Source organism: Erigeron canadensis, chromosome 1 (assembly GCF_010389155.1).
Source record: "Erigeron canadensis isolate Cc75 chromosome 1, C_canadensis_v1, whole genome shotgun sequence".
Lineage (NCBI taxonomy): Eukaryota > Viridiplantae > Streptophyta > Magnoliopsida > Asterales > Asteraceae > Erigeron > Erigeron canadensis.
In genome coordinates, this window is record NC_057761.1 from 59,537,309 (window position 1) to 59,681,487 (window position 144,179).

General features: G+C 34.1%; 14 protein-coding genes and 2 long non-coding RNA genes across 18 annotated transcripts; 11 read left to right on the forward strand and 5 right to left on the reverse strand.

The window, feature by feature from the left end:
- Positions 1–5,248: 5,248 nt before the first annotated feature.
- LOC122596367 (cysteine proteinase inhibitor B-like) lies at positions 5,249–5,626 on the forward strand. Its single transcript, XM_043768937.1, has one exon. The coding sequence runs from the start codon at positions 5,249–5,251 to the stop codon at positions 5,624–5,626; it is 378 nt and encodes a 125-aa protein (XP_043624872.1).
- Positions 5,627–8,170: 2,544 nt separating this feature from the next.
- LOC122581747 (40S ribosomal protein S8-like) lies at positions 8,171–11,208 on the forward strand. Its single transcript, XM_043754021.1, has 5 exons — positions 8,171–8,274; positions 8,417–8,489; positions 9,235–9,574; positions 10,364–10,533; positions 10,826–11,208. The coding sequence occupies exons 1-5, from the start codon at positions 8,271–8,273 to the stop codon at positions 10,902–10,904; spliced, it is 666 nt and encodes a 221-aa protein (XP_043609956.1). The 5' UTR covers positions 8,171–8,270; the 3' UTR covers positions 10,905–11,208.
- Positions 11,209–11,994: 786 nt separating this feature from the next.
- On the reverse strand, positions 11,995–13,622 carry LOC122585922. Its single transcript, XR_006321821.1, has 2 exons — positions 13,254–13,622; positions 11,995–12,180 (listed from the first exon to the last, which is right to left on the reverse strand). It is a non-coding gene; the product is annotated as an uncharacterized LOC122585922 (long non-coding RNA).
- Positions 13,623–15,039: 1,417 nt separating this feature from the next.
- Positions 15,040–22,922, forward strand: LOC122596377 (mediator of RNA polymerase II transcription subunit 15a-like). Its single transcript, XM_043768946.1, has 10 exons — positions 15,040–15,104; positions 15,909–16,014; positions 16,363–16,453; positions 16,739–17,989; positions 19,463–19,533; positions 19,909–21,072; positions 21,472–21,681; positions 21,937–22,128; positions 22,473–22,561; positions 22,715–22,922. Exons 1-10 carry the CDS (start codon positions 15,040–15,042, stop codon positions 22,920–22,922), a joined length of 3,447 nt encoding a protein of 1,148 aa, XP_043624881.1.
- A 777-nt stretch (positions 22,923–23,699) lies between these two features.
- Positions 23,700–31,270, forward strand: LOC122597124 (protein transport protein SEC23-like). Of its 2 annotated transcripts, none has more exons than XM_043769759.1 (13): positions 23,700–24,153; positions 25,212–25,696; positions 25,783–25,956; positions 26,674–26,835; positions 27,406–27,548; positions 28,249–28,324; positions 28,411–28,583; positions 28,660–28,741; positions 29,475–29,552; positions 29,634–29,801; positions 30,096–30,359; positions 30,475–30,579; positions 30,700–31,270. In XM_043769759.1, the coding sequence occupies exons 1-13, from the start codon at positions 23,865–23,867 to the stop codon at positions 30,841–30,843; spliced, it is 2,343 nt and encodes a 780-aa protein (XP_043625694.1). In that variant the 5' UTR covers positions 23,700–23,864; the 3' UTR covers positions 30,844–31,270. The 2 variants fall into 2 exon arrangements, with proteins under 2 accessions (XP_043625694.1, XP_043625700.1); XM_043769765.1 differs by having other exon boundaries at positions 29,640–29,801.
- Positions 31,271–32,000: 730 nt separating this feature from the next.
- On the reverse strand, positions 32,001–35,437 carry LOC122596405 (enolase-phosphatase E1-like). The gene is made up of 4 exons (XM_043768980.1): positions 35,362–35,437; positions 35,125–35,316; positions 33,040–34,728; positions 32,001–32,769 (listed from the first exon to the last, which is right to left on the reverse strand). The coding sequence occupies exons 1-4, from the start codon at positions 35,435–35,437 to the stop codon at positions 32,219–32,221; spliced, it is 2,508 nt and encodes an 835-aa protein (XP_043624915.1). The 3' UTR covers positions 32,001–32,218.
- Positions 35,438–35,499: 62 nt separating this feature from the next.
- LOC122596413 (protein transport protein SEC23-like) lies at positions 35,500–37,660 on the forward strand. Its single transcript, XM_043768989.1, has 6 exons — positions 35,500–35,581; positions 35,854–36,338; positions 36,425–36,598; positions 37,219–37,276; positions 37,376–37,482; positions 37,601–37,660. The coding sequence occupies exons 1-6, from the start codon at positions 35,500–35,502 to the stop codon at positions 37,658–37,660; spliced, it is 966 nt and encodes a 321-aa protein (XP_043624924.1).
- Positions 37,661–39,324: 1,664 nt separating this feature from the next.
- LOC122600692 (26S proteasome regulatory subunit 7-like) lies at positions 39,325–41,133 on the forward strand. Its single transcript, XM_043773450.1, has 3 exons — positions 39,325–39,474; positions 40,459–40,608; positions 40,698–41,133. Exons 1-3 carry the CDS (start codon positions 39,364–39,366, stop codon positions 40,881–40,883), a joined length of 447 nt encoding a protein of 148 aa, XP_043629385.1. The 5' UTR covers positions 39,325–39,363; the 3' UTR covers positions 40,884–41,133.
- A 688-nt stretch (positions 41,134–41,821) lies between these two features.
- Positions 41,822–46,308, reverse strand: LOC122600682 (IgA FC receptor-like). Its single transcript, XM_043773438.1, is given in 6 exon segments — positions 41,822–42,353; positions 42,356–42,589; positions 42,860–44,506; positions 44,914–45,105; positions 45,480–45,647; positions 46,139–46,308. Coding segments are annotated over 6 exon segments (2,589 nt in total). The 5' UTR covers positions 46,173–46,308; the 3' UTR covers positions 41,822–42,039.
- A 6,799-nt stretch (positions 46,309–53,107) lies between these two features.
- Positions 53,108–58,312, forward strand: LOC122596423. The gene is made up of 7 exons (XM_043769000.1): positions 53,108–53,584; positions 55,579–55,675; positions 55,766–56,082; positions 56,250–56,352; positions 56,432–57,222; positions 57,641–57,739; positions 58,040–58,312. The coding sequence occupies exons 1-7, from the start codon at positions 53,108–53,110 to the stop codon at positions 58,133–58,135; spliced, it is 1,980 nt and encodes a 659-aa protein (XP_043624935.1). The 3' UTR covers positions 58,136–58,312.
- Positions 58,313–71,510: 13,198 nt separating this feature from the next.
- Positions 71,511–75,613, forward strand: LOC122608963 (receptor-like kinase TMK4). Its single transcript, XM_043782031.1, has 2 exons — positions 71,511–73,831; positions 74,579–75,613. The coding sequence occupies exons 1-2, from the start codon at positions 71,563–71,565 to the stop codon at positions 75,085–75,087; spliced, it is 2,778 nt and encodes a 925-aa protein (XP_043637966.1). The 5' UTR covers positions 71,511–71,562; the 3' UTR covers positions 75,088–75,613.
- A 15,003-nt stretch (positions 75,614–90,616) lies between these two features.
- LOC122585385 lies at positions 90,617–93,432 on the forward strand. 2 transcript variants are annotated; one of them, XR_006321698.1, is made up of 7 exons: positions 90,617–90,952; positions 91,079–91,165; positions 91,310–91,488; positions 91,756–91,968; positions 92,056–92,483; positions 92,558–93,026; positions 93,164–93,432. It is a non-coding gene; the product is annotated as an uncharacterized LOC122585385 (long non-coding RNA). The 2 variants fall into 2 exon arrangements; XR_006321699.1 differs by lacking the exon at positions 91,310–91,488.
- A 5,716-nt stretch (positions 93,433–99,148) lies between these two features.
- On the forward strand, positions 99,149–102,653 carry LOC122584976 (receptor-like kinase TMK4). The gene is made up of 3 exons (XM_043757069.1): positions 99,149–99,665; positions 100,374–101,963; positions 102,059–102,653. Exons 1-3 carry the CDS (start codon positions 99,149–99,151, stop codon positions 102,502–102,504), a joined length of 2,553 nt encoding a protein of 850 aa, XP_043613004.1. The 3' UTR covers positions 102,505–102,653.
- A 2,222-nt stretch (positions 102,654–104,875) lies between these two features.
- Positions 104,876–108,587, forward strand: LOC122584670 (receptor-like kinase TMK4). The gene is made up of 2 exons (XM_043756714.1): positions 104,876–107,857; positions 107,975–108,587. The coding sequence occupies exons 1-2, from the start codon at positions 104,959–104,961 to the stop codon at positions 108,418–108,420; spliced, it is 3,345 nt and encodes a 1,114-aa protein (XP_043612649.1). The 5' UTR covers positions 104,876–104,958; the 3' UTR covers positions 108,421–108,587.
- Positions 108,588–110,955: 2,368 nt separating this feature from the next.
- LOC122605260 (selenium-binding protein 1-like) lies at positions 110,956–117,546 on the reverse strand. The gene is made up of 7 exons (XM_043778171.1): positions 117,252–117,546; positions 116,354–116,549; positions 115,697–115,924; positions 113,139–113,370; positions 112,203–112,310; positions 111,830–112,102; positions 110,956–111,440 (listed from the first exon to the last, which is right to left on the reverse strand). Exons 1-7 carry the CDS (start codon positions 117,412–117,414, stop codon positions 111,159–111,161), a joined length of 1,482 nt encoding a protein of 493 aa, XP_043634106.1. The 5' UTR covers positions 117,415–117,546; the 3' UTR covers positions 110,956–111,158.
- Positions 117,547–136,410: 18,864 nt separating this feature from the next.
- On the reverse strand, positions 136,411–138,765 carry LOC122599427 (adenosylhomocysteinase). Its single transcript, XM_043771941.1, has 2 exons — positions 137,953–138,765; positions 136,411–137,432 (listed from the first exon to the last, which is right to left on the reverse strand). The coding sequence occupies exons 1-2, from the start codon at positions 138,661–138,663 to the stop codon at positions 136,686–136,688; spliced, it is 1,458 nt and encodes a 485-aa protein (XP_043627876.1). The 5' UTR covers positions 138,664–138,765; the 3' UTR covers positions 136,411–136,685.
- Positions 138,766–144,179: the final 5,414 nt, after the last annotated feature.

Consider the following 144,179-nt stretch of genomic DNA (forward strand, 5'->3'; position numbering starts at 1 on the left):
TTTATTAAGGTCAATCTAGTAATTTTCCATCTAACTATTTTCTAACTTTTTCTTAAAATAAGAGGTGAATAATCATTATAAAAGAGTTGTAGATACTACTATATAAAAATTATAACTCTTATTATAACTATATAATAAGAATGGAACATGCAAATTGAACAAAATACCATTCATTAATTAAATTACCATCGATTCATGATTGTCATCATTATCTTCTAAAAGCTCACAAAGACAAAAGGATGTCTAAAATTAACAAGCATGGATGAAATAAAATTAACTAGATGAAATTCCAAGTTGTTTAATTGTTGTTTCTATTGTCATCATAATTATCTTGGTTATGGCCGATTAACAGCATTTCACCATAACTAGATGTGTGTTTTCTATTAAGGGGCCATACATTTTCCCACAATTTTCTATAAAATTTATTGTACTATACGACTAATACAACATGATAATACAACATGATGTACAAATATATAATGCATAATTGTGATAAATTTATGAAAAATTATGGTACGATTGACAATTCTTTTCTATTATATCTCCTTCTTTTAAACATAAAATGTAAGACCAATTTTTGTAGCGATATAACTAATATTGTTTGCCTCGAATAATCTTTTGTTTCAAGCTTGATAAAGGATAACCTATTGAGACCAAATCACTCGAATATTCAAGTTCTTTCTTTTAGGCATAAGTTTTGCATAAATATAAATAATAAGTCAAAGTTTGTAGTATTGATATGTTATAGTATTGCGATAGCGTATCCACTTTAGAATTTATATTGCATGTTTTGGATTTTTGGCAATGTATCAATCCAAATGGATGTTACGTTCCAATGTTGCATCTTATATAAATGTCAGACCAAAAAAAAAATACTATCTAATTATTTGAAGTTCAGTACACATAAACCATATAGGTCTTTTGAGTTATATACTACAAAATATAGTAAACTACATGCAAAACTGATATTAAAAAAATTAAATATACATAACATAGTCTTTTGAGCTAGATAAATATAATAGACAATGAAGGAGTAATGTGGTGGCTAATGATGGTCACGATAACTCTATAGTATCTATAAAACTTTATGTGTAATTAAATTTTATAGTTTAGTTTTATACTTGTTAGTATTACGAAAACTATTCAGCGACCCCTGAATAAAAATCTTGGTTCTGCCACTGATAATAGGGTTTGTATTGTAGCTAGACTACTTTACCTTATATTGCTACTAGATCTATTGTTAATTAATTTTTTCTAACTTTATAAGACATGCTAATTAATAAATCATAATGTTGATCAGCTGATGTATAGCAATTAGCAAGTTAGCAACTCCAAAAAAATGAAAGAAAACATAGAGGGGGACGAAGGGAATAAGCGGAGACTCGAAGGATGACAAGAAAAATTCATCTTTTAAAAAAAATAAAAAAAAATTGAGTTGACCATCTAAAGATACAAAACCACAAAAGTGAAAGGAAACAAACTATTATAAATTTAGCTTCTATATTAAAAAGTTTTGGATCTAGCCTTAAAAAATATTATTAGCCCAACTCTACAATCAATTTAAATTATTTTTAACAGCTATATATATATATAAACACATATACCAATGGTCGTTTATAGGCGCCAACTACATTCTAACAATATCACGGACTGCTTGGTTTTCGAAATGTTATACTCGTATGAAATTAATGAAAATGATTTTTTTTTCTTTGCCATATCAATTTTATTCAATCAAATTCTCATACAATATGGAAAAAATAAAACTGACCCCGAGTCTAGTCCAATTATATTTGAAATTATATCCTTGAAACAAACATAGAAGAGAATGATAAAATACAAATTTTTTAGTGAGCTGATAATGTTAATTAAGTTTGATAAATTAGAGTTATCAACTTTATTCTTTTTTAAATGATGATATTATATTGTTGTTAAATAACTTTATTGGGTTTTTTTCAATGTTTTAAATACCGGTATTACCGGTATCACAAAATATTCTGGTTTTTTAATCCCGGTATTTTTCCGGTATTTTCACTATTCATTATCGGTCGGTATTTCCAGTATTTTAACTCTTTTTATGAATTTTCTTAATTATTCTTTTTAATACTTTAATGTTATTTTTTGTTATTTGTAAACTTAAAAACTTATATTTTGTTATGAAATATTTATTTGATATTATTTTTAAGTGAATTATAATTATGTTTTGATTATTTTCGTTAAATTATAACAAGTTTTGTAAGATTTTTATAAAATAAATTATGATGCTTGTGCCAGCCGATATTTCTGGTAATACCATAAAATTTTTCCACAACTATAAACATTGGTTTTTTTGGGTGATGATGATGGTGGTTTCACAAAAAGCTTAATCCAGATTTGCAAAACATTTGTCTTCACTTTCGTATAACTAGCTATTGCTAACTCCATGTCCATCAATCCATGTTCATCAACATGTATTCATGTAGCAATTCTATAAACAGCATGACTTAAGCTAGCCCACAATAAATATAACGAGCCCAAACAAAAAATCCAAAAATACTTGTACTGATCATGGCATGCCTAGATACCCGAAGTAGGTTTAGCAAAAGCCCTCCTAAAATAGTAGGTAGGACATCATCGATGTTTACCCGAGATACTAAGCAAAATCTAATGAGAACTAATATGCACACTGTGATAAACCTAAGTTTGGCAAACCTGATTATAAAACCAAGTAGTTATTAACTTATTATCATCATATTTTACCTTTATTGATAGTATGTTAAACACGAATTTAAGAAGTTAAATTCAAATCATTTAACAATTTTAGCAAGTTTATAACCATTTGTCCATTTTCAAAGGTTTTTGCACAACTTTGTCATTTAGATAAATCCGATTTAATATAGCACACATTCAAAGAAATAAATAAACAATTTTTGGTCTATGATATTCATAAGCTAATAAGTTAAGTCCAAGCATTATCTTTTCTACTGTATTATAATAACGTATCAACGTAGAACCTTAAAATCTAAAATATAACAACTCAATAAGCATATGCATTTCCAAGATAGCTTGGCCAACAAACACGTATCTATTTTTCTTTATAGAAGCTATATATTATCCAAAATTGTTAAATTAATTTGACTTTAGGTTGCTATATATTATGCGATATATTATTTTACCCTTTAGTCTTTCCTACCAATTCAGTATCCCTACCCAGCTTATCTTTTCGGTAACTAATAGATGTATTTCTGTAGTCGATAATATACTTTAAGTAATATGATGTTTTGTAACATTTTTACAATATAATTTATGTCACATAACCATCTAATGATTTTGACTGTTAAAAAAAAAAACGGATCAAAAGGTAAGACGATTCACGACCATCAACGACCATGAAGTGTTTGGTCCGCTGCATTTCACGCATTAATGATAGTTTTAGACATTTATCAAAGTTGTCATGTTTTGAAGATTAATAATTGAAAAACAGTTCGCTATCAACCCGATTGTGAAATAAGGCAAAGGACAAAGGGTGTGGAATTGCACATCTCTTGTTTTTATCACTTTATAGACCACGGATTTTGAGCCCGTGACTGGCCCATGACTCATATAACCCCTGATTATCCTATCCATGTAATTCACACTTTACTAATTATTTAAATTTAGAGTAAACATGGTCCGCGTGTTACGACGGATACTATGAACATGGCAAGTCAATACTATCGAAAATAGTATAAGTGGATAATCCAGTAAGCAATATACTACGATGGATAATGTAGCTGCAACAATTAATTAAGCAATTCAATCACAAAGGCATTTATTGTCGTTTTTGCCGAAAATAGTATATATCAGCAAGCAATCAATCAATCAAGCAAGCAAGATACTACAATGGATAACAGAGTCACTTATTCTTCTAAAACAAGTACTACAATGTCATCCAGAATCAAAGAGAGGGTGTGCGTGTTGTTTTGATAGATTGAAAGAGATAATATTTTGTGTGTGTTGTTTTGGTAGAAAGAAGGGGGATGTTTGTGTTTTGTTTTAAGGGGAAGGGTAAGTTGGAAAATTTTCATGTTCCAAAAATTCTAAACATTCAACACGACCTCTGTAAATTTTATAAGGGAGTATAGATATAGATTTTACGCTCTTGTGTATTCATATCTTGTTAACTACTGTATATGATTTAGTATATGCTTTGAGTTTTTTTAACTTTTCCTTAAAAAGTTGTTATACAATAAATAAAAGTTGTTAAGTAGACAACAACAACAACGGTACTCAATCCGGCAAAGCAGTCGGATTTGAGGGAGGTCAGATGTAAACAGCTTTACCCCTACACAAAGGTAGAGAGGCTGGTTTCGAAGGACCTCCAACCTAGGATTTTACCCCTTGTAAAAATTCTCGACGGCAAGACAGAGCCAAGCCGAAGAGGGAGTAATCTCAATCTTAGATCTACTCTCGATCTCAAAGAGAAGCTGAGAGAGCTCCCAACGGCTCTCTAGAGAGAGAAGAGAGAAAGAGACAGAACTCAAAAGTTGTTAAGTAGAAAAGAAAAAAAATATTTCATTTTACTCTTCAAAAAATATTTCATTTCATTTATTCTTTTTCTATTTGAAATAAATGAAATATTTTTTGAAAAGTAAAATGAAATATACTTAAAGAGTCATGCATAAAAAATTCTAGAGTCAGCAAACTATCTTATGATATGTATTAGGGAAATGATTAATCTCCTAATATGGTAGCATAAAAATTTTTTAAGAGGATAAATCATTTTCTTATGTATTATAGTGCAATGTCACGGTAACAATGATGTAACAGTGATGTTGACAATGAGATATAAAAGGTTAATGACGACTGATGATCGTGATACGACAATAGCGATATGTACAAGGGGAGTGCCAAAGTGACTACTTATTGTGGTAGTAAATGACGAGTGATGGTAATGTTATTAAAAGAATATAGCTTAGATATTTCAAGAGATTATTAGTGTTATAAAATACTGTATTATTTTTTAAAAAACAATGTTTAAAGATTTGGAAAAAAAAATAAAATTATGCGGGCTGATAATCCGGCCCGACAAGCCCGTGTCGTCTTTATCCAAAATCATCTAAAAAATGCAAACAAACAAACTAGGTGCCTGCTGTTTTCCAATTCCCATAAGACTTTTCAGTTTTTCACATACCTCTTCTTCTTGTCGTGCATCTCTCTCTAATTCTCTATATATATAGATAGATAGATATAGACCCACATCATTTCACCGCACCATCTTCATCATCAAATTATGGCCAAAATCACCCTCACAACATTCTTCTTCCTCCTCATCACCTTCTTCGTCCTCACAAGCGCGATCCCGGGGGGCCGTACAAAGATCCAAAACGTGAAAAAAAACAAAGAAATCCAAGACCTGGGTAAGTATTCGGTCGATGAATACAACCGGTTGCAACGTGGTCAGAAGACCGGTGACGGGGATCTCAAGTTTTCTCAAGTTGTGGCGGCGGAATCCCAAGTGGTTGCCGGGACTAAATACTATCTGAAAATCGAAGCGGTTTCGAATTCCGGCGTCAAAAAGGTTTTTGATGCCGAGGTGGTGGTTCAACCCTGGAAACAACAGCCTAAACAGTTGCTTACTTTTAAACCATCGCCTAAGAAGAATCATTAAGCAAGTATTATAGAGTGTCTTATATTATGTGTTTGTTTGTTGTTTTTGTTATGAGTTGTCATCTGACTGTGCCTGCCTAATTGTGGTTTTATAACTCGGTTTTGTAATCTTACTATTATACTATATGAATAATAATGAAATCTATGGATATGTTTGTAGTTGTTAAATTTATCAATCAATTTGAAATTATCAAATTAGGCATCAATTTATTCAAAAAAATAATCACTTTTTTTTTTTTTTTTTTGTGTTACCTATTTGTAAAAGCAAAATTTATCCTAATGAGATTTTAACTTAGATTTATATGATCTGATCGGGTATCGTTGTGAATGTAAACACTTTTTGTCATTTAATTAAAAAAATGTTTATCTAGGATTGTTGGACATGTGGTGGTTCGTTACTTCTTTGTTAGGTTCACCGGTTTGTTACTATGGGTTTGAACGGAATACTCGTATTTATCTTGGTCGTTTTCCACATGGTGTTTGTTATAAGAAGATTATATGTAATGCTTAAAACAACTTTTCATATACTAACAAAAGAAAATTGTATATTAGAAAAAGAGTGAATTTCATATATACCCTCTTTAAACCCATCTAAATATCACATATACTCACCACCAATTTAAAATATCATATTTACCCATTATGAATATCTATATATCATGGATCTCCAAAGCACTATTTTAATTACCATTAAATATTAAAAATCACTAATGTTATCTTTTATATTTGAATATGGCCACAATACCCTCACAGTAGCGCCAAAAGTTCCCGCTAATTCTTATTTCCATAGCTTATAAAGACATATCAGTTATAAGGTGTCTATATATTATTTTACATACAAAGAGTGTTTATGAATTAGTATATGCAGAGTCATTTGAATTTTTAGAAACGAAGTTGACAATGAGAAAGTTTACTTGGGTTTCTTTCTTCCGAATAAGCAACAGTTAGTGTTAGATATTGGCTACCTGTGCACTAATGGTATATATCAGTTTGTTGATTTTGTTCAAAGAGTTTCGAGTCGGCTCCCTGAGTTTGATATGATATCTTATTTGTTTGTTTTTTTCTTAGTAGGCTTGAATTGATTGATAGATGGATTGTTTGTTTTGAGTATAGATTTGATTATTTAAAGGAGAGACATAGCCGGGAATGATGATTTGACTTGAGAAGATGATGCAAAGATACAAAATGTGTGAATAGTTTATATGCCTTTGAAAGTTGTTGTGCACTATCTGATGAACTACGTTGACTTGTTTTAAACTAGCATCCTTTTGCAGGAACCAAAACTAGAACAATATGGTATGATTTGAAAAAGGTTAGATTACCCAAACAGTTAGCCAAAGGGTATATTAGTAATTATAATACTTAAATATAATAGTTAATGATTTTTTTTTATATTTAATAGTTATTAAAATATGATTTAGGGATATATGATATTTTAAATTTAGGATGGGGAAATATGATATTTTAAGTTGATGATGGGTATATGTGATATTTAGATGGGTTAGGAAGGGTATATATGAAATTCAATATTAGAAAAACTCCCTCCGAAACGACCTCTAACCATTTTGTAGGAAATATGGATCGAAACTTTGACTCTTTAATATCAAACTAACAAATTTTTTTATTCTTATCGATTTTTCTAGTTGGTATTACCACAGTGACGACATCCAGCTGGACAGTATACATAATTCAAACCATGCATGTTTGATATGAAACTCAGAAATCTCAAAAACCTTGTCAATAATCTACTCTTACAAATGTAAAAAATGAGATTAGAACCCAATTGTATTTCTCCAATATTTAAAACCTTACAAATGGGCCACTAATATCTAATTTAAAACCAAAAAAATACTCTCAATTATTTGAAATACACATCTACATATACAACTTAAAGCGTATATATGAAAATCTGATTTTTCATTACTTATTAACAACCGCTTGTTAACACTTAAAGACGTGAGAATTGGTCTAGAACTCATAAACTATCGAGTTAGTTCTCATTACTGGAGAGCTCGCCAACAATACGTGATTCTTTGACAATTGGTATTTTGTCTCACTGCCTCATTTTCCACGTTAAGAAATTAGTATAGTAGCAACTTAAAGATATAGATACCTAGATATGTAATTCAAATTAATTTTTTTTTTTTAAAAAAAACATATAATATATGCAAATTTCTCTTCCTATTTTTGAACCATAAGAAGCTAATAGCCTTTCTGTCTTGAAAAACTAATAAAATTTATATGTAATATAAAAAATAATAAAAAATAAAAAAATAATAAAATTTATATGTAATCTACTAAACTTATTAGTACAAATCTAACAATCATCCAAAAAATAAAAGTATACTTTAGCCCATGTAAAAAAACCCACTATAACACATCTTTAGCCCAATTATATTGACCGGTTGAGTAGCAATTTTGTCAGGCACTGTTCCTCGGTTCCTCCTGAGTCATGACCCTTTTTTTTTTTGTAATGTTTGTTCTAGGGACTGAAATATCACTCACCCATAACAACAAGGATCAAAAGTATAAAGTCTTCTAAACTTCCCAACCCAACACACTATACAAATTAGGGTTGCACATTTCTTTCATTTATACATAGCAGCCGCCGGAGTGAAGCAGAGCCTTCAACCACCGCCGACACCATGGGTAAACTTATCTTCTTTCTCTTCCATTAACCTCTTTACACCAATCTATACATACATATATCAGCTTATAGTATGTCATCTTATTATTATTATTGTTCTGTATCTGTATATATGTATTTATTATTATTATTATGAAACAACAGGTATCTCACGTGACTCTATGCACAAGAGACGTGCCACCGGAGGCAAGCAGAAGACCTGGAGGAAGAAGCGAAAGTATGAACACATCTTTTATTTTTATTATTATTATTTTTATTTTTATTATTATTATTGTTATAATCTATAATAAGAACAATCTTTTTTGTTTAATATAGACTCCTTTAGTTTCATGTGTTTTATTTAAAATTAAAATTATTGATTTGATTTATTTAGCACAATAATTTTTGTATAAGTTGATTCGCTTTATTGTTGAATGCTTATGTTATTTGTGATGATGATTATTGACAGTATATATACATATACATATATGTATATATTAGACAATATATATACATGTAATATTTATATATATATATACAGTGGCTGAACCAGGATTCAGAGTTACCCGTAGCACAAAATTTTTAACGCTAGCATCATGTTTATGCAAAGTAACGCTAATTACTAGATTGTTACAATTTTTAAGCATTTTTTAAAACTATTTTTCCCTATTTTCAGCATTTTATAAGAGTTTTAGCAATTTTGTTAGTTTTGATTCCCGTTTAGGTACTAAAATATATCTTTATAAGCTTGTTGCTATAAAAAAATTTCAAAAACCGGTATCCCAAATTTCGTTAGACCTGTAGCACCGATAAAATTATTAACGTATTTCGGAAAAATTTACACTAGGTGAGTTGAGCGGCCCCTTGCCCGGGCTTCCCCTTTACTATACGTAGTTCCGCCCCTGTATATATATATGTATGGTATGCTGAATATGATGATACTGTAGAGTTGTGATATTTAAATGTGAATAATATTGGTGAAGGTACGAGCTCGGAAGACAGCCAGCTAACACGAAGATCTCGAGCAACAAGACTGTGAGGAGAGTTAGAGTTAGGGGAGGTAATGTGAAGTGGAGAGCACTTAGGTTAGACACTGGGAATTACTCATGGGGAAGTGAAGCTGTTACCCGCAAGACTCGTATTCTTGATGTGGTGTATAACGCGTCAAACAACGAGCTTGTGAGAACACAGACTCTTGTGAAAAGTGCTATTGTGCAAGTGGATGCTGCTCCATTTAAGCAATGGTACTTGCAACATTATGGGGTTGATATTGGTAGGAAGAAGAAAGTTGCTGCTGCTCCTACTCCTAAAAAGGAGGGAGAGGTATGATTTATGAAAGTTTCATGCTGACATTATATATTTTTGCTCGTTTTGTTTTTGTGTAAATAGTTGTCAGTGTTTTGTATTGAGCAAAAGGTTGTTTATCTTTCATTCGGTTTTTAAAAATGCTTTTGATAGATCCCCATGTTGAATGTGCCAATTTTCCAAGTACCATCTAAAGATTTTCATAAGTTTTGATTCCCTGTCTGCTCTGGTTGTCGAGTTTTGGTTTTATGATTTTGTTAATAATGGTCTTGTTTAAGTAGAAAACGGATTTAAGGTGAGTTACTTTAGTTTGAGATATAAGAACCTTTACTGTGGTATATGTCACATCTATCCTCCGGTTTCATGAGATATGTTTATGATGTGGATAAGTAGGTTATCTTTTGACTTGGCAGGCAGTATTGGAAATCCTGCTCTGTGTGTAGGCTTGTGGAATTTTCTATCACAATGTGAAACTAAATAGTAAATGTAATTACAAGTTATAGTTATACTCATGTGAAGGCTTGGAACTTTATTTTTCTCCCAAATTAACGATTGCTTGTGGTGAAGAGTTTTTTTTTCAAAACTTTTATCTTGTTGCGCTTTGACTTTCTGAACCTTTAAAAACTCAAACCTATTGATACTGTGATAGGCTGTTTCGATCGATAACAAATTCTTTTCTAATGCATGAGTAGCAACTGGTGCTTTTATCTTTTGCTTTACCTTTGCTATACAATATTTGTCTCTTCAATGGACAGTTTGATATTAATTGTGATACTGTGATGATATTCCTTATTTGTGCTGGTCCAGGAAGGAGAAGCAGCAACAGAAGAAGCCACAAAGAGCAACCATGTCCAGAGAAAGATTGAGAAGCGTCAAGAAGGGCGCAAACTTGATTCACATGTTGAAGAGCAGTTCAGCTCTGGAAGGCTCTATGCTTGCATTTCTTCTCGCCCAGGTCAATGTGGCCGAGCTGATGGGTGAGTATCATTCACAATACATTATCATCACATTTTTTAATTATAACTTGTCAGTTCTTTCTTGCTAACGAGGGGTTGCAAATCAAGTGGGTTTGTAAAAACAACGTTGAATTATAATGAGTAGTTTTTTGTTGCACGTTGGTTGACATGCTACGCCTGTTTTTGTTAAAAGTATAGTGTGTGAAACATATATATCCACAAAAACTGTATCATTTTAATGATAATTATAACCTTTTGAATTAGTTTGTAAACTTTACTACTAAGTTTTTCTCTACTTTGTGCATTACAACAGTTACATTTTGGAGGGCAAAGAGCTTGAGTTCTACATGAAAAAGCTTCAAAAAAAGAAGGGCAAAGGTGCTGCTGCATAAGCTTACCGTGTATGTTAATTTCTTCAACGTTGGGTCGTTTTAGTATGTTGGATGTTTTTGTGCTGTTTGGTTTATTTATCTAGAGTTCTAGACCATGTTATAACTTGTTTTAGTTACATGTTTGGTGCAATCTGGGCATGAAGGTCATACAATTATCGGTTCCTTGCATAACTTTTGTTGTCTTGTATGACTGTCAATTCTAAGCTTGGCTTGGGCATGGTATTTTTGTTGAAAGTACCATGGGTATTATTATTCTGCCATCTTTTTGAGCCATTTGGTGAAAAATGTCAAGGGTTATTTGAAATGCTCGTATCCCTTTCATAAATTTTTTATATTTTTGCCAATGGTTTGTCCCGTTTCTGATGCTAATTGACTAATGCATGGATAATTATTAGAGCTGTTGTGAGTCAAAATGTGATTTAAAATGGCTTGAAAGGTGTTTTTGTGTGAAAAAGAATGAAATAGCCTTGAATAGAATCTGAAGAAAATCTATTTTTTAGAGCAATATGTTATCAATGCATCCATACACACTTACACAGGGTGTCCGATCCATTTGTTATCTATCATAAGATGTGTAAAACAATAAAACCTATGAAGATGATTCCTATTTTTAGATCAATATGTTATCAATGCATCCATACACAGGTGACACATTCTTTATTGAACACCCTTTTGTTGACACCTCTACCGATGCCAGACTCAGCATACTCAACACAGAACCAACCAAAACATATGATATCCCGTACCCTTGCTGAAAAAGGGCTATGGCCAACAACATTTTGATAGCTACAATGAAAAGATCTCGTACTAAACAAGAAAAAACCATCTAAGCAACTTATCTATGATATATTAGACTACTTTCAAATAGTGACTATATCAATTCTTTTGTCGCTAGCGTCAGTTTACTGTCACATTAACAATTTTAAACTAGAAGCCGCGTCATTTTGGTTGTCTCTTTTGTTTACACTCACATACACATTGTGGCATACATACATGTATAATGATTGTATTGTCACACCCCGCCCAGGGTGGGCTCTAAGCAGATGGTGACTTCTTGAAATCACAATCACAAATTATAACAAACGACCTCTAAATTAGACGTTTTGAAATAATATTGATATAAAACCAAGATCTTACATGAAGTGTACAAGACTTATTCTAGAGTATCTACAAGATGATTTAATAGAAATTCTAGAAAATCTTTATCCGTTAGTGAATGCATGTGTGACTCCCATAAAGCATGTTTCTTCTACTTATGCTCCGAGCATTTAATTTCCTGAGAATACACTAAAATACGTCAATATAAAGTTAGTGAGTTAATAGGTTTTTGATAAAGTTTTATGCGGACCCCGAGACCTGACCATAGCTTACCACAATGTCATAAATAGTTTCTAAAACGTTTTGAAAAGAATTCCCGTAATTGCCTTATGTATACAGGTTTAGATTTTCATTTTCAAAGTATTTGTCATACACTGAATTGTAGTGCCTCGCACTATGATGTTTTTAAGATTTTATCCGTAAAATATTATACATAGGCAATGGTCAAATAGCTTGTCTTATATCTATAATAGAGTATAAATAATTTGCAAATAGAGTATATCACAACATGTTTTCCAGAAAAACCGAGCACATAATTCCTTTTAGAGATTTTGGTGGACCACAAGAATTCAATAATAAAGTAACGCATACAAATATCATAAGTAGTAGTTTCGTATATTATGCCTTAAGTGCCGATGCCTTAACGTATTGTTTACCAGCTTGTCTTGTATCCATAATAGAGTATAAATAATTTGCAAATAGAGTATATCACAACATGTTTTCCAGAAAAACCGAGCACATAATTCCTTTTAGAGATTTTGGTGGACCATAAGAATTCAATGATAAAGTAACGCATACAAATATCATAAGTAGTAGTTTCGTATACTATGCCTTGAGTGCCGATGCCTTAACGTATTGTTTACCCCTCTAGTAGTGTTTCACTCAAACACTAGTTCAAATATTATATGCCCGTTTCCCAAGTTAGCATGACTAACTCGAGTAGAGGTGTCAACCCCGATAGTACTATCCATAATATTCGCGCCTTTGTTTCACGACATCAAGATTCCAAGCGGATTTATGAGTGATTATTACATAGCCATACACAAACTATTTGTCACTTGTGTCTAATATAAGAGTAACCCATAATGGTTTAACAAGAAATTCTATGTAGCTCGTAGTTAAAATAGTAGTATATCACAATAGAGTAATAAAACATGTTTTGTATAACACAAATAATATTGTAAAATGACCAAATATGTATTCTCATCCCAAAATAGTTTAAAAGAGTTTAAAGTGGGACTATGAACTCACCTCTAGCAACAGTGAAAATGATGATGACCGAGAGAAAGTGATGACTAATGAGACAATGAATTCAGATTCACGATGTAACAAGATCAAAATATCCTTCCTAGCAAGAACTCCAAAACCATTAACCTTCAATTCCCTATGCTTGTGTTGCTTAAATTCCTTGATATCTTGTTATAGTGCTAAGATTACGTTAATTGAAGATTCATGATGATTGATGATGGTGTGGTTTGGAAATGAGACATATAGTGGCTATTTATAGTAAAAGGGTGAGGTGCTTGAGTTAATATGAAGCCGTGAGCTTCAAGTTGAATGGAGGGATATGTGTCATCTTTTCCAAACTCTTGAATGGTGATAGTGATAATAGGAGGTGAATCAGCTACTTGTTGGGGGCTGTCGACATAGAGGGATGAGGAGGCTAAGAAGAATGTTTACAAATTTGTATTTGACTTTCTTTTCCTTGGAGCCGAAGGGTTGTGTTTGACCTTTTATTTTATACGTACTCTAAATATATGTCCTGCTATCTATAAGTAAGTTTGACTATATCCATTCTTGTTCACATACTTACTGAGATCAATTTGGGTTAGATGAAATGGTACTTTAAGAAGAAAATTTGTCATATAAAGTGCAAAGGTGATGGACTTGGTTAGAAGTAGATTTATAAAAGTAATCCTATCCATATTTTTCTTACTAACAATTGACTTGAACTAATGTAATTCAAATGATATATATATATATATGTTTATGTACATGTCAAGTTTAAAAGGTGGCAACATGAGTTATAGGAAAGTCTTATTGATTCTAGTAAATTCTAAAAAGGCTGTTGACATACTAGACACATTAGTCACTAAAATGATTTTATCAATTGTTAGTTAAAATATTGCTTTGTTTTTGTCATATGTCAATCATGTTTGTTAGAAATAGTTAATTTGTAAAACTAAGCGTTAAATACGTTAGAACATCTATGAAAAAGAAAAAAAAAACACCTCAAATATGTCCGTTGTCACATGTATATATATATATTCACACACATAACGAAGTTTGTCTCTCACTCGTCGCTTTCACAAAGAAAACACTCGAGCACCAGTGAAAAGGTGGTGCCAATGGTGTTTAAAAACCAACGAGACTGTTGGGAGAGATCATATAAAGATTCTACACTTATGATTAAACCTTAAGATTTAAATTAAAAACACAACCTTACATTTTAAATTTTAAGCAATAATCACCTCAGTCAAACTTCTCAACTCTATAATTAACTCATTTCAGTATCAACTTATTTTGTTTCAATTATGTTTATATATCTTAAAATTGTAAAAAAACATGTTTTATACTATAATAATTAGTGGACTTCATGATATTTAGACCTAACCACACGTCTTAATGAAATCAACATGTTAACAAACATAATCTTTGGCATTATAAAATTACATGCGACAACCATCATGAATGAGTAGAACTTACTCCCATTGTATATTTGTATTACACGATTAATCGTATTACAAGATTAATCATTTATATCATTACCAAAGAAAAAAAATTAACCATTTATTCGCATGATAAAAGGTAATAAATAAATCAAGTCGGTAAGATGTAGTAATGGGCCTAAATAACCTTTACCAGGCCCCTAATGACAAATTAGAGTTAGAGTAGGCTTAAAACAAGAATTTACACGCATACATATATTCTTGCATGTAAACCGCCATAACTAATAAGTCATTATTATTTTCACACATTCGTGTTTTCTTTTTTTCGTCTTTTTTGTTGTTGCTGTACGTAATCGTAAATTTACCCCATGGAATCTGTTGACTGGAGGACTGACCTACCACCCGATCAACGCATAAAAGTTGTCGATAAGATGTATGTTTCTACACTGTTAGATTTTTTATTTTTTATTTACATTATGATTTATGAGTATAGGGTTAGGTTAAACTGAGAATCATATAGCAAAAGTAAGAACTATATTTGTTGACAGTGGCTCGAAGTAGAAAAAAAAATAGTTTAAACTTTAAAGCATGTTGCATTACATGTTATTTGATATGTTCCCATGTGAATAGTTCAACTATTTATTCGAAGCTATTTCGTTTTTCCAATTCTTAATTAATTTTACTTGAAGTTTGTATACACACGTTTGCAACTTTTTACTTGTATTTTAAATATTTGATTTCCTTTTTAGGTTTTTTTATGTGGAAATTGTATAAACTTTTGTAACTTTTTACGTGCAGTGCGACATGATTTAAATGTTTTCATGGTTGTTGACTTTTTATGGTTTTTTTAAAATCCTTTCTCTCTCTATATAAGTACGTACGAGAACGGTAACCTTGCGGCGGTGATGGAGGTGGCGGCGATGTAACGGCGGTGACGGAGACGGGTGGTGGCGGCGGCAGCGGCGAGCGGTGGTAGTGAAAGATATTGATGTAATGTGGCTATGATGTATGGTACATCATGCAATAGAATGTGTACATTGTTGAAACTTAAAATCAATATTGAAATTTTAAGTTCAATGTTGATAATCAAAAGCGAATTTGCTTTATAATATAGTATATAGATATGTATATAAGTTGTTTATGAAGTTTAATATGTCATGGCTTTATAATATAATACACAGATATATTCTCTTAACACTAAGTTTTTCAATCTAACAAACATATGTTTTTCATGTAGAATCAATACCCTGATGAAGACTTGCAGTGGACTGGAGAAGCCGCATCAACTCAGGGATATGGCTATCATGTGTGAGGAGAAGATTTATGCTCATGCAAAAAGCAAAGTTTGTACATTTGTGACTCTTTTTTGTTAGGGATATAAGTGTTTGGTAATGTGTTCAACATTAACTCATTAGTCCAATCTATTGTGTGTACTCAACTCTCAAATATTGTTATTGTATTCATTGGTGAAATTTTTATTAATGTGGCTTCTGGGTAAGTTGCCGCATGGCATCAATATAAGTTGGCACGTTAGCTAAACACCGGTGGAAGGAAAGCTTGAAAATTTGATAGAGGTTGAATACACATTATAGATTTTGGGTTATAGTTAACACTATTTGCTATTCCAATAACGCTAATATATCTTTCGTGAGTAGTTTTGTGACATAATGTTGTGTGATTTGGTTTTGCAGAATGATTATATTCATACAATAGGTACAAAGCTGCAGAAGATTTGTCAGAAGTTTAAAGCTACTGGTAATCCAGAGAATCCCTCTGATCCAGGTAAATTCCACATATTGCAACCATCTCAGAAGTGATAGATTGCTTAAGATACTTGTATATTGAAGGTTTTGGTAGGTGTCGTACCTCAAGCAACTACGATGCTAATACATAAAATTTTGCAGTGTTGGATGGAACGAGAATCACATTATTACAAATAACATAATTCCAGTCATTATAAAGTCTTTCATCTCTAATGTAATCTGATAATGCAAACAAAAATTCATTTAGCAACTACATTATATTGAGCTTGATCATAACATTTTGTCTTTTTGGTTGTTCCACAAGGTATAGGCTCTGAGGGCATGCAACAAGCCCACAATCAAGGTCAACCACCTCATGTTCCTGGACAGTTTAATCATCCTCAAGCTGGTAATCAGATTTTGCCGCATAACATTCACATGAATATTGCTTCTTCGTCTGGATTGCAACCTAGCAGAAGCATGTCACTGTCTACCGTTCCGAATAATTCCACCGAAAACTCAAGCTTGCAGAACATTCAGAACATTCAGAACATGTCAATTATGGCAAACACTTACACCCAAAATTCAAGCTTGCAGAACATTCAGAACATGTCTATTATGCGAGATATTTCCAGCCATAATTCAAGCTTGCAGAACATGCCTATTATGCCAGATATTGCCAGCCATAATTCAAGCTTGCAGAACATTCAGAAAATGACTATGGGCCAAAGTATACGAATACCTTCTACTATTAATACAATTAAAAGGCAGATACCAGGTAGTCAGCAGCAATCTCAAAACTCGCAGCATCATCGTGATAAACAGCAGTTGCATCAGATTGCAAATCAGCAGTTCCAGCAGAATATTGATACAACCTCGGTGCAGTCACACATTCAGCAGCAGAATTTGATGCAGCCAACTTATTTCCAGCCATCCCAACAATATATGCAGCCTACAACAATACATGCATCTTGTGTCTCTAATTCTCAACAAAATCAGCAACCTATTTTTTTACAATCAGGCCAGCCTGTGATTCAATACCATCAACAGTCAGGCATCAAACAAGATATACAACAGAAAGCTACTTTTTTAGAATCGGTTCAGCCTGTAATTCAACACCATCAACAGTCAGTCATAAAACAAGAAAGGCAGCAGCCACAACATCCACCATTGATGGGCCAGCAGAATAATCTTTCCAATATACAGCAGAACTCAATTGTCCAACGCAACAACTTGTCTGTCTATCATCAGCAACATTTGGGCCCTCAAAGTAGTCAGAATAGACAGCAGCACCAGTTAGTCGGTACTCAATCTGGTAATTCCGCCATGCTGAACAATCAGTATTCAGCACGTCTGGTTCAGTCAATGCAAAGTCAAAGGTTACAAGAGCAGGCAATTCCACAGATACAATCAGGACAGTTGTATCACCAATCAAATATTAAACCAGAGGTAAACATGTCACAAGGAGATATGCAGCAGAGGCTTCCAACATCACAAGATTTACAGCAGCAAAATGTATTGAATCAGCAGCAACAGCTTTCCCAACAACAAAGAGCCATGCCAGAGACTTCATCAAGTAAGTCATAAACACACATATTAATTTTTAGTTTTATATTATATATATATATATATTTTTATTTTAAGCTAAAACAGATGATAATAATCTGTAATAGATTAATTTTAAGATCTGAAAACACAATGTGTGTATATATGTATTCAGCTACATGTAAACATGTGATTCAGATTTGTGTTGGGTGGAAGGAAACCACCGAATCTAAATGTGTTGGTCAATAACTAGTTGATATGGCACATAGTCATATCACCTGCTTCTTGTGATGTTCTTCTTATATAAAATCATCATATGGGGTAAATCAACCCTTTACCCAAAAAAAAAGGTGAAGTGTAGTAAAAGTTGTGGTGAATTCATCTGGTTCGTTGCAAGGTCGTTCATTTGGACCTCCATCACCATCATTCTGCTCCTGATGCTTTGCTGATGCAAGTTGTGTCTCCATTTCTTCCTTTTCTTCTCTAATCAAATTCTTTTGCTCTTCTGCTTGGAGGGTTGATATGTGTTCCATCATCAACTGCGTCTTTCTCAATCGTGGGTTTGAACAAGAGCGTCTTCATCAAGTTCTAGTTCTAATTGCTTCATATGCTGGCCACAGACGGCTCCTCAGTGTTATTCTCATGAACAAGCCTGTCCACTGTTTGTATAAGCTCTTTACATGATGACATGGCAACAAGAATTCTTAAATCTTTGTCAGCTGAATTAATTGTCCCCTCCTCCGCTTCAATGCATGAAGCTTTTCTCATACCTAGAAAGGATATGCTCTACACTCTGATTAGTAGAAGACGAAGCACCAGTGGAGAATTCTTGTAGAGTTTGTCGTGGGCGGAGAAAACAATGACTGACGATGTTAGAAAAGGGAAAGATGGCATGTGCTTTTTTACACAAACCTGATCTTACTTTCGAAAATCTCACTTGTCTGCTGCTCTTGTCTTTGATCAGCTTCGTTTCCAGCTTTCTTTGCCCCATTTCAATCCCATCTTAGTGCCTATTAAGTGCCCCTGTGGGTGTTAAACATCCGCCACCACTTCAATTAGTTTGAGCCATGTAATCAGCCACCCTGGGATTCGGGTTGCTTCTTCTCGATCCACTCTCTTGATTAACAGCTCATTAGAATCGGGTGTTCCAAAAGTTTAAGTTAATCAACTTTTCTCAACTTGTCCTTTGTCAACTCTATTACTTTGGACATCTAGAGAGATCGTTCCTATCTTTTACTACTTGTATATATCAATGGTACAATGAAAATGATGATCTGAATATATACATCAAATTTATATGAGATGATATCTACTTAATCCCTGCATTGATCATTAACTGCTAATTAATTAAAAGGTCCCCCGAGTTACTTGTTTATCCCTTTTTTAGGATACTCTGCATATGTGTGTGTATGTAATACAGTAGCATTTAATTCCATTGAATGATTTTCTGAAAGCAAGCTTAATTGTAATGATGAATTCATAGCTTCAATTTTCTATTTTGTAGTACCGGTCGATCCAGTATCTACAACAGGAGTTCTAAACAGTGGAGATTGGCAAGAGGAGGCGTATCAAAAGGTGTGTTCATGAAAAAATATTTACTCATTTTTGATCTGATAGTACGTTAAATAACATCTATGCTTGATGACCTATCGTTTGAACTGGTATAAGTCTTACTCTTAAGTACTCACAAATAATAATGTACTCGTACTATATATATGGTAGATGACACTCAATATGCTCATAGAGTAATATATTCATGTGTGTGTGTGTGTGTGTCTTCACTTCGTATTGGTTACCCCTATGCATGGCTATAAAACTTCGATTTGGGTTTCAGAATTATCAAACTTTGATGGTAAAGCTTTTAGCCCACTCGTGTACTTTATAGTACATAAAAGATGTTTCTGCTTTTAAAGACATGTGATACTATAATAGTATAATTCTACTTTGCAGATAAAAACAGCAAAGGATAAGTATATGCCATGGTTTGCGCAAAAACTCCGGAAGTTTATGCATGATTTAAATATTCTCCAGCATGATTTTGAACCTCAGAAACCACCGAGTAAGCAATTTATGGATCTGCAAAAGTATAAACAAATGTTGGAAAATTTCATGAAATTTCTACTAGTCTCCAAGACCAATATACCTCCCAACTATAAAGAAAACTTGGGTAAGATTGAAAGTTTCATGTCTAGATTTTTAAGCAAACGTGGGGTCACGCGGCAGCAGCAACCACTCATTGCACCACATATAAATTCTCCGCACCAATTACAGCAGACACAAAATCATTTGACACAAGTACAGCCACATGAAAATCAGATTCCCTCTCAGATGCAATCGGTTGATTCACAGCATAGTAATATGTCTGGATTGCAGAACAACAATATGGATTTTCGGCAGCCAACTTCCAACATGCTTCAACCTCACCAGTTAAAGCAAATTCAAGATCGTGAAATGCAGCGACAACAACTTCTGCATGAACAAATTATATTCAACCAGCAGCATCAGCTCCATCCACGAACAAAGCAGCAGCAGCAACCTAACAGAAATCAGATTACTAATGGTAAAGAGTTAGAAGTTAGACAGCAGACTGGAATTAAGTCACAGCCTATAAAGCAGCAAAAACTCTCGGGATATCAGCAACAGTTTCCATCTTCATCTGCACAGATTGACAAGCAAAACTTGCTGAATTCTGCAACTAAATCCGGCACAGCTTTGCAATATGCAAACTCACTGATTATGGTGTCATCTCCATCAACCCCATATACGTCTCACAGGCCAATAAAATCTAAGAAAGTTAATTATGGTAATTCGTCACTTTCTAATGCTGCTGGGAATGTTGGACATCAAACGACTGGTGTGACTTTACCCTCCCAACCTCTTGCTAATGCTACAACTGGAATATCAACCTCACCTTTGCTTTCAGAGTGCAAAGCTCCAGATGGAAACCACCATGGTTATGGTGCTTCAAAAGTTTATGAGACTTCAGCTGTAGTACCTCCAGAGGAAGGGCAGCCGTCTGCAGTACCCCATCCACGCACTCTGCCGAGACAAAATCAAGATGCTAGCTGCTTAGCGAGTACTATAGAAGATCCCATGGAGCACTTGCTCAGAGTGGTCAGTAATCACTAAACTATCTACTTGCCTGGTGTATAACTACAGGTTGGCAAATGGGTTATAACTAGTACTTTGTGCTGGTCGATACGGGTGGGGTGGTTCTATTAAAAAAACCTCCTATCCAGATTTAAAAAAAAAATATTACATGCATTAGAAATACACATTAGGTTGTATCTTCTTTTCTGCTATTTTTCGTTTAACCAATTAGTGATAAATTTTAACCCGAATGCACCCAATTATGACTAAATGATTGTCGCCTATATGTATAACATAAGAATGATGTTTTTTTTTTTTGTTTTTCTTTACTTGTTATCATTGCTTATAACTTGCATTGGGTAAATTTATCTTCTGATGAACCAAATTATATGGTTAACATGTTGTTTTATCTTTGCTTCATAGGTGAAGTCTATGTCACCAAAATCCTTGACTTCTGCTGTCAGCGACATTAGTTCAGCCTTAAGTACGATTGATAGCATTGTGGAAGCTGATCCAGGTGATGGATCAATAGGTGAAGACTTAGCTGCCATGACAAAATCTCATCTCCAAAGACCTTTTGCTTCAAAGTGGGAGGCCACCGCAACTTCTACCATGAAAAGGCCTCGGATTGAGGTATTATATCTTCAGTATGAAATCTAGTGTACATATTCCTAAGTTATACATGGAAGCTATAGCTAGGATTTCAACCCATACTTAGACATGACTCTATGTGGGTTGTGTTTAACTTAAAATTGGTAATATGGGTTTTAAAAAAGAAAATTAAGCTAAAACGATAACGAGTAAAATAGGTTGAAGCCCAAAGTGTTGGTAACCTTCTTATTTTAATCAACAAATTTGGTTGTTAATGTAATTATATTGTTATTGCAGAGGAGGCATCCCCTTTTGGATGAAATAAGAGAGATAAATCAAGGACTTATAGATACGGTGGTTGATATTACCCAGGAAGATGATGTTGATCCAGCTACAGCTCTAGGAGTCGGTAAAGGAATTGTCGTTAAGTGCTCATTTAGCACTGTAGCTCTTGATCCAAACCTCAAGTCACAATATGCTTCAGAATCGGTATGTTACTCAACCTCAGACATTATTTGTATGCTAGAGCCTATTGGTAGCAATTGGGCACGTTGGTTTGGGTTCAAGTTATGTGAATGCTCTCTGGATTCAGAGGGGTTTGGTTAACCATTGACCCGGTTTTAAGATTTGGTGTAATAAGTGTGTCAAATATGATTCTAAAAAATCTTTTTAGAATAGTAAAGTTTCTTTTTTCATTTTTCATACGAGTAGTAAAATGACTTATATACATCAGCAATACACTTTGGGCGATCTTAACCCATTTGCTGTGCTCCGTTGTTTAGCTATGCCTTTTACTTAACATCTGACCCATTAGACATCATTATTTTGTGCAGTCACCTATACAACCATTGCGATTGCTTGTTCCTGCAACTTATCCAAATTGCTCCCCGTTACTCTTGGATGAGTTTCCCGATGAAGTCAGGTAAAAAATATTTGATTATCACAAAAAATCATGCATGTGGTCTTTTAATTATTTATGCTTTTCAAAACAAGCATATTTATCCTTAATATTGATCAGATACATGCCTAGATTGTAATTTGGATATATGACATAACATTTGTTTCCATTGTACAGCAAAGAATGTGATGATCTTTCACTCAGAGTCAAGTGTCAGTTCCGTAGTAGCGTGGAAAGGTTTAAACACCCAGTGTCACTTTCGGAGATGGTAAGGGCTTGGAATGCTTGTGCTCGAATTGTTATTATGGAGTACGCGCAAAAAAGTGGTGGAGGTACATTCACCTCAAAATATGGAGCCTGGAAGGACTGCCTTACTACTGCATAAATATGTATATCTACAATTTATACTGTACATTTTAACAGATGTTGATATTGTGTCTTGAAGAGTTGAAGTGAAGACACAATCTAGTATTTGTTTTTTTTTTTTTCTTTTGTAATTATACATGCATATAAAAAAGGTTTATTTAAGTCAATCTTTAATTTATTTACCAACATGTTGGCTGTATTCATAAAAATTGTAAAAATCTGGATAATGTAATGTTTGACCGGTTAAGACCTCGAAACATATGTGAAAGGCAATGTCTTCATTCATTTAAACATTACATATACGTTCTTGAATTATTTCTTATAAATACATAAGGCGTTACATTTTTTCTTTCTTTACTTACATACATAATAATTAAGTTGAGTATGTGAATTAGTTCATGGTAAGAATGATTATTAACGAAAAGAATGAAATTGGCATCTACATGGCGAAATGATTTAATGCTAATTTATCATACAATTGTTGTGGATTAACATTATTTACGTTGTTTTGCCAATATAAAATAGTTATATAGTACTATAGCATCTTCCTTTTACTCCTGTTTGTAATATAATTTCTCGTTAGCTTTTTTTTTTATCAATAAAATACCATTATTAAATGTTTTAAAAAAAATTATTAACTATCATAAAATTTAAAAATGACTTTGATATTCACATAAACTACATGTCTACACATATGTACATTTTATAGCCTAAGATTTGTCTTTTAATATTTTTTTAATTAAATGAAATAATTAATAATAAAGGTTAAATAAAAATAAAAAAACAAGAATGTAACTGGAAGATGTTTGAAGCAGGTACAATTGTACAAAGAAAATCATTGTCATCGTCACCCACCCACCAAAATATACTTGCAACAAAATCCCCAATTCTTTGACTCCAAATTTCAAATTTGAATAAAAAGCTTGAAACTTTTTCAGAAATCAATCCCAATTCCCAAAGGATGTCAACAGAAATGGCAAGCACGGATCCAGAAGGAATAGACGGTGTTCGGATGACGTGGAACGCATGGCCTCGCACCAAAGTTGAAGCCAGCAAATGCGTTATCCCTTTTGCTGCTTCCATTTCGCCCATCCGGCCCCACCCACATATCCCTTCAAACCCTTATGCCCCTCTTCGTTGCAAGACTTGTTCTGCGGTCCTTAACCCCTTTTGCCGTGTCGATTTCTCCGCTTTGATTTGGATCTGCCCTTTTTGTTTCCAAAGGAATCACTTTCCCCATCATTTCTCAGGTTTCCAAGATTCTTTCTTTTCTTGGTTATTCCCTATTTATATATATATATATAATTTGTTTAGAATAGGACTAGGAAGGACAACATGTTAGTTAATAAGTTGGCCCGAATTACGGGTTTGGCCACATATGTATCAATATTATTCCTTTTTTCTTAAGTTGAAAGGAAAATATATATCCATGCTTATTTACAATTTGCTTGTGATAGGGTTAGAACTGACAACTTTTTACGAGTAGTTGATAAGTTATCTCGAATAATGCTGTTTTAAGTATATCAAGGTTCAATTTTTAAGTTGAAATTAACGTGATTGGTCGCGGGGGTAAATGTCCAGGAACCCCTTAGTCCCGTAGAATAATTTTTTCCTCTCAAGCTAGCGACCCTACACCTGGGGTGAGACCCCAGAAACCTTGGCTGGTTGAATTTGCTTTTGCAAGGATTTGAACCTGGGTGGTGTCCCCACCAAGTCGCTTTATAGGGGGAGGTGATTGGTCATTTTATGATACTTTTTAGTAAAAAGAAGTGACTGGTTGTGGTACCCATATGAGAGACATGTATGTATTTGTTGTTAGTCATTAAAGATGAAAGATGAGGAATCAATGTATATGTATTAGTTGTTGATATCGTATGGATGGGTTGAGATCAACATGACTTGCCATATTGTTGTGTATAAAAAGAAAAAGGGGTGGGGCACAATGTGTGACTGGTCAGCTTGATTAAAATCCGGTAGACAAGCATTTTGGTGTGCCAATGTGTCTTCGTATGCGCTCCCCCAAAGGGTACCTTGATGCACTTGATGCACCTGACCTTAATGCACTTAACACTTTGATGTGGCTGGCTTGCTATTTGATGCCTTTGGAGTAGCATCGCATGCATCAATGAGTAAAATATACTTTTTACTCTCTGATGCACGTGGCACCTTGGTGCAGATGATGTCTTATGCATCAAAGTATAGAAAGTTGGAAGCACCAGCCGGCTTTTTCTATGCTTTCTATGTTAATAAGACCCTTTCATGCCCGATCTTTCATCTTTTGTTGATATGTTTATCATGTTTTTTGCAGGTATATCTGAAACGAATGTTCCAGCTGAATTGTATCCACAATATACGACAATTGAATATAGTTTCCCTAATTCGGATATTCATCATGTGACTCCTCCGAATGTGTATGTGTTTGTGATTGATACCTGTATGATTGAGGAGGAATTAGGGTTTGCTAGATCGGCGTTACAACAAGCGCTTGAGTTTTTACCTGAAAATGCATTGGTAGGATTTGTTTCGTTTGGCACTCAAGTTCAGGTTTATGAGTTAGGGTATTCTGATATGTCAAAAGTGTATGTATTTCGTGGTTCAAAAGAGATCAGTAAAGATCAGGTTTTGGATCAGTTAGGATTAGGGTCAGGTGGTGCTGTTGGTGGAAGGAGAGTTGGTGGTGGGCCAGGGCAAGGGTTTCAGAAAGGGATGGCAGGACAAGGTGGAGGGTTTTTGAATCCGGGGGTATCTAGGTTTTTATTGCCGGCTTCTGAAGGTGCATATACCATCCATTCGGTGAGCTTTATACTTTTCTTATGATCTTTGTTATAGTTTAGCGAATTTGTTGACATATGTTACAACTTGAAGTGTTTGGAATTTAGCTATTGGAAGAATTAGGCACAGATCAATGGCCAATTGCACCAGGTAATCGATCCTTAAGGTGCACCGGGGTTGCATTGAGTGTTGCAGCTGGTTTGCTAGGTGCTTGTATGCCGGGAACTGGTGCTCGAATAGTGGCATTGGTTGGTGGTCCATGCACTGAAGGTCCTGGTTCGGTAATTTTTTTTTTTTTTGATATCTATATAGTATGTTATTGGAAATGCAGATTGTTGGTGCTAATATAGTTATCACGTAATTATGCTCTCAGTTAGTGATATAGTGGAATTGCATATCTATATAGAAATGTGTACTTGAAGCGGCCACCGTCAGTTTTTAGTGTCTCGGTAAATGTGATTGAGATAATGATGAATTTAATTTGTTTAAAGTCATATAAGTTAGATTTTGAAAAGACTGTAAATGTTAGAAAACTGATTTTGAACATACAGCTGGAATTATCTACCTACCCCTAGCTTTTATCTGCTGACTATCTGATTATGATTTGAATGGAATCAATGCATTTTCTATAAGCTCATGCTACTCAGTCTTGTGTGATAACTGGTAACCTTCAAGTCAGTGTTTACTCCCAATCCCATTAAATTAAGTTTCAAGTAAGTGATCTGTTTGAGAAAGTTAACGAAATACTGAATACAATGGTCGTCATGTTTCAAGCAATCAAGCTAAGTTGAAAACCTTCAAGTCAATGTTTACTCCCATTAGTTAATTTTTAAGTCAGTGATTTGTTTGAGAAAGTTAACGAAATACTGAATACAATGGTTTTCAAGTTTCAAGATAACATATTCAATAGATTCTAGTATTGGAGAGTTGGGAAAATAGTTTTTTCTGTGAAAATAGCTATATGTATCTAAGCTGTGTTAGTATCTGGTTTTTTTCAGATTGTATCAAAAGATCTCTCAGATCCAGTACGTTCACATAAAGATCTGGATAAGGATGCGGCACCATATTTTAGGAAAGCAGTTCAGTTTTATGAGGAACTTTCAAAGCAGATGGTCAGCCAGGGTCATGTCTTGGACCTTTTTGCTTCCGCACTTGACCAGGTACAAAACTCGTTAGTAGCTTCAGATATTCCTTCATGCGTTTATGAAGTTAGTTTTTTTATCTGACTGTAGCTACATTTGTATGTAAAGCTACCAATAAGGACACTGCAAATGGTTATTTTAAATGTGGCCTAAATAGTTCTTATTCCGTCTTCTTTGATAGCTTATGAAATAAGTAAAAACAAATTTTGTCTCTTGAGTCTTGATAAATAATATTAGGTTTCTATTTTTTAATTTATTGACTTCCATTAATGCCTTGTTGTCCTATCACATCCCTTTGCATATTCAACTGTTTCTTGTGCTTGGTAAAACAAATGAGGTTTCCAGTGGATTTATTCGAATACAATGGGAAAAAAAGGTTTTTTGTTGAACATTCGAAATAGACTGGGTTGTTCATACAAACTGCTTTGAACCAAAGCTCTTGTTTTTTGGGGAGGGAGATGTAATCTGTTTCATTCCATTAAAAATGGTAGAATCATAACATAATTTAACGATAACATTTGCTGTCTTTTCTAAATTTCTTTAACCATATTAAGGTGCTGTTAATTTAATCTTATTTTTTCTGCTTAGGTTGGGGTAGCAGAGATGAAAGTTGTTATTGAAAGAACTGGTGGCCTTGTAGTTCTTGCTGAAAGTTTTGGGCATTCAGTTTTTAAGAACTCATTTAGACGTGTCTTTGAGAAGGGGGAAGAATCTCTTGGTCTCGCACACAAGTGAGTATTCTCATGCTTTATGATTCTGAATATATAATTTTCTTGCCTTCTTTAGATTGAGCCTTCTTGACAACTCCCTTGACAACTCCCTTCATACCTAACACCCATCTGGCTCGGTACATTGTCTGGTGAACATATGTTGACTACCAAATAAATGTGAGAACTGCTCTTAAATTGAGCAAAACTAAAAGAAGTTTTGGCCAAAATTGAAAGTCAGTACCAAATATGTTACAACACAACAAACCCAAAACGGAAGAGTTCCAGCTTCATAGGATGAAGAAGTATTTGTTTCCTCTTGTCTAAAGGTGGTGATATTGACCCATTTATTTATCTTTTTTGGTTATATTCCAAAAACACTACATGTCAACTTATCTGGATCGATTAAATGGATTATAAGTTGCGCAATGTGGCTTTTTAATGCATATAACTTTTTAAGTTTGCTTTATTTAGGGATTTAAGATTATTATTGTATTGGTTATGTCTTTGTAATCATATTTAATGCGTTAACTGTTTGTTAGAAGATAAAGCAATGCACCCAAAAGTGTTTTCGGATCAAATTAACCCATTTCAATCCGTAGTAAAGGGAGGTCGATTTCATTTGTTACCTTACCTGCGCAGGGTTGCCTATTTTGCCACTTGATGTATTGTATATACATTTTATTTATTTCTCTGAAACTATTCACTAGTGTATTACTTTCAGTGGCACCCTTGAGATTAATTGTTCAAAGGACATTAAAATTCAAGGAATCATTGGACCTTGCACATCGTTGGAGAAGGTCATTTACTGAATCTTAACTGAAAATAGTAAGTGGTATCTTTCCGGATGCAAATAATCTGTATTTAAACACTGTCCACCTTGCAGAAGGGAACTGCTGTTGCCAGCTCAGTGATAGGGCAGGGGAACACCATAGCTTGGAAGCTGTGTGGACTCGACAAAGATACTTGTTTAACAGTTTTCTTTGATATATCATCAAGTGACAAGTCAGATGCTTCAGGAAATGTAAATCCACAGTTGTATATACAGACCGTTACGAGGTAAAGTAAATGTTCTTTTCTTATTAATATAAGTTACAAGTCTAATGAAATTTATACATCATAAAATTTGATGCAGTTACCAGAGTATTGATGGAGAATCGAAGATGCGAGTTACTACCATTACTAGAAGCTGGTTAGAGAGTTCTGCTCTGTCAGAGGTAAAATTGTAGACGTTTTAGATGCTATTCGTGCAGACCATTTAGTATCCAATAATTTCTAAAGATACGAGGGGTCCCATTAACGCCAAGTTCTTGGGTTTGGAGACAAATTAAGAGAAATGAAAGTGACAATTATGTGAGAAGTGAAATGAAAAGAAAGTGTAATAATTATTTTACATGTTTTCGAGCTGAATCGGAAGGGCAACCAAACTAACAGCGCTACAAGTATACACTTCCTATATAAGAAGATTAATCTAGCCAAGGGGAGTTATCGATAGAAAAATTCACAGATCTTTCTAAAATTGGAAGAAAAGTCGGAAGCTTAGTATAAAACTTTCCTCTCGTATTTTCTCCTTCAGCTTGAAAAAACTTGAGAACACCAAATTGTTGGGTTATGCTGATTTTTGTGCAAGCAGTCTCTTTCATCCATTTTCTTGAACTTGTATTAACAATATTAAATAAACATGGTACCCACAAAATAGTACTTTAGCATTTTTATATCCAATATTTAGTAGAATTTTGTGCATAACCTGGGATGCTTATAGGAACAATCTATTTTCGTTAGATGTGTCTTTTTATTTTGTGTTTCAAAATTATATCTATAAGATGCTATATCCTCATCTATAATCTAGTTAATCCAATTTATTTGGGATGGCAGTGTTGTTTTTTGTCCTTTTTTTTTTTTTTTTTTTTTGGGATGGCAGTGTTGATCAAGATAAATTGTCATTGGCAGGAATTAATCCAAGGTTTTGATCAAGAGGCAGCTGCTGTGATTATTGCTAGATTAATTTCTTATAAAATGGAGATGGAGGTACTTAAACAATCTCCCAATTATTTAACATAGCTACACAGTGTCATTATTTTTTTTGTATATTTGATGGATTGGTAATAGTTACAGGAAACATTTGATGCAACTAGGTGGCTAGATCGAAACCTTATTCGTCTCTGTTCTAAATTTGGAGACTACCGAAAAGATGATCCATCTTCATTCGCCTTGAACCCTTGTTTTTCATTGTTCCCGCAGTTTATGTTCAATCTTCGAAGATCACAATTTGTGCAGGTAAAAACCGAGTCAAATCTTATCTTCAGTGTTACAAGCTCTGATTTTACACTCCATATTGGAGGTGGCAGACGGGAGAGTTGGATCCTTTATGAAAGCAGGTTACTGTAAACAAATGTAACTTCTGTACATGTTGGGTTGGGTTGGGTTCGGTTAATCTTACATTAAATGGAACTTCCACCTCTACTTGATAGTGTATCTTCTCTTTCTTTTTGAAATCGACATAGCGTATTTTCTTGATCGCTCTTTTATTTTCAAATTAATTTCATGTGATATTCTCTCTTTTCATGACAGGTGTTCAATAATAGTCCAGATGAGACGGCTTATTTTCGCATGATGCTTAACCGGGAGAGTATAACAAATGCGGCTGTCATGATACAACCTTCATTAATATCGTATTCATTTAATTCACTGCCTTCACCTGCATTACTTGATGTGGCATCCATTTCAGTTGATAGAGTCCTTCTACTAGATTCGTACTTTAGTGTAGTTATCTTTCATGGTCTGACAATAGCTCAATGGAGGAACATGGGCTACCAAAATCAGCCAGAACACCAGGTAATTTCTTAAATATACTCATTCCTCATTATTTCCAACAGTTGCGTATTTGGTTTCTGCCCTGCTTTTTCGCTGCAATGTAGTATGATGTGTTTTTCTACTTCTTTTTTGGTAGGCGTTTGCACTGTTATTGCAAGCACCACATGATGATGCTGAAATTATAATACGTGATCGGTTTCCTGTCCCAAGATTGGTGGTGTGTGATCAACATGGTTCTCAGGTCTTCATTGAATTTTAGTCTCATTTTCTTAAAAACATTCTCCTTTTTAGGTTGGGTTAACCCACCAGCACTTCTTTAGTTAGTACTATTTATATTCAGTTGTATTCATGTGACTTATAGGCTCGATTCTTGCTGGCCAAGTTGAACCCATCAGCAACATACAACAATGAAGGTTCGGCTGGAATGGATGTTATATTCACTGATGATGTGAACCTTCAAGTGTTTTTTGAACATCTACAGAAGCTTGCAGTTCAATCTTCATGAGACCAGATTTAAAATACTTTATACACTCCCAAAAGTCAAAGTCCATCGTTTACAGCCAAAACACAATGCTTTAAGGTATTGTAAGAAGTGAAAGACACCATTTGATATATTCAAAAGAATAAGGAGTACATGGGGACGTGTTAAATCTCAATATCAAGAAGGAGATTAGGCAGCAAGATAGGCATTTTACATTTGGCGGTTTTGTAAGTTAATAGATAGTATGTTTATTGTGTATTGACTTTCTCAGGTTATATGATGAATTATTCCCTTTGGGGGAGCTGGAAAATGCAAGAAAACATGGGGTTTTAGTTCCATTTTCAGGTTCTGGTTATGTAGTTGTTTCGATACATACTACACTTGAACCTTTGTTTTCAATCTGCTTTGTACCTTGGATTCACATGTGAATGGAATTGGATTTTGTTTGATAGGGAATCCTGTTTCAGTTCATGTGAGTTTGTGTCATTTAAGTCGTACAAACAGACCACTAGACCTAATAAAAGAGGCTGTTGGTTTAATATCTCAGATGATTTTAACCATTAACACCATGCTTTAGTTAAACTCTTGCTGCTTTTGAGTTATAAATAGCGGGTGAAATATGGTCTTTAGTTTTTTTGGCCTAGATTCCTTTGTGTCTGTATACCTGAAGTTCCACTTTGCTTGTATAATCTTCTGTTAAATATCAAACTTATGTAGCAAGATCTGCTCGGTAAGAGTTGAGATGCATTTTGTAGAAGATCATAAATCGGTCAGTGTTAAGATTTGTCAAACGATTGTATCAAGTGATGATACTGGTAATGGCTTAGTGCTTCAATAATATCTTGAACCTAAATGTGAATCGCAAAAGCTGATACTTTTGGGGTATTGAACGCTTTATTAGATCAATTTTAGCGTCTATATCACTATTATAATCAAACCAAATTAGTTTAATGGGCACATAAGGTTCATGTTAGGGTTAAGTTTATCAATGTATACTCTTGTACACCTAATATACTACTCCTACTATCAAGTAAATACAAGTATTCTTTTGTACATGGGGTATGTATCCGGCCACAATCTAACAAAATTTATGATTTTTATATAGCCTTAAAAAATCAGAAAATGATCATGACTCCAGTATAACCATATCTGAGATCAGATTTGAGATATTTCAAATGATATAAGTTCAACCAAAACCACACACACCATTGTCCATTGATAGATTCAATCTTCAATAGTAACGAGTACAAATCAACCATTCTATATCAATTAAACAACCTTTAGTCCATCTACTATATAAAATATACATACACGAAACTAGCAACTGTTTTAGCAACCAAATTAGACTGATTGATGTCCAATCTAGCGAACTACCATGTTACTGCATCCACATCCTCTTCTACTTAACAACATTTACCGAAGAACAGCATACAAATGGGATCCATGAACTTCTACCCTTTACTTTCTTCCCCGCTTTCTTACCATCTTCAATAAGTTTTGGTGGTGAAGACATGTCCTGGTTGACCAGAGGAGTTTCACCTGCCTTCTCGTTGGTGGCCTCATCTTTGGGAATCACGGACTCGGGTTGTTTAGCACTAGGAGATTTGGCTTCCCCTAAAAGGTTCTTTAGAGGTGTAGACTGCTTCCCGCTACTCCAGTTTGTAACTTTTGCAATTGCTTCCTCATTCTTCTTTCTTCCTTCAGACTCGTTGTTGACTTTGGGCAAAGTTGGGAACCACCCTTCTTGGGAAGCTTCAGAATTTGGTTGCTGTTTAGAGTCTTGCACCTCAGAAGAGACAGATCTCTGATCTTTGCCTTCAGGTTCCACTAGTGTCATAAAAGATGGGGGCTCAAAGACATCTGATGTTGCTGCAGTAGACTTCTCAGGGTTGAGTTTTGATTGGTCACCCCCATGTAAAGTTTCAGCATTAATTGAAGCGGTAGAGAGTACTGTAGCAACATGAACAAACAAAAAAAATGATTTTAAGTTCACAATCCCATGTAAAGGAGCCAATTCGACCAATTTGTGGGTTTACTCGCATTATATGAGTTTAAAACAAGGAAAAACTCCCTCAGAGTGGAATAGTGCATAATCCTCCTAAGTTATCTAATTAGAAAGATTAAATTAATATAATTAGAATTTTGCAGGTTAAACAACCTACCCATTTTGACTCGATACCCATTTAGTGCAACGAAAACAATGAGACTCTGGAAATGTACCTGAAACCGATCCCCAATTTCCCTCTAAACTGTTCCGGCTACTTGAATCTACCGATAAGGCTACACCAGATTCTTGATTGTTCATCAATTTGTCATTACCTTCTTCTACAAGAGGTTTAGGAACAACACCAGAAGCATTCTCGACACTGTCAGTGATATTATCCGATGAATCTATAGGTGTAATAGTTTCAACGCAGACATCAGCTACATCATTGCTCACATGCTTAACTTTCCGTTCACCAGATTCTTGATCGTTCATCAGTTTGTCATTAGCTTCTTCCACAAGAGGTTTAGGAGCAACACCAGAAGCATTCTTGACACCGTCAAAGGAATTATCAGATGGATCTTTAGGTGTTTCAACGCAGACATCAGCTATATCATTGCTGACCTGATCAACTTTATGTTCTATAACTTCATGAGTGTTTTCGTTTAAACTTTTTTCCGATTTGGATGCATCAAGATCTTCCTTTTCAGCCAAAACTAAATCAGGTTGAATTTCTTTTGAGCTTTTTTCCAGGCTTGGTGCACCGAGATCCTGTTTTTGGGCCAAAACTGAATCGGACTTTTCAAAAACTTCCTGGATAGATTCATTTAAATTTTTTTCGAGCTTGGGTTCCCCAAGATCATCTTTTTCAGTTAAAACTGTGTTGGGCTCCTTGACAACTTCTTGAATCTGCTCTTTTGAACATTTTTCCAACTCAGGTTCACCAAGATTCTCTTTTACGATCAGAACTGAACCAGATACTTCGGCATCTTTATGTGTGTGTTCGCTTGACCCTTCTTCCAAGATAGGTTCTCCAAGATCTTCTTTTGCAGTCAAAACAGAATCAGATTCGTTAACAACTTGAATCTCTTCCTTTGAACATTTTTCCAATTCAACTGCACCAAAATCCTGTTTTTCAGTCAAACCCACATTGGGCTCCTTGACAGCTTGCTCAGTTTGTTTCTTTGATGCACCAACATCATCCTTTTCAGTCAAAACTGTAACAGCTTCATCAATTTCAGAACCTTTAGAAGCTTCGAGAACATGTTTATGATCAGGTTCACACTTTTCATGCTTGACTGCATCACCGACTTCCTCTTCACCCTTGACAATTTCAGATTCATTGACAATTTCCGGAGTAACTACAACATTATCCGATTCAGTCTTTTCATGCTCAATTTCTTCATTGATTCCCTCTGGGCTTTCAACTATTTCAGGTTCTTTGGAAAGTTCTGAAACATGTTCACAAACAGATTCGATCTCCGGCCTGATTTCTTCACTAATTTCATCTGCAGTTGCTGGTTCCAATTTCTCAAAGTTCTCCTGCTTAATTATATCATCGTATCCACCGACTATTTCTGAAACTTCAGGGGTGGTTTTGCTAATTTCTGAATTTTTAGCTTCTTCGGCAGTAGTTTCAAAGGTTTGACTTCCTTGACTTTTCCTCTCCCCTGCTTCCACAACTTCAATAGATTTAGCTTCTTGTGACTGGGAAACATAACTTGACTCGGGTGTGGGCTCCAAAACTCCATGTTTGACCAAACCATCCAAGCATTGAGCATCTTTGTCAGTCAACTCAGATGATGCAGATACAGTTACCTCGGTTGCTCCACTTTTCTCTACATGGATATCTTGCTTCGCGGAAACTTCTGGACCAGCATCGAGCTTGCTTCCCTCTACTGGAGTATTTATCACATCATTAGTACCTAAATAATCAATGAACAACCAAACTAGCATAAGGAAACATAAATACTTACGTTCATTATATTCACTACAAACAAAGCAGGCCAAGAGAGTGTTTGTATACAATCAGTTGTTTAGTGCTGGCAAGTTTTGATTATTTCAAGATTTACATGTGAAATAAACCCAAAAAAATGGATAATTACTTCTGTTGCAAGATTTACAACTAATTACTTGTCCTCTGAATTATTTACATTAATGTTGACAAACAGACAGCATTTATTGACACTAGTGCTAAGATAATTACTCAATCACATACTCATGCAATAATCATATCAACTGGCCTAACTTCAACTTCAAAAAATCTATAGGTTGTTTATATAATATTAAGAATATCACACGAAGACAACATATATTCTCACCACCATTTTCAGCATCATTAAATGAAAAAAACAAATCTCTATCCAGAGTTTTGTTAGCAGATCCTGCACTTGTTCCACTGTCTGCAAACTCAGTTACGGCATCTGAAAACAAATCCTCTTCGGATCTACTAACACTTCCAATGAGCCCACCACCGTCACCACTCACGCTAATCTGCTTCTCAATCTTGGGACCTTAAACATCACAACTTTCACTAAATTACACTATGGTTGTGGTACCCATGTGAGAGACATGTATGTATTCGTTGTCAGTCATTAAAGATGAAATTAGATGAGAATCAACATGACTTGCCATATTGTTGTGTATAAAAAGAAAAAGGGGTGGGACTGGTCAGGTTGATTAAAATCCAGTAGACAATGTCTGGTGCGAAGTGTATAAAGCATTTTAGTGTTTCAATGTGCTCTCCCAAAGAGTACCTTGATGCACTTGGTGTGGCTGGTGCACCTGACCTTAATGCACTTAACACTTTGATGTAGCTGGCTTTGCTATTTGATGCCTTTGGAGTAGCATCGCATGCATCAATGAGTAAAACTGTAAAATATACTTTTTACTCTCTGATGCACGTGGCACTTTGGTGCAGATGATGTCTTATGCATCAAAGTGTAGAAAGTTGGAAGCACCAGACAGCTTTCTATGCTTTCTATGTAAATAAGACCCTTTCGTGCCCAATCTTTCATCTTTTGTTGATATGTTTATCATGTTTTTTGCAGGTATATCTGAAACAAATGTTCCAGCTGAATTGTATCTGCAATATACGACAACCGAGTATAGTTTCCCTAATTCGGATATACATCATGTGACTCCTCCGAATGTGTATGTGTTTGTGATTGATACCTGTATGATTGAGGAGGAATTAGGGTTTGCTAGATCGGCGTTACAACAAGCGCTTGAGTTTTTACCTGAGAATGCATTGGTAAGGTTTGTTTCGTTTGGCACTCGAGTTCAGGTTTATGAGTTAGGGTATTCTGATATGTCCAAAGTGTATGTTTTTCGTGGTTCAAAAGAGATCAGTAAAGATCAGGTTTTGGATCAGTTAGGATTAGGGTCAGGTGGTGCTGTTGGTGGAAGGAGAGTTGGTGGTGGGCCAGGGCAAGGGTTTCAGAAAGGGATGGCAGGACAAGGTGGAGGGTTTTTGAATCCGGGGGTATCTAGGTTTTTATTGCCGGCTTCTGAAGGTGCATATACCATCCATTCGGTGAGCTTTATACTTTTCTTATGATCTTTGTTATAGTTTAGCGAATTTGTTGACATATGTTACAACTTGAAGTGTTTGGAATTTAGCTATTGGAAGAATTAGGCACAGATCAATGGCCAATTGCACCAGGTAATCGATCCTTAAGGTGCACCGGGGTTGCATTGAGTGTTGCAGCTGGTTTGCCAGGTGCTTGTATGCCGGGAACTGGTGCTCGAATAGTGGCATTGGTTGGTGGTCCATGCACTGAAGGTCCTGGTTCGGTAAATTTCTTTTTGATATTTATATAGTGTGTTATTGGAAATGCAGATTGATGTTGCTAATATAGTTATCACGTAATTATGCTCTCAGTTAGTGATATAGTGGAATTGCATATCTATATAGAAATGTGTACTTGAAGCGGCCATCGTCAGTTTTTAGTGTCTCGGTAAATGTGATTGAGATAATGATGAATTTAAATTGTTTGAAGTCTTATAAGTTAGATTTTGAAAAGACTGTAAATGTTAGAAAACTGATTTTGAACATACATCTGGAATTATATAGTATCTACCTATCCCTAGCTTTTATCTGTTGACTATCTGATTATGATCTGAATGGAATCAATGCATTTTCTATAAGCTCATGCTACTCAGTCTTGTGTGATAACTGGTAACCTTCAAGTCAGTGTTTACTCCCATTAAATTAAGTTTCAGGTTACTGTAAACAAATGTAACTTCTGTACATGTTGGGTTGGGTTGGGTTCGGTTAATCTTACATTCAATGGAACTTCCACCTCTACTTGATAGTGTATCTTCTCTTTCTTTTTGAAATCGACATAGCGTATCTTCTTGATCGCTCTTTTATTTTCAATTTAATTTCATTTGATACTCTCTTTTTATGACAGGTGTTCAATAATAGTCCAGATGAGACTGCTTATTTTCGCATGATGCTTAACCGGGAGGGTATAACAAATGCGGTTGTCATGATATAACCTTCATTAATATCGTATTCATTTAATTCACTGCCTTCACCTGCATTACTTGATGTGGCATCCATTTCAGCTGATAGAATCCTTCTATTAGATTCGTACTTCAGTGTAGTTATTTTTCATGGTCTGACAATAGCTCAATGGAGGAACATGGGCTACCAAAATCAGCCAGAACACCTGGTAATTTCTTAAATATACTTCTTCCTCATCATTTCCCACAGTTGCGTATTATTTTGTTTCTGCCCTGCTTTTTCGCTGCTATGTAGTATGATGTGTTTTTCTACTCCTTTTTTGGTAGGCGTTTGCACTGTTATTGCAAGCACCACATGATGATGCTGAAATCATAATTGAATTTTAATCTCATTGGTGGTGTGTGATCAACATGGTTCTCAGGTCATCATTGAATTTTAATCTCATTTTTTTAATATAATTAGAATTTTGCAGGTTAAACAACCTACCCATTTTGACTCGATACCCATTTAGTGCAACGAAAACAATGAGACCCTGGAAATGTACCTGAAACCGATCCCCAATTTCCCTCTAAACTGTTCCGGCTACTTGAATCTACCGATAAGGCTACACCAGATTCTTGATTGTTCATCAATTTGTCATTACCTTCTTCTACAAGAGGTTTAGGAACAACACTAGGGGCATTCTCGACACTGTCAGTGATATTATCCGATGAATCTATAGGTGTAATAGTTTCAACGCAGACATCAGCTATATCATTGCTCACATGATTAACTTTCCGTTCACCAGATTTTTGATCGTTCATCAGTTTGTCATTAGCTTCTTCCACAAGAGGTTTAGGAGCAACACCAGAAGCATTCTTGACACCGTCAATGGAATTATCAGATGGATCTTTAGGTGTTTCAACGCAGACATCAGCTATATCATTGCTGACCTGATCAACTTTATGTTCTATAACTTCATGAGTGTTTTCGTTTAAACTTTTTTCCGATTTGGATGCATCAAGATCCTCCTTTTCAGCCAAAACTAAATCAGGTTGAATTTCTTTTGAGCTTTTTTCCAGGCTTGGTGCACCGAGATCCTGTTTTTGGGCCAAAACTGAATCGGACTTTTCAAAAACTTCCTGGATAGATTCATTTAAATTTTTTTCGAGCTTGGGTTCCCCAAGATCATCTTTTCAGTTAAAACTGTGTTGGGCTCCTTGACAACTTCTTGAATCTGCTCTTTTGAACATTTTTCCAACTCAGGTTCACCAAGATTCTCTTTTACGATCAGAACTGAACCAGATACTTCGGCATCTTTATGTGTGTGTTCGCTTGACCCTTCTTCCAAGATAGGTTCTCCAAGATCTTCTTTTGCAGTCAAAACTGAATCAGATTCGTTGACAACTTGCATCTCTTCCACCTTCTAGCTTCAGCTTGAGTTGCTTTGAGTTTGGCATCGACAAGATTCTTGGACCGCAATAAACCGGGTATGATATTCACATAACATCTGCCGGGTCAACCCAACCAATAAACCTACAACTTGATCCCTGGTAACAAAAATCACGATTTTGTAAACAAAATTAAGATTGATTTTATGTTTAGAAAACACTAATACCTTTTGTGGACAGCAATAGAAACGACGTCCGAGATTCAGATCAGTCCATGAGGTTCGAACAATTACTTGTCTTCCACACCAACATATCACCATTATTGAGTTTTTGTGATTTGCCCTAATTTGGAGAAGAAAGGGGAGAAAAAGAAATAAGGGGAGGAAAAAGATGAGAAGGGAGAAAAATAAAAAGGATTTGTGGGGTTTCCAAATACACTCACGTTTTTTTATACGATGTAAAAGCAGATTTTTTGGTGGCAAAACCCAAAAATACCCATCACGTGCCGTGCACGTGAAGGGACTTAACCCCACTTCTAACGTCCGTTTGTTGTAGGAGTGGATTATTGACGAGAGTAAATTTAAAGTTACAAGTATGAAACCAGTAATATGGTGGATAGTCCAAGGACTATTTCAGAAAATAACCCGAGTCTATATAAAAAAACACCCCCTGTATAGGCGATCCCTTATACTAATACTAAACAATCTAAGAAAAACAATATGTCGACCGATGAGATCAAGGATGAGAAGAACCCCAGGCCACATGAAATCAAGGGCGACAAGAACTTCAGGCCACTCAATGAAGACGAGATTGCTCACCTTAAAACTTTTGTAAGCCCCAAAATAAATAAATAAATTTCGCCCTTTTTATGATAATAAAACCCTAATTACTTTATTTCATTGTTCTGTAGATTAAAGATTCGATCTTTAATTAACTGAAGTTGTTTATTAATAAGTTAGATCTTCGAAGATATTTTAGGGTCTAGGGTTACTGAATAAATATGTCTTGATTCTAGATATACAGATATATACATATGAGTTGGATAAATCAAGAGATGTACAGATTCATGTATTTTAATCCATAATTAGCGACTGTGAATCTTGTTAAGTTTAAAGGTTTATAATTTTACCAAAACCTTCAATGGGCATTTGTTAAAATTTTGCTGTTTGACAGACAGATAAGCAGTTTTAAAATTCTGAAAAGCTTGTGAGTAGGAGTCGTTGGGTTAGAAAAATTGGTAAATAGTTAGATTGCCAACCAGCTGCTTATGAACTTTCCTGACCAATGTGCTTTGATACAACATAAGCAAAATTGTGTTTGCTACTACTGATTATGAGCTCTTGCCTTATCAAGAAACATACGCAGTTGAAACAAGCAATTACAAACACCCTGTAGTTAATACAAACACCCTATAGTTATTAAGAACAGTGTTGTAAATAACCTCCTCAACGGCCGTGATAACGGTAACGGAGGTCCACCGTCACGTTAAAGGGGTTTTAGGGTAAATTTGAAGGTCTGAGTCAATAACGGAATTAATGGATCTTAACGGTCAAATAACGGAATTTAACGGTCAAATAAGTAAAAGCTTTCTAACTTTCTTAATTGAAGAAAGTTAGAAAGCTTTTACATATTTGAAGTCCATGGATGCCAGAGCGCTTGTATGTATGCCTTTTTCCTCAATCTTTCAAAGTTTGCTCAAACATATTTCTGTTTGTTTGTAGATTGATAACATCGTTTATTTGGTGACATATATTATCTATGTTTTGTACCATGTTACTTTACCGTACACTAACACAAGATAATGAATTATGAAGGGATTGGGACCCTATTTGACCAGCATCACAAAAGAAGTAAAGACTGTAAAGGATATGGCCAAAAGGCTCAATGATTTATGTGGTAGTTTGGAGTCAAACACTGCCACACCTTGCCCTTGGGATCTTGTCTTTGATAAACAAATGATGCAGGTTCGGGTTGTTTTCATTATTGAAAAAACTTCTCTTTTTACGCTTTTCTCTTATCTTCGTCGCTAATACTATTCCATTTTGGCAATCAGGTGGCTAGATGCACAAAGATAATTATTCCAAACACAAAAGATGCAAAGGTATGTAATTGCAACATCTACAGAAGCTTGCAGTTCAATCTTCATGAGACCAGATTTAAGGGTAGTATACACTCCCAAAAGTCAAAGTCCATCGTTTACAGCCAAAAACACAATGCTTTAAGATGTCGTAAGAGGTGAAAGACACCATTTGATATATTCAAAAGAATAAGGAGCACATGAGGATGCGTTAAATCTCAATGTCAAGAAGGAGATTAGGCAGCAAGATAGGCATTTTACATTTGGCGGTTTTAGTTCCTTTTTCAGGTTCTGGTTATGCAGTTGTTTTGATACATACTACACTTGAACCTTTGTTTTCAATCTGCTTTGTACCTTGGATTCACATGTAATTAGAATGGGATTTTGTTTGATAAAGAATTCTGTTTCAGTTTGTGAGTGTGTCATTTAATTCATACAAACAGACCCCTAAACCTAATAGAAGAGGGTGTTGGTTTGATATCTCAGATGATATTTAACCATTAACAGCATGCTTCAGTTAATCTCTTTCTGCTTTTCAGTTAACCTCAGTTTTTTTTGGATGAGTGACATGATTAGTTTTGGCCAAGATTCCTTTGTGTCCGTATACCTGAAGTTCCACTTTGCTTGTATAATCTTCTGTTAAATATCATACTTATGTAGCAAGATCTGCTCGGTAAGAGTTGAGATGCATTTTGTAAAGATCATAAATCGGTCAGTGTTAAGATTTGTCAAACGATTGTATCAAGTGATGTTACTAGTAATCGGAAAAACTGATACTTTAGGGGTATTGAACACTTCATTAGATCAATTTTAGCGTCTATATCATTATTATAATAAAACCAAATTAGTTTAATAGGCACATAAGGTTCATGTTAGAGTTAAGTTTATCAATATATACTCTTGTACACCTTATATACTACTATCAAGTAAATACACGTATGGCCGTATGGGTATGTATCCGGCCACAATGTAACAAATTTTATGATTTTTATTCAGCTTTGAAAATTCAGAAAATGATCATGACGGAGAGAAAATTACATTGTTAAAAAGGTCCCGGTATAACCATATCTGAGATCAGATTTGAGATATTTCAAATGATATAAGTTCAACCAAAACCACACACACCATTGTCCATTGATAGATTCAATCTTCAATAGTAACGAGTACAAATCAACCATTCTATATCAATTAAACAACCTTTAGTCCATCTACTATATAAAATATACATACACGAAACTAGCAACTGTTTTAGCAACCAAATTAGACTGATTGATGTCCAATCTAGCGAACTACCATGTTACTGCATCCACATCCTCTTCTACTTAACAACATTTACCGAAGAACAGCATACAAATGGGATCCATGAACTTCTACCCTTTACTTTCTTCCCCGCTTTCTTACCATCTTCAATAAGTTTTGGTGGTGAAGACATGTCCTGGTTGACCAGAGGAGTTTCACCTGCCTTCTCGTTGGTGGCCTCATCTTTGGGAATCACGGACTCGGGTTGTTTAGCACTAGGAGATTTGGCTTCCCCTAAAAGGTTCTTTAGAGGTGTAGACTGCTTCCCGCTACTCCAGTTTGTAACTTTTGCAATTGCTTCCTCATTCTTCTTTCTTCCTTCAGACTCGTTGTGACTTTGGGCAAAGTTGGGAACCACCCTTCTTGGGAAGCTTCAGAATTTGGTTGCTGTTTAGAGTCTTGCACCTCAGAAGAGACAGATCTCTGATCTTTGCCTTCAGGTTCCACTAGTGTCATAAAAGATGGGGGCTCAAAGACATCTGATGTTGCTGCAGTAGACTTCTCAGGGTTGAGTTTTGATTGGTCACCCCCATGTAAAGTTTCAGCATTAATTGAAGCGGTAGAGAGTACTGTAGCAACATGAACAAACAAAAAAAATGATTTTAAGTTCACAATCCCATGTAAAGGAGCCAATTCGACCAATTTGTGGGTTTACTCGCATTATATGAGTTTAAAACAAGGAAAAACTCCCTCAGAGTGGAATAGTGCATAATCCTCCTAAGTTATCTAATTAGAAAGATTAAATTAATATAATTAGAATTTTGCAGGTTAAACAACCTACCCATTTTGACTCGATACCCATTTAGTGCAACGAAAACAATGAGACTCTGGAAATGTACCTGAAACCGATCCCCAATTTCCCTCTAAACTGTTCCGGCTACTTGAATCTACCGATAAGGCTACACCAGATTCTTGATTGTTCATCAATTTGTCATTACCTTCTTCTACAAGAGGTTTAGGAACAACACCAGAAGCATTCTCGACACTGTCAGTGATATTATCCGATGAATCTATAGGTGTAATAGTTTCAACGCAGACATCAGCTACATCATTGCTCACATGCTTAACTTTCCGTTCACCAGATTCTTGATCGTTCATCAGTTTGTCATTACCTTCTTCCACAAGAGGTTTAGGAGCAACACCAGAAGCATTCTTGACACCGTCAATGAAATTATCAGATGAATCTTTAGGTGTTTCAACGCAGACATCAGCTATATCATTGCTGACCTGATCAACTTTCTGTTCTGCAACTTCATGAGTGTTTTCGTTTAAACTTTTTTCCGATTTGGATGCATCAAGATCCTCCTTTTGAGCCAAAACTAAATTAGGTTGAATTTCTTTTGAGTTTTTTTCCAGGCTTGGTGCACCGAGATCCTGTTTTTGGGCCAGAACTGAATCACACTTTTCAAAAACTTCCTGAACAGATTCATTTAAAAATTTTTCGAGCTTGGGTTCCCCAAGATCATCTTTTTCAGTTAAAACTGTGTTGGGCTCCTTCACAACTTCTTGAATCTGCTCTTTTGAACATTTTTCCAACTCAGGTTCACCAAGATTCTCTTTTACGATCAGAACTGAACCAGATACTTCGGCATCTTTATGTGTGTGTTCATTTGACCCTTCTTCCAAGATAGGTTCTCCAAGATCTTCTTTTGCAGTCAAAACTGAATCAGATTCGTTGACAACTTGCATCTCTTCCTTTGAACAGTTTTCCAATTCAGCTGCACCAAAATCCTGTTTTTCAGTCAACCCCACATTGGGCTCCTTGACAGCTTGCTCAGTCTGTTCCTTTGATGCACCAACATCATCCTTGTCAGTCAAAACTGTAACAGCTTGATCAGGTTCACACTTTTCATGGTTGACTTCATCACCAACTTCCTCTTCACCCTTGACAGTTTCAGATTCATTGACAATTTCCGGAGTAACTACAACATTATCCGATTCAGTCTTTTCATGCTCAATGTCTTCATTAATTCCCACTGGGCTTTCAACAATTTCAGGTTCTTTGGAAATTTCTGAAACATGTTCACAAGCAGATTCGATCCCCGGCTTGATTTCTTCACTAATTTCATCTGCAGATGCTGGTTCCAACTTCTCAAAGTTCTCCTGCTTAATTATATCATCGTATTCACCGACAATTTCTGAAACTTCAGGGGTGGTTTTGCTAATTTCTGAATCTTTAGCTTCTTCGGCAGTAGTTTCAAAGGTTTGACTTCCATGACTTTTCCCCTCCCCTGCTTCCACAACTTCAATAGATTTAGCTTCTTGTGTCTGGGAAACATAACTTGACTCGGGTGTGGGCTCCAAAACTCCATCTTTGACCAAACCATCCAAGCATTGAGCATCTTTATCAGTCAACTCAGATGATGCAGATACAGTTACCTCGGTTGCTCCACTTTTCTCTACATGGATATCTTGCTTTGCGGAAACTTCTGGACCAGCATCAAGCTTGCTGCCCTCTATTGAAGTATTTACCACATCATTAGTACCTAAAATTCAATTTACAACCTAACAAGCATAAGGAACCAGAAAAAGTTATGTGCATTGTAACCACTTCAAACAAAGCGGGCCAAGCTAGTGTTTGTATACAATCAGTTGTTTAGTGCTGGCAATATTTTAATTATTTCAAGATTTACATGTGAAATAAACCCAAAATAAATGGACAATTACTTCTGTTGCAAGATTTACAACTAATTATTTGTCCCCTAGATTATTTACATTAATGTTGACAAACAGACACAGCATTTATTGACACTGGTGCTAAGATAATTACTTAATCACATACTCATGCAATGATCATAGATTCATATCAACTGGCCTAACTTCAACTACAAAATATCTATAGGTTGTTTATATAATAATAAGAATATCAAACGAAGAGAACATATATTCTCACCAGCATTTTCAGCATCATTAAATGAAAAAAACAAATCTCTATCCAGAGTTTTGTTAGCAGATCCTGCACTTGTTCCATTGTCTGCAAACTCAGTTACGGCATCTGAAAACAAATCCTCTTCGGATCTACCAACACTTCCAATGATCCCACCACCGTCACCACTCACGCTAGTCTGCTTCTCAATCTTGGGACCTTAAACATCACAACTTTCACTATATTAACAAATACCATAATCACAGTCTATACAAAAAAGGATTTTGTAAACACTCAGTCAAACATTGTACATAAAAATAGCTAAACCCAACAATAATTATCAACCACCATGTCTGTGTGTACTATCACCCTATGGGCAATGGGTAGCAAAATCCTAAATAAATATATATATATATATATATACACACATATAATTTTGGGACCTTCACAAATTTCACTAAATTAACAAAAACCCTAATGACAATTTACATAAAAAAATAATTGATTAAAACCTTGGGGCTTAAAAAAAAAAGATATCACAAAATTAACAAAACCAATTTAAGATAAAATGTAAGAAAAAGATGAAATCTCACTTGGAGTTTTTTCTTCATCATCTGAAACAGCTTGGGTCAAATTAGTATAGCCTTCAATAGTTCCACAATGCTTTTTATGGGCTCTCCTTTGTTTGGCACTTGGGTGTGGGTTTGGAAAAGGCCACCCACATCTGTGACATAAATGAACCCCATGATGACTTTCATGTCCTGCAATAAAAAAAAATATTATAAAAAGGTAAAAATCATCAAAATCAAGAAAAAACCCATATGTAATTTCCAAGACCCACTAAGAAAAAAGTCAACTTTTAAGTCAATAACCACCATTAATGTGTTAAATCTACAATGAATGTTAGAAACTGAGAAAACCCATGTTAAAAATGGTGGGATTTTTAGTAGAAAAATACAAGATCAAAAAAATCCAATATGTATATATACACACACACACACAATTTAAGTTAAAGATCACTACGGTACTTAGTATATGAGAAAACCCCATTTTATAAAGTTGGATTTTTCAGTGAATAAACAATTTTCTTTCATTTAAAAAAATAATAATAATAATCAAAAAAGGCCTAGAACCGCCATTACTGTGTTGAATCTACAATGGTGATTAAAATCTAAGAAAACCCATGTTAAAAAGTTCAAGTTTTTTAGTGGGAAAAAATTATTAAAAAAAAAAAAAAAGAAAGAAAAGAAACCTGAAGGATGGATGGGGTGATCTTGGAGATCCATGTGTGTGTTTGTGTGAGTGTGAAGATGAAAAATGATTTTGGGAAGAAAAATAAAGAAGAATGTGGGAAGGTTTTTGGTATAAAGTGTTAAAAGGGGTAGATATCTATTATGATGTTATGTAATGTTATGGGGGTGGCTGCTTAGTATTATGTTATATGTTGTATACTTGTATTGGAAATGGAATGAAACGTGACAGACAAAAGGTGCTGGCTTTTATACCCTAGCAATACTCTGTCCTCCTCATTCTTTGCCCCATTTCTACCAATAATTATTTTTGTAAATATCATTAAAAAAAAAAATTAACAACCAAGCTATTTACATTGAATAAATGTTTGTGTGAAGAGCGGGAAAAATATCAAACACCTTTACATCTGTTATCTCATTCGTGAATCTATTAATGATGAGTCTTCTACGATGGTGTTGACTCGTCATTCGTGTGATGACAAAACGAAGGTTAGAACATAACGAACCATTGTGAGGACTCTAATCACCATCATGGTATATTTAGTACTAGTTTAACAAGGTACAATATACAAATTGATCATGTATTTTTTTCTCCTTTTCATATTTTTTAAATCTTTCTATTCATTAATTCTTTCTTCTGTTACATATTGTTATTAGCTATAGCATAACCCACTTAAAATATAATTATGTAGAAAGTAGATATCTAGTATGCAAATTGAAAGTGTTGATTTATAATGGATTAAGATCTATAAAAGTTGCTTTCAAGCAACTTTTATTGATAAAGTTAGAAGCATCTTGATATTTGGATTGAAATCAAGGATCAAGATTCAAAAATAATCATTGAATTTTAAAGGATCTCAATCCATTTATAATATGATAAAATAATTATCCGTATGTTTCAAGTTTATACTTATATAAACATCCATAATTATTATTTAACATTTTTTATTAATAAATTAGAAATATTTATATATTAGTAGATATGATAACAATGAGTTTAACTATTATATTGAATATACACATCTCTATTTCTATATTAAATAAAACAAAATTGTGCTTACATCATCATTTTATCACAATATTTTACATGGCAACTCCAAAATCATTTTTAAAAATTATTTCATTCTTGACTAAATAAATTATGATATCATTTTACCATTAAACTACATTGCTTAATTTATTATATTTTTAAAATTCTTGCCATATTAGTTAATAAATATCTTTATGTATATTCTTAAAAATATATGTTTCTACCAACATGACAAAATTGATTCAAAATTATGATTATGTTTATTTTTTCTTGTCATTTATTTTCATTGTTATGTATCTATATACAATATACAAATACAAATATAAATGTATATATTATATATACACGATCGAACTCTAAATATGTATATTCGATCTATTCGGATATTACCCGGATTTTATAAGCTAGTTTATCTAAAAAAAAGTAATAGGTTTAGTTTTACATGATATCTAAAAGGTGGATTCATTAATAGACAAAACGAACATGTATCCCTTAAATATTCTTAAATAATATTTTAATAAAATTTCCAGGATACTAAAGGTAGAAAATATCTCATATGATATATATACTTAGTAAATACTTTTGATTAGATTGTATTAAAAGAAGTTATTAGTAAAAGTAAATTTCATTGTGATTTAAAAGTAAGGTTATAATCGATTGACAATAATGGATTTTTAAACTAAAAGCCAAAATCTCTTTGATCTTGTTTGGTACCAAAGTTAAGGCTTTTTTTTTTCAAAAAATTAGTTTAATAGATTAAATTGAAAACTTTAAATATGATTATGACAAGCAAAAATCATTTTTAAAAAATTGAGATTTATAATAAATTAATATTATAAACATTTTTTTAGAAGAAAGATAAACATTTTTACTATCATATACGGCCAGAGTATTATAAAGTATTCAATCTTTTTTTATATCAGAGTAGGTCGATACACATGGGACAAATGTGTATGCATGTGAAATTTTATGAAAAATTTAATTTGAAAATAATACATCAATAAATATTAAAATTAAACTTTTTAAAAAAAAAAATAGATTCCACAATCATCGCTTTGTGCTTCTAAACTACGCATAATTAATTATAATAATTACTTTATAAATGTGTATTAAAATAAAAAATTTTAAAAATATTTTATAATACTATTTACCAATATACTAAAACAGTGACATCCATTTATCGATCACATGTTTTATGATATATATGATTTGCTTTTAGGGTTTTATTTAAAGGACCATATGCATATGATGGAGCATGTTCATATACTACGATATATTGTTGATCTACACATCATATAGTTATTAAAACTAGTATATGATAAAATAAATTAAACAAAAATACGAGTAATATAATATATATTAAAGAATAATATATATTAAAGAAAGGTTGCCATTGAATCTGAACATATAAATAAAAATAATACGTTTTAAACAAAATTACATCTAATTAACGGAATTAGAGCAGTATAATAATCGTGATATTCCTACAAGTATCTTTCATGTTGGTTGAATTTTGTAAAGAAGACAATGTACGAGATATATCATATATGCTTGATCACTATGTTGATAACAGTGATGAAGAAAATTAGGTATGTAGAGTGTAGACAAATGTAATTTATTGGCATTGACTTTTTAAAGTCATGTGTTTAATTAATTTATTGACAATGCGAGCGACCTCATTAACTGATACATGATGAATTTGAATCCCTATAAATTGGGGTTTTCTTTCATGTTGAGTATATGGAATAAGTAGGATCTCTAACAGAGACTCGTTTAATATAACACGAGAGCAAGTACCCGTACGTTACGGCGGTGAGATGACGATGGTGATAGGTCATAGCCTATGATAGGTCATAGGAGATGACATGTCATAGAGTATCATAGCTAAATATCTTAGCCGTACGGACTCCGATCTCAGATTTAAAAATTCGTCGAAAGTATATCGAATGACATCTCTAATGAAAGAGCATGAAATTTTAAGAACGCCCATATATAATTTTTATAATTTATCGATGTACGGTTTTTGAGATAAAAGATTTTGAAAGAATTAAAGGAATAAAATTTTTTATGGAGGAGAGAGAAAGTTGTAGGCATTGATGTATGGTACATTATGTATTATCATGTATACATTGTTGAAATTAAAAGTTGAAACCCTATGTGCTTTATAAAGTTGAAACCCTATTTCCTCACATGTATGTAAGTCGATCACGTGTAATCATAGCAATATTCGTGCACATGTGATCAAGAATCCAAATCTCCAAATAATTGTATAATGGATGATAATCCATGCCCCACACAATTATAAACTTCAAAATTACACATAAGTTATTCAGAAAACAATCATAAAACCATTTTCATGTAAAGAATAATAATCGGTTGGACTTGATTTGAAAAATTCTCAAAGGTTATCGCAAAAAAAAGTTCTCAAAATAACTTTTCAATATATATATATATATATATATAAACAAATGAATGTAATAATCATAATATCCCACACATACAAACCAAGTAATTAAAGCAACAACACATTTTCAATTAATTACTCAACTTGATCATAAAATTAGTGAGGCGATCATTATCTCTGCTACTGTTTGTTTCTAAGACTAAACAGAGTGGACCAAAATTGGCCAGACTCTCGCCCTCTCTCGCCCCCCACACCACCCCCGTCCACCGACTCTCCTTTTGGCCGACCTCTCTCCCTAAAATCTTCATCACACAGCCTCCCGCGTGAAAAAAATTTGTGTTACAAATTAATTTTCACACTTTTCAGTGTGAAAATATCAAGTGTGAACATTTTGTCTGTACATTTATAGGTGCGGGTATGATATTTCAACAACTTTATCGAAATATTTCAACAACTTCTCTGCTAGATTGGCTACTTTGATAGCATCGTACATGGCTATTGGAATTGATTCTTTTTAAATGTTAGAAATGATGAATCATAACAGTTCTTTATGTTTAGTAAATAGTTGTCTCGTGTTGTTCAACATGTTAATGATATTAACACGAAGTTACTTGATTTTTATTTATGTATCCGTATTTATTCAATGTACATAATGAACCATATCAAAAGTATTGATATATGTCGAATTGGTTGAGTTATAATGTCAACATTTTTGAATCAGTTTCAAATTTATCAATGAACATGACATTAATTAATTCAAATAAAGTTTCTTATCAATTCTTAATTTATAAGTGAACAAGTATAGTTTCGAACAAGTTTTTAATTTATTAATTAATGGTCAGTAATTTCTTAATTTAAATAGATACATTTATATATAGTTTTCGAGCAATTTATTTCCAGCTAAGAAGAAAGTTAACTATTACTAGTTTTTTTTTTTTGATGAAATTTTATCACAATAAAGCTAATGATTCATAGTCTATGTGATCAGGTACCTAGGTTATATACCTACGAGGCAGATTTCGAGATACAATTGAGCTTGGGCTCCATACTACTGAGTCAACTTGTGGGATTTTCGCCACTGAGACACCCAGACATAATTTCAGGCTTTAGAGTTTGTTGACCGTTAAAAAGAGCAACTCACTTTACATAAATACTAAAAAATTAAAAACAATTACCTCTTATTATTCATATATGCAGGTACAGTAATGTAAACACAATGATCATAGGCATGGAGCATGTGTACTATAATAGCAAGCTTCAATTAGCAATAGACTATAAAATGTGTGTTTATCCATGTGTGTCATGAGCTTTCATGGTCGGGTTTTCTGTCTTTAAAACAAAGGTTGTGACACCCAAGCATCCATAAAGCATTGTTGACCCTTTACCAAAGGGTTATGATATGCAAAGGTCCCCCCTCTTTAAGCTATAGGATGCTCTTTGTCCCTTTTTAGCACATGCCCATCAATCATTTCTCAATAAAAATCTTGTTGGTTATATAAATTGATACATACGTATTATAGAATTATCTGGCAATAATTTTTATCTGGAATGTAATCGACTTGCACAAGAGTTTGTAGGTATTCGATCATACGCTATACATGATTACACGAAAGTTATGTAACCTATGAGTTTTTAAATGCATTTACACGAAGATATTTCTTAGACATAGTTATGGATGAGAATTTTATCTTGATCTAGCTAGGTAATCTAACATGAATGGTTTTGGTTTTGGTTTTGTTAGGTTATGTCCGGTATGCACCAAAGTTTTCGTACATATACATGTTTTATACATTACATGGACGATTATGCTGATACCAAGAGTTGACTTTTACATTTTGATTGAACTTGACTCTTCAAAAAAATTTTGGTCAAGTTGTGCCAACGTTCTCATAATAGGATCCAATTTAGATCGGTAAATACGATGATAGCTTTAGGGGATTATATAAGTTTGTGAAGTTGATGTATCTATATACAATTTATCTATGCCACACATTTGAGTTGATTGAGACAAATCGTTGAGATAGTTTGGTACTTTTGGTCAAATACGCCGTTGTGGAACCCATAACAAACAAAGTTATGTTTACCCAGTTACATTAACCGAACCTCCAAATAATGAACATGATTTTGAAGTTGCTAAAATCAGTGGAAAAAAAAAAAAAACCCCTCTAGAAATGATCAAAAGGTTTTGTTTTGAATGGAAAATTGATAGCACTATAGCAGTGCCATGGCGTGGTGCATATAGTAAGTTACTAAGTTAATTTGTTAATTTCGTTACTAATCACCTCGTCTTGTTTTATTTGTTAGTATTTTGATTTTGATTTAGTTCCATCTTAGTCTTTTTTAATGACAAAAAAAATAACAATGTGGTCATTTGTTTTTAACAGCACTTGAGGCACACAATGACACAACGTAAAGGGTATCCGAAATAGTTGTCATTTGATTGTTAGTATAAATCATTGGGATTTTTAATTATTTTTTAGGACGCACGAGACATTTAACAATCTAGCATGGCAAGTTGTCATTTTCATATAAAATGTTGAAAATCATTAGGTATGTAATTTCTTATACTTTATTTGCATTGACTTGTGTATTTGATTGATGTATTAGTTAACAGACTTTTTGAAATTTATTTATTTATCTATATTTGTGAGTTAGCGGATTTAGTTAAACCAACTCTGAATATATATATTTTTTTGTTCATATTTGAAATGGATTTTGGAGATGAGTTGTGTTAGACAGTCGTATTAATTATGTCTTGGTGGTTGGAGGTGTTAATGGTGTTGGGTTTGGTCTTGGTGGAGTTGATGATTTTGGATCCTTTTGGCGATGGTGGTGTTAGTTAAGATTAAAATTTGGTTCAAATAAATCAATTCATGGAACGATTTTTTCGTAACCTAAAAATGACTAATATTCATTTTGTCTAATAAATAAATGCACATATTGATAGGTGCACTTTTTATATTAATAAGAATATACGATTGTACACATTTTCAAATGTCATTGAAAAATACTCGTATATCGTGAAGGATTGGAAGTTGGAACCATTCATTAAACGGATAAACTAAAGATGTTTTTTGTTTAAATTTTATTAAAATGACAACTTTTTTCACTCATATATGTATATAATAACGTAAGTAAGATATCACACTATTTTCGATCATTTTCCCGACCATTCGCAAAACAGAAAAAGACTTGGAACCAAAAACCATTTATTTACCAGTATTTGAAAACATTACTAGGCCCATTAAATGAATCCTGAAAAATATTTTCAATCGAGAAACTTTTTGAACCAATAAGCATATTGTGGACCTTAAAAGCCCAAATTGCACGAGAGGGGAAGCAAAACTTATGTTTCGCGCGGGACTGTGTATTTCCCGCCACCGAATAAATCGAACCTTTTTTCTTTCTTTTCTTTTCCCGCTATATTATATTATACTTACCCATTATACGAGTATCTTTTTATTTCCCAGACTTTCCATGTATTTCTCCCTTAAATTTAACAACAAATTTAGTTTTTTTTTTCCTTGATAAAAAGCGATGGAATCAGCAATCAGATCTCGCAAACGAAAGCACTCGTCGTCGAAATCGGATCATTTTAGAGGTGTATTCACTCGCAGCAAGTCGCTGATCCATATCCATCGACACCGCTCCGGTTATGCTCGACCCGATTCGAATCGCAGCCGTAGCCTTATTCACTCATTAGTAGCCAAACAACAACAATCAGTAGATGCAGTTAATACAAATCAAGGTTCAGTGAAGGATCTACGAGCACGGAGAGTGTTTTCACCTACAGATAATGATGTTGTTGTATCTATAGGTGACGTTGTTTTAGAAGATGTAGATTGTAAGAATATTGATGATGCAAACCCTAATTTTTCGGATTTGGGGGTTTCCGATAAGGATGGGCAGAGTGATGAAATCGGATTTGAGGCCGAAAAAGTCGAGCAAAATAAGGATGTTGATGAGAAGATTGGGATGGTTTCTAAAGGTTCTGTTAGTAAAAGCCAGCCTACGGTAAGGATCCATTTCCCTTTAGTGTTTTTTAATATTGCCCTGCTTAGATAAATCTATATATGTGTATACACATATTAGTGCCGAATATAATTGATGATATTGATTAAATTGTTGCATTGGGTATGTGATAATTTGTGTAGTTGAACGTCCAATGTCATTAAGCATCACCACGGTGGCCCAGTGGTTAGGCCTCTTGATCTCCTCACAAGAGGCATGAGGCTCTAATCTTCTATGCTAAACATTTAGGAGTGGCCAGGATAAGGGTTTGGAAACGGGGATCCACGCCTTCTGGGGTAACCCAGGCAGGAAAAAATTATCCGTTTAATGTTGATTGTGATACGTCTCTGCTCTGTTATGGTCACATATGGAAATGTTAGGAGTAATTGTATATATAAGACCATAGACATTGTAGTTTATGCAATTATGTGTTTTTAAGAACATATATTAGGTTGAAAGTAAAATCTGAGGCTTATATAAATCTCATGTTCTAAGCTGATACTATCAATTATAGCCGTGGTTTTATTTGCGTGGGTTTGTCTTTACATTTCTGTTGATGCTATCTACTTAGTTGTTGCACTATTAAAAATGTGCTAAAACATTTGAATTTCATATATTTGTAGTCGATTGTATGAAGCATTATTGGCACATCCGCACATGAATAATGACATTAAACAGTTGTAGTTCATGCAATCTGATCATTTTTTTGTACTACTGAATGATGCTATTCAGTAAGTTGCAATATTGATTATGTCAGTTGTGATTTGCAATATTGATTATGTCAGTTGTGATGCTCATGTCATGTGTCAGGGTGAAACCTGAATTTGTTCATTAAGGTTTACTTATGCATTTTGCCTATTACTGTGTTTACATGTTATTGTCATTGAGTAGATTGTTGCAATTTTGAGTACGTGTTTATTTAAACTTAGGGGCAAGGGTGTAGTCGGCAACTTTTGGCAAAAACTGAGCCAATAGGAGGATGCCATGTGGCTATACAAAAACTTGCCAAAAAGAGCCAAATATGAAGGTGTAGTCGGCAATTTGTAGGGTGCAATCGGCAATTCGGCATATCGGTTCCAAAGTTCACTTTTCCTGACAAAATGGCCACGTGGCACTTGCCCAACGTTCATTAGCATCGGCCAAAACTAGCCGATGTAACTTGCCAATACTAGCCGATGCATGTGCTATAGCCTTGCTAAAGAGCCGATGCTAGCCGATCCTTTTTGCCGATAAAACTTGCCGACTACACCCTTGCCCCTTACAACACTACTTAATTTAACTGAATGTTTACAACACTACTCAATTTGAACCCCTAAACAAAAAGTTAAAATAGTTATTATAGTAAACCCACATCTGAAAACAACAATTACATCAATCTCTTCTACTTATAGGTTGTCCAAGATGTGAATTTGCTTAAATTTGTTGAGATATTCTTGGTGCACGCCAAGTGTTTGTTGAAATGTCCCCCATATGATTTGAGACTTTTACTCTATAATTTTCTGTGTTTCATCTTGAAACTTGGTTGTGTTTGAGTAGTGTAATGGCCTCTTCTTCTTCTTTGAAGGGCAGTTGGCCATGCCCATTTCGTATGTTCCATTGTTGCCCGGATGGTGAAGTGGATAGGAAAGGAATTTCTCGGTTAATTTCTCATCTCAAAAGGTTGCACCTTCCTAGTGATGACCGTAAATATTTGTTGCGTGAGGCTATTTCTACAGACCCATTATTTATCAATCCGATTCTGATCCGATTTTTTAAAAATCCTGTCTCCCCTTTTGCTGATCCGATCCCGTTTCCCGTGTTTCGCAAACTTGATCTTAACTTGTATGGCTGATGGCCCACCGGCATCAATATACTCCGGCCCCTAGTTGGTGGTGGCTTTAAGTGCCACCGTGGACTAGTTGTGATTTATATCAGTTTACTTGTAGTTTGACCATTTCAAAATAAATAAATAAATTATAAAAGACGTTTATAGTTGAAGTTTTGTGGTTAAATGATAGGTACAAAGTTTAAAAGGCCGAAGGAAGGTATTTAAAAGTCCAAGCTCTTTTAGCTATAGAAGGTTGCTTCCTTATCTGGAGGATCTAGGGAATGATGGTACACAAACAACTCAATGTTTTTCCTTTAGTTTCTATGTGCTAATGTATACACCATCTTATATGTTCGCTCTTTCAATGTCAATGACAGACTCTTCAAGTTTTGAGATAGTTGAGGCAAAATTGTCCGAACAAGCTCAAAATTCTAATACTGTTGCCACTAAAGACCAGGACATTGGTGGTGCTTTTACTAAGGCTAAAAGTTGTGAAAAACAATATTCAAACGGTGGAAATCCTGATATAACTACAACTGTTGAGAACTCTGATTTGGTGCAAAAAAACAATGAAGATGTTATAAATGATGCATTAGAGGAGAGTGAGCAGATGACACCACCAGATTCAGATGTTTATAGTAAATCGAAGGTTGATAAACTCCTTGATGTGCATGCAAAGCCAGCATCTAAGCCGGTATGTTCTGTCGCTATTGTTGCCATTTTCATTTAGTATAATTCTGATTTAGATTCTGCTATTTAAAAAAATATAAAAAATAGATTCTGATTTAGATAACTGAGTAAGTTTTACTTTGTATGAACCTTAATGGCTGATCTTCTATTGGGCTTCTCATATTTTGTTAGGTACTTCGTCCTTACTCTAGAATGACATTACTGCAAACTCCAACATCTTTTAGTCATAGAAGATTGCTTCCTTTCCTGATGAGTGTTGCCGGAGACAATTCATGTAATATATTGTTAGTTTATCTCTCAATATAAGAAATCTGTGATATTTTAGCTAAACCCGTGTTCGTGCTTTCTGACAGGCGCCCCAAAAGACGGTCAATCCTTAATACTTGAGAAGGCTTCAGATCGTAACCAACAGCAGCCAAGTCTCTCGACACATCACAATATCAATACAGACGAGTCTAACACCAATGATACGTCTGGACAGATGAGTACTGCGGATCAGAAATCAGATTCTCCTACATCCACCTTGATTCCAATTGACACACCATTTGATATAGTAAATACAGTCGCACCAGTTTCAAATTACAATGGTTTGGATATTCAAGGAGCAGAAAAAGAGTCCATTGGATCAACTTTACGGATGGAAGTAAATACACAAGCCAAACAAATCGACAGTTCCATTAAAATGGAGCAATCATCACCAAAAAATAAGTTGAAATCTGTTGAAGAGTCTTCTACAGTTATAGAAACATTGCCCGGCATACTCACTGAACAAAGTATTAACAATAATGACGACCTCACCAGATTAAGAAGTAATCATAGTGGGGACAATCAGACGCCAGTCACTGTAAGTGTACAACATTCATTGTTGCCTATTACACCACAAAGTGCCCCTAGAATTATTGGGGAAATAATCAAAACTGGAATATTGAAGAGAACTCCACGAGGGTGCAGAGGGATCTGTAACTGTCTGAACTGCATGTCATTTCGTTTACATGCTGAACGATCCTTTGAGTTTTCAAGAAATCAGATGAATGATGCTGAAGAGGTTGCATTGGAACTCATTAATGACTTGACATGTCTCAGGAAGATTTTGGAAAGCACTGCTAATGGTTCCGTTTCTCTTGCTACCGAAAAGGAACAACAGGTATCCATTCACCCTTTCATTTTTATGACTTCTGTTAAAGGAACTTTAACGCCAATTTCATACTTTTTGGCTTATATTGCTTAGAAACTACCTATGTTGTGTTTATTTTTAAATTTATACGTGTTTAAGATAATAAACACTGGAATAGTCATGAATTTCTCATTTTCTCTAGACATCTAGAAATACACACTGGGGTGGTGATTTTTTTTTATTTTATTATTATTACTGTGCATTTGCATTATTCACCTAAGTATGCTGAAGATAGAAACTGTTCCGTTTATCTAGATAAAAATGTTGATAAGCACATTTTATCATGAATATAATCCTTCTAATAGAGAAGCTTTTTATTCTAGCAATGTGAAATTATCCTATAACCTCAGCTGGTTAAATAAGGAATTTCTGTTGTGTTGTACTTCAGGTAAAAGAAGCCTGTGAAAAAGCTTTGTATAAGGAAGCTGTAGCAAAAGCTAAATTGGCCCAAATGAACGAGGATCTAAGTGTTCATTGCAGAAGCGTGGTATTTATTCCAATACTATCTTCTTTAGTTAAATTAGCTGGTCATCAAAAATTAAAAAATGGTTACTACATGCCGAAAACATAACAAGTTGGGCTCGGTTGAAGGTTGAAACGATAACTAAAATTGACACATTTGAATGTAACGTGTTGTACCTTTCTAAATAAAGCTAAATGAGAATGAGTTAATCACAATGTGTCAATGTTGGGTGAATACTCTTCAAAACTTTGGGCATGTATGTTGAGTATAATCTGGTATAGCTTTAGCAGTATGTGAAATCTAATTGAAGGCATGATGTAACAGAGCTTAACGAGGCCAAAAGTGACATTTGCAAACAAGGTTGAAGAAAAAGTTTATTCAAAGGAGGTTGTTTATGGAAAGAAGGGAGTCTCAAAATGATCTGTTGTTAATCTTTTGCAGGGTGTAGCTAAGCTTTATATTGATCAATGTTTTGATGTATGTGTAAATTTTATGAGTTGGTTAGTACCCATGAAGCTTGTGTTTACCTTTTATGGGATATACAACAGATGATAATCTTTTTGAAGTTGTGCTGAATTGATCAACAAATTTTTATTTTGTTTCTTCAAATATAACCTTCCCTTTCAACCTATTTACTTACTATATTTATTTATCAAAATACTATAAAAAGCGAGCATGTTATCACCAGAAAGTAGTTGAATAACTTGAGTGCCACAAGGCTCACATTGACATTCAGTGTCCAAAGAGAGCGACTTCTCTACTTTCGGCAAGATGTTTTAACGTAGATAAGTTTGTATAATATGTTTATCAGTTGTGGTACTACACTTGTCCAAGAATATTGAAACATCAGGTTTACTTCTGAAAAATGGAAGTGGTCAAGAATAGAGCAAATCATTCGCAAAAAGAGCTGTTTTCTCTCAGGTTTAGGTTTGAGTTCTTTAAAGCATCTGTTCAAGAGTGCATATATAGTATTGTTTTTTATTCCATAGAACCAGAAATAGATGCAAGCGCTTCAATAGTTCAATGCCACCATGATAGTGTTACGTCTATCACTCCACTGTAACCACACCACAACTACACAACTTCCATAACAATAACTTCAAAAACTATACCCCATAATATTAGAACAACCAATCAAAAACAAAACAATAAAAAATTAACCACACCACCATCACCTAACTCTTCCCAAGGTGGACACACCCACCTTGAGGCTTTCACATCACTACCACACCACCTCTTATAATAGATCACCCTGACGCCACCAAGGCGGAAGCCTTCCACCTTGTCCACACAAACACCATTACAAACACTCTTAGATGGAGTTAGGCTCCAAGAAACATAGAGAACGATAGAGAGACAATTACTTGCCAAATGTTTTATTCACTATTTCATAATGTTATCGGAAGTACGAGTACAATTTATAAGTAAAAAAAAAAAAAGTAGTTACTAATCCTAATTAATTAATGCAACAAATATGAAAATACTATGAGTGGGGTCCTAGTTACATGCATGTACGTGAGAAATAAAACTACTAAAGTAGAATTGGTCTTCCAGATTATTAAGACAAACGTGGCTTGAAGCCGCGGATTCACAGTACAAGAAGGTAGGTCCTGGAAAAAGTTTAAAGACTATGTGATAATTTTTCCAAGGACCTACCTTGACATCCTATTCTTGAATATGGCTTATTTTTTCATGTTATTTGAAATAAAATATAAAAGTAAAAGGATAAAAAGTTTTTCCGGCAGCGGTGTGAAGAAAACATAGATGAAGAAGACGAAGTTGAAAGCCTGCAACATGAAATGAGTTAGTGTGGTCCACCAAGTATATTATTGATATTTTTCACTTAAAACCTTCAACTATTCAAACTTTTTAAAAATAGATTACATATGTTTCAGAAGTTACAATTGACCCCTTTTATAATTTCATGGATATATTGTATTTTTAAGTATTGACTATTAAATTTATGAACATTCACAATTTACAAAATGATACTCCGTATTTGTTTATCCGAACTGAACCAATTTGTAAATTGCAGCAAAACAATACTCATCTAAATCTATTCACCTAATACTCAATAAACAATGTCATTTTTAATGAATTACAAAATAATATTAATTGACATCTTAGTTTTATTCGTCTAAATTATTTTATTCATTATAAGTAGTCGTTTTTTGTAAGTATTTGATTTGCCACGACACAAATCATTATTCATTTAATTCGTATAATACAAATTATTATTTTTGGGCCTTATTTTTGTTATTCTTAGGCGAACCAGTTAGGTGTTGAGTTTTTTTAATATACAATTTTTTGTACAAATTTGGTGATAGTAATGTATGCATTATTAAGAATAGGCAACACATATGTACCGAATGAATGTTTATATGTATACATTTGTGACCCGATAGATCGTTTCGACCCATTTTATTTTTATTTTAATCTCAACTATAAGTTGTCGTCGTCAAATCAAAATGAAGGACCTACATAAGTCAAAATCTTGGATCCGCCACTGGTGGCTTCACTCTTAACTGTCTTTAGTTCGTATCAATTCTCTCACCCTTAAAAACGTCCTTGTCCTCAAGGACAGGTCGATTTCACCACAGTCGTCGCCATTCGCATATTCCATTACATTCATCATAATAGATGTTTAAAAACATTGACCATGTTGCTATTAACAGAAGCATCAATCTATATGTTATGCACTTGAATTCAATAATCATACCTTGAAGCCTAACAATGAGCCATGACGGGTGGTGTCGTTAGAGTGTAATTTTTGAAGGAGGGGTTCTGAATAAACCTATCTATCACCACCCACGTGCCCGTGAATTCACACGGTCAATAGACATTGCTGTCCAAATCCTTGTGCTTAATGTATAAAACTAGTGTACCTGCAGCCGGGGTACGTAAGTATTCTTGAAAATCGTAGGCTCGGTGGCATTACAAACCACCGTGAAACCAAAATCAGCTTCCCTGTGTCCAGGGGCGGGCACAGAAACAGATTTTCTAATTGATGTAATTGTAAAATCCGAACAGGCCTTGCGAGTAACCGATCGATTGATGTTGACATAATTTTGATCGCGATAACCTACAAAAAACTGACGAGGCTGAATGTGGTCGTGGTTGTAATCGGCGATGAATAAGGGGGATCGGATTATAGATTTATATGACTTGGAAACTGATAGGAATTTAACCAACGGTTTGATAGGAAGCCTTTTAGTTATCTCGGTCTGCATATCCAGCTGCATATATCTCTTCTTCAACTTTTTCTTTTTCTCATGATGACATGTTTGATTTTGATTTCCAAGGGATCTTAATTTTTTAGGGTTCTGATGGAGGATTTGCTCCGATGAGGTAATTGTTAGGATTCGTGCGGAAATGAATTTTGAGAAGTTTGGTGGTGGTTTCGTGGTCTAATTCGAAGAAACGAGTGAGATATCGACATTCCAAGTTTTTCGGCGAATTTTCCGGCCACTCAGCCGGAGAAGATGAAGTTTTCCGACAACAGAAAAGTAATTTTCATTTTTTGTCCCTGAACTTGTAACTTTTTGCACTTTCAGTCCCTCACGTGTTTTGCACGTGACCTACTTAACGGCTGAAACTTAACAACGTTTGGCGAGGGACGGTTATTGAAAAAATTGGCCAATTTTAGGGTCAAAATTATAATTTTTAAACTTTAGGGATGAAAAGTGAAAAACGTGTCAACTTCAGGGACGAAAAGTGTAATTTACTCTTATATTTACGGCAAAATCATAAATAGATAACTTTTTCAAAATTCATAAATAGGTAAGTTAACCTCTTTGTGACTCATATGGCAAATAAGCCCGCACCCGATCGGATATCTAAAACCCCGACATTTTTGGTTCAGGTTTAGGGCCGGGTATGAGGATTGTTTTGATACATTTATTGGGTTCGGGTTCGGAAACGGTTTTAAATGAAAACCCGTATACCCAAAACCGCCCCGAAACCATATACCCGACTCGTATTATTAATTATAGTAATAAGGATATGTTTACATTTTAAGCAAATTCCTATCGGTTTTCCAAATATACAATTAAATCAACAAAATACTAAGTTTCACACTTCAGCCTCTCGAAATTACAAACAAAGTTACCCTTTTCCTTTTGGTGTCGTTATGTCCTGAAGTTCAGAAATCATAGTTCACTTATAACTTTTGCTCCAAAATCACTCAGTAGCTATTTGTATTATTCAAAAAGTTAAAACCAATCTTGATTTTTTTTAAAAAAAAATTAATACTAATAACAGATCCCCGATTACCCGTGGGAAAACCCGTTACCCGACAGTTAGTATTTAAACGGGGATCCCTAATGGGATCCCACATAGGTCGGTGTCGAAAAGGAGAAAAAAGAGGAAAGAGAAATCTTTTAGAAATTTTTTTTGTCAAAGAATAAAACTTAAGAGTTTTCTATGCTCATATAAAGAACCCTCATTCCTTCCTTAGTCATTGCACTACACATTTTATATTTCTGTCCATTGGACGTCACTTATTTTCTGTCGACATAGAAGCCGAATCAAAAGACATGGTGAACTAGAGAGCTGCAATCATAGCCATAAAAAATATAGTCATATGCTTGCGCGATGCAGGGGTGATGGCGGCGGCGGCGGTAGTGGCGTGATTATTAATATAAAAGTAATTAATATTAAAGAAGGTATTGTAGGTAGTGGCGTTGTTATTAATATAAAAGTAATTGATATTAAAGCAGATATTGTAGTCATTTTAAGGGTTAAATGATGTATGTTGTAAATAGTTCTATTAAGGTTATTATAGGTATATTAGGTGTAGATTTTTATATTAGTGAATAAATGAGATGAATAGTTTGAATAAATGAAGATTTTTTTTTTTTTAAAAAAAAAGTCAAATGCTTTAAAAACAAACATTAAAAATATATGTTGGTCGACTTAAATAAGAAACTTTAAAAGTAAAAAAATAAAAAAAAATGCTACAATAAAAAAACACTTGACGTACGAACAAGGTAAGATTATGGATGAACTAATGTTTTGCAAAAGATTTTAGCCTGAATAAATAAATGACAAAGTTTTTATATCAAAATCAGGTAAAGGCTGCGACTTGACATCACCGATGGGGCTGCTGACACTATTGTTGTTCTGTTTGATGAGATGGCACACAAATTGGTGAAGCCACCAGCAAAATCATTACTAGCCGAACACCATGCGGTATATCTTTACTTTAAGTTAAACTACTCCGTAAAGTTTACTTTGGATTTCTTCATTAAATGTATCAGGTTGGTTAGATTCAAGTAAAACATGTAACTTTAGTCATTCACTTCTCTTCTCCAACTTTCCTATTTTTAAAAATAGCTTTAGGGTGTTTTATATGACTAAATTAAAAGAAATATTGTAGCATCGTAATCTAATTTTTTTCAAATAAAAAGTCTTTTGGTAGCTTTATGGATTAAAATACATTTTAACATATTGTTGGCTTGCTTAGAGGCTAAATAGCTCAGCTGGCTCGTTTCCTTTTACATATTTTGAATTTTTGTCATTTTCTGCCCTGAATTCATTTGTAAGTAAACGGGTTAATGTGGCCAAATCCTATCACTTCTTTTTTTTACATACCAAGTAGGATTCAAAAAAATGCTGATGTTAATGTGTATTTTTTTTTTGGCGGGAGCTTAATTTAGATAAACAATAGGTAAGATTTCTTCATGTTTTGAATGCCTAATATCTGATGGTTTCATGAAGCTAATTAATGTTTTAAATTATTTAATTGCTAATTACAGCTAAAACCATTTTAACATCAACCTACCTGCTTAAAATCATAAATTTGGAACTTCAGGCAATGCTTTATTCCCTTACCATTATAAATTTGTCCATATAAACCAACTTGGAAATGGTGCACAAGGTAGAAATACCAAAGCTACATTTTTGGATTTCTTTGCGTCTAACTGACTACTTATTTTTCACAGGTAGAAAGTGACCAAAAGAAGGTTCAAACAATCCCTTTCTTTCCTCTTTAGCTGAATACCCATCCGGTCCTGAAGATGTGAGTTTAGAACAGATTTAAGCTAAAAGGAAATAGTCATTGTAAATGTATTAAAATGCAGCTATGTTTTGCTTTATTAAAATGAACAATGATAAGTCTAAAATGTCCATTACCATAATACATCTTTCTATACTCACCTTTACAGTTGGACTAAACTACCCCCGAATCTATCTCATTCTTAAAATAAAATTCCGCCGCAATGCGCGGGTATTATGCTCGTGAAAGATAAACAAGAATTAAAATATAAACATACTTGTGATCCAGTACTCGGCATTCAAGTATATATATTTGATTATGATGCAGACCCATAACACGAATGTTTATTTTCAATCACCTGTCCAATGATAATTTGATAACAATTATGATTGTTTTCATATTCTTAAATAACAATTAAGACTCTAGATTTGAGTTTCAATTGTAAATTTAGAAAATTAAATATAAATAATTTTTCTTACTTTTTAAAAAACTTCTTAAAAATCATCTAAAGTTGATGGCTAAAAATAAATATAAATTAAGTATTCAGAGCTAAAAGGTGTAAATTATTGATGGAGAAAAAATGTGTAATTTAATGAGACTTTTTCTATAAATTAATATAAGTATTAATATAATAATATATTTGGATAATAATTATTAGGATTTTCAATTTATGGTTAATCTAAATGATGACATAAGCGATGGTCAATTTGATGAAATTGAGTTTCAACTGTCTTATAATATATATTAAAATAAGATGTTATCAGTAATTGTTTTCTTTTAATTTGCAATCATCCTAAATTAAATTGGGATTGACATGGCCCGTTCAATTCCTTTTCTTGTAATAATGGGTGAAAGTTTCACTACCATTTGGAAGGAAATTAGATAAATGCTTGAGAAAACTTACATTTCCCATCTCATTGACAAAGACTTCCCAATATGCATTTTAAAGATTTCGAACCTGTGACCAACATTTTACTTAAAGACATAAGAAGCATTAAATATCCAGTTGGGCTAAATTTTAAAGAATATTTTATTTAATATAGTTATACGTTTTGTTGTCTTTTTTAACCACCCTGTTATCGCCATTGCCGTTATAACCATCGTGACCTGCCGCCTCTACAATATGTCGCATTATGAGAGTACCCGTTTGTTAATTAACTTTATATAATAAATTTTCCATAAATATATTCAAGAAAACCCAGACCGAATAAAATCGTATCATTAACCCCCGCAAAAGGGATACATACGCGTAAACATATATTAATATGTATCCATAAATAAATATAATTGATTTCAAATAAACGTAATCGGATAATATCATAATTAAGGTGAGTCCAAGTAAACTAGGAAGCCTAGTTATTTAGGGTTCCATATATTAGTTTATCAATCACAGCCTTCAATTCGATCGATCGATCATCAATTAACACACACACACACACAAATTAAAAAAAAAATCATGTCTTGTTCCAGGTCAAACGCCGTCAACGAAGATGACTTAGATGATCCATTGATCGACTTGACTTCTACGTGTAGTGATGATAGCAGCGAAGGTAAAGAGAATAATGATGATGATCTGGAGAAGAAGAAGAAAAAGAAGAAGAGTATTATCGGCGTGGTTAAAAAAAGGCGAAAAATAAGTAGCCGCCATAATAATAATAATAATAATAATAATAATAATAATAATAATAATAATAATAATAATAATAATAATAATAATAATAATAATAATAATAGTAACTACTTATATGATTGCGGGAAGTGCAAGGATATGTTGCCAAGGGTGATGATGTGGTCATTCCTCAAGTGCAAGCACGTCTTCTGTGACGATTGTGTGCAAAACTATGTCATGCAAAAGTTTCAAGACAACGATTTCGGGTATGGATTATCCATCAAGTGCCCTGAAAGGCGGTGTAAAGAGATGCTGAAGCCCGACGATCTCAAAGGACTTATACCGACTGATGTTTATGAACGATGGGAGATTAATCGGATGGAGATTAATGATCATAGTTTTTGGTGTCAAATTTTTGCGGATAGAAGAGCATACTACAGCATGTCACGATCATTCTATAATAATCCTAGATGCTCTCGCAGATTCCACTTCGGCACAAATGTCGTCGATCTAGATTGATTAAGATTCTTAGCTAATTATATATCTAGCTAGGGGGCGCGCAGCAGCTGCAGGTGACCTAACTTTATTAATTACTAGTACTATATATTAGGGAACATGCATTAATCCATCTCAAGTACTGGTTTTTTTTTTTTGTGTGTGTATATATATATATGTATATATGCACACATACGAACTTACGTTTTTGTTTTGAATGAACTCTTTGATTTGCATTGATCGATTATCATATATCATCATGCATGTGTTATTTAAATCTTATTAGCTAGTCAGTCAGTCAGTCATGGTTATATATATGATATTATTAGGTTTAATTAATAGATGTAACTATTTAACATTATTATAACCAAGGTTAACATCCAAGATTGGCGAACCCGGGGTTTTGGAAGTACGAATTCAGCATCCAAGTTTGTCGTAATTGTTTTATTTTAATTAATTTGCCAATCATCCTAAAATTGGGATTGACATGGTCCGTCCCCGTTCAGTTCCTTTCCTTTTCATATAATAAGTCAAGAAGCCGAATTTTGTTATATTACTTTCGTTTGTTTTTAATAATTAAACTCAATTAATATTCAGGGTAAAGCATGGCCTGGCTATACTGGTTTTCTAAATTTTTTCTCATAGCTATTGAATTTATTTATTTGTCTATTTTATATTTCTTTTTTATTCAAAAAGGCTTATGGCTCAATAGTACTCATGTTTATGAATTTTTTTGTAAATTGATTTCAGAAAACCGCCAGAAAGGATATAAAACTGAAAAAACCGAGTAAATACTCCGTTTTTTATGACATGCATATAATCACATTTTGACAAATTTTTGGTATTGGCATAAACATGCACTTTTAAATCTTTTAACATTGCTAAACACAATTTGATTAAACAATTTAGTAATGAGATGGACAAGTCAAACTTGAAAAGGTTTAGGTTCCGTCATATACTCGTATTACCAAAATCTCGACTTGTGGTTGTGTAAAAACCAGAACTTTTCGTTTGAGCCCAAATAGAGCTGAACCCAAAGCCCAATGCTCAAAAATATCAAATCCCGGTATTTAGTGATTAAACTATATTGACATTGATCTTGGCATCTCGCAAAAACTTTTATCAACGACATCAATCGCGTCGTGTTCGGTTGACACGTTATGGGTTGGGTCTTGACGGTTTCGTATATTTCAACTTAAGCCCATCTCACTTCATAAGTTTGACTAGTTTCGATGTGCGACATGCAGCCTTTATTTATGAGTTTATATGATTATACACTACAAACAATATTACATTTGTTCATACTTTTAGGTGAATGTTAAGAAATTAAAAATTTTGTCACGCTTTTTAGTGTGTAGAAATATATTGAATTAAAAGTGTATGGAAATTTCTCCACACTAAAATGTATGTATAAATAAAAGTTCACATTTTATAGTGTGAACTTTCACAGTTATTTTGTCACATCTGATTTGTTCACGGTAACTTTTTTAGTTACCGTGAACAAATAAAGTGTGACAAAATAATTATCTTAGTGTGAACTTTTATTTCTACACACTTTTTAGTGTGCAAAAATTTCCACACACTTTTAATTCAATATATTTCTGCACACTAAAAAAGTGACAATTTTTAATTTATTCACACTCACCTAAAAGTGTGAACAAATAAAATATGATTTGTAGTGATATGATATGATGTCCATAACATTGGTGTTTTATTTTGGGATAATGGCATGGGAATGTAACCAACTATGACCAAAAGGTTATGTAATGTACCCAACTACTCGACTTGCTATGTAGTGTAACCAACTTTGCTTTTTGGGTTATGCAATGTAAGCAACCGGCTAGAAAACAAGTAGCAGGTTACCACTCTCACTATTATTCATTTTCTATTAAAAAAATTTCCGGTTTAAAGATCCATCGCAATGGAAGGAATGTAGGTTAAGGAAATGAATTCAGATTGATTTGAGAAAACCATTTTTGGGTGTGAGATAGAGACTGACTTACAAGTTACAACTACTATCCCCTACGTCATCATCATTTATATTTCAAGAACAACAATACCTATAAGATGTATATATACTCACACGCTAACACAGAGACCTCGCGACGAGAGAGTTCGGCTTTCCAGGTAGCCTCGCGTTCAGCGACTTCACGTTCGCGTTCTTCGATATAACTCTGCATCTCTCTTTCTTTCAAAATTCTGTCTTGAATATCTGCATCTCTCTTTCTTTCAAGTTTTTCCGACGAATCACCATTTTTTCCGATGAGTGTTGGATTCGAAAACTTTTGGTCAGGGTTTGTGCGGGATCAATTTCTGAGTCCATTGGTGGTAGTTTCAAGTCTTAGATCGAAAAAACAACAAAGTTATCGCGATTTTAATTTTTCCGGCGACTTACCATTTTTTCCAGAGAGTGTTGGATTCGAAAAATTTTGGTCAGGGTTTGTGCGGGATCAAGTTTTGAGTCGATTGGTGATAGTTTCAAGTCTTAATTCGAAGAAACAACAAAGTTATTACGATTTTAATTTTTCCGGCGAGTGTTGAAATAGTGAGGATGATGATGATGATGATGATAACCGGATGGAAACCTTCTGTAGCCGGTTGCCTACATTGCATAACCCAAAAAGCAAAGTTGATTACACTACATAACAAGTCGGGTAGTTGGGTATATTACATAACTTTTTGGTCGTAGTTAATCAATATTTTAAGTTATATCCAACATAGAAATTTTAAATTAATATATGTGAATATGTGATTACTGATCACTACGCTTTATCTTAAATTAAAAACTTAAATTAGATACTTAAACTTTCTACATTACAGCTTTTAAACGATATATCTAGGTTTCAAAATCTTCCTTTGGAGTCAAGTTAGTCTCTATCTACAAAGGAAGATCAACGATTTTATTGCAACAAAATTTAAATATATATTTTTGAACGCAAATTAATAAAAGTACAATTATATTAGTCCTTGCTACGTATGTACAACAAATTTTTGAACGCAAATTAATAAAATTTAAATTGGCAATTTTGTAGTAGTGCGTATATGTGAAACAATTTCATTGCAACTATATAACCATAACGTTCAATACTATATTTATATGCATTAAAAATATTTGTATCAAAGTGTTGTATGTTAAACCACTTTTCAAAATACGTGCATAATCACAATAATGCAAGTTTTGTACCACCATTCAATATATATAGTGGGATCTATAGATTATAGTCATGAGTCATGTACCAGTGTACCACCATTATAGTCATAAGTCATGTACCACCATTCAATATATAGTGGCATCTATAGATTATCTTATATATATTATAAGACAATTAAACTAATGACTAATGATTTATTCATCAATCATATTGTTCAATTTAATCGATTTTCGCTTATGTCATTATTTACAATTACTACAAATTAAAAATCATAATAATCCTTATCCAAATATATTATTATATTAGTATTTATATTAATTTGTAAAAAAAGTCTCATTAATTTACACTTTTTTTTTTGTTTTTCATCAATAATTTATACTTTTTAACCTTGAATATTTAATTTATATTTATTTTTAGCTATCAACTTGAGAAATTTAATAAAATTTACAATTATTAATTTAATTAAAAAATTCCAATATATGAAATAATGTATTCAAAAAATTATTTCAAAACCTAATGATTTATTAAAAAATATTAGATTAAATTTTTATAAATTAAAAATATTAGCATTTAGTTTAATATTTAATATAAACATAATTTGAATTCTAAATACATATCCCAAATATAATAACAAATGACGATATACAACATCATTATCCTAAACACAATTGGAATCACAGAACATAGGACGATCACAAAACAAAACACGATTTACAACATAGCGTTACTTAAATACTAAATCCAAATTAATATGTACTTCCTTCAAGATTCATTCTTATGCTTAGTCAAAAAGGTACATAATTTTCTCATTTTTTATATATAAGTTTTGCTATTAATGTTTAAAGTTACAATTGTCACTCAAATCAAGAGTCCTAACTGTTATCAAAGAATATAAAACCAATCCTAATTATCTAATTATCATAGGGCATGTGATTGAAAATAAACCTATGCGTGTTAGGTTTCTGCATCATGATCAAATACATATACTTTAATGTCAAGTACAAGATCATAAATATGTTTATATTTTAATTTTATTATCTTTCATAATAATATCATATTGTGAATGACTTCAGAATATTCAATAATATAGAAAATGTGTCTTGTGGAATGACTACGACAAACAATTCCATCAATATGTCTTGGCTAATAATGACAGTGACGAACCTATGATTATTTTACTAGAAGTTGCAAAATATAACACTTAGAACCGTATATATACAAAATTATAAGCTTTTATTACTTAAATGTATGAAAATCTAATATTGATAAGGACATGGGTTTAAAATCTAGTAGTCACATTAAAGATAGCCAAAATCTTTGTGGACTCGTTGTTGCGTAAAAAGAGAAATTTTCGTTTGAGCCCAAATAGAACCGAACCCAAAGCCCAATGCTCAAAATTCTCAATGCCCGGTATTTTGTGATTAAACTATATTGACCCTGGTCTTGGCATCTCGCAATACTTTTATTAACGACATCAATCGCGTCGTGTACAAATTGACACGTTGTGGGTTGGGTATTGATGGGTTCATATATTTCAACTTAAGCCCATCTCATTTCATAACGCACTGAAAAGTTAATTTAGACAGGCTAATCATGCATGTCGACTCATAAAACTCGTTTTAAATCAAAACTCATATAATCAAGAACTACAAGTTCACATATATATTTTTAAACTACAAGTTCATACATATTTTTATATTTTGACTCCATAGCATAAGTAACATGACTCACTTATGAATAAACATAAATATTCTGGAGATCCTCTTTAAATATTTTGATATTTCTAACCGCACACCGCATATAACTCATATCTGACAACTAACCATCCTCACATATAATCTATAATTTCTCAATATGTCTTAGGCTAGTTTCGATGTGCGACATGCAGCCTTGGGCCTATATGATTATGTGATGTCGATAACATTGGTGTTTTTCTTTTGCCCCATTCATAGTTTAGTCAATATTCTAAGTTATATCCAACATATAATTTTAAATTAATATATGTGATTGCTACACTTTATCACAGCTTTTAATGATATATCTAGTTTTCAAAATCTTTCTTTGAAGTTAAGTTCGTCTCTATCTACAAAGGAAAGATCGAGGATTTTAATTGCAACAAAATTTAAATATATATTCATAAATGTAGATTAATAATATTACAAATATTGTCATTGCTACGTATATTATTATTGTGAAACAATTTCATTTCAAATGTATAACCATAACGTCCAATACTATATGAATTAAAAGTAAGTCATAATATTTACTTTTACATAATAATGTTTTACTTTGTATTAAATCATAAACCACATTTTAACAAAACCAAATTTTTGTTATTTATCTCCATAAAAGAAAGAAAGTTAGATTGGTGACGAAATAAAAAACCGTTAATCGCTCCACATATAACGGAACGGACATGATCTTGAAAATAATACAGTACTGAACACTTGCGTCAATTGCACACTTGCATCACTATATTTACACTTTCACCCCTAAAATTCCAAATCTGCAACATCTAACACCAAAACACACATATAACTTCATAATTACACCTTTCCTACACGCTACACTACTCCACAACACACTTCCTAAAATCATGGCCAATAACCGCCGCCGTCACCTTCTCCATCTCACCGTCATCCTCCTCCTCATCTCCTCCGTCACCGCCGACGACGCCGCCGTGATGTCAAAACTTTCCTCCGCCATTTCGCCGGTTCCTCCTACTTGGAAACAGAACGGAGACGGTTACTGTGATTGGAAAGGAATCAGCTGTGATAACACAAAACGCGTGACGTCAATCAACATTCCGGGAGGTTCGTTAACGGGAACGTTACCGTCAGATCTCAACACTCTATCTCAGCTTAAAACCCTAGCTATTCAACGGAACAAGTTAAACGGTCAGTTACCGTCGTTAGCTAATCTAACTTTATTAGAAGAAGTGTATCTAGACAGTAATAATTTCACATCTATTTCCAGTAATTTTTTCCTAGGGTTAAGTAGTTTACAGAAATTTAGTATTTCTGATAATGTGAATCTATCTCCTTGGAGCATACCTAATGAACTTACTGAAAGTACTAATTTGCAAACATTCGAAGCGAGCAATGCGAATATTACTGGATCGATTCCCGATTTTTTCGATAAGCTTCCGAGTCTGCAGGATCTTAGGTTGTCTTATAATAATTTGACCGGGGAGTTGCCTGCAAGTTTTGGTGAGTCGGAGATTGTTAATCTTTGGCTTAACAATCAGGATCAAGGACTTAGTGGTGGATTAGATGTGTTGTCTTCAATGAGTCAGTTGAGTCAAGTTTGGTTGCAGGCTAATGAGTTTACTGGTGGTATTCCAGATCTGTCGAAATGCACTAGTTTGTTAGATTTGCAGCTCAGGGATAATCAGTTGACTGGGGTAGTGCCAGTTTCATTGATGAGTTTGCCTAAGTTGCTTAATGTTACGCTGCAGAATAATAAGCTGCAGGGTCCGTTACCTGTGTTTGGGAAAGATGTAAAAGTTGAATTAGGTTTGACCACTAATAGTTTTTGTTTGGCTATTCCGGGTGATTGTGACCCGCAAGTGACGGCATTACTTGAGGTTGCAAGAGATATTGGGTATCCGATGTCGTTGGCGGAATCCTGGAAAGGTAATAATGCTTGTGGGGGTGATTGGAATTTTGTTAGTTGTGATCCCTCGGAGAAGAATGTGACGTCAGTGAATTTTGGAAAACGGGGATTTTTGGGTACAATTTCGCCGTCTTTTGCGAATTTGACTTCGTTGAAGACTTTATTGCTGAATGATAATAGTCTTACGGGTTCTATTCCTGAGATCTTGACTTCTTTGCCGGATCTTCAACTCTTTAATGTTTCAAACAATAATATTTCAGGGGCTATACCTGTATTTCCACCTAAGGTAAATTTTTTACGTGATAATAACCCTTTTTTAGGTCATAATATTCCTAGTGGAAATACAAACCAGCCTGCTTCTTCATCGAATTCTAGTGACTCGGATCCGAGATCTCCTGGAAAGTCAAAAGGCTCGTCTGGTTCAGTTGGCATGATTATTGGTATTGTGATAAGTGTTCTTGTTTTTGTTGGGATCATATTGTTTGTATCGTACAAGTGTTATGTCAAGAACAGATACCAGAAGTTTGGCAGGGTTGGAAGTCCAGGAAATGGAAAGGAGTTGGTTAAAGAAAGTGAACTTGGAAGTAGTTCAAACGGTTTTAAAGTTCCTACTGAATTACAAAGTCAAAGTAGTGGAGATCACAGTGAGATGCCTGTTTTTGAGCGTGGCAATGTGATGATTTCCTATCAAGTGCTTAAACAAGTCACTGATAATTTCAGTGACAACAACGTGTTGGGAAAAGGTGGATTTGGAGTCGTTTATAAAGGTGAATTACATGATGGCACCAAGATTGCCGTCAAGAGAATGGAATCTGGTGTGAAGGGAACAAAAGGGTTGAACGAATTCCAAGCAGAAATTGGAGTGCTAACAAAAGTCAGGCATAGACATCTTGTGGCTCTTCTTGGGTACTGTGTTAATGAGCACGAGAGGCTATTGGTGTATGAATACATGCCACAAGGTACTTTAAGTCAACATTTGTTTGACTGGAGCGTACATCAAAGTCCTCCTCTTAGTTGGAAACAACGGGTTTCTATTGCTTTAGATGTGGGGCGTGGTGTCGAGTATCTACATAGTTTGGCCCAACAAAGCTTTATTCATCGTGACTTGAAGCCGTCTAATATTCTTCTTGGTAATGATATGAGAGCAAAAGTTGCAGATTTTGGTTTGGTTAAGAATGCGCCTGATGGAAAGTACTCTGTTGAGACGAAATTGGCAGGGACTTTTGGTTATTTGGCACCAGAGTATGCTGGTGAGAACTGCTATCTTCACTTTTACGTCTCTGTTTTTGCAGTTACATATATTATTAACAAATTTTGACCCATTTACATATAACATATGAGTGGGTCGTTTTGGGCAGTGCTTTTGTTAAACAGTTCACTTTACAAATTTTAGCTAAATAGGGAACGGGTCAGATGAAAGTCATCCAAGTCTATTCTTAGTGCATAGTTACAACCTCCCAATTCATTTTATACAAATATTTAGATTGATTTTATAATGATATATTGCTGCTGTAACTACAATGATTCATTACTAATTTAATACAAATTGGCAAGACACTGTATGTGGGTCACCTGCCCGTCCATTATTACCTGTTATAATAAGTGACCTGTTACCCAATCCATCCATCTGGCCGCCTTTGCTTCTTATCACTATGTTATGATACTTTGATTTTGCATTAGTTTTGTTATGTTTTATGCATGTAACTAAATTAGTTGATTTTTGTAGTCGCTAGAATTGATTAGAAGTTTAGTAGAAAATCTTTAGTTTATAGTATTGGTCCCCACCCCCTCCCTCTTACCAACTTTTGTTCAATTCGCAAATTTGCACTCTTTTATTGATTTTCTGATATTTTTAGTTATCATTTTATTAGCAACATTAGATTTGTTCTTCATTGAGATATGCAAACTAAGTTGGGAGTTCTTTTGGATATCATCCAAAGTCAGAGCTACATTAGAACCAAGGTTTAATCATAAATAAACTTTTCTTGTAAAAACAGCTACTGGACGGGTGACAACGAAGGTGGATGTTTTTGCATTTGGGGTAGTCTTGATGGAGTTAATTACGGGTCGAAAAGCACTAGACGAGACTATGCCGGATGAGAGATGTCATTTGGTGACATGGTTCCGGAGGGTACTCATCTCCAAAGAAAACATAAGAAAATCTGTAGACCAAATGCTTGATACCGATGATGAAGAAACCTTGGAAAGCATCCTCAAGGTGGCTGAGTTGGCAGGTCACTGCACTGCACGTGAGCCATTTCAGAGACCTGACATGGGTCATGCGGTCAACGTGTTGGGTCCTCTTGTAGAACAATGGAAACCATCTCAACAGAAAGAAGAAGAAACTTATGATCACCGTATGAGCCTTCCTGAAGTTCTTCAAAGATGGCAGGCTGACGAGGGCACTTCCAGAATGTTCGATATGTCCTTTGATCAAACTCAGTCAAGCATTCCCACAAAACCTTTAGGATTTTCAGACACATTTGATTCAACAGATTGCCGATAGCGAGAAGAAGGGAAAAAAAAGTCAAGTTTATAAAGTCAGTCTCAAGCTAACTTCCAGTCAACAAAATATCATCTGCAAAGAAAGATGAATTAAATACAGGTTCCACTCTTATCAAGTTCTTTAATTCATGAAGGATGTTGAAGAATAGATCATTAAATTTTGTCCGACAAAATTAAACAAAGTTTCATGTAAGCATAGGTTGTCATATGCTAAATTTGATTAAGTTGACTGGGTCCATGAAAAATGGAGTTGGAACATGGTGTTGTAATCCTTACACTTGAAAAAGAGAGGATAAGGCAAATTCCCTACAACCTCATTTAGATTTTTAATTGTTGTTGGTATTTGTTTCTTTGTATATTAAAGGGCAATTGTTCAGGAACATGGGTTTGTAATCAGTTATGGGCCTTATGGCCATATCTGAGATCTGTCTGTCACTTTTCTTTGATTGGTCTTTATGTATATTGAGGTGTAAAATTTCGGGATATTTCGTGTGTTCAGCTTTTATTTATAATTTGCTTTACTTTCAGGCAGGGAAGAAAGTTTTGTGTAATGTTTGGTTCTTTTCAATACCCAGTCCTGTTCATATATGGGGAATGCTTGATTCATGTTCTAGCTAAACTTCCCATATGAGTAGCAAAGCTGTTATAAATGACTTGTGCATTAAGAGTTTCATTTGGTTTGGTGTTGTGTTTGTATCGGAAATGATGATAAATCCTATATGTAACACTATCGTATATTCGTGTTTGTTGAACTGTTGAAGTACATAACTAAATCTGTATAAAGTATGTTAAAAGAGTGTTACAGAGTTATGGTTTAGTAGAGTGCAACATAACGTGTGCCTAATCTATATATAAAAGAGTATAATGGTCAAGATAATTACACTTGCTTGTCTTTTTAGATAGGTTACTTTGTAGTAACACTTTTGTAACCTTTATCTTGGCATGAATGCATCGTCAGAAGATTCATTACGCTGATAAAGTTCTCCACTTTACAAAAAAATCATGTGCTACCTTTGTAAATGTAATATTTAAAAATGTCGGCAAAGTGCCAAAGTATAATGCTTTAAATTTGTTTGAACAGTGGACTTAAAAGTATGTCTTTATGACTTCCACATCCAGAATGGTTGTTTCCAAAGATAATATTGTACATCCTAATATCAAAAAACGACCAATCAGATGGAACCCAAAATATATTGTTTAAAATTATTAAAAAGTGTAATAATTTAATAGGTTTACAAGCATATTACTTTCTTTAATAAGACAATAGGATGTGAATAATATCTTTTTGTCTTCACATGCAGTTTTAATATAAATAAAAGACTTAATAAATTTTACCAGGCTCATAGATTATATAGAGTGGTAATCGAAGGACTTATTAGAGGAGAGGTTGTAGATTCGAATTTCACATAGGCCTTCTTTAAGTTTTTTTTTTTACTTTAGATTTTCAAAGTTTTAGTTTGGCCCCTCTAGGTTTTTACATTATAACCCTAAAGTTTTATATTGATTATAATTAGATATGATTTAGTTTTAAGTAATTACTTTGACTTAGTTGTTTGCTTTTAAACAATTTTTTAAAAACTTTTTATTTATCTTTAAAAGTAAAATTTATTCTTGGGTTTTTATAAATATGTTCTTATTTGTATTGTTTTTGTACTTTTTTAGTTTTTAAACTTTTGTTTCTTTATGTATTTGTTCATTTTTTTATTTGTAACTTTTTGCTTTTATATTTGTAACATTTGTTATAGGATTGTACTTTTTGGATTTTTTAATATTATGATTTTTTATATAAATTTATTTTAGTCTTTTTATAACTTTGTAATCTTTATTTTTCTTTTTTTTTTAATTGTATTTTATCATTTTTTTTAACATTTTGTAATATTTTGTTCTTCCTAACATATAATTTATAAATTTTTTGTTTTCTTAGAACTAATATAGCATTTCTGTTTTCTAAAGTTTTGTCTCACATATATCTTTTAGAACACTTTTATATTTTTGATAATATTTTTTGATGGATTTTTCCCTTTTTTTTGTAATCTATGATGTTTTTCGCTTTTACACTTTAATAAAATAAATTAACTATCTTTTTTGTATGAATTTTTTTACAATTATTCTCCCTCATGATATTTTGGGTAAATATATAAATATGATGGGTGTTTTGTAATATTGCCCTGAAAAAGAAAAACGCAATGTCTTAATGTTTTATACATTATATTTAGTTTTCATAAGAATTCTTTATCTCAAATCAAATGAGTATTACGTGTTATCTTAAAAACGATTGTTATCTTTATTTTATGTTTACAAACACTTGCAGAAATCGACACCGCTCATCGGGTCGGTCGAACAACCTAGTTTAAAACAACATAAACAAAGTGGTAGGATAATGCTTGTTTTTTATTTTTATTTTACGATATACAAATATTAGGGGGAAAAAACGGAGCAGCATTGCACATGGTGGGAGCATGGATGGATTCACTGCTTCACAATCAATGTTTTTTGGTTGATATATATAGTTCGTTGGATAAGCCATACCCAATATATGAACCAATTATAATTCCCATATTCACTAAGACCCAAGATTGTATTATTGGTTTTCATTAATGCATCAAGATCTGAGATCTTGAACCATTTGTATAGTCCTACAAATATTGTGTCTGAGCTATCATTTTTTGGTTTATAGGAACGTTATAATTTCGGTGACTAATGTAATGACGAGTATTTAATCTCAAGTAAGTTCAACTACATAACCTGATAAAGCTTGAGAGCTTTTAGGGTATATTTTGTTTGTGGAAAGATTGCATATAAATTTAGGCTTTGGTATAGGTTTTATAGAAAATTAAAAAGATAGAAATGTTTATTATACAATATAATATTTGTGTTATCAAAAAAGATAGATAGAAACTAAGAAAAAGACATAAAAAAATGAGAGAAAAGAAATAAAGGAGGTGAAGTGAAAGAAAACAAAAATGACATAGGAATCCGTGGAATCCATATCATTTTATGATTTTAAAATAGTTTCACTTTTTAATTTATTTTTTAAATTTACAAAAGCAAAGTTTTTTCGTTTTTTTCTGGAAAGGCGATATTTCATTATCATACTAGCAAGACGCTAGAATTAGTAGTACAGGTACAATCAAATAACAAAGTTCAAAAAAATAAAGTTACTGAAAAGAGAAATCATTCCATTGAGCTTCATTGAACACTACTTGCTTAGCTCGATGTCTCACCCAAAGATAACTGAGGGACTTGATCTCTCCCAGAATATGAGAGATCTCAGCCTTCTTGTAATTAAAGATCAAGTCGTTTCGGGTCTTCCAAATTGCCTAACACGACAATAAAATTACCGCCTGCACCATAGACTTTCGGATGTTTGACCCATTAATGGTTTTATGCAAGAAAATAAGATCCTTAGTAGAGAAAACAATGATGGGTGATAAATGACACCAAGCTTCTATAGCAGGCCACAACTCATGGGTAAACCAACAACCCGTTAGAATGTGATCCAAAGTTTCTGTCTCCTCCTCACAGACAGGACAAAGAAAGGGCTCCACTTGAACATTACGCCTCAAGAGTGCAAGTCTAGTAGGTAAGCGGTCCATCAAAGCTCTCCATCCGAAAACATTAACTTTGAGGGGAAGCCAGTTAAGGGAAAACATCCAGATTAGATGAAAGAGAGGTAGAACATAACAGGCGTCTCACTGATTTTACTGAGAAAACACGATTTGCATCAATCTCCCAACACCAGGCATCAACTCTAGTATTAAGAGTGACTTGGTTTAAAAGCAAACATAGGTTATGAAACTCATCCATCTCTAGTTGGGTTGTAAAAGCTCTCCGCCATTCCCATATACATTGAGTACCATTCACCCCCATAGCCAACCTATTTGCAACTACCACTAGCTTATGTGTCTCTAGTTTGAACAAATTCGGACAAGCATCTATTAGAGGACCCGAACCAACCCAATAATCTAGCCAAAACCAGCAGGTTAAATTGGTATCCGCCATCCGGTAGATTCATTAGTTTACGTAGGTTATCTTTGATAATAAACATTGTAAAGTTTTTATTTAATTTAGTAATATCATCAATATATATATATACTAGGTATTTTACCCGCACGATGTGCGGCAATTAAAAACTTTAAAATTTGATTACACATAAGAAATTATACTCGTAATATTTAAGAATTATATAATTATACATAAAAAATTTGATTACCTTAATGACGTATAAGAAATATAAGGTTGCGTAACCTTTCGTGTTCATTGCTTTTCTAGTGGTACAAAATTAATTGAAAGAAAATGAAACAATTGACAAATCCCCCAAAAAATGTTATAAAAATCAACAAAAACAGAAGATAATATAAGAGGTTTAAAAAAGATTTTGGAGGGCATATCTAAAATTCATTCAGAATACAAAGAAAATAGAATTTATTATATTATATTTAATTTATTGTTAATTTAATGTTGAAATAAATCATGTTTATTTGGATTTGATGAATAAACGACTTTGATGGAATACCTTTACCTCTTTTAAGTCATGTTATAAATCAAGTAATTAAATAAATATTTAAGAAAGTTATGAATTGAAAAAAGTTGATAAAATATGAAATTAAATCTTTTTGGCTTAAAATATGAAACTAAATAAAATAAGTATTGTAGCACCCCAACGTTTTAAAGATAAATAAATTAACCCCTTTTTGTAGTTTTAACATTAAAATAATTTTCTAGTATTTCAATTCTGAATCGAGGGTTAATTTAGTTGGAACTTTAGCGGATAGTGGGTAAAATGCCCACAATTAGAGAAATGGGTCGTGGCATCTCTAGGAAGTGTCAGCCAACTCTTTTCTTATGAGTCATGTTTTCACTCCATTCCTTTCTTCCCCCATCATTTCTTTTATGCAATTCTTATTGTTCTCTTCAAAAATCAAACTAAAATCCTTCAATTCAAGAATAAGATCATCCATAAAAATCATGACCATCATCATCAATAATCTTTACCAAGCAAATTAAAGCTAGGGCTTGCAGGTTTTGTGGTGGTGGCCGAAATTGCTATAGAAAAGAAAGGAAGAAGAATTTTCCAACTTAAGTCTAAGCATTAACCTATTGTTTGTTGAGCTATTGAATTCCTCTAATTTAGTTTTTATCTTTCTTTTTGAATTCAGGGTTCATGGATGAACCAAATTGGGGGTTTTTGCTAGAAAATGAATTATGGTTAATTTCTCCCAATTCCTTAGTTAACCTAGTTGTCATTGAGTTATATGATGTGTTTGATTATGAAATTGATAAGTTCAAAGTAATAATTTGAGTTTGTAAGAAAAGATAAAATTTTGCTAGTTATTGTAATATGGTTGAAAAAGGTAAGATGAACTACCTAATATAATTGTTAAAGGTGAAAATAACTCAATGACAAATGGGTTGGGTTTTGGGTTTGGAAAAGGCTAGTGAATGAGAATTTGGTAATTTTGAGCAACTATATGAAATGGCCACATGTTGGTGGTAAAATGAGATTTTTAGCAAAATGATAGATAATTGAGATTGATGAGTTAGAAAGATTGAGCTTTGTTAAGTGAAACTTGATTTTAAGCCAACTCAAGAAAATTGAGTTTGGGTGAATAGGAATGCTAGTGAATCGTTAGTTTGGCTAAGTGAGTTAGCCAAGATTGTGAATAGAGTCTTATGTGCATATTGTATTGAATTGATAGGTTGAAAGCTTTGCACTTGTTGTTGCATTGTTGATTGTTGATAGTCGCGGAGGAAGTGAGTATATTTGCATACCTTTATGTATACGTTGGGCCAATTACCATGAGATGTGAATGTTCCAAGCATGGTAATTGGTTCGGCGTTAAGCCCATGTGGGGCATTGTTTATGAGGCCTAAGAACCTCCGGGGCCTAAGAACCCCATAGTTGATATAAGATAAAGGCCTAAGAACCTTTGAGGCCTAAGAACCTCTTGAGATTATTGTTTAGCGTATATGGATCCATGTATGTTTTGTTAGCGCAAAAGTGAGTATGCAAGTGATGATATGACGGTATCATTGGCTACATGCGATAGTCTTTTGTGTTTTTGCCCTCCTTCGTATGTATAATTGTATGCAAGTATATTCACTAAGTCTTTGCTTATATTTTAGATGTTTACCCTCTTATAGGTAGTTCCGGAGGAAGGAACTAGTGATTGTTGATTGAAAATAGTTGATTTAGAGTTTGAAGCGATTTTTGGACGTCTTGAAGGTAATTAGGTCATTCCCGGGCGAATGACGATCTTTTGGTACATTTTAGTTTGGGGTCATGCTTTTGGGTAAATTTCTGTAAATGTTCCAGTTGTAAAGTTTTTGGATAGTTGTAAATTCATAATTTTGGTCAAAAAGGTGTCAAAGTGGGTAAATGACCCGTTTGATGGAAATCTTGATTTGTGTACCCGTTGATGTTGTAAATGTGTTTGAAATGTGTCTTTATAGTTGTTGGAATATTTGAAATTTAGTTTGTGGAAGTTGGGCAAATGAATATTATAGTTTGGAGTTGTTTGGTATGTCAAATGGCTGGTTTTTGCATTAGATGCAGGTCAGAAAGTTCCCACTGAGTCGCAGTGGGAGGTGTCCTAACCCCACTGAGTCGCAGTGGGAGGTTTTTCGCTCGCAGATCATAGATTTCTCACTGAGTCGCAGTGGAAGGTGTCCTAACCCCACTGAGTCGCAGTGGGGGTAAAAAAAAAAAAATCTTGTATTTTCGGTTTATCGAGTCGGGTTCTTTCAAGTATTATCATAAAAAAGTATAAGAATGCCACTTAGGATAAATCCAATGTGGCAAGTTTTTAACATTGGTTTAATTTTAAAGATGGCTTTAGAAAGCTCGGTTAACTACTGTTTTAATATATATATATATATATATATATATTCTTTTTATTAACTTATATTATACTTATTATGAGTATATATTTCATTATATTTCTTCTCTTTTATTTTTAGGGAAGTGATATTCGTACAATCCAACTTGATTAATTTACCGCATAATACAAATATTACAGCACACTGTATAAACAGTTAATGCATGATTGTGGTAAATTAATCAAGTTGCGTGGTACTAATATCACTTCCCTTATTTTTATGGTTATCTTTGCGTTGTAAAAATGTTAGTTTCATCTGGCCAAAATGGCTAATTAGTCCGTCTTACTTAATGTAAAACTTTTCATGTTCGCTTCTTGTCAAAATTTACATTAATAAAACTTGGTGTCCCTATAGATGGGTTAGGACAACATATGTCACCGGTAGAATATCGGACTATACTAAAATACCGTTTCATGATCCCCGTATTTCCAATTGGTGAGATGTCATATTTCTAGGTAAGTTTGTTTGGTTTACTTTGGGGAGCATGCGCTTCAATGTAAAGAGCTCACGGGGTTCAAATACAGACACAATTTGGTTAGGGATGTTCTCTTTGACATTTTTAGGCGGGCTGAGATTTCTGCTAAGAAGGAAGCGCAGTGAATTTCTTGACTCACCCGTTGGAAGGGAGATCTACTCTTAGACTGGCTGACATTTTGGTGTTTGGTTGAACTGGGGGAAATCATGCATGTGTGGATATAACAGGTGTCTTTCCTCTTATAGGCCTAGGGTGCAGCTTCACAGTCGGTCTTGCTGCTTTAAAAGTTGCTTCATGCAAAGTGGTCAAACACGAGAAGGTGTGCCTTGACAACCAACACACATTTATAACCCTTTGCATTTGATACCATTGGATTTCTCGCACCTGAGGCCATTGAGCTATTTGGAAGGATCCAACGGGTCATACATAGTAATGTCATGACGCCACGATCGATTAATGTAGTTTTTAAACGTCTTAGTTTTGTTATACAAAAAGGAGTGGTGGCGCAACTTATTGCCCGTTTGCCTTTTATTTCTATGTAAAAAAATAATTATAAAACTTTTGCTGTTAAAAAACATAAAAAAAAAATATAAAAACATTTCAAAAGTTTTATAACGAGTTACAAAAAATAATTAAATATGGTAGTAAAAAAATAATAATATTGACCAGCTTATTATAGGCACATATAGAGAAAGATGTCAATATTTTTATTTTTTGTGTATTTTTTTATTCCAAGAGTGGAGATTGAAAATGTTATTCAGTAATAGGGAAATGTTATTCTAAGAACACTTTAAAAAACATGAACTTTTAAGAACCTTTTTCCATCAATATATATAAGGGTAATATTGTAATTTTATAATTAATTAATTAATTAATTTAATGGAAAATAAAAATATATAGTTTTAATGCACATGTGATCATCAATATGGTTAATTGCACACATGTAATCATCAATATGGTTGTTACGCACATGTGATCGCCAACTAATTTTATGAAATATCGTTTATAAAATACTAGCATATATGTGCTCATAGTTTTGTTCATGTACACATGATCACCAACTAATGTAATTAAATATTCATTTATAAAATATTTGCATATAGTTTCATAATCATAAAACTATTTGTACACATCTGATCAATAACTACATACATATATACATATGATCAATCAAATAGATACTTGCATACATATTTACCCATTGCATACATATATGCACATGAAAACAAATACAAAATAAAACTATTCCTTGTGATCTCTTCAACTGCGTCATGCACATGTGATCTCATCGGCATCCCTTACCACCACTCTCGCCGGAAAAATATATGTTATAGAGATGGTGATAACCTGTGTATTTTTTTGTGTCAATATAATATAGAAACTGTGGTGGTCTGTAACTTTTTCCTTTTTCGATCTCACCGGATAAACAGCCACCCACGCCGAGAAATTCCTAGATCTTGTCGGCCCCCCTTGAAACCACCCACGCAGAAACTGATGTTTTCGATTGTGGATTCATGTCGTCTACGTCCAGACTTGTGTTGTTACCTTCTCAAATCTTTTAATTGATTTGTCTCGATTCTTAGGATGATTAATAGACATAGCTTTATAGAGGAACAAAATGGATGTTTTTTTGAAAGAATTTGGCCAGCAGATCGGTTAGAAATTGACCAGAAAGAGGCGTTCAAAATACTCATGGAAAGAAGTAATGGATCTTGTTTTTTCAATCTCAATTCTTTTAATTTTACGGTGTATGTGTTTGGCTATGTTAGCCTATATTTATGGATAAAGTTAAGGGCAGTTCCCTATCCTAAAATTTAAGACCATATTATCCTTTTTAGTTTTTAAATGAAAATTAGTATTTCTAATCTCCCAAGAACAATAAAACAACCCCTTAAAATCAGTTTTAAAAAAGTCATGGCTTTTGGCTGAAAAACAAGGTTGAATTTTAGCCCTTAGATAACTTTGCTTGAATCATCTACTTTTTTGATTTATTCCCTAAATTACTAAATACAAAATTACTATATATTAAATTCTTAAGTAATTCATGTTAAAAAAAAACACAAATAGTAATTATATATCGTACTAAATTGAGAACTTTCAACAATTATGAATTGACATCAAAGTTTTACGTACATATTATAAGTATTTTAAATTTTACATTTATGAGAATTTAAAGTTCCCAGCAGATATAGAAAATGAAGTACCAAGTAATATTTGTACTTAAATAAATTAGACAATTTATTTATTATTAGGTATTGTCAACTACAGCAAAGATATTGAGAAGAATTCTTGCACATCTTATTGTCTTTTTAATGGTGTTCAATGAATGTATTAATTTGCCATATAGGTTTCCATTTCACTTAGGTTATATATTAGGGTAATAGAGAGAACTCTAGCCCCGATACCACAATTGGATACCCATTGACTCATCCCGAATAAGTCATATAATGTCGTTACAATACTTCTATCATAATCCTACATGATTTGGGCAATCTGGAGGATCTAACCCGCGTATTTAAACTTCATATGTGGGTATAGACTTCATTGGTACCAGGAACCTTAAATGATTGAACCTGGAACCTTAAGGTTACGAAGTGTTTTCCTTACCACTAGATTAACTTTTTGTTGGTTATATTCCACAATTGCTTTCACTACATGAATGAGTAATGGTTCGCATCTATTTTACACAATATTCTTTTCATTTAGTCTAATACCCTAAAACTTTTAGTGTTTTATATAAAAAGTTATTAATTCAAAAAAAATCATATAAATATTCATATGTGGATTCCATTAAGTTTTTTCCTTAGTTTTACTTTTTAATTCTTTCAAATGTCATTATTATATGATTAGTTTTTTTTTTTTGATTTTTAGATTGATTTAATAATCTATGAAAAATGATAAATCAACATAATTCATTAACCTAAAAATATTGACACATGAATATCACTAAGGGCGTGAAAAGAAATTGAAAATGATATATAGAAGGTAAAATTGAAAGATAAATATTTACTAATTAATGATAGGTTAATGAGTATGCCTATTTATTAGGTTTTTCTATCAAAACTCTTTTTTGTTTGGTAGAAAAAAAGACATTGAAAACATGAATATATATATATATATATATATATATATATATATTAATTGGGAAATATTACTACATATTTTGATTTTCATCCTATTTTGGAATAAATGAGTTTCATTCAAAGAATTTCTCCGTGTTTACATATTGAGAAACAAAATGACTAAAAGCAAAAAAGACATAAATACGAAAGTCACGTGTTTTGTAAATCTCCATCTAGATTTGAAAAAAAATCATCCCATCTTCTATCCCTCTTTCATATGTGGTTTTCAAGAAATCTTCTTTTCTTTCAGCTTTTACTTCTCCATATTGTAAAAAAAAATGGGTATAATGCCACATATCACATTCAACTCTTTACTTATATTGTTACAACCTTTTTTTTTTGGATAATTCTTTATTGTATTATTTTTGTTTTGATTTGCAAAAGCCGAAAAAAAGACTCATGGTAGTTGGGTTCATATATGGTTATAGATTAAATAGATGGGAGTATGAATTAACTCAATGCTGTGTAGGCTTCAAAATGTCATCATCTTATTGTTGAGTTGATTATAAAAACAAATTTAGGTTAATTTGTTATTATCCATTAATCATTTATCAATACTTATGTTTAGTATTATAAAGCATCAAAATATCATAATTAGTATATGTTCAACCTGCGTATTACACGGGTTAATAATCTAGTTAATTACTAAAATGCCATAAGTATTTATGTCCATTGATTAAGATATTTAATGGTTAAGATTAATTTTAAAGGGTTCTTAAAAGTTCTTACTTTTTATGGTCTCAAAATAACTTTTCACTTCCGTAATATACTACTAATATGTTTACGATTACAAAATTTCACATGACATCATCAAACTCATTGAGCCAATTATAAACACTTTCTTTAGAGTGTTATTGGAAGATTTGTTTTGAGAATATTAGTGTATGCAAAATGACAGAAACTCACGGCTACTATACCCATTTCATTTAACCATTTGAAAAATAAATTTATGTTCTACCGGAATTCTTATTTCAACTTTTGTAAATATCTGTTTACTAAAAGTAGTTACTCATTTTTCCCCCCTCTTATGCTAACACTAATAATAAATATCTAGTCAAACCATACCAATATATGGATATTTTTTTTTTTAATTTTTTTTTTATAGAATTTTCATGTTTCTTATTTATTTTTAATGATATTTAACAAATATAGGATTTCTTATTCCTATCTGTTATAATATTTATACTTCTATATATATATCTATACTCATTTATAATACAAACTAGGTGTTATATTTTTAAAATATCTTAATCTCTTAAAACATTTATAACATAAATCGTTTATCTACTAAATTACATTGATTAACTTTTTAAATCACATGAATTATTTTACATCCATTATCTAATTTTACTTGTCGTCGTTACCACTACAAGTCACCACCGCCATGCCGCCGTCTACACCACCACAATGCCTGTTATTTGTCTAATTTTTTTCAATGAATAATGAATTAACGATGTGCACATATTTTTCTTGCCATAAAAAACTGTAAAATATTAGAAGATGGATGGAAAAGGAAACTCGTAGCGATTAACTAATCAACTCTTTAAAATTAAAATTCAGAAAAACGCGCAAATTCAACCGCCACCGCAATAACATTCTGCTGCGTACTCCAAACGCAGCTAATTAACGGTCAATAAATCCCCATCTTCTTACATATTCTTCATTCTCAACTTTTAGCCCTAAAACCCTAACTAAATTCCAGATATAATCGTGATCCAGGTCCAAAATCATTAGGTGCGGCCACCATATCCATCTCTCTATTTGTTATTTCTACAACATCTCAATGATTATTTCTTTATTTCGCTCTACTTTATTTACATATTATTATTATTATATTTCTGTATAGAATTTTTAAAATTTATCCCAAATAGGTTTAACATGATGCATAATAATAATCTTGGTAGAATCATCACTCGTGCCCTTTTAAATGTTTGTTTGTTTGAATATTTTTTCGGTGTAAATTGTCCCAACTGCAAGAACGCTTACACACTCGTTTCACCTTCTCTTGTAGTCCTGTCCTCTCAAACGACCACTTTGAGGTTGTTGTAGCGGTATGTATTCTTGATCAGGGGTCTTGCTGTTTCTTGTTTTTGACATATTTTCGTCTATATGGACATTTGCGGTTTATGTTTGATTTTAATGTTTTCAATTGCTTTTGCAGTTCTCAACTACTAGAACGCTTAAATACCCGTTTCAACTTCTCTTGTACCTTGAGGCTTGTACTTGAGAGTTGATCGGGTGTATCTAAGTTGTTGTTGTAGCGGGGATTGCTTTAGCTTTTGCGTTTCTCCGCTTTTAATGATTTTGATATTTTATTGTTTTCAGTTGCTTTTGCAGTTCTCAACTACCAGAACGCTTAAACACCCGTTTCAACTTCTCTTGTACTTTGAGGCTTGTACTTGAGAGTTGATCGGGTGTATCTAAGTTGTTGTTGTAGCGGGGATTGCTTTAGCTTTTGCGTTTCTCCCTTTTTAATGATTTTGATATTTTATTGTTTTCAGTTGCTTTTGCAGTTCTCAACTACCAGAACGCTTAAACACCCGTTTCAACTTCTCTTGTACTTTGAGGCTTGTACTTGAGAGTTGATCGGGTGTATCTAAGTTGTTGTTGTAGCGGGGATTGCTTTAGCTTTTGCGTTTCTCCACTTTTAGTGATTTTGATGTTTTATTGTTTTCAGTTGCTTTTGTAGTTCTCAACTACCAGAACGCTTAAACACCCGTTTCAACTTCTCTTGTACTTTGAGGCTTGTACTTGAGAGTTGATCGGGTGTATCTAAGTTGTTGTTGTAGCGGGGATTGCTTTAGCTTTTGCGTTTCTCCACTTTTAGTGATTTTGATGTTTTATTGTTTTCAATTGCTTTTGCAGTTCTCAACTACCAGAACGCTTAAACACCCGTTTCAACTTCTCTTGTACTTTGAGGCTTGTACTTGAGAGTTGATCGGGTGTATCTAAGTTGTTGTTGTAGCGGGGATTGCTTTAGCTTTTGCGTTTCTCCACTTTTAGTGATTTTGATGTTTTATTGTTTTCAGTTGCTTTTGCAGTTCTCAACTACCAGAACGCTTAAACACCCGTTTCAACTTCTCTTGTACTTTGAGGCTTGTACTTGAGAGTTGATCGGGTGTATCTAAGTTGTTGTTGTAGCGGGGATTGCTTTAGCTTTTGCGTTTCTCCACTTTTAGTGATTTTGATGTTTTATTGTTTTCAGTTGCTTTTGCAGTTCTCAACTACCAGAACGCTTAAACACCCGTTTCAACTTCTCTTGTACTTTGAGGCTTGTATTTGAGAGTTGATTGGGTGTATCTAAGTTGTTGTTGTAGCGGGGATTGCTTTAGCTTTTGCGTTTCTCCACTTTTAGTGATTTTGATGTTTTATTGTTTTCAATTGCTTTTGCAGTTCTCAACTACCAGAACGCTTAAACACCCGTTTCAACTTCTCTTGTACTTTGAGGCTTGTACTTGAGAGTTGATCGGGTGTGTCTAAGTTGTTGTTGTAGCGGGGATTGCTTTAGCTTTTGCGTTTCTCCACTTTTAGTGATTTTGATGTTTTATTGTTTTCAATTGCTTTTGCAGTTCTCAACTACCAGAACGCTTAAACACCCGTTTCAACTTCTCTTGTACTTCGAGGCTTGTACTTGAGAGTTGATCGGGTGTATCTAAGTTGTTGTTGTAGCGGGAATTGCTTTAGCTTTTGCGTTTCTCCCTTTTTAATGATTTTGATATTTTATTGTTTTCAATTGCTTTTGCAGTTCTCAACTACCAGAACGCTTAAACACCCGCTTCAACTTCTCTTGTACTTTGAGGCTTGTACTTGAGAGTTTATCGGGTGTATCTAAGTTGTTGTTGTAGCGGGGATTGCTTTAGCTTTTGCGTTTCTCCACTTTTAGTGATTTTGATGTTTTATTGTTTTCAGTTGCTTTTGCAGTTCTCAACTACCAGAACGCTTAAACACCCGTTTCAACTTCTCTTGTACTTTGAGGCTTGTACCTGAGAGTTAATTGGGTGTATATAAGTTGTTGTTGTAGCGGGGATTGCTTTAGCTTTTGCGTTTCTCCACTTTTAGTGATTTTGATGTATGTTTTTGAGCTGTTCAATTGCTTTTGTATACCCATACTAGAACACCTAAACATCTGTTTTAACTTTTATTGTACTTTGAGGCTTGTACTTGAGGGTTGATCGTCTGCTGTAGGTTGTTCTTGTAGTGGGGATTGCATTTGCATTTGACTTCTCCTATCTTTTATGATCTTGACCTTTTGATTTTCGGGTTTACATATTTTACTAAAGTTTTCAGTTGCTTTGAAATCCCCTGCTAAAAATATCTACACTGAGTAACAAAAATTTAATAAAGATGTGCTCTTTTTGCTTTATAAATATGAACTGGTTTCAATAGATATACTAGATATGGACTATTTGATATCAAATTATGTTGTCACACCGCCATAGTGTGGATATTACACGCAAGTAAATTGTTAGTATTTGCAATTGTTTCTGTTACCGATCCTTCTCAATGCGAGGTAAATGGACTGTTTTGCCCTGTAAGAGTGCATGCACGGTAAACTATGGGCATGTTGACAGTTATTAGATGTGAAGCCTCTTTGTTCTGTTTCATATGGGGGATATAGTCTGTCAGAGTCTTTTGGTAATGATGGTCTAAAAAATAGAGTGGGGAACATGGTGGTGATGGGTTTACTGGTTTGGTTGTGCTCATTCAAGGAAGTAGCAGCAACGTGGAAACAGAACTTACTGATTGGACATTTAGTTGCATGTGCGGGTGGCAGTGGTGTACTGGTGTAGATGATAGATTTTTCTGAGCATGCTATTGGATCTAAATCAGAGAAAGAAGTAGTTCTGTATCTGCCGATATGAAACCACTCAAGTCATTTGGCTCATGTGTAAGCTGTTACTTCTTTTTGTATCTACATATCTTATAATCGGATAAGATGTGGTGTTGCAGCCCATTTACTTCTGAATGGGTCGATTTTGGGTTCTCTTTTTGGTTTACCTCAGTTGGATAAAAACAAATTAATCAAGTAAAGCGAAACATTCAAAAAGGTTAAAAGTTGCCCAAATTAAATATTGCTTTTTTAATCATATGTTATCTCCTATTATTGGTAGGTTCAAAAAAGGATAAGAAAGTTTATGTGGGTCAACCCATCCTACCCGGCCTGTTACATAAATCGGCCAATTCTATAAGAGGACCAGTTTTAACCAAGACTCTTTTTTCCATTACCCAACCGGTCACCTTTGAATATAATATTAGTATAGTAATCATGTTTTTGTCAATATGTACAATAGTTTCTAATGACTCTTTCTAGTGATCTGAATACGATAAAGGTGCCCATTGTTATAAAGTTTATCTAGATATGTTGCTTCAACAGACAAGGCGTTTCCAAGGTGAATGAAATTTTGTAAAAAACATATTACATGCTTTCCTTTTCACTTAAGAATTTATGGGTAATCTCCTTCCTTTTTTATTATTGTTTTATAAATATCGATCATTAAATAGTCAAATACTTGCAGAGGTATCACAGTGTGTCGAGAGCATCAATGGTGTCAGGAAAGGAAAATGGAAAGCCACCCTCAGCTTTTACGGTCCCGTTATTAAAGGTGTAGCTTTCTTTTACTTTTCTAACCATTACAATTACTCCCATTTCAAATACCAACTATGTAGCATATATACAAAAGTTTAAGTTTTATGTGTAATATAACTTGACCTGGATGTCAATTATGACTCTTGCGTATGTTTATTAGAGAAAGGAATTGTGGCAAAGTTCCCATGTGAGACTTTCTAGGAATATCACTATCCGAGCAGCCCCAGAAGGACTACCTTGTTTTACTAGGCCAAAGTTTAATTTTTTGAAGCTGACTCCACTATCCAGACTATCATGATGGAGCTCCAGTCAAAAACTCAAGTTGCTCTCGATTTTGAGGTCAGCAATCTTTCAGTTCATACATTCAATCCTTACTATATATGCTGCCTGTATTTACTCCTGCTGTAACTAAATGATGTCATGTAGCCATATAATTTATTAACTTTTATTAAAGAAAGGCATTCCATTCATATACTTTTAAACAAGGCAGGGGATTCAAACACGCTTAATTAGTTCCGACGAACCATGATACACAACTTACAAAAAATCTGACACGTGAGCTCACTACCGTATATCTCACATATGCTATATCTTTTGTAATGTTAGGGATTTCAAAATCAATTTGTTGATCTCTTGTAATCAAAATTTGGATGATGATGATGATGACGAGGATTATGAATGTAACGATAGCAATGATGAAGGAATGGATATAATTGTCTAAAATTGGTGTGAAGAGGTATGGGTGGCCTGTATACGTGGATAAAAAAGCCAAAGAAGAAGAAAGGAGACAAAGAAGTGGTGAAGTGAGATCCTGTACTTGTACGTATCATTTGCTACATTCGAAGTGAAGTTATCCGTTTCTGAAGCACTCGAGTTTCATAAAACTTGTTCATTTTGAAACTGCAGAGGATGCCGAGTCTTGAAGAAAGAAGAAATGCTTTTGAAATTGAAAAAGGGTGGGAGAGAATCAGCACCTTTTTTCTGGAAGTCTAGTGCATTATGATTCATACCAGTACACGCTTTCAGTAGTAATTTTAATTCCTAAATAGGGATTCTGAGGCAAGGTAATATTGTTAACCATTACATGATTCATACCCGTACACGCTTTCAGTGGTAAATTTAAATCCAGAAGAGGGATTCTGATGCAAGATAATGTTGTTAACCATACATGATTCATACCGGTACACGCTTTCAGAAGTATATTTAATTCCAGAAGCGGGATTCTGATGCAAGATGATGTTGTCAACCATGATGTTATATTGGTTGTTAATTGTAATTCATTGCAGAGTGTCTAGACGAAGTCCCACATACGAAGCTCTCTCATGTTCTAGGAGGTAAGATTTGTAATATTAGTAGTAAAAGCAAATTATTGAGGTGTACAACAAATGCTAACACCTTGACTCTTTAGATTTAGATCAAAGTCATAAAGTATCCAACACAATCGAGAAGCCATGGTTGTGGTCATCTGATGATAATCACCGGAGTAATCCAAGGGCCTTAAAAATAAAATACGTAATGGATTTTGAAGGCTATGCAGATGCTGATGGACCTTAGCTTGCCGGATATACCCCTCCATCGTCTCCTCCATTCCATGTTGGTGCATTGAACCGGTCGGAGCGCTCATTATTGCATGGCTATATGAGGGGATTTTTTGTATTTAGGAGGAAACTTGTTTTCATTAGCTCATTCTTTCTTTGGATGGACTTAATTTTATAGTCATAGTTTCTCATCGGGTTTAGTGATGATATAGATTATCTCAAATTCCTGTTCTTTTCTGCAGGGCGTCATCTAGTCAGATTCTTGAAGCCTTGCATATCTCGCATCTGGTGTCCTGTTGATAGTGAAAGAAATTCCAAATTGTTAAAACCACTCACGGGGTACTTTTGTTTGCCGTTTATGTTCTATTTTAAAACCACTCACGGGGTACTTATGTTTGCCGTTTATGTTCTATCTTTTGCGGTGTAAAAGCGTCATACAGTACCTTATATCCTTAAGTTCTTTGTTGTCTTGGCAGAACTTCATCAGGATTAGCCAAGTTAAGCAAGCCTTGTGGTAGCGGAATCCAGCTAAACAGCAGGGAGAGAAAAACGGAACATCCCAGGCGACTTAAGTGGATTATGAGAAAACAACTAAATAATCAGAGTATACTATCTTTATTTTTTTGGATTTCATTATCACGAGAGTTAAATTTAACATCATGTGTTGCCTAGCAACATGATGCTACACATTTGTGGAATTGGAGTTACTGCTCTTGTTACTTCTTAGACTTATATTTGCCGTTAATATCTTGTCTTCACAATAAAGATAATGTGTAAGAAACGCTGCCGCAATGTGTGGGTTTCCCACTCGTATATATATATATATATATATCCATGATTCTGTAAAACATGTTCAGTTCAAGATTCAGATATCTTTTTTGATTTAGTCAACAATCATCAGGTACGCTCACTATATCTATCTATTTGTTAGTTTTTACGACATCTGAATGTATTCAGTCAACAAGCATCGGTCACACTTACACACCGGTTTCACCTTTACCTGTACTGTCAAACCACCACTTTGAGGTTGATTGTGTGTATGTAGGTTGTTGTAGCGGAATATATACTTCATCAGGGATCTTGATGTTTTTTGTTTTTTTTTGAAGGGCACTGTTTTTTGTTTTTGTTTAATGTTTTTGTTGATTTGGTAATCACCAATCATATTTGCTTTTTGACTTGCCATATATTTATGACATTTGGGGTTACATTTAATTTTAAATTTTAACTGCTTTTGCAGTTCTCAACTACTAGAAACACTCTTTTCAAACTTCTCTAGTACTTTGAGGCTTGTACATGAGAGTTGATCGTGTGTATCAAAGTTGTTGTAACAGGGATTGCATTTGCTTTTAAGTTCCACGTACTTTATGTGGTTTTGATGTTATACTAATGGATATTGGGTCTACAACACCTGAACACTTGGTTTTGACTTTTCTTTTACTTTGAGGCTTGTGCTTGAGGATTGCATTTGCTTTTAACTTCTCTTGTGTTATAGCTTTTGCGTTTCTCCACTTTTAGTGATTTTGATATATTAAATAATAAGGTTACATATATTTGTAAAGAGTTCCAAACGCTTTTGTATTTCCTAACTACTACAACACCTGACACTTGTTTCAACTTCTCTTGCACTTTGAGGCTTGTACTTGAGGGTTGATCGTGTATATCCAGATTGTTGTTGTAGCGGGTTCTGCATTTGCTTTTGATTTCCCCTTACTTTACGTGGTTTTGATGTTTTACTAATGGGGATCAGATACTAGAATACCCGAACACTTGTTTCGACGTTTCGATCTTTTACTTTGAGGCTTGTGCTTGAGGATTGCATATGTTTTTAATATGTTCAATTGCTTTTGTATTCCTCTACCAGAACACCCTGAACTGTCGTTTCAACTTCTCTTTTACTTGAGAGTTGATCATGTGTATCTAGGTTGTTGTATTGGGGATTGCTTTAGCTTTTGACTTTCTCCACTTTTAGTGATTTTGATATATTAAATAATAAGGTTACGTATATTTTATAAAAAATTCCAAGTGTTGTTTTACTGTCTAAGTATTACAACAATTCAACCGTCATTTCAACTTTTCTTGTACCTTTGAGGCTTGTACTTGACCGTTGATCGCATGTTTGTAGGTTATTGTAGTGGAGATTACTTTAGCTTTGACTTCTCCTAGTTTATGTGGTTTTAAGTTTCTATATAATGGGTTAGATATGTTTTTGAGTGGTTCAATTGCTTTTGTATTCCCATACTAGAACACCTACACACCTATATCAACTTTTCTTGTACTTAGAGGCTTGTATTAGAGGGTTGATCGTCTGTTTGTAGGCTGTTTTTGTAGGGAGGATTACATTTGCATTTGACTTTTCCTATCTTTTGTGATCTTGACAGCTTGATTATTGGGGTACATATGTTACTAAAGTTTCAATTGCTTTCAAATCCCCTGCTCGAAATATCTATGTAGTCAGTTAAATCACTTGCAACAAATTGACTAGAGAGTAGAGATGTACAACTCGATATTATCTAGAATTAGCTATAAAAGAAGACTGATTTTACACATTATACAGCAAGTTCATCTTATTTGTCCGTGGTATACACTTGAACATGTGATCGGCTTCAATAGATAGACTAGAAATGGACTGTTTGATATCATATAGATTTAAATACACCCACTAAAGAAAATTCAATAAAGGAAGTGCTTGTTATGCTACATACTGATGAACTGGTTTCAATAGATATACTAGAAATGGACTATCTGATATCATATTACATAGGCCACGCCGTCATAGTAAGGATTTTACACACTAGTAAATTGTTATAATTTGCAAATTCTTGATTATAGTGATCCAGCTACTGATATAGATGTTTCTGTTACCGATCCTTCTCAATGCGAGGTAAATGGACTGTTTTGTCCTGTAAGAGTGCACCGTAAACTATGGACAGGTTGGCAGTTAATGGATGTGAAGCCTTTGGTTTGCTGTTTTATATGGGGGATATAGTTTGTCAGGGTCTCTTGGTAATGATGGTCTAGAAAATAGAGTGGGGAACATAGTACTGATGGGTTTTTCTGATGTGGTTGTGCTCATTCAAGGAAGTAGCAACAAAGAGGAAACTGATCTTACATAATGGAGATTCAGTTACATGTGCGGGTGGCAGTGGTGTACTGGTGCAGATGACGGATTCATCTGAGCATGCTATTGGAGTTAAATTGGAGAACGGTCTGCCTATATGAAACCACTCAAGCCAATTGGGTCACGTGTAAGCTGGTAATTTTTTTTGTATCTACATGTCTTGTAAATTAGATGTAGCCACCCGTCCTACTTCTAAATGGGTCTATTTTGGGTCTTCTGATTTACATCAGTTGGATAAAATCAAATTTATCAGGTGAAGGGAAACATTCAAAAAGGTTAAAAGTTGCCAAATCAAATATTGCTTTTTTAATCAGATTTTATCTCCTATTATTTGTAGGTTTAAAAAAGGATAATAAAGTGTATGCGGGTAAACCCATTATACCCAGCCTGTTACAGATTTCGGCCAATTCTAAAAGAGGACTAATTTTTACCTTAACTCTTTTTATCCATTACCCGACATGCCATCTTGCCACAATGCCACCTTAACTTATAATATTAGTCTACATAGTAATCATGGTTTTGTAATTATGTACCATCGATGTGTTGCTTCAACAGGCAAGGTCTGTCCAAGGTAACAAAATTATTGCTTTCCTTTTCACTTGAAAAATATGGGTAATCTCCTCCCTTTTTTGTTTAATTTATAAATATCGATTGTTATATAGTCAAGTATTTGCAGAGGTGTCACAGTGTGTCGAGAGCATCAATGGTATCAAGGAAGGAAAATGGAAAGCCATCCTCAGCCTTTACCGTTCAGTTATCAAAGGTTTATCTTTCTTTTACTTTTCTAACCGTTACAATTACCCCCATGTCAAATACCAACAATGTAGCATATATACAAAAATTTAAGTTTTACGTGTAATGTAATATAACTTGACCTGAATGTCAATTATGCTCTTGCATATGTTTATTAGAGAAAGGAATCGCGGCAGAGTTCCCATGTGAGACTTCTAGAAATATCACTATCTTAGCAGCCCCATAAGTACTACCTTGTTTGACGAGGCCAAAGTTTAGTTCTGTAAGCTGATTCCACTATCCAGACTATCATGGGGGAGCTCCAATCTTTCAAAAGTAGAAAACTAAAGTCGCTCTCAATTTTGAGGTTAACAATCTTTAGGTTCATACATCCAATCCTTGCTATTTCTGTTGTCTTTTAAAAATTGGAAACTCTCTTGACACAATGAAGCAAAAAAAGTTATAGCCACCAACACCATATATTCACTTTCTTGAAATATTTCAAGACGACAGGCATGCCTCGAGAGTGCTAAATATCTTCCAGTCAAACTCATTCTAAAAAAAAGGGGTAAATGGGTGGGAACCCTCTGGTCCCATGTACCAAATAAGTACCTTGAGTCACTACTGCATAGACTACAACCCGGTGACTCCCTAGAGAAATAGGTGGGAGGGAATCTGCTTAGCAAGGATTCCAACCTGCGCATTTTAGCTGCCTAAAACTCTTTGTTTGGGGGCGGTACCACTGGGGTTTCACCCCATTGGTCAGTCGAACTCATTCTAGCATTTAACAGCCAAGCATTTTGATATAACAGATTGCCAATAGCATAGAAAAGGGTAAACTTCAATAAAACTTCTTATATGCATGACCATCACCAATTCACCATTGTGGTTTCGGCCTGGTGGAAAGCATCGTGCTCTTCATCATGCCGGTATATGCTGGGTGTTTTTTTTTAATTATTATATATCAATATATAGTTCATATCATAATTTAATTAGTAACGAATAAAGTACTAATGTGAAATTTTGTTTTCGTTTAGTTTGTGTGAGCGCACCTGCTACTAAAAGAATAAAACATTCAAAGGCTTCCCATTTCAGATAGGGCATAATTTAACTGCTAAATTAAACATTCAAAGTCATGACAAACGGACACATCGGTCAATGTCGAAATTGTTGACTTTATTAAATGAAAGTTTGTTATTGCTTCTGGTTGACCATGTGTTATTCTACACATTTAATTAGAATTTGTTTTCTGTTATAAAAAAAAAAAATTAATTTGCAAGTTTACCCACTCCTAAGAGATGGAATGGGAAAACGTTGTTTATTTATCAAGATGACTAGACGCAAATACTCAAGTACATCCATTAACTTTTTAGTTGGGACTTTCATCATGGATTGTGATCTGTGTTCCACTTATGTTGCTTAATTGAACTTTATTTCCGTTTATTTAAGGATTACATATGAGAATTCTTATATATTCGTTGAAATGTTCAACTCCTTTTCATCATAATCATTTTCTTTTCTTCTGTATTTTTGGTACCTGCCTATCGAGAGAATAATAGATGTTACTAATAAGAATTGATATTCGTATCATACGACATTATACAAATGATATATAATAGAATGTGGTAGTTACGTGATATTAGTATTATCCCATGTTACTAACACATGCATACTCTCTCCCACTGATAAAAAAATCATATACAAATTAATAAACACGAAATGATAAACATAGCCTTCAAGGGAGGCTATGCTTTGAGTTATTATTATACGAGTAAAACGTTTACTTTGAATCTCAATGCGTAAATGTAGAGGATGATGAGGTATCTCTAATGTGCAAATCATTGGTAGATTTAATTATGTGTTTAGTGTTTAGTTAAGTGTTATGTTTATCATTTTCTTTAAGTTTATTGTTATGTTATGTAATTTGTTGTTTGAACATGGAGATTATTGATTAATATTTTAGTATAAACCAAAAGACACATGCAGTCCACCAAACACTGCTGGTATAAATTATTACACCTTTCAGTTTTTTATTGTATAGCCTATCTTTAGTTAAAAAATATACTGTAATATGGGTCATGTATGTATATGTTAAAACGAATTAAGTAATTTTGGTCCAATCTATCTTTTGGTATTTGACTATCCGCGCTTCATACCTAACATACGTATACTGCTGTCAATTCCATTCGGCATGAAATAAAATTAAAAAAAAAAAAAAAAAGTTGAACTCATACAGAAATTAAGCCAGCAGCGTGGACCGTTTTGTCATATATAATTATTATTATATTTATATATTTTATTGTTATTATATGATGCATTGGAATTCGACAATTCGCCGGGTAGTAACATATAACAATAATAAGCTACGATAATGGGCCAAACTACAGAACCTTACGCGGTGACGATGAAGCATCAATGAAGCATACATATATCTTTAGTTTCTAGAACAACTACCGTTAACTCCATTTACCCACGTGCTCAGCAAACTCTATCATTAAAATTTTAAGGCATCAGCTTCTTAAGTAGAGTACAGATCGAGGTTACTGGCCAATTAAACGACTAATTAATTCCTTTAAACTTGATCGATCTTCACTCCGGGAACAATTAATATATGGCACATCACCACCTCTGCCTCTTCCTCCTCTGCCTCCTCCTGATCTCTTTCTCGATAGCGATCGACGATGATGACGCCGCCATCATGGCTAAGCTTTACGAGTCCATTTCAGACCCCCCTTCCACTTGGAAAACCGAAAAACACTTCTGTGAATGGGAAGGAATCACTTGTGACGACTCATCATCCACTCGTGTCACCTCCATCAACCTCGCTGATAAATCACTTAGCGGAACCCTCCCACCCGACCTTCACAAGCTCTCACACCTCAAAACTCTGGACCTTCAAAGCAACCAATTTAGTGGGCCCCTGCCTAGTTTAGCTAACCTCACTCTCCTCCAACAACTGAACCTATTCAGGAACGGCTTCACTTCAATCCCTCAAGACTTTCTTGTCGGGCTTAGCAGTCTCCAACATTTTAACATCTCTCAGAACTCCAATCTGGATCCATGGGTTATCCCTAACAACCTCCCTGATCAGTTACGTTCCTTCAGTGCCAGCTATGCGTCCCTATCGGGTTCCATTCCCAAATCTTTCACTAGCTTGCCTAATCTGCAGGATCTCATTTTGTCTTTTAATAATAACTTCAGCGGAAGCCTGCCCTCCAACCTCAACAACCTCTCCCAGCTCAGAACCCTCGACCTTCAGTCGACCTCATTCTCAGGTCCCTTGCCCACTTTAGCCAACCTCACTCTCCTTCAACAAGTATACATCAATAACGCCGGCCTCACTTCAATCCCCCCCGATCTCTTTCACGGTCTTATTAATCTCCGGCAGTTTGAGATCAACGACAACCCTTTCCTGGCACCATGGGTTCTCCCTCATGACGTCACTCAGTGCTCTAAGCTACATACGTTTATTGCCAGGGCCACAAACATAATCGGTCCACTTCCGGACGCTTTTGACCGTCTCTCTAACTTGGAGTATCTCGATCTTTCTAACAATAACCTCAATGGAAGCCTTCCCTCTCACCTCAACAACCTCTCCAAGCTCATTACCGTTAATCTTATCAACAACTCATTCTCCGGCGCCTTGCCTACTCTAGCTAACCTTAGTTCCCTCGACACAGTATTACTCGACAAGAACAAGTTCACTTCGATCCCCTTGGATTTCTTTCTCGGTCTCACTAATCTCAGCTACTTTAGCATCTCCGAAAACTCATATTTGGAGCCATGGGTTCTTCCATACCATCTCAACCAGAGCACTGTATTATATTTATTCCAAGCCTATAATGCTAACATAATTGGTTCCATTCCAGACATTTTCAACGCTTCCCACAGTTTGAGGTATCTCTATTTGTCCTACAATAATCTCACTGGAACTTTACCTCCATCTTTTGCCGGGTCGTCAATTATTGAGCTTCAGCTTGACAATCAACTTCAAGGCCTTTCTGGTACGCTTGATGTAATCTCTTCAATGACTCAACTTACGCAAGCTCGGTTAGAAGCTAATGATTTCAGTGGTCCCATTCCGGATCTTTCAAGTTGTATCGCTTTAACCGATTTACAACTTGGGAATAATCAACTAACGGGACTAGTCCATAATTCACTGAGGAATCTACCTAATTTAGCCAACATTACTTTGCAAAATAATAGATTACAGGGCCCTTTACCTGTGTTTCGAAAATCTGTTGAATCTAGATTAGGTAATAATAGTTTTTGTTTACCTACTGGGGAGGAATGTGATCCACAAGTGACCGCTCTCCTTGAGATCGCCAAAGATCTTGGGTATCCGATGTCATTGGCAGAATCATGGAAAGGCAACGATGCGTGTAGGGGATGGAGATTTATTACTTGCGATTCTTTAGGGAAGAATGTCTTAGCTGTGGACTTTGGGAAACACAAGTTTTCAGGTACCGTTTCCCCATCCTTTGCAAAGCTAGCAAAGTTGAGAAATTTATCACTAAATGAGAATAATCTCACGGGTTCTATTCCGGAGGAATTGACATCTTTGGAGGATCTTCAGTTTTTTGATGTGTCAAACAATAATCTCACGGGTTCTATACCTAAGTTCCCACGAAAGGTGAAGTTCTTACATAACAATACCTTATTAGGTAAACAAAGTTCTAAAAAAAACTATGGCTCATTACGTGTGGTTATTGGTAGCGTAATAGTTAGTTTTCTTGCTTTAGCTGGAATTGCATTGCTCGTGTGTTACAAGTGTTATGGAGATTCTGGAAAATCACGCATTCAAATTACCGAAAATTATGGTGAAATACCTATATCTAAAAGTGGCAAAGTAATGATTTCCACGCAACTTCTTGAGCAAGTCACTGATAGTTTCAGTAATAACAATGTGTTGGGGAGAGGTGGATTTGGTACTGTTTACAAAGGAGTGTTACATGACGGAACTAAGATTGCGGTCAAGAAGATGAAATCCGATATGAATGGAACAAAAGGAATAAAAGAGTTCCACGCAGAAATTGGGGTACTAACAAAAGTAAGGCATAGACATCTCGTTGCTCTTCTTGGTTATTGTATTAATGATAATGAGAGGCTGTTAGTATATGAATACATGCCGCAAGGTACCTTAAGTCAACATTTGTTTAAGTGGAGAGAACATAAAAGTGAACCTCTTAGTTGGAATCAAAGAATTTCAATTGCTTTAGATGTAGGAAGAGGGATTGAGTATATGCATAATTTAGCACAACAAAGCTTCATTCACCGTGACTTAAAGCCTGCTAACATTCTTCTTGATGATGAAATGAGAGCAAAGATTGCCGATTTTGGTTTGGTTAAAAATGCGCCTCATGGAAAGTACTCTATAGAGACAAGATTGGCAGGGACTTTTGGTTATTTAGCCCCAGAATATGCTGGTGAGAAGTACCTCCTTCACTTTATGAGTTTGATGTTTGTATGTTATATTTATTTTTCTTTACATCTTTGTATTCTTTTGTGTATGTCAATATAGCTACCGGGAGGGTGACGACAAAGGTGGATGTTTTTGCATTTGGGGTAGTCTTGATGGAGTTGATTACCGGCCGAAAAGCATTAGATAGAAGTATGCCCGATGAGAGATGTCAACTGGTTACATGGTTTCGAAGGGTCCCTATCTACAAAGAAAACATGGTGAAGTTCATTGATCAAGTTCTTGATACGGATGATAATGAAACCCTTAAAAGTATCTTAAAGGTGGCTGAGTTAGCACGTCACTGCACTGCATCTGAACCATTTCAGAGACCTAACATGGGTTATGTAGTTGGCGTGTTGGCTCATTTTGTAGAAGAATGGAATCCTTCTCGACACGAAGAAGATAAAACTTTTGGTCATAAGCACCATATGAGCCTTCCTGAATCCTTGCAAGATGATGAGGATACCTCAAGAATACTTAATCTCTTTCGGTTAAGCTCGTTTTAGCATATGTTAACACCAAAGTTTTAGGAAGTTCAAACAAATTTGTTTAGCAAGATTGTAAGTAGCAAAGAAAAAAGAGTCGAATTCAAGAATAAGATGAAATTTGTCATTAGAATACTTGTAAAATCTTTGACTACTTTTAAACACTGAAATACCAGTAAGTACTTAGTTATTAACTTGCATTTAACTACCGTAATTATGATAGCGATAGCTTTAGTGTATGAATTGAATACATGACACAAGGTACTTCTAGTCAATATTTGTTTTGGTGGAGTGTACATAAAAGTCAACCTCTTAGTCTCTTAGTTGGGGAGAAAGGGTTTCTATTGCTTTTGATGTGGGAAGAGGGTTGCATAGTTTGGCACAACACAGAGCTTCATTCATCAAGACTTAAAGCCCTCTAGATAGCTAACTATGTGTAGGCTAGTTTTTGTGCTAGGGTTAATAAAAATAAGGCATAACAAATCATTATCCATAATCCATAACAAGTAATGAACATTGATAATATACAACCACCACTCAATTACTGGGTCATCTCTTATAGAAGTTACAGTCGCGAGTTTTTCTATCAAAGGTTCACGAGGTTCACCTTCTGTATTTAGTTGCCACTGTTGAAGCAAATCCATAACTGCAAATTTGGTCTTTTGAAAGTAGATAATTTTTTTCTAGCTCATTTATCTATAAGCTTTTTAGTTTATTGTCACCAAAGAGACCACCAAAAAAATTGAGACATCCCTGCCCAACTAACATTCTTCTTCATGATAGTATGAGAACAAAGGTTGCAGATTTTGATGTGTGCACGATAAATGGGGAGATAAGATTGGTAGTCTTTTGGTCATCAATTAAGCACAAGGTGTGCATAACTCGTGAGAACTAACCACAAGGTATGCATAACTCCCTTCCAACATTAATGTAATACGAGTAAAATCTCGTGATAAAAATATTCGTTCCTCATAAATTAAAAATATAACAATTTATGTCATCATAATTTTGTTTTCTCGCTTTGTATTGGTCTCTGACTTTGTTATTGAATAGAGTACTAATGTGAAAACTTCTTTTAGTTTAGTTTCTGCCATCAACGCACCTGGTACTAAAAGAATAAAAAGGACATAGTTTTACTATTAAAATAAACATTCAAAGTCATGGCAAACGCACACATCATATCGGTCAATGGCGTAAATTGTTGATCTATTTAAATGATATAAGCGCACACATCATATAAGCTTCGTTATTGTTATTTCTTTTTTTTCATCTTTTAATTTGCAAGGTTAGTAACTCGAGATAAGGAATGGGAAAGTGTGGTTTGTATATAAAGATGAAGATGACAAGACGCAAATTCTCAACTACATCCATTAACTTTTTAGTTTATGACTTTCATCATATCATGGATTGTGATCTGTGTTCCACTTTCATTGCTTAATTAAACTGTATTAATTTCCGTATATTTAAGGGTGGGTTATATATGAGAATTCTTACATTTTCAATTTGTTGAAATGTTCAACTTCTATATATTAACATCAATCATGTTTTTCTTTCTACTCTTTTGAGATCTAATAAATATTATTAATAGTCTAATACATGCATACATGTCTAATATGCAAATCAATGGATGTAATAATGTGTTAAGTATAAAAGGCTATAATTATCATTCTTCTGTGTTTAGTGTAATGTAATTTGTTGTTTGAACATATAGAGATTATTGATTAGTATTAATTAAGCACTCTTGTGTGTCGGGAAATGATAAATTTTCTTAAAAATTAATTAAAATTTTTTTTTCTAAATCACAAGATCGATGATAACATGTTCGATTTCATTTAATTTCTTTTTTAATCTTACCTTTTGAGTTTTTTTGGATCTCATTATTTTAAGATTAAGAGGATTAATTATTACGAGATTATATATCATTTCTCTTCTTTCAAATTTTTATTGTACAATATAGCTTTATAATCTCTAGTTAACATATACTCGATCCGTATAATATGTACGAGACTACGAGTATCAGTTATAACACGAATCGAGTCATTGGTCCAATTTATATATCTTTTGGTATTGACTACTACACGTGATTCATACCTATAGCAGATAGTGCTGTCAATTCCACTCGGCATGGAAATATATATAATCTAAAGTTGAATTCATAGAGCCATCAGCTAGCTATGGACCGACCATTATTGTTGTATCTAATTATTAGTATCATTACTCGTTATATATGTATATCATGCATCGGAATTGACTTTTTTTTAAAGACGTACATCTCGCCCGGCCATACATATATCAATGAACACGACGCATGCATGCAGGTAGACTTATTTCTAGAGCAACGTACAATTTAATTCCCGCGTACTGGCCATTTATTAAACAACTAGATTAATTCTCTTATTAGCTAACACTTCCACAAACGTACCGCAACTCGCATGCATCTTCACCCCAGAAAAAAAAAAAAAAACATATATACACATGGCACGTCAGCACCACCTCATTACCTTCTGCCTCCACCTCCTCCTGATGTCTTTCTCGATGGCTGCCGTTGACGACGATGCCGCCGTCATGAGTAAGCTCTTGAAGTCCATTTCAGATCCCCCATCCACTTGGAAAACCGAAAAGCACTTCTGTGAATGGGAAGGAATCACTTGTGACGACTCATCCACTCGTGTCACCTCCATCAACCTTGCTGATAAATCACTCAGCGGAACCCTCCCACCCGACCTTAACAAGCTGTCACACCTCGAAACTCTTGACCTTCAAAATAACCAATTTAATGGCTCTCTGCCTACTTTGGCTAACCTCACTCTTCTCCATCGGCTAAACCTCAACGACAACACCTTCACTTCAATCCCTCATCAAGATGATTTCTTTTTCGGACTTAGCAGTCTCCAATATTTTGACATCTCTGACAACAGCGATCTGGATGCATGGGTTCTCCCTAACAACCTGCCCGCTCAATGCAGTAACTTGCGTTCATTCAATGCCAGCGACGCATCGTTAACTGGTTCCATTCCCGAATCATTCACCAGCTTACCCCATCTGCAGGATCTCATTTTGTCTTTTAATAACCTCAACGGAAGCCTGCCGTCCCACCTCAACAACCTCTCGCAGCTCATAACCCTCGACCTTGAGTCGACCTCCCTCTCAGGTCCCTTGCCTACTTTAGCTAACCTCACTCTCCTCCAACAAGTATCGCTCAGTTCCAGCGGGTTCGATTCCATCCCGCCCGATTTCTTTCGGGGTCTTAGCAATCTCCGGTACCTTGACCTGTCCGACAACCCTCTGGCACCGTGGATCCTCCCCAATGACATCACTCGATGCACAAAGTTGCAAGAATTTATTGCCGTCAGCGCAAACATAATGGGTCCCATTCCAGACACTTTCGACCGTCTCTATAACTTGCAGAAACTCTCTGTGTCTGATAATAACCTCAGCGGAAGCCTCCCCTCCCACCTTAACAACCTCTCCAAGCTCAACACCATTGATCTCTCTAACAACTCCTTCTCCGGCGTCTTGCCTACTTTAGCTAACCTCAGATTGCTGGAAGAAGTATCACTCGAATACAACAACTTCACTTCAATCCCATCTGATTTCTTTCTCGGCCTCACCAATCTCAATACCTTTAGAATCTACAGCAACTCAGATCTGGAGCCATGGGTTCTCCCCTACCACCTCAACCAAAGCACTAAATTAAAGTTTTTTGATGCTGATAGTGCTAACATAATGGGTTCCATTCCAGAAATTTTCCACGGTTCCCGCAGTTTGGGGTATCTCTATTTGTCCCACAATAATCTCACTGGAACCTTACCCGCATCTTTTGCCGAATCGACAATTACCAATCTTCGTCTTAACAATCAAATGCACGGGCTTTCTGGTACGCTTGATGTCATCTCTAGAATGACTCAACTTACGGTAGCTCGGCTAGAAGCTAATGAGTTCAGTGGTCCTATTCCGGATCTTACAAGGTGTATCGGTTTAACCAATTTACAACTTGGGGATAACCAGCTAACAGGTCTGGTCCACAGTTCTTTGACAGATCAGCTCTCTCAGTTAACCAATATTAGTTTACAAAATAACAGGTTACAGGGGCCATTACCTGTCTTTAGAGAAACGGTTGAATCTAGATTAGATAATAACAGTTTTTGTATACCTACCGGGGGAGATTGTGATCCACAAGTGACCGCACTCCTTGAGGTCGCCAGAGATCTTGGGTATCCAATGTCATTGGCAGAATCATGGAAAGGCAACGATGCCTGTAGGGGATGGAAATTTATTACTTGCGATTCTTCACGGAAGAATGTCACAGTTGTGAACTTTGGAAAATGTAAATTTTCAGGTACTATTTCTCCATCCTTTGCAAAGCTAACACGATTGAGGAATTTATCACTAAATGATAATAACCTCACGGGTTCTATTCCCGAGAACTTGGCATCTTTGGAGGATCTTCTGTTGTTAGATGTGTCAAACAATAATCTCACGGGTTCTATTCCTATAAACCTTACATCTTTGCTAGCTCTTCAACTACTTGATGTGTCAAACAATAATCTTTCAGGAAATATACCGAAGTTCCCACCAAGGGTGAAGTTCTTACATAACAACACCTTATTAGGTAAACAAAGTTCTAGCAGAAACAATCGTTCATTAAGTATAATTATTGGTAGTGTAATAGTTAGTGTTTTTACTTTAGCCGGAATTGTGTTGCTCGTGGCTTACAAGTGTTATGGAGTTTCTAGAAAATCACGCATACAAATTACCGAAAATTATGGTGAAATACCTATTTCTGAAAGTGGCAAAGTAATGATTTCCATGCAACTTCTTGAGCAAGTCACTGATAGTTTCAGTGATAACAATGTGTTGGGGAGAGGTGGATTTGGTACGGTTTACAAAGGTGAGTTACATGATGGAACTACGATCGCAGTCAAGAAGATGATATCCGATGTGAATGGAACACAAGGGATTAAAGAGTTCCATGCAGAAATTGGGGTACTAACAAAAGTAAGGCATAGACATCTCGTTGCTCTTCTTGGTTATTGTATTAATGATAACGAGCGGCTTTTAGTATATGAATACATGCCGCAAGGTACCTTAAGTCAACATTTGTTTAAGTGGAGAGAACATAAAAGTGAACCTCTTAGTTGGAACCAAAGAGTTGCAATTGCTTTAGATGTGGGAAGAGGGGTTGAGTATATGCATAATTTAGCACAACAAAGCTTCATTCACCGTGACTTAAAGCCTGCTAACATTCTTCTTGATGATGACATGAGAGCAAAGGTTGCAGATTTTGGTTTGGTTAAAAATGCGCCTGACGGAAAGTACTCTATAGAGACAAGATTGGCAGGGACTTTTGGTTATTTGGCTCCAGAATATGCTGGTGAGAATTATCTCCTTTGTTTTTCTGTTATTTTCTTTTCTTTACTTTTTTGTATTATCTCACATATAACAACTAAAATTTGAAATTTCTTATATATATATATATATGTCGGTACAGCTACGGGGAGGGTCACGACGAAGGTGGATGTTTTTGCATTCGGGGTAGTCTTGATGCAATTGATTACCGGCCGAAAAGCATTAGATGGAAGTATGCCAAACGAGAAAGGTCATTTGGTTACATGGTTCCGAAGAATCCCTGTCTACAAAGAAAACATGGTGAAATTCATTGATCAAGTTCTTGATACTGATGATAGTGAAACCCTTTATAGTATCTTGAAGGTGGCTGAGTTAGCACGTCACTGCACTGCACCTGAACCGTTTCAGAGACCTAACATGGGTTATGTAGTTGGCGTGTTGGCTCATCTTGTAGAAGAATGGAATCCCTCTCGACAAGAAGAAGATAAAACTTATGGCCACAAGCACCGTATGAGCCTTCCTGAATTGTTGCAAGATGACGAGGATTCCTTAAGAATACTTAATCTCTTTCGTTTAAGCTCGTTCTAGGATATGTTAAAATTTTAAGCACATTTGATTGAACAGATTGTAAGTAGCAAAGAAAAAAGGAAGTCAACTCCAAGAAAAATGGAATGTATGCATATCCATCTTCTGTATCATTTTGTATCACTTGCCAACATTCTTTATAGCAAAAATAAGTTAAATTCTTCATGTTAGAATACTTGTAACATATTTGACTTTTAAGCAATGAAATAACCGGTGAATACTTAGTTATTAACTATGCATTGATTAGTCATATATCCGCGCGATGCGGCAGTGTAATAGCGGTGGTGGTGATGGGTGGTGGCAGTGGTTATTAATGTAAAAGTAATTGATTTAAAAGACGTAGTGTAGTTATTTTAAGGTTTCATGGTGTATGTTGTAAATAATTTCACTAAGGGATACATATTAAGTGGAGATACTTAAATTAGTGAATAAAAGAGATGTATAGTTTACATAGATCAAGCTTTCTTTTGAGAAAATGAGAGGGGCCAAATGTTTTATAATAGGGATTAGTACCCCATAATGTAAACAACTTTACACGCATTGTTATAGTGTGTATCGACCTTCAATCTTGTGTATTGTATATAATGAACTTTCAAATCTTGTGCATTGTATGTATTCAACCAATCAAAACTTGACAAATGGAAACTTATATGGTTGCCACATATACTCGGATACATACAATGCACAAGATTTGAAAGTTTATTACATACAATACACGTGATTGAAGTTCAATACATACTATAACTATTTGTGTAAAATTGTTTACATTCTAAAATACTAATCCCTTTATAATATAGCATAGATGCATACTAGTATATGTCTACGGTTTCTCGTTTCTAGAACATTTGTTCCTTCAAAGTTCTACTTAACTTCTTTAATCTTTAATCAATATATATAAAGATTGCTATAGGAACAGTATTGGTTGCAACTTCCAAATATTTCATCTGGCAGGAAGCAATACAAGATTGCTCACAAATTAAAGAGATAAGAGAAGCCCTACTCACATTTGTGACTTAATCCTTGATACGGCCATATCGTGTTTGCTGAATTGCAAGTCCAAAGATCAAGAAATGAATAGATATCTCTTGGAAGCTTTGAAAATACTGAGGAGAAAATTTATCAGTCTTAATGCATTGGAAGATTATACCGTAGCAGCCACTTAGTTATGTTGGTGTTGTTGTCACATATTAGAGACTATCTTGCCTTACTTCCTACCAAGTACAGAATGGCGGAACTTGAACAATTGCTATGGAGGGGCGGAATTCAATGAAACATAAAATTTAGCTTTGTTAGAGAGACTAATATGTAAAATGAAAATTATTTTTAAAAATATAGAAAAAAAATTGGTATTAAAAATAAAAATTTGGAAGGGCTGGAACCCCCTTTGGCCCCTTAAAAGTTCCATCCTTGCAAGTACTCATCAATTTGGAATAATAGTGTTTATTATTTGCTTAATGCTTGGAATCTTAATATATAGATATATATATATAATATCATTTTACTAAAATAAAATGGGTATAAAAACTTATTAGATACTATAAGACAGTTGAACTAATGACTAATTAACCAATCACATCGTTCGATTTCATCAAATTGACTTTTGATGATGTCATCATTTAGATAAACTACAAATTAAAAATCCTAATAATCATTATCTAAATATATTATTATATTAATATTTATATTAATTTGTAGAAAAAGTCTCATTAATTTACACTTTTTTGTTTTCCATCAATAATTTACACTTTTTAGCCCTGAATACTTAATTTATATTTATTTTTAGTCATCAACTTAAGAAATTTTTTTAAAATTTACAATCATTTAATTAAATAAAAAAAATTTAACATATATATAAAATATTTTCTACAAAAAAATATTTATTTGAAAACCTAATGACTTATTAACAAATATTAGAAGAGTACTGATTGTTATCAAAAAATATAAAAACAATCCTAATTGTTATCATATTATCATTAAACAAGTGATTGAAAATAAACATATGCGTGTTATGAACGCGCATCATGATTAAATACATATACTTGAATGTCAAGTTCGGGATCACAAATATGTTTATATTTCAATTCTTAATTATTTTTTCTAATAATATCACATTATGAGTACATCTGTTTCAAAATATATTATAATGGAGAAATTATTATATATAGCATGTGCCTTGTGAAATGACTACGGCAAACAATTCCATCAATATGTCTAGGCTAATAATGACAATGAGGAACTTATGATCATTGTACTACAACTTGCAAAATATAACACTTACAATCGTGTTTTTTTTAAATTGTAAGCTTTTGTGACTTAAATGTATGAAGATCTAATATTGTTAATATCGTAAATCCTGTGTATAAATCAATGTGATACTTACTGAACATTATTTAAGCAAAATGAAATAACCTGTGAATACTTGAAAACTTTGTTCCTTTAACTATGCATTGATAAATATTGGCCTCTATTTATGGTTTTTGTTTTCTTAAAACATTTGTTCTTTTAAAGTTCTACTTAACTACTTTGATCTTCAATTAATGAATATAAAGATGTTTGGTTTATTTGTTGACTTTATCTTTTCTTAATCTCCCAGAAGATACACGGGTTCATAGTGATTAACAACTCTTTAATTGAGGACTCAAATTCCTCGCACATACAAATCCAAGGTTACATACGTAAATCAAGTAACATAAGGAGGCTTTATTTGTCAGTTCATGTGACCAAATTAATGGTTTAAAACTTTAAATCCATATATCTGAAGTGCAATCACCACCTGGATATCTCATTTCATGAGCCAAGCAAGGGCCATCTGGTTCCGCTCCAAAGTCAACATAGAAATTCGGGTTAATAGCAAGTCCACCTTTCTCAGTGTTCACATCAATCTGCAACATGTGAGATCCTTTTTCCACAACTTCTGGATAGAACTGCTTGTCCCATTTGCTAAATAACGAGTTTGTAACGTATAAACGTTTCCCGTCTAAGCTCAGCTGAATCATTTGTGGTCCTCCTAGCAATCGGTGTCCCTAGATTACAAAACAGTAGAGTTTAAACAAAATAACGGTAGCATGAAGCACAAGTTAGTTTGTAGATGGAAGTTGTTATAGGAGCTGTACACAATGTAACTAAGGGGTTAAGAGTTGTTTCGGTGTAATAAAATATGGTGTATGAGATAATGTTCGGATGTAATTTGCTCCTTTGAGTTGTAATACTCACTTTGACGGTGTTTTCTGACTATTTAAGTAGATAAGCATGAAATTTGCCTTTCAAAAAAAAAAAGTAGATAAGCATAAGCAGAAATCGGTTACACAAAGGTCTGGAGATTTTGGGGATTCAGATAATTTACTATCAAAGCATACATCCAAAACACTTGCAACAAGCCAACAAATGATTCCTTTAGCTACAGAAAACATACCTTGACTTCCGGAACATCAATCTGGTAAGTTGTACCATCATTGTTCTCAGCAACTACTAGGCTTCCTTTCTGAAACAGCCCACCAACCCATATTTGACCAACCAAAACAGGACTCTTAGGGTCCTCAATATTATACTGTCTGATATCTCCATGTAACCAGTTCACAAAATAAAGAAAACGATCATCAAGAGAAATAAGGAAATCTGTAATAAGCCCTGGCATTTCTGGTAGAATCCAGTTTTGAACCTTCACTGGTTTTACCTCCATTGCCACCTAGGTTACCCGGTTTAGAGAATATATGATTAGAAATTTATGATGTAAAATAATGTGACATGAAATGAAATAAAGTCTAGAAAAAAGATTAAATTTGCACCTCATGGCTCCATGATCCATCAGAAGTCTTGAAAAAACGGACCATATTGCTACTTAGTGCACAACCAACAAACCCAGTATCTTTAGTCGGGTCGTGCAAAAACCTTATCTGTGCGTAATTGGGACAATGTGGATGCATTAATATAATTATTTTTTTAACAGGGAATGCATATTTGTAAGTAGCAAAACTATTTTTTGAAAGGCGTTCAAAAAAAAAATGTATGAAAGGGGAGTTGTTCAAATCTATACACTATTACATTCTGCAACCATATCTGACACAGTTTTAATATGAAAATGTAATACGATCCCACAGCTGGGTTCTTCTCAATTTGGGCCGGTTAAACCCAATAAATGTTATTGGACAGAAAAATAAACGGGTAGCGCAATTTAATGGCAAGAAACCAGAAAGTCAGGGGTAACTGTTGGATGGCAACTGTTAGCTTTAAAGTAGCAGGGTTACTCTTCATTTCTAGCGGTTGATATCTTTTAATATTATCCTGGTTCTTTGTTTGGAGACATTTCCCCTCTCGAATCGGGCCAACTTATATGTCAAATCTATCCTATTGTTACTTCCAATTTTTGGGGTTCTATTAAAATGATATGGGACACAAATGTTTCGGGTCTACCATACGCAATGCAAACAAAATGTTACCTACTTTGAACGGTTACCCATCCCAATCCGTTACTTTTCAACCCCTATTATTATGTCCTCTTTTGCTTGCCAGGCTATGGGATTATTTGGATGTACATGTTTTACATGATTTGAAGAATCAGTAACTTAAAATTGATGACGGTTAGGTCATCCTACATTTAACTCAGTAATAAAAAGATCACAATCCTAATCTATTTAGCTAAACACTGGAAAATGATTTATTCCAAATCAACTTACATCCAAACACCCACTAGATGAATCTATATTGTAATTATTAGCACTTACCTCTAAAGGGAGGAGTCCATTTGAGCCCAAATCAATTGTTTGTTTCAATTCACCTTCAGGCCAATTATACACGTGCAAATGACGTCCATATAAACCATCCGAAACATGTTGAAGGTTGAATCCCTGGGTAAAAGCAGCAGGGGCTCCCCATGATGTGCTAATCATGGTCTTGTGCCGAGGTTGGTACCAATAATCATAACCAAACAATGGACTATGCCCAGGCTTCTCCCATCTACAAATAACATAATTATATTAACAAATTTTGCAATATAGTTGTATATGATAGAACTATGTATCTGCCTGATCTAAAAAAAAGGGAGTCAAACAATTTGAAAATTTTTAATGCATAAAAATCTATCTAAATCAGTTACTATTTATCTTTTGGATAGGTGAGTTTCGAATAAAAACAAACCCCCTCACCGTCAAATGGTGAGGTCGTGACTCAAGTCACTCAAGTTGTCTAAACCAAATCCCACTACCACAAACCGAGCGACTGTGCCAAAGGAAAAACTAATGCGGGTTTAAAATGCGGAATTTATAATGCGGAATCATCTAGAATTACATGGAACAATCTAGATATCATGCTCTTTAGTTTTAACTCTTCAATTTCCCACTCTATTTAATTTAGTTTTAAATGTTATGGTTTATTTTGTATGAAATCCCAACTATAAATGGGACATAGACTTTGATATTTAATCAAGTTTTTGATCAATGATATGAAATTTCATTTTTCCTATATACATATGTGTGTGTTTTGGAGTGAAGATTCCTAAATTTCGGTATTCTTTTAAGATTCAACGAACTTTAGAAAAATTGTTTTTGAGTATTCTTAGAATCAACAGAATCAATTATTTATCCCTTTTTCTCGCTACATCAATTGGTAACAGAGCCAAAGAGCCAAAGAGCCAAATTTCCTGATCAAGATGTCTCATAATGAAGATATTATCTACGATTCTCCTCCCGCGTATGAGGAATACAAGGATGAGGATTGGTATCATTGGTTTGGTTCTGATGGTTGTTCATTTGATGAACAAATCGACAAAGAAGATCACATGCCAACTCGAAAAATACCCAAAAACCGTTTAGTTCCGTCCAGGCTTGCGCAGTTACGGGAAAAGAGGCGGTACAAATTCGTTCACCGTTGGATCTTGCTGATTTTTGGATATGTGATTCAAGACTCATCGATTCACAATCTGACCGTTGGGATCTTCGATAGGAGCATTATACAGGTAGTTATCTTTCTCCGAAGTTGCTGCTGTTTGTTAACTTTGTAGTTTTATTTGTTAAGATTATGAGTGAGGTCACACCAACACACATGAACATGAGTTGGTTGTTTGGGAAATTTAAGTACAAAGATGATGATTGGTACGCTTGGACAACCGATGATGAGAAGAAAATCTCGGTGAAACTCAAAAAAGAATATTGGTGGGAAAGGTTTTTAAAGAGATTTATGGTCGAAAACGCGGAGATGAAAAATTTGACCCATATGAGTGTACTAAAATATTGAATGTGATGATGTATCATGATAGATGTGGGATTGGTGATAAGAAGTTGTATTTGTTCTGTCCTCCATCTTTTAAAGGAGACGAAGTTGTGTTTAATGTTGTGGGCCAAGTTCTTGGACTTCTTTCTAACCAAACGTATGATAGCAAGTTGTTTGAAGTTCAAAAGGCTGAAACACATAAACTTGTGATATCTACGTTTCAACATTCAGAGAAAATCATATCTATTGGGTTTCAATATAAATAAGATGATAAGAGGAGACAAGTCTATATTTAATACAATTGAGAAACATGAAAGTAAACCTATTCCAAAGAAACGACTCAATATCCCTTTTAACCCAGGTGGCTTGGTCCGAAGTCAAACTCGAGGACGAGTTTTCGTTAAAGAAGAGGAGAATAATGCGGGTTTATAATGCAGAATCATCTAGAATTACGTGAAACAATCTAGATATCATGCTCTTTAGTTTTAACTCTTCAATTTCCCACTCTATTTAATTTAGTTTTAAATGTTATGGTTTACTTTGTATGAAATCCCAACTATAAATGGGACATAGACTTTGATGTTTAATCAAGTTTTTGATTATTGATATATGAAATTTCATGTTTTCCTCTCTATCACATGTGTGTGTTAGTGTGTGAATCCCCTGATTATCGGTATTCATAGTGAATCAACGATAGTTAGAAGAGTTGTTCCTGCCATTCCTTTGAATCAACAGGTTCGACTATCTATCCAAAGATTTGTTCCTGGGTATTCTTGGAATTAACAGGTTCAATTGTTTATCCTTTTTCTCTCTCTACATCAATAACCCCACTAGGCTCCCCTAACATTTGGGGATTAATAGAGTATGCATGTGCACCTGGCAAGATTTGAACCTCCGCCTCATGGACACCGCTAATGAATAATATTTACTCCCGATGTATAACGGACATTAGGCTAGTAAGAAGTATGTTAAATTTAAACAGAACATATTTTTGGTCAATGCCAATCCTAACCTTCCTATCAAAATATCACTTATTTTAACTTTTTACCCAACATAACCATCATAAGTTGGTTACCTTCCTTTCACATTGAAATCTGAGTCAAGGAGCAGAAACCCATTTCCCTCTGCCTTTCCATCTCTGTCTCCAAGGCAAGAAACCATTATTTCACCAGAAGCAAGACAATGTGCGGTGTGGGGATATGCGAGCCCAGTTTTGCTTGTGATATCACTTGGCTCAACCGCCTTATAGAAGGTGGGAGCCCGTGGATTTTTTAGTGTGTCAACAGCATATATTCGACCGGACCTGAAAAATGATTATTTGACACTCGGAGAATTAGAGTCATATAAACAGATAATTGAATGTCCATCAGTTTCCTTACGAGGATTCTGACTCAACATAGCAGGAAGGCGGAAAGTATAATTATTCTGTAAAAACACTCAAATCAAGTATTGTGAAGACATTAAAATAATCACGTTATTCTTTTGACGGATTAGTTTGGAGGGATTTATCAGTTGGTTGATGCTACACTTCACCTATCTAAATGTGATTATTTTGACCCAAGAGTATCAAAGAAAAACAGATAAATCAGTTTATATTAACAATAATGACAGAACATACTGATTCAGACCACTAAAACCAACATAGATGTATATCCAAAACCCCTATGTCCATCCAATTCCGTAAAAGAGACCTTGCTGAACTGTTTTATCATTTAAGGTTGGAGATACATACACAAGAGCAGGGAGAACAAGGTAACGGCGTGAAGTTGTTGAATCACCATAACAAGAACTGCAGGCATTCCAACCAGAATGATGCAACTCATCACCTACATTAGGCATAGGCAGCCTATGGATGACTTGCGAGTAAGTTTCTGAGGCAGGATCCACGTCTACCGTTCCCAAGAAGTCTGGCTTCTCCTTTCCTGTTCCTGTATTATACAAGAATTACATAAGGGTATCTTGAATTTATTAAAAAACCATTAACTTGTAATCAGATTCAAATGAAAATAAAGTTAGAATCATAAATAGAAACATATATTTGCACACTATCCATGTCTAAATGAAAGAAGTCCCGGTTCAGGTCTCCCGGGAAAAAATATTCAGCATTTGCACAAAATCAATCAACATTTGCAGAAACATAACATGGTGAACACCATTCAGGCAGATGATTCATTATGGCTGACCAACTACACTGGTCAATGGTCAACAAGCTAGTCAAATGTTGACCTACTTAACATATTTTATTTTTATAACAATGATAATCATTAAAAAGATTTCTTGTGGAGATGTATGTAGTCATCATCCTCTTGCCTTCTTACACTTTTTAACAAAAACCTCAATAATCATAATTATATCTTTTGCTTCAAATTATATCGGTTTGGCTTAAAAAGTATTACTCGGTATTATTATTCAAACATCACCATAATTCCTAGCATAATATAGGCGTTGCAAAAAAAAAAAAAATTCCAAAAAATTAACCAATATTAATATTATAGTGGTAGCTAGCTAACAACAACTTCAGATATATAATAATAATAATAAAAATCACAAAATTAAATTTCCAAAAAATCTAGTACTTAATTAATCAGATCGGAATAAAATTATGAATATAGATATAGATAGATATATACCGGTGTATACACAAGTGACGTATATGAGAGTCTCTCTAGGACCAGCCATAGCATCAAGGGGTGTGGCATAACCAGGTCCATTTTTGCAGCAACTTTTGTTGTTGTTGTTGTTTGCCACGTCGATCGAAGCATGTTGCTGCAGCTGCACGACAACCTCGGCCATCTTTCTTATTCCAAACTTTTTTCTTTTTATTTTTAGTTAATTTCAGTTTCAGAGTTTAATTAGTAGTAGAACTGATAAAAAGAATAGATGGATTATTATATATAGAGAGATTGTATTGTATTTGTATATATATGGAATATATAATAAACAGGTGGCAGATGCATCTATGTTATTTCACGTGATTCTTTTGGAATGTATCTCTATCTGTATATCCATCCAGATTAATTATCAAAGCATGGGCTATCTTTCTTTTTTAACTCCTTCCACTTTACGTTACTTTCATTATTGGCCCTCTAATTTCACAACTAACAGATTATTCTAGGCAACTTTAAAGTTGTAGAGACTTGTGGTCACTTGGTTAGTTTAGCAGGCAAAGAAAATAAATGTATATGTAGATATAAATAATTAAGGTTTTTAAGATCAAAATTTTATTCAGGATCGTTTTTGTTTCAACAATATCAAAATCATAAGATTGGATCAAGAACACAAATTACTACCTATGTGTTCGAACCCATTTATATGAATCTAAGACAATAACGACGCAATACCAAAAATTTGAATTCAAATTGCTAAATTTGATAGTTACGATTTATAGTTTAAGTAACGTAACATTTGGATTATGAAAACTGGTAAAGTTTATTTAAAAGACATTTTTTAATTAGCGCAATAACATTTTTGGAACTAACTTCACTCGTCGATAAAAAGAAATTTTATGATTTCAAGCCAATTAAGACCAGATCAAAATGAGATCCTTATATCTTAGAATTACGATCGAGAATATATACATAATTATATGCTTCCAAAGGTCCTATATATCTCTTGATTGTTTTTGTTGATCAAGTTTGTAAAATCTTAAGGTCAAATTCGATATTTTAACAACTTAGAAAATAGTGTTATGGATTGGATGAAAAAAATGGTAATGGATCCTGTACGTTTTTATTTTTTTTTCCTTTTGATAAAAATGACATAGATTGTATGTGACTTTAAAATAGTTTTAATGGGGTTAAAGTTGAGCTAAATCAAAAGCAGAGGGATTTAAAGAAGTTTCAAGAAAGACAATATTATGCCGTAAATGTGTGTATGAGAATATTATGATTTAATTATTTATTATTTGTTTAATGTATGAGGTCGTATTTATGGGTAAAATGAGTATTAGAAAACATGTCGCAGAAGTCAATGTTTGTGAGGTTGACTTAAAGATTCTAATCGACGGTTGTGATTGAGACCCCACTCTTGACATGTGTTGTAACAAATTTTATATATTATCTTTAGATTTCAAAAAGATTCCATTAAACGGCCATGGTTGTAGTGATCCCGATGGCCCCTTGATATACTCTACACAAATTGTAACTAGTTAACTATATAACTGTACTAGATATTAGATCTCGGTCCGACATTGGATACAAGGTTTAATATAGGGTTAAGTCACTGGATGACCATCATACTTTCCTTCTTGTATATGGTTGTCCATCAAACCAGAAAACCAAGCCGTATGACCAACATACTTTTCAAATTTGTACACGGTTGACCAAAAGTTGACCGGTTGACCGGTGATAGCCGGTTAAACGTATTTTCTTTTAGGGTTAAGTCACTGGATGACCATCGTACTTTCCTTCTTGTACATGGTTGCCCATCAAACCAGAAAACTAAGCTGTATGACCAACATACTTTTCAAATTTGTACACAGTTGACCAAAAGTTTACCTTTTTACCGGTTACATTATTTTTTGATGACGTAGCAATGAAGTGGATTATTTTTAACGATGACTTGGATGCCCAGTCAGCAATTATGTGTATAAAAACGTATTCCTAATTTGTATAATAATAATAATATATTGAATTAGCACCAGAGATTCCGGACAGAAGTAGCAGACTCTAAAATAGTTAACCAAACATAAATTCCCATATATTGAAAACGAATTCATACATGCTCATATATGGAAAATGAATTCATTTCACTAATTGTCAAATAAATCTAGAGTTTTTAAAACCCCCAATTCTAAACTAAATTCAATACAAATAAATCTGTTATACATGCAACGGATCTGTAAATTTATTTTCTAATTCCAAACTAGGGTTTTCAATACCCCCAAATCCAAACTAAATTCAAATACATGTACAAACTTTGGTCAACCGGTCAACTTTTGGTCAACCGTATACAAATTTGAAAAGTATGTTGGTCATACAGCATAGTTTTCTGGTTTCATGGACAACCATGTATAAGAAGGAAAGTACGATGATCATCCAGTGACTTTTCAAATTGCGACGTCATTACCACGTCATCAAAAAATAATGTAATGGGTAAAAATGTAAACTTTTGGTCAACCGTATACAAATTTGAAAAGTATGATGGTCATACAGCTTAGTTTTCTTGTTTGATGGGCAACCATGTACAAGAAGGAAAGTACGATGGTCATTCAGTGACTTAACCCTTTAATATATTGAATCTTCATATATTTAAGTCATTAAAACTTATAATCTTGAAAATATACGTTTCTAAATGTCATATTTTGCAAGTTATGTACAATAATTACACGTTCGTTACTGTCATTATTAGCTTAGACATATTGATAGAATTGTTTGTCTTTCCAAAAGGCACATGCTACAATAATTTATTTATTATAGAAATTTTTTGAAACCAAATGTATCATAATGTGATATTATTATGAAAGATAACTAAGAATTAAAATATAAACATATTTGTAATCGTGTACTTGACGTTCAAGTATATGTCTTTGATCATGATGTAAACTCATAATACGAATAAGTTTATTTTGAATCACCTCTATGATAAGGTTTAAAAGTGTAAATTTGTGATGGAAAACAAAAAAAGTGTAAATTACAGTCAAAATTGAAAACAAAAGTCAACTTTGTAAATAGTTAACAATAGAACTGTATTTATGTAGGTACAATAGTTTCCTTAACTTTCCAAGTATAAGACAACTTTTCTATTTAGAGATACTTTATTTTTCTTGACGATCAACAAACAAGAAAGGATAAAAGGCTATTATCAACCCAGCTGTACACGATCCCCTATGTGCTTTTTCGTAAAACCCACTAACCAGGCCCTCAGAGACACAACGACGAATTAACGATAAAATCCAATCGCCTCAAGAATCAAACTTTGATCTCCGTGCGTCTCTTGGCCCCAAACTCTAACCCACTAGATTTGACGAATAACCACAATAGTTTATTTAGAATTAACATACTTGATTGAGAAGTGATATTTGTATTACATAGTTTGTTCAATGAATCATGTGAGTCATAGTAGCAAACTAATAAGAATATGTATCGGAAGGTCTTATCCGCCAAATGAATAGTCTTCACCGAATGTAATGTGTGTATTACCTATGAAGGCTAAAGAAATGAGGTGATTACTTGTTTCGATTTAAAGATTGAATCAAATAAATGATGAAACGGTTGGAATGTAATGTGATAGTATGTGTGCAAAAATGTGTGACTTGTGCTCAAGTCAAATCTGGGCGCCAAACGATATATGGAAAGATGCAACAACTAGTTAGTCCAAAGCAAGAATGTACTTATATGATGACTATGGATTATGTGATGAAGTTGTTTATAAACCCTAAAGGCAATGATGTGGTATGAGTCGTTGTAGACTAGTTGATAAAAATGCTTCTTTTTCTCGTTACTCATGAGTATGTGCACGTGGTGAAGCTTGCCACTTTCTATATAGGTGAAGTAAGCATGGAGTTCCGTTAAGCAATGAGTATGACCTTCAGAAAAGGTTAAACTCTTAAAGAAAGTTTCATATGGGAAACCGAGTTCGTGATGCGGGAAACTATTCTCACCTATTTGATGCTAAAGTGATTCCGAGGACGGAATCCTCTTAAGGGGGAGGTAATTGTAACATCCCGAACTTTTTATTAACGGTTGACTTGAGTCGTTAAGTCAACACCATGAGTCCGTTAAGTCTCCAGACGATGTGATGCTCACGTATGATTAATGTGCTATGTGTGTAAGGTTTTAAAGCCTTAATGATTCATGTGTTAATGTGTCTAAAGGTATATTTTAATGTCTTTGGAGGTGCTTAAAGTGTTTAATGTGTTGTAAGTATTCCCCATAGGTGTTTTAAGCTAAATATGAGCCATAAGGAAGTCTAAGGACTAGTTTTGATAAAGCTGGAAACTAAAAAACGGGTTAAGGGTCTAATAATCTGTCATTAGACTCATAAATCAGAGAATATACATTTCCTTTGAAGCCCTGGCCGTTCCCTTTGTTCCATGGCATCCTATTGTTCGATTTCATCGTTATTCGGTTGATTCGAGAGTGTTTTGATCAAGTTTTTGCATCCTCTTTGTAATCTCCAGGTATCCAAGGTATAATAACATTGATTTTATGTTCTTTCAATCATATAATTAGATCCATAACTGGTCTAGGTTATTGGAAGATCAATTGATGTCAAAAACGTGTGTTTTGATCGATTCGGTAACCTAAAACGTTTAATTATGTGATGCAAATCAAGTAAGGATTAATCAATGATTTCATTGCATCATTATGGTCTTAAAATGGTGAATTTTGAGGTGCAAAAGTCGTTCATAAGGTTTGGGGTGTGTTTGGTTAAGTTTTGGAGGTTAAACAATGAGGTATGTGCAGATTCGGGGCTAGCTGCGGCGCAACCAAGAAACAGTGACACTTAGCTGCGACGCAATTTGGTAGTTGCGACGCAATAGCGACAGAATTTTTAAATGGTCATAACTTTTGAAGCGTAACTCCGTTTTTAACAAATAAGCTATCCACGGAATCGTAAGAGAGTCTACTTTCTAATGGTTATATTTTTAAAAGATGATTGTGATGTAAATTTTCCAGAAAGGCTAATTTAGTGAGTGTATGCCGAGTTTCGTCGAGTTATGTAAACTTTAAAGTATTAATCGAATGTCCGATGCATAAAGCCTTGTCATGGGTCATGTTTATAGATATTTAAGCTTGATTCATGAACTTAAGTAAGTAGGTACTTGTTTAGCTCATTATGTCGTTTAATGATTATAGGAGTCGAGAATACTTGCAAAGCTCGGTAACTTACGTTATCATTTGTTGTGTGCTTCTACGAAGTAAGATACACTACTTTGACACGCTGAGGGTTCAACATAAACATAGTTTTCATATAATAACATCCCAAATGGTATCTTGTTTGCTTATGGGTATTCGGAATTATACGGGAGGTGATATGGGCTATGTAGATGCATATAAAAGCCTAAAATGCTACCCCAATAATACGTATTCCTATGAGATGTTATGTATGCTTAATAGATGATATGATATGAAATGATGTACGATCTAAGATGATAAATGTTATGCAATGTTGTAATGATATACGATATGCAATGATATATGACGATGTACGTGATGTAACAATGTATGCGATGTGATGATATGAAATGAAATGCTATGAAATGTGATGTACGATGATGATATGTGAAATGTGCATGATTACATGGCTTGTTCATCTAGTTCACTAAACTTATTAAGTTGCCATGACACGTGCACGTTTAAGAGCCCAAACGTAAAGATGTATATATGTGATGATTGTTTAGGTTGTGTAAACACCTAAACTAGATGTGATGTGAAATCGAGCTCGCAAATTTAACGTGAAAGTGTTAAGCTTAACCCGTACTTGCCCTAGCCTGGTTAAGTGCGTTGATGTGGTTGCTCGGGTGGCTCCTTGCAACGAGGTACAACGTGAAGAGTAATACGGGAGGTCTTACCAGCCCCATTGTCATTGAACATACGGATTACTCCTGGATTGGCTTGCCATTCCTTAACGACATTGATGTACTACTGAATGGTGGTTCATCTAGTCGGGTGCGACTTATGTCACACTTAACGAGATGCATATGTTATATGAGATGCGTGGCTTTTGTCACAATTATAAAGATGTTCAAATGTGATATGTGTTGATGCAAAAGATGACTAGGCACATTTAGGATGACCCATCCTAATATAAATGATGTTGATGATATGATATGTAAGTGTGATGATATGTTTGAGGATATGTGCCTTAACGACTTAATATGACTTTTATATAATGTTTTAAATGGATAAACATTTTATAACTTATGTGTTATCTTACTTAGCTAATTCGTTAGCTAACACTTGCTCTTTTAAATGTGTTGTGCCCTCAGGTCCAACAATAGTGAGCAGGTAGATGTGAGAAGATGTGAGGCATGGGTAGATGATCTTGAAGCTAGCTATAGTTTACCCATAGTGGCTGCTTGCTTTAGATATTTGCTTTATGTTTAAATATTAATGACTTGTATTGATAATGTACTCGGTTGCTTAATGTTGGGCAACCGATGGATTTCCATTTAGACTTATTTTGATGATATGGCTAGTAACACCATTTAATGAATACACCAAATAGATTTTACTGGTTTGGACTTTAAAGTTAATTCCGCTTCTTTTAATGCCGCAAGGCAAAAGTTTTTGAAAATCCTTGTTTTTAAATGTTGGGTGTTACAATAATAATAATAATAATAATAATAATAATAATAATAATAATAATAATAATATTATTATTATTATTATTATAATTTATAAAATTATAAAAATAATAAATAAAGCCTTTTCTTTCAAACACAAGTATCATATGAGTAGGGGTGTTCATTATTTGGATTAATCCACCCAATCCATTTGACATGTGTATTATTTGGATTGGGTTATTCGGATTTGGTTTGGTGTTTGGATGAAACCGATTAAAGAAGTCATTAAATGGTTCGGTTTTGGTTTAGATAAATTACAACTGGGGCCCAACCGAAACCCGATTAAGCATTTAACACTTAATAAAAACTATAATAACTTAATCTAAATGATATAAATACAACTCTAATTTTGTAAATACGTTAAACCTAAAAGTAAATATACACATATTTATTTCAATAACCTCGCATGAATAAATAAAATGGTGTGCATTGAAATTCGATTTTTATGATTATTCAAATATATTAAATCAAAGTTTGAAAGCGGTTTTTATTTGGGTAATCCAAAACCCGACCAAATAACCCAAATTTTATTTGGGTGGTTTGGATTGAGTGACCACATATATGGATTGGGTATTGGGTGGTTTACTAATTCTTAAAAAACCGATTAAGCCAAACCGAATAACTCTACTCTCCCAAAACCCGACCGAATGAACACCCCTACATATGAGAACTGCTAACTACAGTAATTCACATTATACTTAGTACGAGTACTTGATTACTAGCTAAAATAAAAGTATCCATAATTCCATTTCCATACAACGTTCATTGGGCCCTTAATATCAGGCCCATCTAAAGTAAAATATGAACATCTAATGGACCAGGTAAATATATAGCCCGGCCTATCGTAACTTTTATTTAATTTTATTTTGTTTTTGTCTAACAATTTAGTTGGTATTTTTAATCAAATTAGGCTTGTAGTCAGGGACGAACCTGTGTAGAAGACTTGCATACCTTGTGCATTCTATTTATGATGTAAATTTTTAGTTTTTTGGGTTTTAGTAATAAAGTTTTTTAAAAGTGCATATTCGGTGATTAAATTGTGAACACCATTTGAGCAGTAATGGCTCAAGGGTGAAACAAGGGCTTTAGGCCCCAAGTATCCGAAAGCCTCATATTTTTCTAGTTATGCATATGATTATGTAGTAATGAGAATTAGAGAACTTAAGTTTTATCAATTAGGTGATAGTTGTTTCGGCGGCTACAAACTTTTAAAAGCTCAACTTATGCGAAAGATTAAATGAAATAACAATTCTATCGATTAGGAGTGATTTATTATTTTAAGTTAGTGTTTGAAATAAACTCTATTTAGAATATCAATAGTTTTGAGACTTAAAAAAGGCCCCAATAATAAAAACTTGATTTAGGCATCTGATTTGATTGAACCGCCACTGCATTTGAGCTATAAAAAGGATTATTAGAGCTAGTATAAGAGAACCTCAAATATGTTTTAATAGTGAAATTTTGAGAAAGGAGAAGGTGGGATTTTGATATGGAAAGATACAAACTTTTTATATATGTTAAGTGAAAGGGGTGTTTGGTAGGAGTGAATCAAAGAGAATGGAAATGTAATAGAGAATGCATAGTGGGAAAGCGAATGAGTATTTGGAAAGAGAGTGGATTCCGTCGTTTGGTACAATCAGAAAATGAATATATAAAAAATACAAAATTTTAAATAATAAATTAAATTTAATACATATAACATTACTAAAACAAAAAAAAAATTACATTCACATCCATTCTCTACATTTTATAGAGAATTGAGGGAATGGAATTGATTCCCACTTCTCGATTCTCTTTCTTCTTCTCCATTGCAATCAAACAAGAGAAGTCTTTCTCATTCTCTTTCTACCATTTTCATTCCATTGTACCAAACACCCCTTAAGGGTTTCATTTAATTTTTTTTTTCTTTTTAATACTTTTTTCTTAGAACGACAATGTTTTGTTTTTATTTTTTTTTCCTATTAATACTCTTATGTTTATATATATAGTTTTAGCTTCAACTTAACCCTCAACTTTTAAAATTGTTTTCAAAAGTTTGATCTTTCACTAACTATATTGTTCAGGCAAATGTCATATGTTAAAATTTTAAATTGATTGACAAAAGGCTATGTTATTTTGATGGTATATTGTCATGAATAACATACATACCAAGTTTATGAATCAATATATAAAATCATATTTTCAGTTACTTTTATTGTAGCATATTTAACTTTAAACTTATAGCATATATCTGGCTCAATAACTTAAATTATAGTAATGGAAATTCTTTTTTAACTTTGCATACTAGTAAGCGTGATTTTATTTTTATTTTTAACTTGCTTGAATTTTTAGATCCGCGACTAGTTGTAGTTATTAGGCTTAAGTCCAATAAAATACAACCTGTTTTATTATTATCTCACATGTAAACATAGTTAAATTTTCTTCTATGAGCGAAGCTTACAAATTCCCGTGTGATCTCTGCTTCTTTGTAGACTTTATCAATATTTAAGGGTAGAATTGCTTTTTAGTGTATACTTCGTATACTTATTTTAAAAAATATATCACAAAACCTACTTGTGATATGATTCAATCTTTTCCATCACTATAAATTAATCCTCATGATTTAATTAAATAGATACTACTTAATTAATTAGGGTATTTCACTTCATCAAAATTCATATATACGCCTCCCTTTGTGGTGGTGGGTGTATACATGGACACTTTTCTTTGAATTCGCCGATCATTATCACATCCCCGAGACACATGCCCAATCTGCATGGATGAACTTATTAAAAACGTTAAACAACTGCCATGCAACCACAGCTTCCATGCCAGCTGTATCCGCGGCTGGTTTCATGTCCAACAGAACTGCCGGTGTGCCGCCGGCGTCTAGTTTTAATAATACGTGGATCAATGTTATACAGGGAATATAAAAATTTTAGACTGCGGATGACCTTATATTTTGATCAGCTGAATGAGCTTATTGATGCCTTGTTTCCGGAGGTTTTTTATATGATCGCTGATAGAATTAGAGAGAAATTTAGAGGTACGACGACGATACAACAACAATACCCAGCCCCGACATGGGATGGGTATTGTTGGTGATCAAGAGAGGATGTAAATTGTTACACAGAGTAGAAATTAAGGCTGATTTCAAAAGTACATCGCCTTAATTAAACCAGTTAAGGTATTGGGTTTTTTTTTTTTTTTTTTTTTTTTTTTTTTTGTTTTAGTTTGTTTTGATAATTAAGGTTTTATAAACTTTTGTAGTATTGTTTAATAATTAGGGTGTGGCTTTTGTTTGCCCATTCTTCAACATGCATATATATGTATATGGGCATGATCATCACTATATGTTAAAATAAATTAAATATTGTTTTATTTTTTTATAGTATTTGTGTTGAAATTCATCATTTGGATACCATATATGTGTGATCTAGAGTAGTGTTAACCATGATATTAGTGTCATCTAAGCTCGATTGAAGCATAATCTAATTAGGTCATCCCAACAATTGGTGTCCCTAATCATGAGACACTTGAGTTTAATTAATTGATGCGACATCTTAATTTCCCCAAAATCAATTGATAATTTAGAGACATTTTGCATAATATTTTTGAAATAATCAAAATTTGGGGGACGTTAAGTACGTTCAAACACTATTACCTTCTTATTCTAATAATAGCTTGATCATTTTCAGAACGCAATGTCAAACAACCATAATAGTCATATTTGATAGTGCTGAATGTTTAACAAATTCTACCTATATTTTACCGAAGCACAAGTGGTATAAGGTTATAAAACAAAAATTACTCTGCATTTGATAATGTTTTTTTTTTGCAGCAGTCATTAAATCATTTATTTGGAACTGAATAGTTAGTAAATATTTGTATGATCATAGGAATATGTTATTAAATATATAGATCATTGAGGTGGCTCAAATAATCACAAAATGTGCTTGATTGGTGGAACATCAGCCCGCTGGTAAGTTTTGTTGCCTTCATTTTTAGCAAATAGCTAGCAGGCTTCGCAACAGAAACAAAACTCGGCCATCTTATATTATTTAGGGAGAAGCACATTCAAGCACTATTTCGTAAAGTACATCATCTATTCTAACTATTCCATAGTGCAAAACACAGAGTCAAACACCCTCTACATATCACTTTTGATGTTTCTGTCTGTCTAGCAGATTATGATTACTTTTAAAAAAGTACAATTAGGCACAGAGGTGTAAACGAGACGAGACAGCTCGCAAGCTATCCGAAATCGACTCGCAAAATATTCGAAATCGACTATGTCTAAGTCGAGCCGAGCTCGAGCTTGGAACTGTATCGTCTCGACTCGGCTCATTTACACCCCTAGGCGGTGGGCGTATGTCATTTCTCTCTACTTTGAGATTGATCATCTTATTGTTGTAGCCGACATCAACTTAACCCAATTATTATTCATGCAGGCATATTCTTTCACACAATTCATTCACTCATCTTTTTACAAACTAAACCAAAATTCTCAAGTCTTTTAAACTCTAATCAAATCAAAGAAACCAAACTGTAACAAAATTATTACAGTGACACATTCTTATATATTGGGTGTCATATTTTCACCCAGATTTTGTACCACACCTTCACTGGTATATATACATTTTTTAGACATGTTTCACACTTATTATCAATTTGATATAGATTTTCAAACCCTTCTTCTTTACGACACCAAAAAAAATAATCGATTTGTTTTTTGTTTACAAATTAGATAATGTTGATGATTTTGAAGTTGTTAAAATCAATAATTCTTAGTATGCTATTGAACTTAAAAATGCTATAATCATTAAAAAAAAAAAATACTCATGATCAAGTTTCTAAAAAAGTTGTTCGTTTCATCTGCAATCTGAATAAGAGTCGTGAAAAAAACACTCATTACCATTTTGCGGATGAAACAGGCGAACATTTTTAACTTGATCAAGAATCTTCTTTTCAGTGATTATAACATCTTTTAATTCAATAGCAGGTATCTAAACAGGTTTATTGGTTTTAACATCTTCAAAATCATCAACATTATCGAAGATGTAAATGAAAAACAAATCAATTGATTTTTTGTGTTGTAGAGAATAAGGGGGGAAAACAAACGTTTCAAAACCTATATCAAATTGAAAATAGACGTGAAACAAGTTTTAATAAGAACAAAAAAATATATTTTTATATAAGTAGCGAATGTCAACTAAAATGGAGTAACCTAGGTGAAAATGTGGCACCCATTTATAATGTGTCACCTGAAATAATACAGTTACAGTTTGTGTTTCTTTGATTGACTAGAGTTTAAAAGACTGGAAAATTTTGGTTTAGTTTGTAAAAAAATGGGCGAATGAATTGTGCGAAAGAACATGTATGTATAAAAATCATACCATTTGTTTAGCCAAACGTAACCTTCTAATATAAACCACATAGGTTTTGGCATGAATTGACATGCAACATTGGCATGAGATTTTGGCATAGGAGTACCAAGACAATCAAGAAAAACAGAATCAGTTTATATGAACATTAAATTCTATGTGGAGTATAATAGAAGGTTATGTTTGGCTAAACAACAGATATGATTTTCATGTATACATATTCTTTCATACAATTCATTCATTAAATTTTTTACAAACTAAATAAAATTCTTATTGGGTGTCATATTCTTAAACTCTAATCAAATCAAAGAAACTAAACCGTAACAAAATTATTACATGTGACACAATCTTATTGGGTGTCACATTTTTACCCAGATTTTGTCCCATACTTTCACTAGTATATATATATTTTTTTTAAAACATGTTCCATATTTTTTTATTTTCAATTTAATATAGATTTTCAAACCCCTGATTTTCCCCTTCTTCTTTACAACACCAAAAAAAAATAATGGATTTGTTTTTTGTTTACAAATTAAGTAATGTTGATGATTTTGAAGTTGTTAAAATCAATCATTCTTGTCTGCTATTGAACTTAAAAATGCTATAATCACTAAAAAAAGACTCATAATCAAGTTTCTAAACACGTTGGCTGTTTCATCCGTAATCTGAATAACAATTGTGAAAAAATATTTTAACAATAATTGCAGATGAAACAAAAGAACATTTACAAGATTGCAGATGAAATAGGCGAACATTTTTTAACTTGATCATAAATCTTCTTTTTAGTAATTATAGCATATTTAAATTTAATAGTAGGTATCTAAATAGATTTATTGGTTTTAACATCTGCAAAATCATCAACATTATCGATCATGTAAATGAAAAACGAATCAATTGATTTTTTTTGTGTTGTAAAGATTAAGGGGGAAAACAATGGCTTCAAAACCTATATCAAATTGAAAATAGACGTGAACAGGTTTTAAAAAGAAAAAATATATATATATATATATTCATATATAAGTAGCGAATGTCAACTAAAAGGGAGTAATCCAGGTGAAAATGTGGCACCCATTAAGAATGTGTCACCTGAAATAATATATCTACAGTATGTGTTTTTTTGATTGATTAGAGTTTAAAAAACTGGAGAATTTTGGTTTAGTTTGTAAAAAATGGATGAATGAAGTGTAAAAGAATATGTATATATAAATATCATACCATTTGTTTAGCCAAACATAACTTTCTATTATACTCCACATAGATTTTGGCATGAATTGACATGCAACATTCGCATGAGATTTTGGTATAGGGGTACCGATGGATAAGTGGTTTTGACATGATTGGCATGGGGTTTTAGGTATGACATGTATTTATCGTGATAGGTACCAACAAATACCAATTTACGCATGAGGTAACACCACTTCCTACTTTTTGGCATGAGCATGTGGCTTGATTTGATTTAAACTTTAACAATTTGGCAATTACACCTTTTACTCTCATTGAGGGGCATAACAACCTTTATATGAGGAGTAGTTTGGGCTACGAGTTCATTAAACTCATTTAGTGTAATTTTTTGACATAATACTAGCACAGTATTTGCGTAATCCGGTGGTGTTCGGGGCGACATTGTGATGGCGGGGGACGACTGTGGGTGGCAGAGACGGAGTCGAGTGGTGTAGATAAGTAATGTAAAAGTGATTGATGTAAAGAGTTAATGAAAATATTTTAAAAGATAAATGACCGATAGTGTAATATAATCATTAAGGATATGTTAGACATTTTCTACCATGTAACTTTCAACATAGGGCTATTATTTTTAGAGAAATGATATTCCTACAACACATTTTTGCTATCTACAACAATACCTGCATCATACAGTTGTATTCTGTGCATAAAAATTTATACAATCGTTGTAAATGGCAAAATTCTGTTGTATAAATATCACTTCCCTTCTTTTTATAAGACAGTACAACAACAACAACAATGACAACAACAAGACCCAAATCCCTGAATGCGGGGCATGGAGGAGGTGAGATGTAGACAGTCTTACCTCTACCCAGAGATAGAGAGACTGCTTTCAAAGGAACCTCCGGCGAAAAGTGTAAGAAGCAGAGGATGTAAAAGTAGCCATACGTGTCTGCTGAGTATATCACCTAACTACATTGAGGGTAAGGAGGAATATCTAATCTTTTTATAAGATAGTATAGATAGATATTATCATGATACTACGGGTCAAATAAATTTGAGATACCATGTAATGTAGATAGCTTAAACTTTTGAAAGACTTTTATAATAATAAATGATAATACTCCTATAAAAACGTTAAAAATAACGAAAAATCATTAAAAACAACTTAAAAATCGTAACAAACTAGTCGACACGTACTTTGCACGAAAATAAGACTAGTAAGAATAATTGGGGTTTCACATTAATAGGAATCCTGGTTCACCATTGGGCAAATCATTCTTCTTGAAACAAGAATTTTACGATTATGGGACATGTTCATCTATCAACGTATATTTCAACAGTACTATCTTCTTGAAACACATGGCAAGTATATTAAGTGTTTAATATTACTGAGAATTTCAACTTAACGAGAACTTTTAAAATGGAAAGAAAGATGGATAAATGTGTATATTTTATATTTTTGTTAACTTCATTAATACTAATTATTTGCGCACCGAACCAAGGTTTATGTGATGTGGATTAAAAGGTGATACAGCTCGTTTGTTGGCGATTTCCCGAAGGTAGAATTGGTCTCTTTACGCCAGTTAAGTTTTCTTTATATTTGAGTGAATGCCCTTAGTAGGTCTTACGGCTCTTCCTTTTATAGGAGAAGTATTCTTGAGAAACAAGTAGGCCGCTTAGGGTTTCCTAAGTCTTAGGCCGGGGATATAATTTCCCTAATTATCAGTTGGGAATGATAAGGTCAAATCTCTACTTTATAGGGGAATGATTCTTATTTTTTGCTGTTCGTTGCAGGAGCCTTCGTCACAGAGCGTGAGGTTGCCAAGTTGTTACGTGATCAGATTGATTCTTATCTTTTGCTGATGATGTACCCTCTCAGCGGCACGCAGGACCTGCCACACGAAGGAACAGTAACACGTTACGACACGAAGGCTGTTCGTAACGAAGGCTTCCGCAGTAAGGTAAAAAGGATAAGAATTATTCCCCTATAATTTCGGGATTTGATCTTATCACTTGCAGCCAATAATTAAGGAAATAATATTCATGGCCTAAGACTTAGGGAAACCCTAAAGAGGCTTAACTTTCTCTCCAAGATAAATTCTCCTATAAAAGGAGATTCATAAGACCTCACGAAGGCATCATTCATTCATTCTTACTCATTCATAAACTCTATCAAACAGATCAGAGCACATCTAAAGCATAATAGCACGATCTTAATCGGCTAACAATCAAATCATAATTGATTGGCGTAAAGAGATTCACTCTACCTTTGGGAAATCTCCAACAAACAACCAAAAACACCCATCATCCCCCTTTCTAAACCTAATCTCGGTTTGGTGCACAAACACTAATATATATAAAAATCTTGTTTAAGTCATTTGTTTGTATACAAATCGTTAAGAGAAGTGATAAATTCTCAACAAGATTTTATTTACAAAAAGCTATTTTACACTTTGTAGTATTGTGTAACTAGCTAATTAACCCGGGTTCAACCCGAGCGTTTATATAAAAGTTTCGGAAAATACGTTTATTAAAGGCATAAATACGTTATATGTGTCGTGGCTATACGAGAACTTGATGTAAAAGAAGTGAATCAAAATTAATTTCATATAAAAGTAGCCATGTGAATAAGTTCCAATATTAGATATCAAAACTTCAATTCCATGAAAATGCTTTATCCATTATCATGAATCCTAAAACAATGATAGTGTAAAAATATCTGCATTTTTGGTGTCAAGTTCGCAATGTTTCTAAAATCGAAAGAAAACATTTAATAAACTATATATATGATATATCAATCGAAAGAAAACATTTAATAAACATTTTTGATAAATTACATTTTATATATAAAAAAAACGTTTGACAGGAGGCGAGCTCGGAACAGATAATCAACAAAAATTAGTTAGAAATAAGATAAGAACAGAGAATAGATCTAAATTTGCATTTTATATAAAAAATATAACTATAAGCCAAAAAGAAAAACAAATATAATCCTAATTTGAAACTTTCAATACCTGTTTTTCCGGAGAAAATTCCGTGCAAATTCCGTCCGGCCAAGAGCAAAAAACATCTTCAAATTGAAACCTTAAATATGAGAAGAGCGAAAAAAAAATAGTAAAGTCATGGAGAAGAAACATCCCTTTTAATGTTAATTTTCAAAATCTTCATCAGAGGAAGAAAAATTGATGTCGGGATCCCATATCTTCATCAGAAGGGATTATAATTTGAGCATAAAAAAAAACATTGAATTATTTTCTAAATCTTTTTGTTTAAAACCTCCGTGTAAATTTTGTTAAGTTACGTTAAGCGGGTGTTTTGTTTTTGAAAGAAAGGGGGAGGTTGCCACTTGACAACTTTTTAAAACATTTTAAATGCAAGGAACCCTGTTTTAATAGAGATAGAGATTATAATTTGAGCCTAAATAAAAACATTGAATTATTTTCTAAATTTTTTTGTTTAAAGCTTCCGTGTAAATTTTGTTAAGTTACGTTAAGCGGGTGTTTTTTTTTTTTTGAAAGAAAGGGGGAGGTTGCCACTTGGCAACTTTTTAAAACATTTTAGATGCAAGGAACCTTGTTTTAATAGAGATAGAGATATATACATTTACCGTCAATGACTAAAAAATATTATTGATAGTCAATGGGTTGGTAGCCTATTGGTAAGGTCTTAAACCTTAGAGATATTCAACAGGGTTCGAATTTCACTTCGTACAATTGTAGGAGTGGATTATTAGGAGGGGTTTCTAGAGTCTTGTGTTTCATCCCAAGCATGCGTGGTTCGAGCTCCGCATACTACCCAATTAGATATTACTATGATGTCTCGAATGGTAACCGTCGTTATTTAAAAATATAAATATATTATAGATATATTACACCCATCATCAATAGATAATTAGATAGATTGGTATTTACCGAAACTCAAAACTTTGAGACTTGAGGTAACAAAATTCTCCCAACAGTTTGATATAACAAATGTTACAAGTATATAACAATGCATAACAATGGTGTGTGGTGTATCAATTTCCATATAAAAAGGGAATGACGTGCATTATTGGAGGTTTGGAACGGTAGAATTCATTCATGAATCATATATATTCCTGCCTTTTTGTGACCAACAATGGTGTCATGTGGGACACATGAGTTGTGACATTTCTCATTCATATATGCAGGTGAGATGCCATGACCTTCACTCAATCACACCCTCTTATTTATTGCACCACCACCATCAATTTCTCAACTTAAGACCCCCATTCAAATAACATCTTTCCAAACCAATTTGTGACAAGATTCTTTAAATGAAATTGAAATCTCTCTTTTTTCTACTATTTTCTTCAATCTTGTTACACCCTCAGATCAAATTATCATCTGGGGTATCACTTTTAAGCTCTAACTTATCGAAAAACAATGATCTTAATTCAACGTCTTGTGCAGAAGATGAGATGATGGAGTCTGAGAGTAGTAGGAGATTGTTGTTGATGGGAAAAAGGTATATAAGTTACGAGACTTTGAGAAGGGATGTTGTGCCTTGTGGGACACCGGGTGCTTCTTATTACAATTGCAAAGGAAATAAAGTTGCAAATCCTTACCATAGAGGCTGTGAAATTATTACAATGTGTGCTAGAGATGCCATCAATACATAAGTCTGTACTTATCTATTAGCAGTACGTGGAAGCGGTAATGCTTTTGAATCTTTTTCTACCACTTTTAATTTGGTGATCCAAGTCTGTTGAAATGTAAGCTAATAAGCAGTTTTCAGGGAAATGCAGATATACAAATATTGTACCAATTCATATTTTCATTAGACTTGTATAATGTTGAATTTGTTCTATGTATCAATGTGAGTGTTGATAGTTACTTGTATTGGTTGAAGCTAATTTGATTTGTGTGTATGATTCCATGTTCATTTGTATCTTTGTATCTTCTATAAGTTACAATGATTTAACATTAGGGTGTTGTTCAACATTATGTATTTCGTGTGGTAAGTCATAAGTAATCTATATTCAGACTTCAGAGTTTATGCGAATAAAATAACAAAACAAGGGGCTTGGTGCTTAAAATTGGTCAGCATGATCTATGTATATACTTATGAACGAGGAATTTTTGATGCATTTCTAGTTCAGTTTGCTTACGTCAACCAGTGACTCTAATTTGGTCGCTTACAAGTAATTTCCTTTCTAATGACCCTTCTTCTTATCATCATCATCTCCATCATGATGATCAGTGATCACCAAACAATTCATCATCCACACCTTTCTTCGATGAAAAAACATCCATTCTTCAATAATAAGCTCTCAAAATCTCTATCATCAGGATTACGTGGACAAGTCCATGTAAAGACTGTTTCAGCCTGAGTGGGACATTATTTCAAGTCTTGTACTGTATTTTTCAAAGATGCAGGCACAAAGCTTGATTTGGTCTTGGTTATTGTCTGCACCCTGATGTATTTCTAGTTCCATTTGCTTATGTCAATCAATGACTCTGATTTGGGTCATTCAGAAGTGACCTTCTTTCCAATTCACTGCAATTTGTAAGTGGATTTTAACTCATGGAACATTTAAAGGTATCATTGCTCTGGTGTCGTTTTGAGTTCGCATGAAGCAGGGGATGATAAAGTCGTTTTGGGACATCATCCATGTTTGCTTGTATACTAGTAAGAATGGGGATCAGTTTGCTTCACATGCAATTGGTCCAATTTGAAATACATATAGTTTTGTAGCTAACCGATTCAAATGGATAATATAAAATGATGAATAGTTTAAAAGTATAGGGTCATATGTGTTTAAGTTCGTTAAAAAATGATCAAAAGTGGATCGAAGTATGTTTTTAAGACGTAAAACCTGATAAATATTTACTCCAATTGTTTTTTCACTTGTCACACATCAGGTCAATTTTACAACCTATATTCCTTGTGCAGGGTTCAACAATATACGAATTTTGGGCAAGAATACACATATACTAAACTGATGATGTAAAATTCATGTTTCTGCTTTGAAATAGAAAACAAAGCCAACAAAATAACCAACCATAACGTTTTACACCACCTTCATACTCCGCCTTATTCAATGGTGTGTCAAGAATACAATTAATTCTCTCCAACCACCTTTCCCAGCTACCCACCACCACTACCAACCTCAACATTAATCAAAAGATATTATCTAATCAGGAAATCAATTTCCTCGTGATCATTTGCAAATATCCTTCAATACCGACACTCCCTGTGTTTAATGCTCAGTACCTGTACTGAGCAGGCTTGTATGGACCCTCAACCGGCACACTAATGTAATCAGCCTGGTCCTTGGATAGCTTGGTGAGCCTGGCTCCAAGCTTTCCAAGATGAAGTGCAGCCACCTTCTCATCAAGATGCTTAGGCAACACGTAAACTTCCTTCTTGTACTTCCCACTCGACTTTTCATTCCATAACTCGAGCTGGGCGATCACTTGGTTAGTAAACGAGCAAGACATCACAAAACTGGGGTGGCCTGTGGCACAACCCAAGTTCATGAGCCTACCCTCAGCCAACACAATGATACCACTGTTGGTTTCGGGGAACACCCACCTGTCGGTTTGGGGTTTGATGGTGATTCTCTTGACACCAGGGTATGTCTCTAGCCCAAGCATATCAATTTCATTGTCGAAATGCCCAATGTTGCAGACGATGGCATTGTTCTTCATCTTCTTCATGTGGTCAACCATGATGATGTCTTTGTTACCAGTGGTGGTGACAAAGATGTCAGCTTCTGAAAGCACGTCTTCTAGGGTTAGGACTTGAAGACCTTCCATAAGAGCCTGAAGAGCACAGATGGGATCGATTTCTGTCACTATGACACGAGCACCGGCTTGCTTCATGGCTGCAGCACAACCCTTTCCAACATCACCATAACCACAGATTACTGCAACCTTCCCAGCAATCATTATATCAGTGGCTCTCATCAATCCATCAGGGAGTGAATGGCGGCATCCATACAAGTTGTCAAACTGTGACCATAGAAATGTTAAGATATACAAACTTATTACTGGGATGACTCTTGAGCAAAATTTCAGACAAATAAACCTTTAAATACAGTAATAGTTAAACAGGGTTTACAACTATCAAAGGAACTCGCCAAGATCATAAAACTATCATAAAATACAGGATCAGATAGAGCTAACATCTTTCTTCTAAATACTAAAATGTATATCCAACCATTTCTAATGAAATTTAGAATCATTCTAATAGCATACTTGGGAATGCATATTTTAAGTGTTCATAATAGCTTATGAATTGTTTTCCTAACTAAAAAATAAGTATTATTTTCACTTGGAAAAACTTCATTCCAGCTTTCCACCGACACATAGTTGTCTATTCTATAAGTCTAATTTTATACATCACCAGTCCTTTGATCCAATTAACTTAAAAAAACTAAATTTATCTATCAACACCTAAGCAGCAACTACAATACATATACTGATAATATACATATATCAAAAACTTCAATGAAGTGGATAGTGAATATACCTTGCTTTTGGTGACAGAATCATTGACATTGATAGCAGGGAACAACAAGGTCCCATTAGCTTGCATCTGATACAACCTCTTAACACCAGTAGTCGTTTCCTCTGAAACACCTACCAATCTATCTTTCATCTTATGATACTTTTTCGGGTCACTCGATAACCCCTCTTTAATTATCGACAGCACAATCTGAAACTCCGCATTGTCAGTCGAATTCGGGTCAGGCAACGCCCCCGATTTCGCATACTCCTCTTCTGCTTTCACCCCTTCATGAATCAACAATGTAGCATCACCCCCATCGTCCACAATCAAATCCGGTCCACCTCCTGGACCCCAATCAAGTGCCCGCTCCGTACACCACCAATACTCCTGCAACGTTTCCCCTTTCCACGCGAAAACCGCCGCCGAATCGCGTGCGATTGCGGCGGCTGCGTGATCCTGGGTGGAGAAAATGTTGCAGGAGCACCACCTGACTTCAGCGCCTAGGGCAGTTAAAGTCTCGATTAAAACACCGGTTTGGATGGTCATGTGAAGGGATCCGGTTATCCGTGCTCCCTTGAAAGGCTGTGACGGACCGAATTCGGTCCGGCATGACATCAAACCGGGCATTTCGACTTCCGCTAACTCGAGTTCGAGTCGGCCGAAGTCGGCCAAAGACATGTCCTTGACTTTGTATTCACGGCCAGTGGATGTTTTTTCCACGGTGAGAGCCATGATTTTGAGATTAGATCTGAAATATAGATATGTAGATAGATACAGGGATTCTGTATGTATAGGTGAGAGCAGATGGAATACAAGTGGGCTAGGCAAAGAAAGAGTGTGGGGGTGAAGGGGTTTAAATAGGTTTTATGAGGAGGGGAATGGACGGTGGAGATTTGTTTGGTGGTTGGATGATCAACAACTGGTAGATATTTTTTCAATATTTATTTGGGTTATGAGTTACGTCGTCGATTTGTTGGAGGCTTTTGGAGCCACGTGGTTTTCTGATAAATGTTTCTTTTTAGTTTACCTGATTTTTTGCGGTAAAGATGGAAAACATTTTATAACTTTAGTTTCACTCATGTTTATTTAACTCCGATGACATTGTCAACAAAACATATACATCACATTTGAGAAATTCTTGAATCATAAAACTTTGACTAGTTTTTTACCGGGCGTTGTCCCGGAAGGCACAATGTTACATAAAATTTATAACGTAGTATATGCGATTTCCTTCTAAGTAGAATCAACGACTCATTACACGGAGTGAAAAGTATAACTTTTATTCTCAAAAATTGGTATGTAAAGGTGTTATATTACATACTTAAGTTGTTAAGAATCAGAAGTACACTTGATATATGAATTTTAATAGTAATTAAAATATAAGTATAATTCTCAATTTATATACAATGTCTTTTACTATCTACATCTACATGTTTAATAAACGCAGATCAAAATCTTCAATTTGTTCTTTAACTAAGCCAAACCAAATGTATAATGAATTTTCCTATAATGTATATTTATTAAAAATTAAATATATCAAAAAATAAATATAAACTCCAAACCAAGTGATTTACAAAAGTTTGAGCCATATACGTGTCAATTCATATTGTGATACACTATGTATATCTCACATTTGAGTTGTCAATATCAAAAAGGAAGGTGTAAGAAATGAGTTTCCTCTCTTTTTTATTTTTTACCTTTTTTTTTTCTCTCTGTAGGAAAGCATGTTCATTTTAATCAACAATTCAATATATATCATAAAGTGCCTTTTGCCAATTTTTGTTCTGTAATTTGAACGATGATCAAACCAACATCAACAATCTTACCACCACCACGTCAACCAACCAAGCGCTATTTCCACCACCGTCGTCACAACAATTATTGGTGCTTCCATCCCCATTCACCGCATTGCCTCTGTTTGTCACTAACCGCCACTAACCCACTCAGCCGCCTCAATCCTGACGATTTCAAATAGTGATCTACTATTTCCATTACCGTTACCACAACAGTTGCTTTTTGCTTTCAGGAGTGAAACCTTATCATCGATTTAGTGATTCAAAGTCTTGATGTATCGATAGTCAGTTCATCACTTATGCATGCATCAATTTATATCCATCTCGTAGAGATATTCAGTAAAAAAAGATAATGCAACCGGTAAACGACACGCCACCACCAATGCACAAAGAAATGCGATCAAAAGCTAGCTTGCTCGCAAACTCTTTTTCGTCCAAAATCTCAGTAGTAACCATCTTCTCGTATTAATTTTATGTAACTATGTAAGTAGCATCGACTTTGCATTTTAGAATCTCTATATGGGTTACATTGAAGAAGATCTTAGTTGAGCATCGATTGTTAATTTGGGATGTATCTATATTTGTATTTCTATGTGTGTGGTTTGTTGAATGCCTAGATGTGTGTGAGACTTCTATGTATTTTGTAAAGGGTATTTTGTAAAGGAGCAGGGGGGAAAAGAAAGATGTAACTTATGCATATGTATTTGTACCTTGTAAGTTTGTATTTTGTGCATATAAACTTGTAAAAAACAGGTTGATTTTTAGTATATAGGTAAATAGTTAATAAGACAAAATAGAACAATAAATATATGATTATGAAAAGTAACTAAATTAATTTAACAACCGACAAGTAATAACGGTTAAAGATTAGAGTTTGGAAAGAAAACAATAATATCATATTTTAAATAAAATCAAAACATAATTTCTTTATAAAAACTTGATGTCCCATTTGGGTGACTAAGTTAATACTACTAACATTTTGATGAAAAAATAGCACATTAAAGTTTACTGTTATAAGCTTATATTACATAAAATTTAAAAATGTATCGAGTGTCCAAATATCCAATATCCTCCTTGCTTAAAGAGGACAAAAACATGTTCATCATATATGCTAACCATTTGTATATCATATTGGAACCATATGTGTAACATCGCTAAATATACAAAACAAATAAATAAAATATGATAGAGAAAAGTCGGTAATTAAATTCGATGAATCAAATATAAAGTTTATTTAAAAATTAAAGAGGCAGACTAAAAATTGTAATTGAAGATAGTAATCTTAATTTTCTGTTAGTAGGTGCATGCATTGTCCACTTTTGTGGCGGACTCAGGATCGATCCTCGTCTCATATTTTTCATTCCAATTATCCTATATTTATATTGGAAGACTTCTTTATACCACCACGACCACTATACGATGCCATCATACCTCTCAAGTAATGGACCATGATGAGAATCCGGTGTGGTAGTGTCATCACACCCGCCATCTCGACACCATTTCATTCCAATTATCCTATTTTTCATAAACAGGGCCAATTTTGTATTGTAGCAACACTAAAACAGGTGCACGAAGGTCTAACTAGCTACGCTCACGCATTTAATAGTACCTTAACCAACAATAGTGTTACCACTGTATCGTGTGCTCTCACTTCCCTACCTCCATAGACGCTCACACTTGGGATCAACTTACCATTTCCGAGTATCCAAAAGTTTGGATTCGGATAGTAATTTTTGAAAAATTTTGAGATATTACAGATTTCCGCAATATCCGAAAAACCTATCCTTTTTATTAAAAAAAATCTTTTTTTCTAATATCCAAATATATTACCTTTTTCTCAGATAATTCGATTTGATTAGAGTTCGCATTAGCTTTTTTTTAAATTTATTTTTTATAAGCTAACAATTTTGTTAGGCCGGTCCTTATACCCGCGTTTTGGGGCGTCTGGCGCACGTTCAAGGCTGAAAGCTATTAGCACCATCGCGTCTTGGGTTGCGTCCAAGGTGTTTCTCCCATTTGTAGACGTGTGGCAGTTAACTTGTGGGATTCGATTTTTCGTTTGACCGTTGCATAAATAAAAAACGAAATTAACTCTCATTTGGTGTGTGTGTGTGAGAATCGTGATGTGCAGATGTGTGAGTGAATCGTGATGCGCAGGTGTGTGTATTGTGTGTGTAGTACCCGGAAGAAGATGCATATCTATATAATTTAATATTAAATTCATTTTTAACCCCTGGACTTTATTTTATTTACAAATTAGTTATTTTAGTTTTTAAAACTTTACTTTTAACCCCAAAATTTATACATAGATTTTTATTAAAATAGTATAATCCTTATATTTATTATTAATATTAGTTTAACTTAATAAATTTATATATAGATTTTTACATTAACAATTATTTAATGTAGAAAAATGAAATAATAAAATAATAGATGAACAGTGGAAGAAGTGGGTAGTATAAGGAGGGGGTGTTCTTAGGATGTTATAGGAGAGAGAAAGTTGATAAATAGTGGAAGAAGTGCTTCCACACTCGGAATAACCCCAACGTGTCCCTCATCCTCACCCAAATCAACAACATCAACTGCAGTTCGTTTGACAATACTATGGTCTTGCCAAATTGCGGGACAATCTTTCAGCATATCGTAACACTCCTCATATGAAAATCGGGCTGGACCATGATTCTGTACATAGATTTCATGAGAAGACTTATACACTTTTCTGTCATCTACACCGCTCTGTCGGCCTTAATCTTGCAATCTCTTCAAGATTGCTCGAAACAACTTGGTGGTTGATCGACGTCGAAGTACCGATCAAAAATAAATACCTAAATACCTTATACTAGATAGGGTAAGTGAATATCGTTCCCACCAGGAGCTTCTATGGTTATAGTCAAGTTGAACAGTCACGATTGATTTTGAAGATAATACTAACACTAAATTTGATCAAAGAAAATGACAATGGAATTAATTCGCTAGACTTATACTAATTAAACTAAGCAATAATATAAAGAAAGTTGTAGACAGTAATAAAAAGGGCGCATCCCTCCCGGCTCCTGGATAATTGAATAAACTAGTTCAACAAACCCTGTGAATCATTTGTTCCAAATCACATAGACATAATTTGTTAAGTTGCAATGAACTATTTTGGACACAACCTATGTTTACCACACAACTTGTCTTAATCCCTAAGCTAGTTGGACTCGGCACAAATTGTTGACTCGCAATAGATTGTCTTACGATAATCAGATAACAACTTTAATGAACAAATATTCAAGTACTTGCATAAATCACCAACGAAGAATCAATGTTCATACAAATAAATAAAAGGTTTGCTAAACATAGTTAAACAGGAATCATTCACCGGGAGAAATAACGAGAGGTTTAGCCAGACATCTCCATCTTCAGATCTTCAATGGTTGATGAAGAAAATCCTTGATGCATGAATGGATTGATGGTTGGAATGATTATGAATGATTATGGATGGTGTGGGTGTTATGGGGATGTTGCAAGGGTTTTGATCAGATGAAAATACCCTAGAAGCAGCCCCAAGGGCGGTTGGAATGTGTGTGTTGCGGCCCTAGGGTTTTAGAGTTAGTATTTATAGGTTTAAGGCAAAACCCTAGCTGAACCGACTTTTCCAGCGGTGCTGGTGCACTCCCAGCGGCGCTGGTGAGGTCCCCAGCGGCACTGGTGATGCTTTCTGGGTGAGGAGCGGCGCTGGTGATGTACCCACCGGCGCTGGTGAGCTTCAAGATGACTTCCAGCGGCTCTAGAGAGAAATAAGCGGCGCTGGAGGCTTCAGATTCCACACAAAAGTTGTAGATCTTTCTCTTGCCTTTTCGTTGATAGCTTACGCGTCCGAAACGGAGTCCGTATGAAGAAGTTATGCCCAAAATACTAACACGTGGTCATAGGCTTCATGTTAACACAAGTTCCTTCATCTTAAGTCTTGAATCTCGACCCGAATCTTCATCGAACCATCATTTATCTTCCTTTAAGTCCTTTATCACCATTTCTTGACATTTTTCTTCATTCCACAAGCAATGAACCTGAAATCACATATACATGCCATTAAGTATCATAAGTTCACTCAAAAGACTATAAAATGCGGTAAAAGTCTATGTAATTATCGCACATTAGTGGTTCTCTTGATCTTGTTCCATTTCCCTTGTAGTTGACTTTTGTTGTGCTCTCCCACCGGGCGGTTATTGTTGAACCCCTCAAGCACTTTGGCCCAAAACATTGTCTCGTCTTGGCTTATCACCACGCCCGAGTCTTGTGAAACATGTGTCCACGACTGAGCCAACAAACCGCCTCCTGAATTGACCACTTCGCCTTTACCGCTACATCAACCCTTTTTTCGTCAACCATTTGGGCGGGGCAGGAACTTCTTCCACTTCTTCCTATGAAGAGACGATACTAGTTCGTGCCGGTTGAGACGAAGTCTCAGCTACA

Coding starts and splice junctions, on each gene's coding strand:
- LOC122596423 (XM_043769000.1), top strand. CDS start 53,108: ATGGAATCAGCAATCAGATCTCGCAAACGAAAGCACTCGTCGTCGAAA. Junction 56,353..56,431: donor TGTTGCCGGAGACAATTCAT/GTAATATATTGT, acceptor GCTTTCTGACAG/GCGCCCCAAAAGACGGTCAA. Junction 57,223..57,640: donor CTACCGAAAAGGAACAACAG/GTATCCATTCAC, acceptor GTTGTACTTCAG/GTAAAAGAAGCCTGTGAAAA.
- LOC122608963 (XM_043782031.1), top strand. CDS start 71,563: ATGGCCAATAACCGCCGCCGTCACCTTCTCCATCTCACCGTCATCCTC. Junction 73,832..74,578: donor TTTGGCACCAGAGTATGCTG/GTGAGAACTGCT, acceptor TTGTAAAAACAG/CTACTGGACGGGTGACAACG.
- LOC122596377 (XM_043768946.1), top strand. CDS start 15,040: ATGGAATCTGTTGACTGGAGGACTGACCTACCACCCGATCAACGCATA. Junction 15,105..15,908: donor ATAAAAGTTGTCGATAAGAT/GTATGTTTCTAC, acceptor TTTTTCATGTAG/AATCAATACCCTGATGAAGA. Junction 17,990..19,462: donor CATGCCAGAGACTTCATCAA/GTAAGTCATAAA, acceptor TCTATTTTGTAG/TACCGGTCGATCCAGTATCT.
- LOC122599427 (XM_043771941.1), bottom strand. CDS start 138,663: ATGGCTCTCACCGTGGAAAAAACATCCACTGGCCGTGAATACAAAGTC. Junction 137,433..137,952: donor ATTCTGTCACCAAAAGCAAG/GTATATTCACTA, acceptor CTATGGTCACAG/TTTGACAACTTGTATGGATG.
- LOC122596413 (XM_043768989.1), top strand. CDS start 35,500: ATGTCTGGTGCGAAGTGTATAAAGCATTTTAGTGTTTCAATGTGCTCT. Junction 36,339..36,424: donor GTGCATATACCATCCATTCG/GTGAGCTTTATA, acceptor TTTGGAATTTAG/CTATTGGAAGAATTAGGCAC. Junction 37,483..37,600: donor AAAATCAGCCAGAACACCTG/GTAATTTCTTAA, acceptor CTTTTTTGGTAG/GCGTTTGCACTGTTATTGCA.
- LOC122597124 (XM_043769759.1), top strand. CDS start 23,865: ATGTCAACAGAAATGGCAAGCACGGATCCAGAAGGAATAGACGGTGTT. Junction 25,957..26,673: donor GCACTGAAGGTCCTGGTTCG/GTAATTTTTTTT, acceptor GGTTTTTTTCAG/ATTGTATCAAAAGATCTCTC. Junction 28,742..29,474: donor AGAGTTCTGCTCTGTCAGAG/GTAAAATTGTAG, acceptor TGTCATTGGCAG/GAATTAATCCAAGGTTTTGA.
- LOC122605260 (XM_043778171.1), bottom strand. CDS start 117,414: ATGGCCGAGGTTGTCGTGCAGCTGCAGCAACATGCTTCGATCGACGTG. Junction 115,925..116,353: donor CTTGTTCTCCCTGCTCTTGT/GTATGTATCTCC, acceptor ATCATTTTTCAG/GTCCGGTCGAATATATGCTG. Junction 112,103..112,202: donor ATGGATCATGGAGCCATGAG/GTGCAAATTTAA, acceptor CGGGTAACCTAG/GTGGCAATGGAGGTAAAACC.
- LOC122584670 (XM_043756714.1), top strand. CDS start 104,959: ATGGCACGTCAGCACCACCTCATTACCTTCTGCCTCCACCTCCTCCTG. Junction 107,858..107,974: donor TTTGGCTCCAGAATATGCTG/GTGAGAATTATC, acceptor ATGTCGGTACAG/CTACGGGGAGGGTCACGACG.
- LOC122584976 (XM_043757069.1), top strand. CDS start 99,149: ATGGCACATCACCACCTCTGCCTCTTCCTCCTCTGCCTCCTCCTGATC. Junction 99,666..100,373: donor CAGCTATGCGTCCCTATCGG/GTTCCATTCCCA, acceptor ATTTATTCCAAG/CCTATAATGCTAACATAATT. Junction 101,964..102,058: donor TTTAGCCCCAGAATATGCTG/GTGAGAAGTACC, acceptor ATGTCAATATAG/CTACCGGGAGGGTGACGACA.
- LOC122596367 (XM_043768937.1), top strand. CDS start 5,249: ATGGCCAAAATCACCCTCACAACATTCTTCTTCCTCCTCATCACCTTC.
- LOC122596405 (XM_043768980.1), bottom strand. CDS start 35,437: ATGGCAAGTCATGTTGATTCTCATCTAATTTCATCTTTAATGACTGAC. Junction 35,317..35,361: donor CATACATGTCTCTCACATGG/GTACCACAACCA, acceptor GTGATGTTTAAG/GTCCCAAGATTGAGAAGCAG. Junction 32,770..33,039: donor AAATTGGGGATCGGTTTCAG/GTACATTTCCAG, acceptor ATGTTGCTACAG/TACTCTCTACCGCTTCAATT.
- LOC122581747 (XM_043754021.1), top strand. Junction 8,490..9,234: donor ACCTGGAGGAAGAAGCGAAA/GTATGAACACAT, acceptor ATATTGGTGAAG/GTACGAGCTCGGAAGACAGC. Junction 10,534..10,825: donor CAATGTGGCCGAGCTGATGG/GTGAGTATCATT, acceptor GCATTACAACAG/TTACATTTTGGAGGGCAAAG.
- LOC122600692 (XM_043773450.1), top strand. CDS start 39,364: ATGTCGACCGATGAGATCAAGGATGAGAAGAACCCCAGGCCACATGAA. Junction 39,475..40,458: donor TTGCTCACCTTAAAACTTTT/GTAAGCCCCAAA, acceptor TGAATTATGAAG/GGATTGGGACCCTATTTGAC. Junction 40,609..40,697: donor TTGATAAACAAATGATGCAG/GTTCGGGTTGTT, acceptor TTTGGCAATCAG/GTGGCTAGATGCACAAAGAT.